Raw genomic sequence first — 144179 nt, 5'->3', positions numbered from 1 at the left:
AAACTTCATCAGGGAAAAATCAGGGAATTTCAGGGTTTTCTTGAAAAGCTGGGAACCCTGAGTGGATCCTGGAGCATTTCACAAAGCAAATAGTCAGTGATTTCCATTGACAGCTTTGCTCAGAGCCAATCAGATGCAAGGATTTCAGTAGCTTATAACAAATAGTTGATAAATATCACTATTTGTTTTTAATGAAATACCCCCTTGCTACCCCTTTCATACTTTCAGAATGTCACCTGGGTGCGCCTAGGATATCATGTAGCATGAAAGGTCTTGAAAGTGAAATTTTGTGTGAAGTTCACTTTCCCGACATGTTACTTCTAAAGGTACCCTAAAATCTCATCTACTGGCCGTAACTTTTAATATTTCTAGGGTAAACCACTTTTCTGTAAAACACTTTTCTTCATTACGGAACAAATGAAAAAAAGAGAAAAAAGGCATCACAGTACCAAAGCCCAACGAAAGGGTCAGAGCATGTGATGTTAATTGAGGGCTCATTAAAGTAAAGATTATAAGTATTATTCACAGGAGGTTTGGAGGGATGTGATTTATTGAAGCTGGGAACACTGTTCATCACACTGCACATCAGGGTCTTGTTTCATAAAGACTTTTTATTGTAACAAATTTATACAAAATACCTTTAACCAGTTTACTATCAACTAATCACATTTAATGATTTCAGTAGCTTTAAATCATTATTGCATATTTGTTATTTTAACAAGTTTGATTAAGCTTGCCCATGGACACATTTTATAAAGATACAAAAAATGTATAAAATATTGTATGTATATAATGGTTACTACCATGAGAAACTTGACTGATTCAATGTTGAGCCTTGTTACCAATACCATGGTACATTTATGTCAAAGGTTCCATCGTTGTAACTCTGTATGAAACAGGCCCAAGATGACTTTGATATGATTGCATTTGGTGTATTTGTTTTCTTTGTTTTCAAAGATTACATGTTACATTCATGTAATCCAACCTTTTGGCTATAAATTGGATTTAATTATAATTAATACCATTTATTTTTATTTCATTCATATCCGCTGCAAAAATCACAACGTTTTCAAAAGCTCTCTAGATATCTAGGAGGTTTGTATGTACATGTAGTGTGACTATAGGAAGGTATAGCTTGTAACCTTCAAGAAAATTGTATCCCCCTCCCCAGGGGATATTGAGTTTAGATTTGGGGACTCAATCTCTTTATGCATATTCTGCAAGATACACTGACAGTGTTATATAGTACATATTTTGTAGCCATCACATTATTTTATGTTTATTCATTCATATTCTCTCTCTCTCATATACAGAGAGGTGGACCTGACTGAAAAGAAAATGCCACCATATGCCAGTCAAACCGCCCCTCCCCGGATTTATCATCTTCATGTGTAATATCAGAGTTATATCTTCTATTTTAATGAAATTAATTGTTACATCCATAGGCATATTTTTATCTGCATTATGCAACAGTGAATAAGGTCACATGATGTATTTTACTTTTGATACATGTACCTCTGCAACGTGATGGTAATCCATTTATATTCTGTGTGATGGTACTAGAAGAAATATTATTTTTTTCAAGAGTATGGAATGCTGATCGAGGGCTCAATAAATGAAGATTATAAGTATTATTTGTAGGAGGATATATGTGTTTGGCAGGGGGGGGAGGTCGTCATAATGCACCTGTTGGTTAGTGAATTTTCTATTTCCTACAGGCTTTGTATAGGGATCACTTGGTTCCGGTAGACAATGGGTTAACTTGTTGATTACTGAATTTTCTAATTCCTACAGGCTTTGTACAGGGATCACTTGGTTCCGGTAGGCAATGAGTTAACCTGTTGATTACTGACTTGTCTAATTGCTACAGGCTTTGTACAGGGATCACCTGGTTCTGGTAGGCAATGGGTTAACTTGTTGATTACTGACTTGTCTAATTGCTATAGGCTTTGTAAAGGGATCACCTGGTTCCGGTAGGCAATGGGTTAACCTGTTGATTACTGACTTGTCTAATTGCTATAGGCTTTGTACAGGGATCATCTGGTTCTGGTAGGCAATGAGTTAACATTTTGACTACTGAATTCTGTTAGACTTTAAACGACGTGTTAACCAACTTTGTTGTACTAATTGATTTCAAAAGATATCAAAGAATATCGGATGTTTTCTTATAACTGATGACACTAAGATTTTTATGATAAGGATCTTATGTGATGTATCTACCAAATGTTGTGTATTTCAGGATTGCGTGATACATGTGTTTGTGTTAATTTCTTCATCTTTCGTCTTCAAAGAATTCATCATTATCTCTTTGTAAACGTTCATATTTCAATGAAAGTTGCCATTTTCGAAGCACTGTAATAATGGCTAATCGTGAAACAAGATATATCTATCATTTGCTATTTATTTGTACTTAAGGACTAGGAAGTGCACAACCATGCTATTGGACATTCGAGGCGAGTAGAATTGTTTGCTACGGTTAGCAACTCCAAGCCGACCGACTGTTAGCCATTGGGTATAATGTAACAGATTTGGTCGGTCTGGAGTCCATTTGGCCAATGTGACTGTGGCATAAATGTTATGTAAGCAGTGTAGTATATCATCTTTCAACTTGTATTTTTTTTCTTTGATACACAAATATCTTAGGCTTTAGCAGTTGAAAAAACTGAGGATGGAATATTCAAAATGATTTAATGATGGCAAATATTATTTTACCATAGCTATGTCTTATGTCCGATTTCGACCCAAAGGGTGTACTGGTGGTATGTTTTCATCACTATTATGCATGTATATAGCATTTGATATATTAAGTTGTATCTTTGGACAATAGACTTATTAGAGTAACGCCACCAAATGAAGCATGTAAAACACCGAGTGTGATACATGTTTTCTATGTATGCTCTGTTGTACATAATCTTTCCTAGCTAGGTCCCAACCTAAAGAAGCTGATAAATGAATGGTAGAAGATATTAATAAGATTTTCATTGTTTGCAATCAAATAAACAGTTCTAGATTGCGTATTTTATGTTTTTTATACATTGCAAATGGTTTGATGTGGTCATGATATATGACTTGTTTTTCGTTTACCCATAGTTATGGGATGAACGCTCCTCCAAACGAGTTTTATACAGTGTTCTATATGATTATATGATTGTATGTGAATTTGAGCAAGTTAGTTTCAAACATTACTCTGTGTACAGTTTTCCTGCTTAGTATTAAAGCTTAAATTGTATGCTGAGCCTGAACTTAAATTAAATGTTCCATGAAAACCTTAAAAGACTGTGTTCTGTAGATATGTCGTGTGATGCCTTAGAAAAAAATTGAATGCGAATGTGAGATTAGATACCCTGGTCTGTGATAATGTATGATGCCAATATGATGAGAGCTTTTTGAGTTGATCGAGTTTCTCTTGAATCAAGTCAGGACTAAAATCTGGTGGTTTGTCTATTGTTTATAGTGGGTTTTGTGTTGTGGTTGTTCACCATAACATATGGTAGTTGTCTTTATTGTGGTGGTGGTGGTGGGGGTCATTGTTGAGGCCTCAGTAGTAATAATGGTTGTCGAGATGGTGGTGATAGAGGTGTTAGTGGTTAAGTGAAACTCTATTTGGAGGGAGAGAGATAATATTATGTTGGAGTGGTAGAGGTGGTAGAGATAATGTTGGCAGTAGTAGCTATGATTGCGGTAGTATGGTGTCAGGGGTGATGTTTTTAATGACAATGGTGGTGGTAATATCCAAATTTTACTGTTTGTTTTACCAAGGCCTTCTGTTATATAATGATTTGTCTTGCTTTTATTTTCTTCCATGTCTCATAACTCGATATTGATATACATCTATTCACTTTATTATTGTAATTGTTCCTTTTTTACATTTTTTTTTAAATACCACCAGGGCCCCGTTGCATAAAAGTTTTTTATAAAAGTTACCATGGAATGGCAATTTACCATAATGGTAACTTTTGTGCGACGGGACCCAGGAAAAAACTTCAAGATGCGAAACAGCACATGTAATTTTGATGTTGTAAACCTGTTCAGATATGTATGAACGAATAAATAAATAAATAGAAAATGAATAAATATTCAGAGAGGAGTAGCTGGTAGGGACTGAAAGACGAGTGATGGCACTTATAAAAGTGAACTTCAATAGCTCCCTCTCTTGACCCAATCACTGAAAACAAGCTGTCAACTATACTTGAAAAAGAAAGCATTTGCTCAGAAGGTGCAACGGCGAGCACGATATGACTATTGGTCTAAATACTGTGGTAAAATGAATAGATTTACAGATATCGGAAAAGAATGGAAACAAGTAAAAGGAATGAGAGATAGCGCAATGAGCACTCACATTTTTCACAATTTAATCGTTGACGGCAATATCATTAGTGAATCTATAGATAAGGCTAATGCGGTCGCCCGTTTTTTCAGTCTATTGACAGATCTTTTTATAATAATGATGGTGAAAATGAAGATAATTCATGTAAAGAAATATCGAATGATGACTGCATTAATGACGATTTTAACATGAATGAAATGAAGAACGTTTTACAAGATTTGAAAAACTCATGCGATTAAGTTAAAAAACTTTACCCAAATAGCGCATTAGATCTGTACAACGACATATGGAAAACTTCACATTTCCCTTGTCAGTGGTATGAAGTTTATGTTCAAATACCTTTTTTGAAACCTGGAAAGGATCCTGGTTTAGTGTCGTCCTATATAGACATATTTCTTTATTATAAACCCTGTTTAAAGATATGGAGAAAATGATTAAAAACCGTCTGAATTGGTTTTTAGATAATAAGAAAACGTTAAACCCACTTCAATCAGGATTCCGCAAATATCGTAGCGTCAAAGATCATTTAGTCAGACTTGAAACAGAAAAGGCGTATGATTCGTTATGGAAAGGAGGTCTCTTGAAAAAATTGTCAAGGTTAGATATTAGTGGAAAATTATTTTTCTTTATTAGAGCTTTCTTAAGAAATTGATATTGTAAAGTGAAAGTTAACAATAGTATGTCACAAAAGTATGTATTAGAGGACGGAATCCCGCAAGGGAGCTCATTAAGTCCTGTCATTTTTACATTGATGTTAAATGACTTAAAGATTAAAGAAAGTGGAGTAAAACTATCATGATATGCAGATGATATCGCGATTTGGTTTACTAGCTCAAACTTAGATCTGGTTCGCCAAAAGCTGCAAGAAGCACTCTATGAAATCGAAGTCTGGTGCTGGAGATGGAAATTAAATATTTCTCACACCAAGTCAGTAGTTTTAGTTTTTACCAATAAACAACAAAAAAAGATATTACTTTGAAAATAAATGGGCATGTTTTGCCTCATTGTGAGCATTTCAAATTTCTTGGTATGTGGTTAGACTCGTAACTAACTTGGTATAGCCACATTAATGCGATTATTGATAAAATGTAAGAAAATATTAAATTTATTACGTTGCGTTTCGGGTACGTCCTGGGGGAATAGGTATTAAAATTTGATGATGATATACAAAGGTCTTATTTTATCCGTTTTAGACTATGGAAGTGAAATGTATGATTCTGCCTGTACATCTCTTAAGAAAAAGCTTGACTCTATACAGTATAGAGCTTTGAAAATCATCACAGGAACGATATACAATGTATCATTAGAGTCTCTACAAGTTTTGACTGGTGAATTACCGTTGTATCTTCTGAGAAAACTGTTTAATGATAAATTTAAATATTATTTGTTGTTTAGCACTTCATGCCATCCAAGTAGAGAAGTTTTCATTGATTATACGAACAGACACGAATGGAAAGAAGGGGAAAGACCTTTCAAACTTCGAGCCTGTAGAGATGAGGTATTTGAAGAGAAGCAAGACAACTTATTAACAAAAATCCCGGAATGGCGTTTGTCCCGCCCTCCTGTGTCGTTTTATGCTCATCGTATAATTAAAAAAAGGATATGCTAACGGCCGAGATGAAATCTATCGTTCTAGAAAGAATTGGAATTGTGTGGAATGGTTATTTACATATATATACTGATGGATCCAAACTGGAAAATTTTAGAACGGGGGCAGCATTTTATGTTCCTCAATATAAAATAAATAAGTATTTCAGGTTATCCAATGAAAGTATCATCATGATCATGAGAGCGGAACTCATGGCCATTTTAATGGCACTTGAGTGGTTAGACTTCTTTGATAAATCATGTTCAGTTGTATTTTTTTGCGACTCTTTGTCAGCACTGAATATGATTGATTCATATTTCATAAAATGCACCATTGTTAATGAAATTTTATTTAGAATTCATAAACTCAGTTTGAAAGATATCTGTATTAATTTTGAACGGATTCCCTCACATTGTGATGTTAACGGCAATGAGACCGTCGATAAAGCTGCCAAGAAAGGAGCGACGAAAAACTTTGTAGACCTCGTTTTACCAAACACTATAAATGAACTTACATGCTCACGCATGACATTTTATAAAGGTATCTGGCAAACAGATTGGAATGCGTCTAGAAATGGTAAATTTTTATATGCTATTCATGATAATGTTTTTAAGCAGGCATATAGAAAAGGTTTTTCTCGGAAAGAGGAATGCCTCATTCATCAAATTACAGCAGGAAAGTGCAAATTAAACTATTATATGTTTCAAATTAAACAGCACTCTTCAGGCCTCTGTGAGGTGTGCAAAGTATTTGAGACTATTGAACATTATGTTTTATTTTGTTCAAGATATATAAAGGAGAGACGCATTATGTTTAATAAACTTAAGATGAATGACCAGAATCTTAAATAATTGTTAAGTAATCCCGATTATACACGGGAACTATTATGTTTTATATATGCCACTAACTGTTTTGACAGTAAGGGTGTGTTTTTTTTCCAAACACAAGACATGAAAGAAGGAGTTATAATTCTTAATAAGAAACTAAGAAAAGACAAAATAAAAGAATAAGAAGGACGAGTAATATGTATGTGATTTCACATTTGAACTGTTATTTGACAAAGATTTAAGGAAATTCTATATATACACAACAAAAAAAGTAAGTCCCCCCAACAAACATCAATAATTTCCGAACCAATGCGAGTTTTTAATATATTTTTACATAAGCGTGTAGGTAATTTTATAAGCTACCCTCTGAGTAAACGTTATAGACGTATTTCACTTCATGCTTCAGTGAGCACCGTCTGAAGGCAAAAATGTCACTTTTCAAAAGTCACAAGCCAAATATCATGACTTTGATTCCATTTTATTGGAACTAATTCCACATTCTCATCATAAAAAATAGTCAGAAGGCTTGTAAGAGGTACTCTCTAAAAGACGATACAACTTTTTTGGCTAAATTTCACGGTTGAATAAACACAAGTCCAAATTTGCTATAATTGGATTTTTTACACATTTATATCTATACAAATGATAGAATATGATGACAATTATTTTTGGAAGAGTTTCTTCAACAATATTCATCGTTTCACGGTTCAATGAACATTTATTGAAAACCAAAAATACGATTTTCAAATATCACAGGCAAGTATTGGTTCATTTTGGGAACTGAAAATGATATTTTCTCAACTTTTTCGTTATGTTCATGACTAATTAACATGCTTCAATGATTCAAAGGCGTTTAATCAAATATCCACGCTTGAATGAACATGTGGAATGCGATTAGCTCTTTTTTACGTTATTGGAAAAAATGCAATTTGTTACTATGGATATCTGTGACAAACCTCCTTGCATAGTTCATTTGATTTGATTTTTATGAAAATCCCGATGTTTAATGCATCAGTGAGCACACAATATTCGAAAATTATGCAAATGAGAAGAAATTTCAAGGCCTTGGCCCCACTCTGTGTCGTATCGAATGGTTATTTTGGTGTGCGCGCCTTTTGGATAGTGTTACTCTGAAGCCATGTACGAAGTTTCATGAAATAACTATTGGCAGAAGTAACAAAAACCGTCCATGAAACAAACCCTCATTTCATATTTGTTAAAATTTTGACTTCGTCTCTCATAGACTTGTGTACATTATGGGTGCACATGTTTAAGAATAAGTAACCCCTTATTCAATATGGTGGAACTTTTTTTCACGGCTGTCTTTAGCAATGTCATTTGGCAGTAATGTTTATCAACCTATGGGCAGAATTCTGTGCAAAAATGAAATCGATTTGTTTATTCATGGATGAGTGAGCACGCATCAAAGTGGGAAAATTGGTATTGTCAATGTCACAGACTCAGTTTAAAGGGTAATAAAGTGAAAATTGGGGGCAAATTCGGTTTCAAATAAGACTTTCATTGCTATTGTTTTTATCATCCATCATTTCTATCACCACACACTTTCCGAACTTTAAACATTTTCATGGTAGAGCGAGCACATTCCAAAACTTAGGAATGAATACTCTTTATACTGCATAAATGTATTCTTTTCCTAACAATTTCTCATGATCAGTTTAATTTATGGACAAAGCAGTGGTGGGTCCAGACTTTTAAAATGGGGGAGGGGCCTATAATCGGGGGAGCCACCAACATTTTCAAATTTTAACATGATCTAACAAGTTGTAGAGGATACTACCATAAACCCCTATGATGATACGTCACAATACAGGGGCCGGGGAAGGGTTTTCAAAGTGGGGGGGGGGGGGGGCTGACCATGCAAAAAATCACAATCGTATGGTCATTTTTACATTTTGTACATGCTTTTGGAAAAAAGTGGGGGGACTGAAGCTCCCCGCCCAGCCCCCCACCGCTTCCGCGGCCCCTGCAATACATTGTGCTCACTCAACCATGAACATATGATATCAAAATTGTGTGTGGCGTGGCTAAATGATGGATAGTAAAACAGCATAACACCATAAAATTCACCTAAAGACAACATTTGCCCAACTTTGTATTTGCACAATCTGAAAAACGACTCTTGTGACTTTCAAAAATGGTCATTTTTAATTCAATCTTTAATTACTCATGCGTGACTCAACCGATCAATTTTATTTTTCCCCAGGAGTTACTTAATGAGTGTAGAAAACTACCTACGGAATATCATATCTCAAAATAATTCCGTTCAAAAGTTACAGCAATTTGATTTAGGGGGGACTTACTTTTTTTGTTGTGTATATGCAATAACTAGTAGCCGTTAGGTAAGCTGGTGTGCCCTTTTCCACGAACAATCATTTAGCACGCGCGATATTTAATTTCTCTATTTGTAGTGAAGTGTTATTCCACGAAGATGTTTAATTGTGTAGGACCTACTAATATAATAGGTGGATGGGTGAATAATCTATATGTCATAAAATCGTCACCAATGGTTTGACGTCATATGGATCGCTTTCCTTTGCCGATGACGTCCTATACGAAAGGTGCCACGAGCCTAATTACATCAGGAGGGCTAAAGATATTCGTTCGACCCATGGTTCGACCCAACCCATTCAATTTTTTCAATTTGATATTGCTGATTGACAAAAGTGTATGAATATGATTCAAAATCTAACACTGATTCTAGAAATGGTAACTACTGAACTTCCTTTGCCCAAATTGGGAAGATATATCGATGATTTGGAACTATTTTTTGACTGGCGGAAGAATTGGGGCTATTTTACTATTTCAGTTGATGAGTTTGATCCCATCATAGTTATCTTCATAAATGGTGATTTATTTTTAAAATGAGCTGGCTACAATACCCTTCTCTGGTCAGATATGGAATGTCAGATATATATCCTATCCAAAGATAGTAAACATTCGACCCTCTAATTTCACATTTATTTTTTATGAATTTTTCTTAAGTGCCATTTTAACACACAAGTCTATGGGGAATCTGGAGAGATTGAAGAGCGCCATCATATTCAACAACAACAACAGCTGTCAGTGTTGCTGTTGAGTATATACAGTATATAGGTCTATTACACTGAGATAAGTTTCCTTTTATATCCGTGGTCTAGTATAACAAATCGTTGGTTTGGTGTTAAGGGCCCGGTTTAGGGTTTCCCCTATGTCCTCAATCGGGGGCATTGGGACATGCTGTTCCAATTAATGCTTAAGATTTAGCTCTAAGGAAGTGATTAATGAAGTAGTTAGTAATTCTTTTAATGATTATGGTCGAAATATTATATACTTTACAACTTTACATGTTGTTTCTGAAATTCGTTCTTTTTATCATCCGTAAGAAGTTTTGAAGCTCTTATATTTCTGTCATCAGAGACAGTACCGCGGTATTCTGATAAGATGGGGGTGCAATCGAAAGATGACGTCACTTGTTTTCCTCAATTTAAGAAGAGGTTATCACACCCACACAGTTTACACTCTTCGTTCTGCCATTTGCTTCCTCATTTTCATAATAATAATAATTCCCAAGGAGCGCGGGCCGAGGTAAAACTTGCCCCCTCGTAGCTCCGCATCCCTTCCAAGTATGAGCGGCAGAACTGGTATGTGGGGGCACTTTTTTATATTAACATGTAATTAAATGTCTATCAATTCGTAATTTTCGGTTTCTGTTATTGTAACTCCCGTGGGAACTCGACAGGACAGCCTTAGCTGGTGTAATGCCAAGCTGGTAATTAACGAATTACGTACACAGGAAATATTTTACGCTTAAGTTAATCAGGCATATAGTGGCTGGCTTTATTTTTTATTCCTGTTTACCCCCCCCCCCATTTCAAAATTGTATCGCGACCCCTGTGCACCCCTAATATGATATGGTATTGAGAGCTGTCATGACGTCGTGATTCCATACGTGTCGTACGGGACATTTTGTCAACAATTTGTAGTCTCTTAGCTGACTGCTTGAGCAATGAAAAATTATTTTTGGTCAATAATAAATTTATAGTGGATAGTCATGTGAAAAACTGATTACCAACAAAAAATATTTGATTATGGCTTAATTAAGGGCGAAAATGTTGTGTGTCGTACGACACGCAACAATGTCCCGTACGACACGCAACATTTTCACCTAATTCACCCATGGACAGCATATTTTTGTTGGTTGTCATTTTTTCATATGTCTACCCAGTAGTACTCTATTATTACCACAAAACAAATTGAAGTTCTTTGTTTGTTTGGACAATAGGTTGAAAAATGTTGCGAAAATAGCTGATTTTTCTAGCATGGAATCGCCCAACGGTATTCTTAACTGTTTGTCATGTTTGACATACCTCTTTGAGATGAAACACCGCTGTGATTGGAATAAATTGTTATTCTGAAGGACTGTTTCTTCTCTGTCATGATCCGCAATTTGAACCCCTAAAAAGTGGTACTCGGGGCAGGTGACCCCTGCTCTCCCCCTATAACCCCCCCCCCCCCCCCCCCCCCGTCTGCTATGAAACTCCGAAGTGTGATGTTTTAAAGTGTAAGTTATCTGCTTCCTCCAAGGGAACTTATGTTCATTTTAAAATGAGTCAAAGAGCTTTAAACATGTGGAAGATTAAATTTGACAAGCACGGCGACATGATTTTCACAAACTACAAACATTTTATTATTTTAAATAACATCCACTGCCTTCTCCGTGTTCGTGCTTTATTACCCTATAGTCATCATAGTAATCATGGTAATGCTTGGTATGCTTTCGGATATTTAACGTGTATGACGCACTCAATTGGGCTCAGATGTGGCTTAACTATATTCTTATTATCATAATATGATCTCAACATGAATTGGTTTTTTATTGTTTTAAATCGTTGTTAGGCAACCAGTATTATTGCCAATGACGTTGAGCGGTGTAATGAGAAGGAAGTTTGAAAGGATGAGGGTTAGATCCATTGCTTGCATTATTTTGTCAATTTTCAATTACCTACACAAAGTGGCACATGTAAATCTCCTTGATTTTTTTTCTCATAAAATTAGCGCTTCATTCTCAGCTTTCCTAAGGTACTTAGCGAAAGAAATGGTATAACCACGGAAATAATCTTTTCATCCTTTTCTTTTGATTTCGAGGGTATAACACTTAATTCTCAACTTAGATAATAGGTCCAAATCATATTGAGGCTTAATTTTTGCTCTAAATTCATTTTGAGTACGAGTAATAGTATTTATGATACCATTTTTTTAATCGACCTTTTCAAGAGTTAGTTATTTATTTTCTAGTTAGAAGGGTCACGGGCGGCATTACGCAATGAATGTATTATCATATTAATATAGCACAATGATCTGGACACATTGAGACCGATTTAATGGACATACTCTTGAACGAGCCAGAAATGTATCCTCGATGACATACTCAGATACTTACTTTATTTTTTAATGTTCGTTTTTTCTTATTCTCCATGCATCAACCATCTTGAACTTTTTAACGAATTAGCTCTTTGGTTTCTTTATATAAATTGTTTTGTTACCTATCACGTCTACACTCGGGTCGTTTACACAGATACAATCATCTCCTATGATTCAAACATTTGAACCAGAAGGCTTAAAATCATACAGATGTAATGTGTAAGGAAGAAATATGGAATCTTCAGGGAAAACAGAAAAAAAAATCAACGTTGTTAATTCATAAATAATAAGTGAATGGGCATGAATTTGTTCAGATCTAAAATAAACGACGCATAATTACAGAAACACCATAGACCTATCAAAAAAAATTAAAAAAAGTCAGATCGACCTGACAGTGTTTCATCAACATTGATCTTGATTTTGATTGGCTGAAAATAACTGTTACTATGGTAACTGTCAGATAAACAGGATCTTTTAGCCAAGTTGTAGGATAAAACTTCAGACATGCAACTCCTTTCTTTCATGAACATGATGAAACGGTCTCCAAAAATTAGGAATTATATCTGTTTGTAAACCCCCATAGGAACTAGCTGTCACCTGTCGAATTCATAACAAAATTAATTATTGATTTTATATAAAAATATATCGTTTTAGTGGTCGTTCACTTCCTTTTCTCGAAAATTGTTTCGAAAGATGAAGAGATCAATGAGATGGATAACGATTATCTGCTTCCGGTCAAATAAAACAAAATTAATGACGCATGGTTTCATTCATTTTGATGAGTGCTCAAAATGTTATTGAATTTTCCATCGAGCTGGTATAATACCCCCACGCATATTTATTTTTCTGGTTCTCTTTTCTGTGATTTTACTCTGTTTTGCGTTCCATTGAATGATCCAATTACAGGAGGTAATTCCGGTCAGTTTAATGGCTCAGACGTTGAGTATTTGGTGTTATACCGTCATCATGACGTTAGATATTATTATTTTCTTGCCTTAGATATCATTATTTTCTTGCCATCAAACCTAATTGAAAATTTGTTGTTTGCATTCATCCCCTAAAATAATGACAATAATTACAGGGGGGTAAGCGCGGTCAGTTTTATGGCAAATTTGTTTAGTGTTTGATGTGATACCTCTTGTAGCATGTTCATTGTGACGTTTGATACACGATTGTTTTTTCATCAAGACATTTTGAATTTATTGTTTCCCTTCATCATGTTTTTCATGCCCTGAAATAATTTTGTGCCTTTTTCTTCATCTTGTTACAAATTTGGACATCAGTCACGTAGGATTTCGACCCATTTTCCCGTTTATTTCACAACATCTTCATACAATAAGTAGGCCTAATCGTTTTGTACATGTGTCTGATTTTTTTTTCACAGAAATTGGGACAATGACTTCAAATCCATTGCTGAAACCAGTTCACTGGCTTTGTAATCGGATTCGCTTTCACATTAATTTACGACGTTGCACTTTTTCATCCGCCCAATGACCGGGCACGCTGTAGACTTAGCTGATATACATGTATAACGAATTATATCCCCATGAATAATTAATTGGTTCACAAAGTAATGTTTGCGCGCCTGTCAGGGATAGATTTATACGGTTAATTTCACATTCATATACAACATTACAAATGAATTGATATCTGGTTCGAAGTAATATTCATTATCCCTTTGTGAATAAAAGTTGATCATAATTAGTCGAGAGATTGTAGTTGCTTTGGTGTGTTTTAATTCACAGCGTCATTTTGAAAAATGAACAAGCACGCTCATTTCTACAATCATATAAAAATCGGAAGCCAATTAACATGATTGCTTTTCTTTATTTAAATTCAGATAACCATGTTGGGGCCCAAAAATGTCATACAAGTAATTAATAGTTTGAAACTTTATTGGATTCTCCTAAACGAAATAGGCGTTATTTTTCTTTGTTTTACCTCCATTTTTTTCGGGGGGGGGGGTGGGGTGCATGTCATATAAAAAATAGCCATAAGTCATGGGCTTGGCGTATAAGGTATAAATGAAAAAGAAGATTGCTTGTTCGTGTTACTGTGTCCACAGTGATCTCATTGCCCGACCTAGCTCCGACACTCGATAAGTATTTACAAAAATGGTATCGATAAAAATGTTGTTGGCTTAAAACCTGGTGATGTTAATCCTAGCACTAACTTTATTTCAAGTTTAGTGTTTTGGCTGGCGTTATGTTAATAGGGAGTTTGTTTTCGCAACCACTATACGCAGATGCTTTCTATAACACAGAGAATCTATTGTAAAATTCCTTCATGACAAAGCAGTCTTTGTCGAAAATCGGTGAATCAAAACAGCAGTGTCGTCCTGTACTCTGGACAAACGACATATGTGCATTTTTTTCATCAGTTCCGAATCTTAGGACGAACTTCAGTCCTGGTTCACCCAATTTCGACAAAGACCTCGAACCTGTTCATAGTGATTTTATTTATTTATTTAATTCGTTTTGTTTACCCAGGGTAACCCCATCAGTGGACTAAGCACTGTTTTTCTTGGGGACCCTGCATACAAGTAAAAAATACATACATATAATAAATACAAACAAAGAAAAAGTATTAATCAAGGAAGAAAATATGTTCAAAGAGACAAGCAACCTGCAGGACATACACACATGTAGACACACTGAAATACATGTGTGTATGTAGAACAAAAGTCAACATACATATTGTGCATATGCAAATCCATATAAGTATATATTCCCAACGATCATAAGTTTATTGATTAATTTTGTGTTTACTTGATTTGACGGGCATTTTTAATAGATTTATACTACATGTATGTTGGAGAATCTGTCCCCGTTGCAATTGCGAAAACTCGTTAGTGACTTAGCGAAACCTTCGACCAATAACCAACGTCATATGTTAACACCGAATTTGAAGGGACCCATTATTCTTATTGCCGATAAGCTGGAATGTTGTACGGGGCAAAGAACTGATGAACATTTTGGGTCCCGTATCATAAAGACTAAGATATTGATAATTTCTATAACAACATAACTATCGGCCAATCAGATTGAAGGATTTCAGTAGCTGTTAGTTATTAGAACAAGTTTTGTGAAACGGGTCCTGATCTATAGTAGATGTTAACATACCTGAAAATCCGAAATAAATTCGTTTTATCAGCCCCCACCCCCTTCTCATCTCGCGGCCCCTGGATTATGCCAGAGTCACACAAGACAAACTGGCTCGAAACCGATCAAATCTATTGAGTTGTTTCGAACGGGTATCGGTCGGTTTGGAGTCGGATTCATTTTGCGTGACCGAGACAGATTTAATGTTTCTCGCCCGTCGGACGTCCTGTTGATTTTCTGACCCCCCCCCCCTCCCCTCTATCTCTCTCTCTCTCTATGCGCTATCATCATAGCTTGATAAGGACTCTGTAGCCAGCTGAAATGATAACGTTTATCATAATTGGGTCCCTCCTGAAACGTCGTTGCATATTCTCTGCGATTATATCAGCTACTTTTGTTGCGCCTCCCTTATAAAACCAGAGGACGGAGATCTTTGAACATGTTGAAGGACAAGTCCACCCCAACAAAAAGTTGATTTGAATAAAAAGAGAAAAATCCAACAGGCATAACACTGAAAATTTCATCACTGAAAATCGAATGTTAAATAAGAAAGTTTCGCTTAATTTCACAAAATAGTTATGTGCACATCGAGATTGGTATGGAAATGAGGAGACTAATGACATCATCCAATCACTATTTCTTTTGTATTTTATTATATGAAATATTAAGTATTCTAATGTTCTCCTCATTGTCAAGTGAAACAACGATTTATACCTCCCTGAACATGTGGAATTGGCATTGTTTAATTTGATATGGTTCAATCAAGTTTGTCCTTATTGTCAAATCACATTGTGCTGCACTCAACCCAGGTGAGGTGAATGGGTACCCGGGAGGAAGAAATTCCTTGAATGCTTGAGCACCTAGGCAGCTCAGCTAAAGCCGGGGTAATAATAATAGCAGGGCCCGCTGGTAGAACAGTTTTCGAAACTGAAGTGGCTACCCTGGGTAAATATACCTATATTATTATTATTATTATTATAAATCTGTAAAAAAAAGAAATATTGTATAATTCAAACAATAAAAAACAAAAGAAATAGTGAGTAAGGGACATCATCCTCTGTCTCATTTGCATGTTACCGAGTTGTGCATATCACTGTTTTATGAAAAATAAGCGAAACTTTAAAATGTCTAAAACTTTCTTATTTTACATCCGATTTTTATGAAATTTTCAGCATTATGTTAGTTTGATTAGTCTCTATTTATTCAAATCAACATTTTTCTGGGGTGGACTTGACCTTTAAATTGTGTTGATTACATATATAGGGATACAAATAATTTGTTACATGATTTACAAACTCTCATGTCAGATCGCGAAGCCTGTCGATTCATTCTCGGGTGCGTCCTATGTGTAGTGTAGTGTAGTATTATAAGCTCATTAGGGTCAATCTATGAAGTCTAGAAAAGGATTTACTTAGAAATCTCTGAGATTAGGATTTAGTATTTGAATTATTCGGTCTATATATTATAAGAATGTTTTAATAGGAGGCTGCACATAAATCCACGACGCTACAATAAGCTGAGGCTGTATAATTATCATGGAGCCAAGGGCGGAAATCTCTCCCTAAAGGTAGGGGGACCAGGGGCTTGAAAATTTGACAAGCAAAAAAAAGGGTTATCACCCAAAATTTCAGGTCATTTCGACCAAAATAAATTTGACAAGCAAAAAAAAAAAAAAAAAAGTTGTCACCCAAAAAGTAAGGTCATCTCGTCCAACATGGTTTTGAATGATGTACTTCTTTCCATCATAAAATACCAAAGATAGTAGGGGGACATTTGATATTGTGTCCCCACTACTATTTTGGGTAGGGGGACGCGCCCCCCCCCCCCTGGGATTTCCGCCCATGCATGGAGCTAATAAACAATGCACTTCTCCCGCCAACTTCGGACATAATAATTTTCTCGGACGTCTCACAACCATGGCACGCACCAAGCAGACGGTTCGCAAATCTACCGGAGGGAAGGCTCCCCGAAAGCAGTTGCCAACTTCATCAATTAATGGAGAGATCCTCCATTGCAGACATCAAAATAACCAGGGTAAAACTAATAGATGTCACTTTATCAACAGACCAAATGACATTTACGCACGTCCGATATCCTGAGAAGTCTATAAGTAGAATTTCCATTTTTTTTTTTCGTCATCAGTTTAATCTACCCTGTCTGTGATCATGGGGATACTACGTCTAAAAAATGGATGGACAGAATAGATCTCTTATTTTTATGATTTTACTTCTGTGTTCATGATTTGTTTTGTCTCTTTCTTAGAAATTAAAAGTCCGACAAGGTGCTTAAAAAATAAAATACTGTAGACAGTGATATTTTATCGGGTTTTTGTTAATCATATTTTGGTTCAGGCAACACATTATCTATTTTTACTTTTCATCGTTTTTTTTTAAATCATTACAAGGATTTTTTTTGGTTATGACTTTGTACTTTTTTAAATATTTCTCTCCAAAGAAACATGTTTAACAGGCAAATACTGTATTTATGAGACAGAATATAACGATTCTTGATCATTTATACATAATTCTAGTTCTTATTAAATAATTTACTTCGTATCATTTCAAAATTGCATTTCAAAAATAGTGCATCTTTTGTAATTTCCAAGCCAATCTAGGGAACTAAAGTGGTGTATTGAAAAAAAACCTGTCATTTATAACTATTATTTTTACCTCTGCTATTTTTACCGCTCCCATTTTTACCGCTCCCATTTTTATCTCTGCCATTTTACCTCTGCCATGTTTACCTATCCCATTTTTACCTCTGCAATTTTACACCGAATACCCCCCCCCCCCCCCGCGGCCATCCCGCGTCCTATGCTCCTGTCAACCAAAATGAATATCTGAAATATCATTGTTAGGGAGAATGGGAGTCCTGAGAAAGGAGATAATTGCTTTTGGCAAATTTGGCAAGCAACACAACAACAAACGAAAAACGGATAACGTATTCCAAAATGCACCTATAAGTGCCCCTTGTAACCCCCCCCCCTCACCCTCAATTAACCGGCCCCCTCCAACCTTGCCCAGACTCTTTTTTTTTCAGTCGATGTTCATTAGCAAAATGACACTAATGCGAGTTTGATTATTTACCCTGGCTGATATCAAAATGAAACTGGTATGGAATGAAGCATTGGTATGTCAGTCATGTTAAGCTGCTCAGTATAGACATGTTATGTCTATGGGCAGTTAATGGTAGAGCTACCCTTGGTAAAATATGGCGTAATTATTATTATTATTGTTATTGTTATTATTGTTATTATTATTGTTATTATTATCATTATTATTATTATTGTTATTATTATCATTATTACTGTTATTATAATTGTTATTATCATTATTATTATTATTATTATAATTATTGTACTACACGAATCCATCAGGGGCCTTGGAATTGGCGGGGGGTGGTGGCTCTACTCGAAAAAACACAGTGTCACACATTGTGATCACAGTGTGTTCACATAGTGGACTATGTGAAAACATTCACACTGATAAAATGGTCAAATTCAACAGTGTGAAGATATTTTCACACTGTGGACACCTCGACAGTGTGATTGTTCACAGTGTGTCCACATGTTCGACTATGTGAATATGTGATTCGCACTGTTGAAATGCTCAAATTTAACAGTGTGAAGGTTATTTCACATTGTGTTCCACACTGTGAACACGATGTGGCAATTGAACACTGACTTTTCCAGTAAGGGGGGGGGGGCTTCAGCTGCACACACTTTTTCGAGAAAAAAGTGTACATATACGTGAAAATAACCATCTTATTGCGATGGTCACCCCCCCCCCCCCCAACCCAACTTAAAAAAAAAAACGTTCCGCGGCCCCTGCCCACGAAGAGTTTCATGAAGCATTCATGATTTTCACTAAATTTGTTCCAGGATATAAAGAATTCAGTCGTTAGTAATAGTGAGAATCGCTGACTGATTGTTCCATGAAAGCTCCCCATGCATATTTTTTGTGTGTATAAATTAGCAATCATTATACTACAAATATAATTTTAAAGCCTAGCTTTTTTGATAAATCTCCCAAAAGTGCGTATCACTATTTCAATTTTCATTACTAGATTATAACGAATGCTTGTGTCCTAAAACGGTGATGGTGATTTCATATCAAAATTTATTTCGATCGATTGCCCGATCCAGTTATATCGGCGTATCCACGTGTTGATTATATAAAGACATCTACTCAAGCATGCAATGGGCTGGAAATTTAAGGATACAATCTTCGTCGGTAGCCTTCTAAGGGACCAAAGATTATATTACTAAGAGAAAAAAAGATTATTGTATTGTGATGATGATGACGACGACGACGACGATGATGAAGATGATAATGATGATGAAGAAGATGATGATGATGATGATGATGAAGAAGATAATGATGATGATGATGAAGAAGATGATGATGATGATGATGATGAAGAAGATGATGGTGATGATGATGATAATAATAATGATGATGATGATGATGTGTTTTAGAAAAAAAAATGCAGCAGCAAATATTTCATTAAGAATTTGTACATGAATGTCGTTGCAAAAGAAAATGTTGAGGTTGCTTTACATAATAAATAGCACGGGTAGAATAGGTCAGATTAGGCAAATAGCCCAATATAACGCCACTTAATAACCTTTTAAAATAAATGTATACCCTATAGTGGGGGCCTGCTCTAAATTCAACACTCAATCTACGTCCCTCGATTTTCTAAAATGAGTTCACTGATAATACACTAATTAGCAAGCAGGCGTTTTCGAACACTTCTCCGTGTCAACTAATTTATTTCTCCCGCCAATCCAATATAAAGAGAGATATCTTCTCTGATTGCTCCGACGGAATGGTTTTCTTCTAATCATCAGTGGCTCGGCAATTAGTTTCCGGTTATTGTGTAAAACGATACGATGGGGCTGCCTGCACCACGATATGGGGGTATTAGTCATACTCGCTACTAGAAGAAAAAAACGGTGTTCACCTTTTTTTTTTTTTTTTTGGGGGGGGGGGTGTTTGCTTCATGAATACCCTTTCTCTTGATATTAATCGATTTTATATAATTATACAAATAAATATCTGAGGAAGGGGATGATGGAGGTTCGTTAGAAAATGATTGTTAATGGCTTCACTTCGTCCAGGCTTTATCAACTGTTTGTTTTTATAAATTTGGGAAAATCTCCCTTTTAGGTTATACTTGTTACTCGAAAAGAGTAGGAGTATGTTGAGATTGTATGTATAGAGTTTACATTTACTACACATTATTCCTTCAATATTATTTATAAGATAATACCATATAGAGTTTTAATGTAGCACGCTTTATTTGGAGAGCTATGACACTTGGTAATACATACATATTTAAAAATAGATATGTTGCAAGTTTTTTTTTAATGGTATATTATAGTGCTCCCAAAGTGAAAGAACAGTAAATGTATCGTGCTAAGTATATTATGAGTTTTCAATGTATTTAATTATTTGTAAAGATATAATATCAAATTTGTATTGTATTGTATTTTCTTATGTCAAGAAGTGGGCGTTATTAAAAAATAAAAAACCACTAAATATAATAAATATGCAACGCTATTAACACTATATACATTCTGATCTTTGGTAGATGTTAACATACCCTTACCTTAATTCCTCCCTCCCCCCTCTCCCTCTCTCTCTCCCTATGTATGTGTTTCTATTTCTGTCTTGCTCTCTCTCTCTCACACACACACACTTTTTGTTTTTCAACACACACACTTACACCCACACAAACCCACACACGCCGACTTGCCCTTCCCCTTCTCTCTCCATCTCTTACGTCACACCCTAAATCACATCTAAATATATATATCTGTCCATCCATCATTTTATTTCCCCTCCCCTTCCCCCCCACCATTCCCCCACACTCCCTCCCTCCTTCAATTCCCTCAATCCTTCCCAACGATCCCTCCCTATTATAACATTCAATTGCGACTGTAATAGACCCACAGTCAATAATTACAACTTTTCTAATTAAAATATTGATCTTTAAAACGACGCTTGTGTAATAATATAAGGCTACAGTCATACCAACGATACCGATTCCAAAACGACAGATGATATGCCATTCTAAATATAACGCAATAGCTTTGATCGGTCAGGGGTCGTGTGTGCCGGTGTAGCCGTTGTATTAGCTGTGACTTGTGATCTCTGGATGATGATGAAATGAATGTTATTTTTATTCTTGATTATTCACGTGAAGGTGTAAATAGAATGGACTCAGTACAACATTCGATCAATAGATTTCAATATTGTTCATAGATTCTCGTGAGGTACACAATGCCTCAATTGCCATTGGTGTACTAGTATTATATAAGGGCATTAGGGGGCTCTGGACCCCCAAAATGTTGTACGACAAAAGAGAGGGATAAAACGATGAAGAAAAAAAAAGGAAATTGAAAAGCGTAAAATATGATATTATTTTCTGAGTAGCATGTCAAACATGTCAAAAGCTGTACAAAAAAGGTTCAGTTTTAAAAAGTAATTTTTGCTCGCTTGCTTCGCTCTCTCCATGCGCCATGTTAAGCCCCTCTCCCTCAAAAACTTTAGTTCATTACGCCATTGTTAATGACAGACGCAGAATGGTTATTGTTAGCATCGATGTCTGTGGTGTCATCAATTTGGAATGTCAAGCTGATTATTTAATCATGGAAATGATCGAAGTCCTATATATCCCAAAAGGCAATCTCATCGAATTTATGATGAATTTTATAACTTTTCCCAAATCACACGGGTCTTTTTTTATGGGAGACATTAATTAAAGAGATAATGAACCGACAAGTTATGGTTATGGCGCGTCTTTTATGTCGTAAAATCACATTTACTTTATTCTTTAAATCACCTCATTGATCATGTGCAAATATTGAATAGACTCGTTACGTAAGTCGATTACTGACACTAATGTGAGAAATAGAATGTATAGGGTTCTGTCATTAAACTCATACTTCGAAGGTAGTAGCTACCGCTAATAAAATTTTCGATCATTAATAGTGAAATTCGAATTCAGTGATTTTTTTCGCTATCATTTTAAGAAAATACGGTTACATACATATTAGGCATTAGGGAAAACGCAAATTTTATCATATTGACAATTTCATTCCTTTATAGAAATGGTTGCTTACTTTTCGTTTCCTTTTTAAAGTTAAAACCAATTATATCTGTCTGTCTTTATCAATGTACAAATTATGCAGTTCCATATAAACCTATATTTATATAATATATAGTACTCATGAGGCACCAATTATTCAGTTGCCTATCATGTGACGAATCTGACATTCAGTTGATGGTAGAGGTGTCTTTCATACGGAAACTTTGAATTGATTGGCTAAGAGCTAAAATCAATCTTAAGAGAGACAGAGAAAAAAACAATGTGTGAGTTTTGTGTTGGTCTACAGCCTCTCAAAATTGATTCTAGCTGCTATGCCTATGTCACACCGAACGAAAACAAAGCCAAACCGATCGATGGGGTGTCATTGGAAATAACTTAACATCCTTCGGTCTGTCTGCCTGGTCTAGGTGAGATTGTAGCATTGGTGATAATCATGGAAGAACACTTCTGATTGGTCCATGGTCAGTATTTTGAACCAAATTCGCTTGTAACATTGATCTTGATTGGTCAGTCCATCGAACGATTGATCGCTAGAATCTTTGTGTTACGAAGCCCTGATGGGTGTTTCATGAAGTTTTTTCGCGAGTTTGGAACGACTGGTGACCCTTTCTCCGGAACTTAATCAACATATATGAAAATATGGTGTTTATCATTTACCACAAGAAATGATCACCAGTCGTTCGTAAAGTCTTTCGTAACTTACGAACAGCTTTATGAAACACCCACCCGGTACATAAATGTCACAATGTTTATACAAATTCTAAATATTTACATTGACCTTTTTCGTTTCGTCATCCTGAGGTGACGATAAAACCACTGGATCATGATCGTAAGGAGCTAAACCGGATTTTAATGACACAGTGACAATCTGCTGTCGCGTGAATGAGAGATATATTGTAATGCGTCTTGTTTGATATGATCTCGGCATGAACGATTCAGACATGATAAAATCCTACAAAACATTTAGTTTATTTTCTTAAAGCCTGTCTACAGATTTGGTTAAACAAAATGAAAACGAAAATCCATATTTTATTGTTCGAAATAGAAATAGTAATCTTAAGTACTTCGAAAATTAATTTTTACACAATTATTGATCGTGAGCCAGGCAGTCACTGTGCAGCGCCAGATCGACGTTTGCTTTATCCCTTAAATTGTTAAACTCCAGTTTTTAACGTCTTTTGGTCTGACGCGATCGGGGCTTGAATCCCGGTCCCGACCTGCCGATGAGACAGACGCTAAAAAAAAAATGAGCCAACACACCGGACAGTTTGATAGTCATTTATGTAAATTATGCTCTAGTATCATCGAACATTACAATATTACAAAAGCGTAGTAGTCATTGAATGCATTTGATACCCATTAGAATTTAAATATCACATTTTTCCTGTCGTTGGGACTTAGACTTAAATCTAGCACCCTCTTTTGATAATGTTTTATTCAAAATAGCCATTTGAGCAATAGCTTTGTATTATATTAGGATATTAGAAAGCTACTGAAAAAGGTCAGACACTGATATTTTCAGACCACCCCATGCTTGACGCACATATTTTATTTTGATCGGGCGGGCAACCTAACGAATTAAATTTTGATGTAAAATCGGTAAATTTATTCGATAAAACACTATAGTTTATATTCTTCAGACCACAACCGATTTTGAAAACAGATACGGATTAGTTTCATCATAATTATCATGGAGATATATGAATTATTTCTTAAAGGTTCTTTCCCAGTCGATACTAGTATTATCTGCTTTTTAATTTCAATGCGACAAAATGACATGACTCGTGGGTTCTTTTATGTCAGAAAACACACACCATACATTAGCTAATAATGGTGAATTCATTTACATGTACCCTACATTATTTTGGATAATTATGAAAGAATTCTGCCAATTACACGCTAACGCTAATGGATATCTTTCATTAACGTCACAATCTGGACCTGCCTTTGGTATAGCCACATAATTTTGTGCGGCCTACATTATTCTATTAGTATTGACAAGGAAGATAAGGTATCACATTAGATAAGCAATTTTGTTAAACATAAAAGTAATTGTTCCTTTATCGATTTTGACAAGTGGGATGCAGAATTTTATTTAATAATGTGACATAGAATCGAGCCATGTTACATTAATTTCCCTCTCTGGCACTCAAGCCTGTTGGCTCTCTCTCGTGTATTACTCCGGAATTAGCATGTCTGCAGCTGTAAGCCACTTAAGCGTTTCAAATAAAATGCAGTCACCGGTTTACTTCACCAGAGTCGAGGGAGTAAAAAGGAAATAGATATCTTGACAGGATTTGTGTTTAGCTGATATGCCATTCAATCCGTTCGAAAAAGGTAATCGAGTTTGGCCTCAGTCATGTCAGCGTTTATAGTTATACCCCTATACGCGCTCATAATCACCTGTTTGGTCTAAATTCTGAACTCAAGTATAATTAAACCATGAGTGGTGTATCTAGCGGGGGCGAGGGGGGCACGTGCCCCGGGCGCCACTAACAGAGGGGGGAAATGGGAGAGGGGGGTGCAAATGAATTCTTTCTTTCATATGAATTCTTGTTAACAAAAATGAAGAAATTTTGTAAAATGGAGGAAAATAAATGTTTATTTGAAATGAAAATAACGAAAATGAAAACAAAAAAATGAAAGGAAAAGGCAAAGGAATAAAGGGGCAGAAAGGGAATACCATCGAAGGTGATTAACACCCCAGTCCTGTGCTATTACCATGATAATGCATTTGCTAACACATTTAAAAATAGAATATTGCATGTCTTTGCCCAGGTATGAATATTGGCGCCAAATTTTGATAAGTGATATATACTTATTCTTTTTTTTTTTTTTCAAACGCAAATGTCATAACTTTTCATCTCTAGCTGCGTGTTTACATTTTCATACGTTACTCTTCATTAACTCTTACAAGCAGTTCTGAAATGCATAATTTTTTTGTTTAATAAAAAAATTGTTAAAGCCTTCATTTACGCGCTGATTTGATAAGGGAGATACAGATCTCTTTCATTAAAAAAAAAATGCTCGCGCTTCGTGCTAGCATTACGCCGATACGTATCTTTTTCATGAATTCCTGTAAATTGTCCTTAAATCTATTCCTTTTCAGGTAAGTATATTACAATCGTCATTGTCAAAGACTTGTGTCACAGTTGGCTCTCCATAGTTAAACCACAACTTTAGAAAAGAGTTTTAATTAAATCCGAGTTCAGAACACGAGGAACTGATTACACACACACACACACACACACAACCCACACACACATCCACCAAACACTGCCAAAAATGCGTATATCTAATTGCATTAATGACTGGAGAAAAGTAATAAATAGACCTACAAATGAATAAATGACTTTAACGCCTCTCTGATCTATTACTATGGGAATATAATCTAGTTGGATTCGTAGTATTCAATCGTATAAATAGTATGCATGCGTGGGTGTGTGTACGTTTGTACGAGAGTCTATGACTTTATTTCCAAGAGCTGACGGACGCAGCGCCAACCATGACCTTTTTTAATTTTCTTTATCATTCTAAATCCTCCTACTTACATATACGTAAATCAATCATCCATCATTTGGGATAATAATAATTAATAAATTGACTCAAGTCAATAAACAATCTTAATTTGATGCCCCAATTCAGGCGGTTTTCATCAGAACTTTTCAAGTGAGTGTGGAAATTTAATTTCGATAATTGTTTATTCCAGCGTCAATGAATAAGAACCATGGTGCAAAATGCGATTGCATGGTATATTTCCGATATGTAAACTATGGGTGGGTGAGATTGAAATGTAAATTATCATTTCAACGTTTGGTCTTTTTAAATGGCATACAGCATGTTCAATGGGTTTCAATTCATTCGGTTTCAATTCATTCAGTTATTGTGATGGTAATTGGTTTGTTGTGAAATTAATATTAACATTAAAATGTAACATTATACAGTTATATATCATTGTATATTACTATAATACATTGAAACAAAATAAATGCGATTCCTTTTCACATTGACCACTAGAATGCATGTCGGCGGAAATCACTTCTTCCTCTTTCATGTCCATTTTATTAATTCTTTTTTCTGTAACTCAAAATCATATTAAAATAAATAACACATAAGATTCCGATTTGATTCATTACGTAATCGAGTTATTGTAATCCATAATTCTTTAACTTTTCGTTTTGAACAGATTACTAATGCAATATTAAAATGTTGATTAAACATTTGTACTTTTGTTTTCGTAAAGAATCCTGATTTATATAATTCTGTGCAAGCCCACATTCAATCTTAAAAGAGGAGACTGGCCCTTTCACTTTTACGCTGTTGGTCAGTATAAGAAAATAAATAAATAAATAAATAGATAAATCAATCAATCAATCTATATCAATAAATAGATAAATAAATAAATATATATATAAATAAAAAGATAGATAAATAAATTAATTAATTAATAAATAAGTAATTAAATAAATAAACAAATAAGTAAATAAAAATGAATAAATAAATAAATAAAAGTAGATAGAATGACCCAATGAATAAAGATTTTATGAATATGAGAACATAATCGGCGCACGAAATAGGACGGGATTTCCAGTATAAATACATAACAAACTCGAATACTACATAATTTTGTAATGCACCGTAAATAACATCTAGTCATACTGTAGCTATAAATTTTGTCACCTTCTAGCGTACTCAAACTTGCCTTGAAAGCTACACGACCTCTCAAGATTAAGTAGAGTAGGCTGTTACTTAAGGATGTAATATGATATAATAACTAATGGTCTGAAGGCTGACAGACACCATTCAAATGAAAAGATACTGGTAGCTAATCTATGAGACCTTATTTTCGACTACCTGTGCGCTGTGCAATGAGTCTATATAATCAAATATCATTTTATGTACATATTTATGCGTAAATACATTTGTGGTTTGCATGCACGGGGCCCTTTATATATAATGATAGCGAAGATCAAAATGAAAATGAGAGGGGGTCATTGCAAGATTTATACAAGATGTTTCGGATGTCTACTATTCATCAAGATCTCAACTAATAAAAGTTACAAAAGTATGTATTAATAAACTGTGGTATAATGATATCAAAATTAGCTAACCAAATTATATAAGTGATACCAAATATATATAATGTATATAGTTGCAAGATAATAGAGGGGGGGGGGAATACTATCAAAGTCGCTTGGAAACGCATAGAGATGTTAAAGTCATAATGTGACTATGCACTTTACGAAAGAACTGTTAGTTATTATTCTATTATTATATTATTATTATCATTATTTTATCATTATTATCATTATTATCATTATTATTATTATTATTATTATTATTAAATAGTCACTAAATGATAATGATAATCAAGAAGGAAGAGATGTTGTCTCCTTGGCTTACCTTATAGATTACAACATTATCTTTTATGGCCAGCTTTTGGACTAGATGACAGTAATGAAGCCAACAAGTTCGTAAAACTATCTATCTTGGATGGTCGCAATGATTACCATGTGACATTTATGACCTTGTTCATTAAAGAAGGCTGTGATTGAAGACTGCAATATTGGAACCTTGGTAGAGTTTGCCCTGTATCTCATTATTGAAACTCGATACAAACGCAGTGTTTAAGATTTCATTTAGAACAAATTATTATTTGAAACCTTATCTGTTATTTTTCAGCTAGACAACATTCGTAGATTTCCTTCATTGTTACACTTTCCTTAGATATTTGTACAGTAGAACACAGATCAAACAATTAAAAAAATAAACAACTATATATATATATATATATAGGCCCTGTTGACATGAAAAAGGAAATTTCAAGGTTCAAAGTTCAAACTTATCGAAACGCGAGCGTGCATGAACATGATGTACGTTGATTCGAGCACGAAGCGCTGGCGACAATTTTTGAAATACTGACATGAAATAGGGACATTTAAAAGGCCGTTGCAGGAATTCACGAAGAGTATACTATCTAGCTCATCAAAATGCGAGTGCGGTTTTTTTTTCATATTCACACCTGAAAATTTTGATATTCGAACGGGACAGTTTAAGCACGTTTCATGATCATGATCAGGACGTGTATTTTAATAAAAACAATAAATACGAGCGCGAAGCGCGAGCTGAAAATTGTTATTGGCCAATACCACTTCCTCTCATTTCGTAACTTTTCTTCCTTCTTTTATTTTTATCCCCTTCTTTTATTTATCTCTTCTTTTCCTCTTTTTCTTTTCATTCTTTTTTTTCCTATCCCCAATGAAATCATGCCAATAGGGGACCGCTTTTCCTCTTATTTGTTTTCTTCCCATTTTCCCTCCCACTACGTTTCCTTCTCTTTTTCATTTTTAGAGGGAGGGTGTTATGGTTTTCTCACCCTCTGCAAGCTCAGCACTATTGCTCTTTATATGAACCGTCCCATTCCCCCTGTTTCTTTTATTCCCCATTTCCATTTCCCTTTTTATGCTTCTCTTTCTCTCTTTTTCCCCCACTTCCTTTTCTTTTCCAACTCCCTTTTCCTTCTCCTTTGTTGAATAGAGTGGTAGAGGGAAAGGCTCTTTCACCCCCCCCCCCCCCGACTCGCGCTTGCCCCTTGCCATGTTTGCAATGTCAGGTTTTACAGACTTCAACATGTTCAGAGGCTTAACCCACGAAATAGAAGCTAAAAATAAATGAAACTTTCATTCCTTACATTGGCTTAATCAAACTAATTGGTCCGACTTAATAGGATCGCAAAACCCATTAAAAGCAATCTATTAACAAGGATGGACATAGTGGAGCTCATAATAACGATGTACGGTACTCGATCATGTCGATGTTTCGATTTATGTATTAGTCCGTGTAACTGTTTCGCATTCTTTCAGGTATGGTTGGATTCGTACCCCGATTCGTACATTGGTTCCATGTTTTAAAAAGGCCTCTGGTTTCCTACAATACACTGAAGCCCTGTAGATTCCGTTTCAGACTCAATAAAGAAAACTAGAAATCTGTGTTATCTCCATGACCAGAAAAATAATATTCAAACTTGTTATCAATATCATCCTTATGAATTGGCTGATATCTCATGCTGAAGCTGCTCGAGATGTTTTCTTCATTTTTCTTTCATTAATCATTCCCACATAACAACAACAAAAAGACTGCTTCAAGTACTCGTACCCTCCAAGGACTACTATGGCAGAATGGAATCTTCTACCAGTAGACACACGTGAAGCTACATCGGTTGATGGTTTTAAGACAAGGCTAAACAAAGTTCAAATGTCTGCTTTCATCCGGGGAGGCATCATTAATTCAAATTCATCACTAGCCACACACGCCTGCAGCAGTTATTATATATCCAGATTGAGGAGTTTGCCTGCAGTAACAGGAAGAAGGAGAAGATATCAATTCACGATGAATGCTGTCATGTCTTATTTTTCATACGATATTATTTCTTCTGATGTTATATTGTCTTTTTCAATTCGGTTTTATTAAACAATACTCATCAAAGCGTCCGAAAACTTTGTACTATGATGTTCATGATTATGTGAAATATGTCAAATAAAGTCAATATCAATGATAATAGCTTTCCTTTGTCAAACGACAGCGTAGTTATTGAGGCGAACTTCTTCGTCAGTCTCCATTCTGATATTAGGGTGGTATCGCAACACTACGCAGACGCTTTCTGGCACGTTGAGAATCTATTGTAAAAAAAACTTCAAAACAAAGCATTCCTTGTCGAAAATCGGTGAATCAAAACAGCAGTGTCGTTCTGGGCTCTGGGCAAACGACATATTTGCAATTTTTCGTCAGCTCCGAGTCTTAGGAGACGATCTGCATGCTGTCCCGGTTCACCAAATTTCGACAAAGACCTCAAAAGCCGTCCATACTTTATAAACTGTGGACATGCATAAAAAGAAAATGCAGGTCATTAATTTGAAATCAAATACAGAGATACAATATCTGCATTTTTGCATAATACCGGTATGACGTGATACAGAATGTCAGTTTGTGTGCATGTATGCTAACACTGTTGATAGGAACCTGTTATATATATATAAATGCGGTATTGGTGATGTACTGGTGAAAAATTGAGTGGCTACGCAATCGAAATGGATAATATATACTATACAGTGAAAACGCTGTTTAAATCTTTTATACAACGCTTTTTTGTACATGAACCTTACAGTAGTTGTTTAAACATTTTAAACAAATGTTTGAACTTTAAAAAAACAAAGTGTATTTTTTATATTTGACTCTAATAAATTAAGCATGGTTTTTTAAACTGTTAAGCAACCAATGTTTAGGTCCATGTAGTAAACTGCGTTGTATAAAGAATTAAACAACGTTTTAACTTTGTAGAAGATAGTTGAAAAGAAGATACTTCTACCAAAAAAAGTTTTTGAATTGCTTTCTAAGATCCTCATGCACTCGAGCTAAGCTTATAGTGGCAACCCCTGTAAGCTTTATACAATCGAAATGTCGTAGAAAATTCAAATATATAAGTTCATTGTTTTGTTTGTAATCACTCTAAAAAACCGAGTAAAATTGTACCCAATATTGGGTAGAAAGGGAACATGCATGTTTGCTGGGTATTTTTTTTTGTTACCCCATATTGGGCTATTTCAACGCAACATTGCGTAAAATTTACAAAATATCTTTTTGCCCAACCAACATGCATGTTCCCATTTTACCCAATATTGGGTAAACCTTTTTTTAGAGTGATTAAAGGCGCTTTTTTCAAAATACCTCTTTGATACAAACCAAATATTTTGTTATATACTCTGTTTATTGTATTTGCCTGGTTAATATGTTTATGAAAAGGTTGCAAAAATCAATAAATGAAATGAAATTCAAATTACACCAGCCGCAATAATGAGACGGGAATGAGAGAGGGAGTCCGAGGAGCAGATGGGGGGGGGGGCGAAAATGGGAGAGAGAGGGAGAGAGACCTAATGTGAAAAAAAGATATGAAGAGAGAATTTGGATTTGAATTGGTTTGGTTTATTGAAATCAATATCAAAAATGTCATTTTTCAATTATTGCACAAATATGATAACATTACGAATACAGGAATAAAACGATATATGTTAACGCAAAAAATGGAGTGGATGGATTATTTAATTTCATTGTCCAGACACCTAGAGTTTCAAAGGTTTTCGTTCAGTGATCGTCTCGCAGAGGATATTGTTGACGAACGGCATAACGAACGAGAAGACTTCACAGACACAAATGAACGTGATTTCAGAATAACAGAAACGTTCATTGCCATTTCAATTTTGTATGATTTTTTTACTGAGATTATAAAAAAGGAGAATTGATCCCTTGTATTGAATCAAAACGTAAATGGGCTTTCTTTAGATTGGCACGGTATTTTTGTATGAATCTTGTAATGAGTAATGGAAGATATTTTATCATTATGGACATATAATTAGACTTCATGAAAATGTTTTTTCTCTGGATAAGGTATACAAAGGACTATAATGGGACTTGGAATGGTGCTACATGGTCAAAGGGATTTTGGCAAAAAGACACTACCGTTATAGATGATCTATTAAAGTCGTTGGGGTATATAGTAAGAAGTAATGGGTCAAGATAGAACCCTGTGGAACTCCACATTTAATAGTTTTGGGTAGACAATTTGCCATTATGTAAATTGCTTCCTGTCAGTAAGATATTTATCTCCTGAATTCCTCCAATACGGTTCCCTCTTCAAGCGAAATGAGTTGATTTCGAACCCATGTTGATGGACAATGAGGTCATTTGTTTACTAAAGAGAGAACGATCTCGGCCATTTCAAAGTAAAAATATGAGAGAAGGAAAAATGCGGTTTATTATCAGCACGTTTCCAACAGTCCGCCCGGCAGTCCGCGACTGTTCACTACAATCATTCTCGTCATATTAACTGCATGTTGAACAATTTCCCACTATAAATTACTTTCACAGTCTAGACACGTCGAATTACGAACGAACCACGAGGCTCTTTACATTATTAATTTTCTCAGAATGGGAATGAAAATAAATAATGCAAATGCACAATAAGCGTGGCACCTCGACCCTAATCAACGAACCAAACGGAGAAATGAAAACTATGTGGTTTGATGCGGTGGATAGTGCAAGGTAGGTAGAAAATGAGAAGAGGATGCGAATGTGGGATGACGAGGGGTGACGGTGATTGGGATTGAGAGGGAAAAGAATGAACGGGAAACAAAAAAGTAAAAAATTTAGAAAGGTGAAACATCCTCCTTGTGCAATTGTGCATGGCAATGATGGGCACTTCGACCCTAATCAATAAACCAACCAGAGAGATGAAAACAATGTGGTTTGATGTGGCGGATAAAGAAGACATTCCGAATGTTAGGATGAAAAGAATGTTCATAAATCATAATACATTGTAACGTATTTATTGGGCGATTTCCATACGTGTCGTACGGGACATTCTAGTCTCTTAGCTGAATGCTTGAGCAATGAAATTCTCTTTTTTCTTGTCAGTGATAAAGTTATAGGGGGTAGTCATGTGAAAACCGATAACCAACTAAACATGTTTGATTACGGGTGAATTAAAGGTGAAAATGTTGTGCGTCGTACGGGACTCAGATATGTGTCCCGCACGGCGCACGACACGCAACAGTTGCACCTTTAATTCACCCATGGACATTATTATTGTTGGTTGTCATATTTTTACATGACTACCCCATAGTACTTCATTATTACCACAAAACAAACTCCTCATTTGTTTGGACAGCAGGTTGAAAAAGTGTTGTGAAAATGACTGATTTTTCTAGCATCGAATCGCCCCAGCATTGCGTACCACCTTCCCGCCTTTTTTGTTAACCCTTTATCTAAATGCAATAATTTTGATGATATGCTCTTGATTATAACTGATCATCACACACCAATATCAGCGAATCCTGTCGCAAGGTAGTTTTTATTATTCTAATTCCAATAATCATGAATGATATAATTTTCATCACTCTCAGTTATATTCACCACTGGCGGACATTCGAACCGTTATCCTTTTGTTCAGGTCGATGTTCTATTGTGTTATCCCCATCACCCCCGCATTGAATCGCGTGACGTCAAATCTCTACACCCATCCTTTTAATGATCTATAGAAGACTACACTTAACAGAAGTGAGAGGGAAATTGTTAGATCTATCAGCCCCCTCTCATTTTCAGAAAATTAATTCCGACTCCCGTTTTCATCCAGCGCTATACAAACTGATGGCTCGGTGAGTTTGAGTCAAGGAGGTGAACCGGATCGCGTTCCATTGACGGTTTCCATAGCAACGCAAATGAGATGGGCCTGGTCTCCAATGATGATAAAAGCTTTACTTTATTAATGTTCCTCAATCGATATCCCGTTATTTGTTTTCAAAATTAAAATGACCTTTCTTTTCAATACCGCCTCTTCTCATTATTTGGTTCGGTTTGATAGCACACGTGATGTTTTCTTTTTATTATCATTATTTTTCAGTAATGTTTTTTATTTTTTTATTTTTTTTTACAGAACTGTTATGACATCCGAAGAATTGCCGACCCCCTCCCCTTCTCTTTCTCTTTCTCTCTCCCTCTCCTCCCATCCCCCTTCTCTATCTCTCTCTCTCTCTCTTCCTATCTATCTCTATCCCTCTAGACACAATGACACCTTTAAAAATAATGATTGTACATTGCACAATTTTTATATGTATATACTCAACTGCGCATTACAACAATTTTATTATTATTATTACCCCGGCTATAGCCGTGCTGCCTACAGGCGCTCTGGCATTCGAGGAATTTCTTCCAGCCGGGTACCCATTCACATCACCTGGGTTGAGTGCAGCACAATGTGGGTGTGGGTAAAGTTCTTGCTGAAGGAAAACACACCATGGCTGGGAATCGAACTCACGTCCTTCAGATTGAAAGACGAGAGTCATGACCACTAGACCACTACGCCCCCACTTTTACAGTCACTCCATCGAACAGACTGCAAACCGAAAGACCTTTGTCGACCTTGTCTCGTTTCATAAAGACTGGTTATAGTAACAAAATGAACGGTTGCTATGACAATGTTTCTATCAGCCAATCAGATTGAATGATTTGAGTAGCTTTTGACTATTATTGCAATTTTGCTATCATAATATGTTTTAAGAAACAGGGGCCATGTAGTCGATCTCGCTTGTGCAACCATAGTGGCTACACGTATGTCATTAATTTTGAGAGTGGAAACGGGTTCGACACAACATCCCAATCACCCCCCCCCCCCCCACCTCCCATAAAAGCTGTTGTACGCGATCTATCGGAACATGAATCATGTTAGTTACAACATTAGGAGAAGAAAATTGGGGTCAACTCAATTAATATTCCAGTGACCTCTATGTGTTTCACTGGTACTTAATCCCAATCACCCACCCCTCCCCCTCCGTATTTATGTCGACCTTGGAAACAGTGACTTGTTATCAACGGCATTTTACAAACTATAATGTTATCCCTTATTAAGGGATATAATGGTAATGGTAAGGACAAATAAATCCTGCTAAAATATAATCATATTACTCTGCATGTCTAAATAGGGCAAGTGTGGGAAATTGTGCGAATTACTTTTATGAATTTAAAACTCGACTTCTGTTAGTTATACGGGCAAATCAAATTCCTTCTTCATGTTCTTTTACCATGGTTTTACCGCTTCTTGACCTCAAAAGGACGACGCAGTCGCAAAGAGAGATTAAGTTCAGTATAGGATTTTTGTTGTGATTTCTTAAAATCAAAATCGCTCAAATAAACGGTTTATGTATTATTTTTCAAGATCGTAACATGAAATTTCATTCCAGTTGAAAAAGTTGTGAAAAACAAAGTCTCTTTCAGCTTTCTGCGATTTAATTGGCAAATAGGCAAATTTCGTGCTATATTGTTTGAAATTTAAAATACACATTGTTTAAGCCTGTCGCTCTAACAACAAGTTGTCCAAACTTTTTTTAAGCAATTGTTTAGAGTATGTTTATTACATTGTTTAGACTATATTAAACAACTTTTATAAAATATAAAACAATAATTGTTAGAGTGACTGGTTTAAACAATCTGATTAAAATTTCAAACAGCATTTTTACTTTGTACCAGGGGGCCGTTTCATACAGCTGTCGTAAGTTAAGGGTTACTAGAGGAACGACTGGGATCCTTACTTGTGGCAAATGATATTAATGAATAAATGGTGTGTGACTTATCATTAAATTATCATTGAAGATTATTTAGCGCCACTGTCGGATCCAGGTCGGCACAGCCGTCCCGTACCCCCCCCCCCTCCCGCCCCTTCGAGAAAATTTGTAATGTAAAAGTGCAATTAAAACACAAGTGTGCCTCCTCCCCCTAGTAAATTATTTTCGGGGACGCAATATTCCCAATATTTGGTTAATAGCCTTTTTTTTTGCTTGTCGATTTTTTCCTCGGAAAAATGTGCCCCCTTTTTTTGGAAAATCCTGGATCCGCCCCTCTTTAACGCGTAAGAAAGATTCACCAGTCGTTCTTAAAGTCGCTTTTAACTTACGAACAGCTTTATGACACTTTTAAACAATTACTGTTTGGAGTCTATTTATTTGATTGTTTAGACTTTATTAAACAACTTGTATAAAATTCAAAACAATCATTGTTAGAGTGACTGGTTTAAACAATCTGATGAAAATTGGAAGCAGCATTTTTATTGTGTACCAGGGGCCGTTTCATACAGCTGTCGTATGTTAAGAGTTACTTAAGTTTAGGAACGACTGGGATCCTTACTTGTGGACTTGTGGTAAATGATATTCACCATTAAATTATCATTGGTGATTGTTTAGCGCGTAAGAAAGGATCACCAGTCGTTCTTAAAGTCGCTCTTAACTTACGAACAGCTTTATGAAACGCCCAACCGTTATTATTGATCATTACTGACATGGTCGTACGCATAAATTTTTTGCTGGGGGCAGCACTTGTAAAATTTTCCGCCCCCAAAAACACGAAAGCGAAGCTACCGACCTTGTCATTGGGACACTTTTGCCCTTTATAAAGTGGATTTGAAGGATTTTTTTTGCATACTTGTGGTGAATTTTGTGAAAATTTTCAACAAAAACATGTAAGTTTTCAAAATTGCTGGGGGCAACTTCCCCTGCCCCCCCCCCCCCCCCCGCTGCGTACGGCCATGATTACTGAGCATGATTATAATCAATATTTAATGAAAAATGACCCTTTAATAATCACTCCTTGTCCGTCTTATTCATTATCTCTTTTGTCCATCTTTTTTTACCCTCCTCCTCCTCCTCCTCCTTCGCCATCTGTTTTATTTCCATCCACGAACATGACGCCAATAATAGTGATAAATCACCCATTATTTTATTATCACTTATTACACGTTGCCTGTCTTGAATAACAAAGTCAGCTAATAATGTCAGCGAGTCCGGCTCATTAATGTCACCATACAGACAACTTCGAAACAATGAAAATTAAATTGAGGCCAGTCTCTGTATATTAATAATGCACTCAAACAATGACAACATAACCTCAATTGAGTCAACGTCACTATATAAATTGCACCTCATTGTTTCCAGTTTCACTTTCAGTTAATTAGCAAGCTATTCAGCTCATGATCCGAGGCAGGGGTCCATATGAATGATAGCCCGATGTTCAACAAAATCATATTACATTTTGTAGTATTGATCGTTCTGCCATTAAATACCTAGTATCGTACAAAACATATTCAGATGGAATAAGCACTGACGGATCCAGGGGGGGGGGGGGCACAGCCGGCCAGTCCCCCCCCCCCTTGAGAGGCAAAATCAAAATCTGTATGTAACGTAAAAATGCAGTTAAAACAGAAGTGTGCCCCCCCCCCTTGAAAGTGAAGACCTTTTTTTTTTGCTTGTTATTTTTTTCGGGGACACAATATCTTAATTTTAGGTTAACCCCCTTTTTTTTGCTTGTCAAATTTTTCCTCAGAAAAATATGCAACCCCCCCCCTTTGGAAAATCTTGGATCCGCCCTAGGAATAATGTGAATAATATTATAACAATAATTAATTTTAATGAATATGAAATAAAGATTTATATAGAATGGTGCAGGGGTAAAAAAAGGGGGAGGGTGGTAAATGTAGGCGATAGAATGCAAGAAGTAAGATGGAACTATTATCTGAAATGACATGACTGAAATAAGAGTTATAACTTTGAAAAGTGGTTCAAACTCGTCCCACCCCATCCCCCGCCCGCCCCCCCCCTCTCTCTCTCTATCTTTCTGCATTAAATCTCTCTACAAACCGACACTGTACTGGTAGAAACTTTTTACTGTCTGCTACCCAAAATAAATGATTCTAGAGAATTTATTTGCTTACAAATTGATTGTATTGTTAATGCTCATCAAGAAATGAACTTGTTTGCTCACATGCAGCTGCAACATCCATGCTGACACGCGGCACAGGTATACCACATAAAAGAACACAATATGGTTTATCATCATTGTGCAAAACTAGTTCACATATGCATTTTTAAATTTGGAGGCTGCCATAATAATTTTATACAACCTGCATTGATTTGTACACTACCTGGTTAACTTCATTGAACTTGTCGTTGTTCTTCAAGAGTTAAGAGAAAGGTTAAAAAATGTTTTGAGAAAAGAAAGCTTTTAAAAAGCAATGTTCATCTTTTAAGCAGTTAGTAGTATGAAGTTAACATTGTTTTTCAAGTTTCAAAACGTCTTTTTAAATAAAAGCCGATCGATCAGTTCTTACCGTTGTGTCAGTGGTTGTACAAAGCGTATATCGCCCCCAATTATGTACACAGTAAAAAAATTGCTATTTAAAAGCTTATACAACGCCGTTTACTGTATGAACCTTATAGTGGTTGTTTATGTTTAAACAACCATGCTTAATTCATTGAAGATTAAATATAAAAAATGAACTCTGTTGTTTTATATTTTAAATGGTTAAACAACTACTAGACAATGTTATATAAAAATATACAACGTTTTTACTCTGTAAACATTTCATGTGTCATCATAGCTTCATGACAGTCAAATTGCTGATAAACCTACAGAACATGATCAAGCTATTATAATAATCATGATTATCATAATTGTAAAGGAGTATAATTTTGAAAGGCAAAAAAAAATAATGATAATGGAAAAAAAACCTCTGTGTTTTTTATATTATGCGTCTGTAAATATATATTTTCTGTTTTCTGTTTCAGCTTCAAATCATAATTACAATATTTGATTAAATTATCACAGATGATAAGGGACCTCTGTCAATCAACCATTATGTATGCCCTTTTTTCATAGTGCAAAAGCAGGTGACGTAGTTAAATCTTATACCCGTGATAAAAACGAATTAGCACATTGATCAATATACTAAATGTTTAATATTAAGACATGTTTCGTTTTTATTTTGTTTGCCCCCCCCCCCCTTTGCCCTAGCTCAATTATCATTCTCACATATAATACTGTGGTGCGGTGGTAGCTTTTACTCTCTCCGCGTCAGCCCTCTGGTTAAGATTTCATGCTTTCTCAAAGCAGTTAGGTAAAATAGCGACCACCAACACCAAAAGTATAGGCCTACATGAATTATTCATTGGGAGTAAAAAAAATCTAAGGTAGAAAAGCAAGGTGAAGTGTCAATGCTAAATTGCTAATATCAAATTGAATATAAAAACATTTATTTTTGATGTGATGATTCAACGAACGTGAATAGAGTGAACTTTGAACAGCGAAATTTCTAATAATGACGGGCTAAGTTCCTCATTGGCCATAGTATAATGGTTTAGCATATAGAGTGGGGAAATTTTCACATGGTACCTGGGAGAGATGAACGAATAATGATATTAAAAATATGTGAATTGGTGGAAATGCGGAAGTTTGTCATTGGGCAACGAACGGTGACAATGTCATTTTATTACAATACATTATACAGATCTTACAATACATGTACCTTGAAAATTAATAAAAACAGATTAGTATTTATATTAACGATGGCATAATATTGTCATGTTATAGAGTGCATCGGCCTCGATCCACACATCTTACAACTAGTTCACGAGCCGATGGACCAAATAGCATTTTTAATTGTTTTACTTATTTTCTTAAAATTTAAATGATAAGTGTTCTTTATTTGAGGTGCAAATTAAGTATGACAATACTAATATAACAATTTCTGATAATTGCAAGACTTAACCTTGACGTAAAGGCCAAATTACGACTAGATATTCGAGTCGTTTTTATTCTAATAATGATGGTAGCATAGTCACAGGTCTGAACATAAGAAATCGTACGATGATTTAGAACTTTATAATCCATGACTCAATATTCGCATTAAATTTTATTTCATTTTTTCCCCCAAATCGGGTCGCAGACCAATCGTAACAATTCGAATTTGTAAGGCGTGCGATGGCCTCCAGTAAAAAAATCCTAATTCAATATCCATTACTAATGCATATTTAAAAGAATTTCAGTGTCCGTTCGCAATTTTATAGTGGGTCATATATATATATATTTTTTTTCAATCGGACCAAACTCCTCCGAAGAAAGTATTTACAATTCATTTGCAAGGCATAGATTTTCATTTGCCACTTTCGACCCAGGTGAAATAAATGCTTATCATAATATCGGGAAAGCTTTCTTGCCACAGCTATTCATGAGAAAGAATCGTTACGGATAAACATTGTAAAGCCTGTGTAGCCTGATAGGGCAAATTTAAATTATTTCACAAAAGGTTGTTGCTCCTCCATTTTTTTATACAAAAGTGATACTTTTTACAATACTACTTTAATTCAATTTTAAGCAAAACAAAAATCTTCGAATTTTCGTAGATACCTGCCTGGTTGCACTTTTAAAATTCCAAAACTAATTTAATTACTAAAGAACAAAATGTTGATTTAGGGGCATTCGCTCGCTTCGTTCCCTCCCTCGCAAACTTTCCATAGTAGAATACACCGTATTTGAATCCCAGCTATATTACAATCCTCGCCTCATCATTTTGACTTTTGATTCGATTACTATCATTTAGACCCAGATAGTGTATAGGTCAGTAAGATAAGTTTTTCCTGGTCAATATTATTTCTAATTCTGTTGTCAACCTCTAAAAAACTACCAAAATGTCAAGTCACCGTTTTAAAGTGCCGAGGAGGAACAACATTATCGAAACGTTAGATTAACACTTTTGATGTGGTAGAAATGCGTAGAGTCACGCATAAAATCACGCCACATCCAACCATCATCAATGGTCATCGTAAGGAATCTATAGCAAGTTATGGCATTTAAAATACTTTGATAAACGCTATCACTCCTTTAAACTGTGATTTTCATATGTATATGCCATTCAATCATTATTAAGCCAAAAATTATATTTACTGTACTTGTTATTTTTTTGTACTATGTATTGATATTGTAAATTGACCCATTCAGCCCTGCTGCCGGTCAATAATATGCATATACCAATTAATAAAATAATAAAATAAAATATAAATATACATTTTAAGAAATCATTGTATTTTAGCCAAGGAGGAATCTCCCGTATATGACCCTTTTCTATAATTTTACGGAATTCAGCAGAATGAAATCTGGTTCATAAATCATTTTTCATTGCAACTCAGTTTTCCAAAATGTAAGTTATTTCTATTTGAGTGTTGAAAAAACAGATCTATAGTAATATTGTTGCATCAAGACAAGGAAATTGATCAAATCCAAAACCCCGAGGGCTTTTTTATTGCATTTTGACATTAATCATTGGTTTATAATGCAAACTCCAACAACTCCCAGATACACATCCGTAACACTTGAAATCAACCATAGAAACCATACTTAGAGAAAGAAAACGCTCCATTCCAAATGTTAATACATATTCAATACCTTCTGTATTCGATTGTGTACATTAATCATGCACACGAAAAAAAAAGGCAAAACTCTAGTTTCGGTGCAGTACAAAGTCCAAGTTCATAAGCCTCAAATATACCGAATCATTCCACATTTTTACCCCCACACCCCACCCCCCCCAAAAAAAAAGGACTGAAAGGGTTGGCAAATGAGGAATTTCTGAAACGGAGCCAGGAAATAAGCTTGGGTAGGGGAAATATAATGTTGAGATGATTCCATAAATTTGTCTTGTTACCATGGGAACGCATGACTGGCAATGCAACCAGATCTAGTAGATCAAGGTAATGTTCTTTTTACCTGGTAATCGTGTTTGTCATATGTTTCCGGGTTTCCTCGAAATTTGGACTAGCCGTGAGAGCGACACAGTTATAAAACTCGACAAGATTTATATATTAAAAAAAAAGAGAAGGGAGAACATGCCAAAAATGACTGTAATTTCTCTGAATTGGAGATATTAGTACTTCATTTGATAATCCCCCTCTCCCCCTCTCTCTCTCTCACTCTCTCTTTCCCTCTCGCATTTTACTTTGTTAGTAGGTGGTGTATGTCCAGAAAACAGTCGTGATATAGACATCTTTTTTTGTAGGATGAATCTATCATTTACCATGTAAAAAATGCTGTTTAAAATTTTAAGCACGTTGTTTCAAACCGTCAATCTAACTTTTTAAACTTTTGTAAACTTCTCCTGAAGACGACAAGAACACACCGTGTACCGTGAAACCTACTATTGTGTAAAATTTGTCATCGAGAGCGTTATATTATTTAGTTGTACTGTCTGGTACAGGGGTTGTCGAAAGAAGGATCCAAGGAAAATCTGAGAGAATCCCCAAACAAGAAGGAAAGATCACCGGCCAAACCCAAAATTTAGACGATGCCTGCAAAACAAAAATTGTTCTAGAAATACAACAAATACTGAAAAACGAAAATAACCCACTGTTCTCCAATTATGTTTTTATGTGTACAGGTAAACCACTTCGGTCACTGAACTGCCGCACTCAACGTTTCCTACTACCTTCGTTCCCCTGTCCGCCATCCGCACATACAATAATCTCACCACCTGATATTTCCTGCCGGACGAGCTCCTTTACTTATCGTCTTTACTTTTACACCTTTATTGAAAACACATTTACATTATCCTGAAGAATTCCCCTTGTATTTGTCGCTTTCTGATGCAATTTGGTAGAATTGTATCTATGCATGTGATATATGCAATATGTAATGTTTTATTACAAATTGTTATAATGTGAGCAAAACGAATTTCCATGTGGACAATAAAACGAAATTGAATTGAATAAAGCATTATATTAAATCATTTATTACCATTCATGGCAAAATACGATATGGTTGTGAATGTAAGAGAGAAAAATTCTCAGCGGAAAAACTCCATGCTTCACACTTCGGATTGAGCATGTATTCGTATGAGCATATTATCAGATATAAAATGACAAAGATTTTTGATATTGTCAACATAAGCTTATCCATGAAATAAACAAATGGGGAAATGAACTCACAGTCTGTCATCAATGACTGAGCGCCTGTCTAATATAGATCGTAGCATTTGGGACATACAGACTGTCTGTCATGTCATAACTTAGAAGTTTTGTTATCAATATAACTGTCTACCATTGACTCAGCATAATTATATAAAGTACTGTGACATATACTTAAAGCGGTATATCTGGGCCCCGTCTTACAAAGAGTTACGATTGATCCGATCAATCTCAAGTATATGGAAATCCAACAATGTCATATATGTTTCTTTAGGAAATTTGCCAATGTCCTTTGAAAACAGAGAGAAGCAAACTGAATGGTCAAGAAAACAGTGAATGTATGACTATACATCATTTCTAGAAAATATTTTGGACAAACATGTAGTTTAGATGTTGACGTTGCTGGCTTTCCATAGTTGCGATTGATCGGATCAATCGTAACTCTTTTTAAGACGGGCCCCAAATCCCAACAAACAATCAAACGAGAGCAAAAATAATTTGCATGGTTTTGAAATAATATAGAAAAAGCCAAATACTGTCGAAACTGTTTTGGGGAAAAATAGGCAAACTCATGAGGGTCATAAATGTCTTATTTAACATCCGATTTCGATGAACATGATGAATTTTCTGTTATCCTTGTTATTCAAATTAATATTTTGGTGGAATTTACTTCCCATTTCAAACATGATTTTTCCCAACACTGCATTGGTCAATTTCCATTTAAAAGCACGGGTCAGTTGGTTCCTCGTTCCATCGTCCGAGTAATAACAACTCATCATTAGAATCTCACTGGTCAAGGGATATGTATAATTAACAATATATCTAATCATACCGTTATGTAACCACAATGAGCAGGGGGCCTCCAATCAACCGCTGTGTTTGGATAAGATTTGAAACCTTTGCTAATCGACTCTGAATCATTTGCAGTATCTATGCAACAGACATGACAGATGAGGGTTGTATACCGTCTGCCGGATGGCATTGCTTTATATCTATTTATTAACATTTACATTACAGGGGATTATCTCTCTGTGGGTCGTTATATGAACATTTCAATTAACTCACATCACACGCAACAAACTTTCCGTTGTATATATTATTCGATGCTGTATATAAGCCTACCGGGCATTGTGGCTCAGTGATAAAGCGTCCGCCTCATGAACAGGAGGTCGCGGGTTCGATCCTCGACCGAGTCATACCAAAGACTTATAAAAATGGGAACTTCTGGCTTCTTGCTAGGCGCTCAGCATTAAGATTGGAGAAGGCTTATAATAACATATTATGTTATGCAGTTAGTTAGGAAACTGATGTCTATACCAGCAAGCCCTGCATATTATAATATGTTATTATTACCAATCTAATTGCTGAGCGCCTAGCAAGAAGGCAGAAGGTCCCATTTTTAAAATCTTTGGTATGACTCGGCCAGGGATCGAACCCACGACCTCCCGTTCAGGAGGCGGGCGATCTACCGCTGAGCCACCATGCCCAGTTATTATGAAGACAAGTTAGTGGGTTACAAGAGTGATGGGAGAAAGTCCCTGACCAAAATCTCCGTGGAACCATAATATACAGCGTGATACATTTATATTTTTGACAAGATGCGCAAATTTACCTCAAATTTATTTACGTCGATTACGTTCACAAAGCATGAATTTATTAGTCGTACGTCCAATATCAACAAAATCATATGGCGAACGTTCATTTGCTCATGCAGCCCCTGTTTCATGGAACAAACTCCGACAAATTCCCGGAAAACAGTCGATTCAGTTAACAAATTCAAAACAGCTCTTAGAACATATTAGGTACAAATTGTACCTAGCTTCAACAAAATGAACTCACCAACACTTCTCTTCCTCTCCTTTGTTTTCTCAAGCGCATAGAGACTATTTGTTATGTGTTATGCGCTATACAAAAACTGACCATTACTATTATTAGTATTATTATTCTTATTATTCTTATTCTTATTATTATTATTATTATTATTATTGTTGTTGTTTTTATTATCATTATTATTATTATCATTATTATTATCATTTTCGGTTATCTCATCTAGCATTTCGCTATTATGTAAGCTTCAATTGCCAAATGTTATTCTGTTTCAATGATAAACAATATTGCGTGTAAGCGAGATTTGAGATTTGGTAATAAGTTTAATTAAATTCAGATTAATTAACAGTGTAATCTTCAGTTTTATATGATTATCAATCATTAATTAAATAATTTCTTTCCATCTCCGAGTATTAAGGCTTAATAAGCTCGGACCTACAGCAAATACGGTAGACCAGATGCTGTTTGTACTCTATCAGATCAATACGTATTAGCAAGCGATGTTGACACCCCCTACGATCTGTCAATGTTTGAGAAAAGGCTCTTGGTCAAAATTCCATGAATGAAATGCAATTCTACATTGTGATCCTGTATAAAGCTGGTGCACTTTTAGGTTGTATAGTTTCATAGGCTTTTTTTGCAATCGCACCGTCCATTACGCAACTACCTGTTCCAGTTCATGGGAGCTATACTCCCAAACCCACCAAACCACGGAGGGTTGGTATCAATTAGGTTTTTTTCTAATCGAACACAACTTCAACCGAAGTGGGATGATGTATGTTATATTTAGAGATCTATTTAATGGCGGAGATGTTCACTGAAGCACGTTTTATTACATCCCGTTTTTTGGTGGTAGTTTATGTAGTACTGGTAGCTGCTCTTTATAAACAGGCCATCTAAGACAGTTTATTAGGTGGTCTGTCATGAATATGACAGATCACCTATTATATTCGTCAGATTTTACTTTATTTATTTTTATTGCCAAATTTTGTTCCCACTTTATCTCCAAATCGGGCTTGTCAAATTTCTTGATTTTCATGTCATGTATGGAAATTATTATGGAATCGCGAAACGAAACTTTTCAAGGTTATCAAATCATGATGACGTCATCTAGGCGCCATTTTGTAAAAATAAATTATTGATCATATCATCGCAACTAATCATAAAAAATCATCCATATTTGCATCATATCAAGTTCAGGTGACAGGTCATCAGGACATGTCATCAGAGGTCATGCAAAGGTCACGACGCGCACGTACGCGCGCGTCAAAATTTAAAAATTCCCCAAATCAACCGTGGTCAAGTTTGGGTACGTTTCAGGTCATTTTGAGCATGTCAAGAATTTGCACGCGCACAGGTATGCGTGCGCGTTCTTGCACCTACCATCGGTATGCATCTTCGAGTCGTCATTTATTTTATGTCTGTCCATTGTCCATTATCTTCTGATTAATTTGATACCTCATTCAGCCTCTTACGACCAATAATACGGGAATGCGCGTCCATTCAAATTTGCATTACACGCGCGTGCAAACTCGCAAAATAAGTCATAAGTGGGCAAAAATATGCCTATATAAAATTCACTGTAGCTCTTCAGGGAGTCCGTTGACCCCCAACTTTTCCTCACTCTTGGATATAGTCAAAATATTGTGTAATAACGTTAAAATTACGTTAGAAGTGAAAATAACACATTTTCGCAATTACGTCAACGTATTTATGCATATTTGACCGTATCTTCGTTATTACTAGTCAATTTTCTTTCAAATTTTGATATGATGTAGTGAAAAGAATTTTCTACAAATAATGTGTGATTGATTTTCACTTTCAACCACAGCATCAGAGTGTTATCACCTGTTTAAGTTTTTGCAAATTTTTTCTGGACCTAATTTTTGAGAATTCTTTTAAGAAAATGCTTTATTAATCAATTGTACGGTCTTGCTGAAAATATCAAGCCCACTTGCCTTGCGATTTTTTATGTAGGACATTTTTTAAATATTGCCGGAACATTTTAAGGGGTAGTTTTTACATTATAAAACATCATTTATGCATTTTTGGGGAAACGCTACAATATTGAAACGCTATTTGGTGGATAAATTTCATTCTAGACATTTTGCGGAAACTCCTGGATTTTTTTATATTTGGTTATTTTCTCTAAATATAACATATAACAAATTTTCAGATACCTTCTGTGAAATTAAAAATAGTGCAATTTAGTAAAATACTCATTTTCCCGAAATTTTGCGGAAAAATTGCCAGTATTTGAATCTTTTACCTGACTTTTTTCAGTAAAATCATCAAGAAAGAATTTTCAAGTAAATGTTTAAGTCATACACAATTAATAAATGGACATTGAAAATTCTTGACGGAAAATATTATGTGAAATGTTTAGGAATTTGCAGAAATTTTGCAAACATTTCCCCTAAAAAAAATCTACTTAATTCTTTTATCAAATACATCACTGATGAGTTTTGAAGTGAATGCTGTGAAATTGTATCATTGCGAAACTTCTCATTAAAAATAATTGAAAATTTGCAGAAATTTTGAATAAAAATATTTAAGATATTTTAGTTTTTAAAAAGTATCACCTATGAATTTTCAAGCTTTCTGTGAAATTGATACCCACTGACATTGTGAAAATTCTTGCTTGAAATCTTAAAAGAAAAATTGCTGACAGTAGAAAGAAATTTTAAAAAGATTATGCATAAAAAACATGAAACTGTCCATTTAAAATTAGCTACTCTGAAAATGAAGGCGCTTTTTATTGCGCAATTTTGGAAAGCCAATTTCGGTAAATCGTCTAAAATTTTTGAGGACTTATTAAGGCATTTTACGTGCTCCAAACTTAATTTCGTATTTACCGTATTGCATTATCACCACCATCATTATAATCATCACGGTTGTCATCACCACATTAATAATCACATTTAGCAATGGTCAAAATGTATTCCTATGATGTCTATGATCAAGATTATCAATCATATCTAAATGATTCATTTCATACAAATTAGCCGACACTGAATGAAAAATCATGACAGACCACCTAATTCGTCCTCATGACGAATTAAAATCTAGTTATTTTTATTTCATAAAGAGCGAATGCTGGTAGAATATTTTCAAACCGATAATAATCACGTGATAATGATGACTTTCTAAATATAATATTCATACATAACAATGGGCATGTTGAAGCTGTTGTCGACCTTGCAAAGTGCATGGACGGAATTGCTGATACTGACGCGTATACTAATCTTTATCAGTATGAACACTTCTCATAAACTGATCTATAATTTGTCCCATTCCTCATACTTCTCATTGAAGTCGTGTTCAAATACGAAGAATCTTATTTGAAGTATTCACTCATGTTGCATGTCACTTTCAACCTAGATAATAATAACACAGTTCTTGTATAGTGCATATATTACATAATAACGTCCCTATATATGCGCTTCCAAGCCCGCAGCCTTTTACAGCGCGGAAGCGGAATAAATTCCTGCCAGGAACCCATTTACCTCACCTGGGTTGAGTGCAGCACAATGTGGATAAATTTCTTGCAGAAAGGAATTACGCCATGGCTGGGATTCGAACCCACGACCCTCTGTTTCAAAGCCAGAAGACTTATCCACTCGGCCACCAATTTTTAACTTTTTTCTTTTTTTCTTTTCAAAATAATTTTATTGGTAAAATAATCACATGTAATAGTTACATAAAATGTAAACAATGTCATGCAAAGCATGAACTATTTTCTTCAACAATACTGTTTTCAAAAATACACAAATTTTTCCTTTTACAACGCTTCTCTATTTCTAAACGATTACAAATCAACCTTTTGAATAAACAAAGTATACAAACTCATGAAATCTACAACTATGATTTTCTTTTCGAATAAAAATTGAATAAATAGCATACCTTGCATACATAATAAGAAGATTCAAAATTCTATACTCTTTATTTTTTAACTCATATCCTTTTATCAAAGTAGCAACATTAAAATAAAAATTAATGCCTACATGTCCAGAATAATTTTGTTTTCTTACACGTTACAAATAAATGTACGCTGTCTTGTATTTCATTGTCATGCATGTGAACATAAAGGATTATCCCTTAACTTCCATTTATACAGATTATATCTATGAGGTAAAAGATTATGTAATAACTTATAATTAAACTCTGCTATTCTTTTTTCTTTGACAGCTTGTAAATTAAATAACCATACAGATTTCCAATCAATTTCTTCTTGTAAAATATTTTCCCATTTTTCGTCAGCTTTAGGCTTAATACTTATGTTATTTGAAATAATGGTGTAAAATAACTTTGAACCTCTTTTCCTATTTACATTCATCAAAACATTTTGTAAAATGTCTTCATTTTTAGGTTGAAGAATCTCAAAAAATAACTCAAACCTGTTCATTTTCCAAACATTCGGTATGGCATTCATTACAATGTTATACTCCTGAAAAAGACTTGCATACTTTTTTTCAAATAAAACTTCTATTTCCTTTAATGATTTAAGTTTGGAATCTGAAATAATGTCCTTTACCTTTCGAATTCCAATATCGAACCATCTTTAAAAAAACAATACATTTCCATTGCGATCTTTTATATTCGAATTAAACCACAAACTTTCCTTCTCGATTTGGATATTTTGAAAACCTGATTTATTTTGAACGGTTTGCTTAAAATTCAACCAGGCGTAAATGATCGCCTTATAATAATATGGCATTTTTATTTTATCTACATATACTTTAATTTCTTTTTCTGTACAGTTACTATGTAATACAAAATCAAATCCTCCAAATTGAGAAAGATAACTATCAATGATTGTACTAAATTTCGATTCTTTGTTATTATAATAATACAAAATCCATTTCAATAAAAAGCTTTGGAGTAACAAATTCAAATCAACCATTTTGAGTCCACCTAGATCATATTGCATACAAACAACCTTTCTCTTTACTTTATCTATCTTTCCATTCCAAAGAAAAGAAAACAATAGGGAGGTTAAAAGCTTTACAACTTTCTCTGGCATTATAATCATTTGAGCGTTATACAAAATTTGAGAGATGAGAAATGTTTTAATTACAAGTATTTTTCCTGATAAAGTTAGATGACGTGCATTCCATGATTTAATCAAACGTTCTACTTTAAATATTTTCGAGCTCCAGTTCAGATCAGAGAGATTCTGTTCATCCCCTCCAAAATAAATGCCTAAAATGTTGACATTTGTATTAGTCCAAGGAATGTTTTTAACGTTCTCATGAACTGAACCATCTTTAAGATTTATTAAGGAACATTTTGTTTCATTCAAATACAATCCTGAAAAAGAACTATACTTTTCTACTTCATTAATAGCTTTGTGCAAAGCAGGAGTATCGTTAACGAATATTGATGCATCGTCTGCAAACTGCAAAATTTTGATTTCGACTTATTTAAAAAGTTTAATACCTGTAATTTCAGGATAATTTCTTATCTTGACAGCTAATACTTCTGCAGCCAGGATAAAAAGTAATGCCGAAAGGGGGCATCCTTGGCGCACACCTCTCGATATACTAATGTTTTCAATTAGCCATCCGTTTATGTTAACTGAACTTTTTACATTATTATAAAAAGTTCTAACCCATCTACAAAAATTATCTTTGAATCCATATCTTTGCAAACATTCAAATAAAAAATCTCGACTAAGACAATCAAAGGCTTTTCTAAAATCTGTCAGTAATGCAATTCCTTCTTTGGCATGATTTTTAACATAATAAAATATATCTTCCATCAATCTAACGTTTTCAGCTATACTTCTTCCTTTTATGTAACCTACTTGGTTATCTGAAATTAATGTAAATATTACCTTCTGTAATCTTTGAGCTATAACTGAAGCTGCAATTTTATAATCATAGTTTAGGAGGGAAATAGGTCTCCAGTTTTCCAATTTAGATTTGTCACCTTTTTTGTACAATAGTTTTATTATGGCTTGTCTTTGAGAATTTGATAATTCATTACACTCAAAACTTTAATTTCTGTCCAAAACGTTTGGTAAAATTCTATATTAAAACCATCACTCCCTGGTGACTTATTTTTTTCAAAATCAAATACAACTTTTTTGCATTCTGATTCAGATAAAATTCCTTCACACATGTCAGCTAAATCGCTAGATAACTTTGGAAGTTGTAAATCAAAACAATATTCTGTCAAGTCTTGACATTCTTTTGACTTATAACGATCTGGATAATATTTATATACATGCTTTTTAATGTGTTGCTGGTTTGTTATGTTTTCACCTTTATGGTTACGTAATAACAAAATAGAATTATTATCAATCTTTCTTTTTTCTAATGACATAAAATACCTTGAGCACCTTTCACCTTCCTCAAACCAATTTACTCTTGACCTAATAATTGAACCCATACATTTGTGTTTATATATTTTTTCTAATTGCTCAGTAGTTTTTTCATAATCTTTCATAATTTCTTCATTTTTCTCATTTTTTGAGTTCCAAATTTTTTCGTTCAGCTTTCAGAGTTTTTCCTTTAAGATGCCTTCGTCCTTTTCATCTTTTTTCTTATGTTTTGCATATCTAATGGAGAATTCTCGTATTCTTATTTTGCACAATTCCCAGGTTTGACGCCAGGACATTAATAGTTCTGTCTTTTCACGGACTAGATCGCCTATGATTTGCCTTACCCCTTTACAATAATCATTGTTTGTTAATAAATTTGTATTTAATTTCCAAACACCTGGGCCTTTATTCGTTCCATTAATTTTGATTGTAATGGTGACAGCGTTATGGTCGCCATTGACTACTGGTCTTATATCAGTTTTAAGTATTTTACTTTTTTAAATCTTTACTAATTAATATCATGTCAATTCTTGATGATATTTGTAAGTATTTATTACGCCACGTAAATTGTCTTTTATCGACATGAACCTTTCTCCAAACATCGACAAGATACAGTTTTTTCATAAGCTGTTTTAGGGAACAAGAAGTTTTGTATTTGCTTCTTACATTAAATGTGTCAATACTTGGATTTAACACGCAGTTGAAGTCTCCGCTTAAAATTACATGTGATTTTTCTTCATCTGGACAAAACCTTTGTTTCAGTGTATTGTAAACATCCCTGAAAAATATATCTCTTTTTAAGTTGATGTTTGGTGCGTAAATATTAACAACTACGTATTTAATCGACTGTATTTCACATTCTACAATAAGGAACCTTCCAGCACAATCTTTATGTTCTGATCTATATTTATCTCAGTCTGTCTTTTAAGCAATATTGCTACCCCACGTGCATTAGTATTGCCGTGGCTGAAAAACACCGGACCATTCCGCTCATTTCGTATAATATTTTCAATATCTTAAGTCCAATGGGTTTCCTAAATGAAAACGATATCAGCAATTTGTTTTTTAAACCATTTAAAACACATTTGTCGTTTCAATTTATTTCGTAGTCCGTAGACGTAGTCATGTTTTAGATGTTCTTCGTTAGCGTTCCATCATTCATCATCCTTTGATCACAACTTTTTTCCATTTTTACGTTTTCGCTTTCTACATTTTCGAGCACGATGTGGATTAGCAATCGCTTGATTTGCTGCATCTCCTGTAGCTTCAGTAAACTCATCCTCGGTGTTTACTTCTGATTCATCTGATTCAGAGGAGGAAGATCGCTCGATGTATTGTGTGATCTTACTTTGGCCACCAATGGTTGGCGCACTGTTGCTACGCGATCTGAACTCGGCTAAAACTCTTACGACTTGATGAGACTCATGACTGTCCACAGTCGGCTGTCGAGAATCGCGACTCTTGCCTTTATTCGCCGTTTTCGATCGTGTTAGAGGTGCTGATGACGAAACACCATGGGGTGTGGCCGATTCAAGCGTTGCTACCAGATCGCGGGTGGTATGAGATGTTCCTGTTTGCGTGGTTACCATCATAACTTCAGCTGAACCGTCTGCTCGGAATGCGTCTATCTGGAGGTTTGTCTTCGGAGTGGGTTGTTCTGCTTCAGGGCACCTACTTTGCATGTGACCTGGTTTTTTGCAAGACCTGCATACCACTTCATGGCTACATTTGGAGTGATGGTGGACCTCATTCAGACAATGGGAACATATGACCTCTCTCTGTGCATCAGGTTGCCCGACATGGAATGCGCGGGCTTTGAAGCTCTGGAAGCGCATGAATCTCGGGAGGGGCTGGGGAGGGGGGTCGATGTAAACGACTCTGTCTCCTGTAAAACATTGGGTAAATTTTCCATCAACTCGGAGTTTGGGATACACTATGGGACCGTTGATTTTCAGATTCATCCTTTCAAACTCATCTGAAATGACATTCTCGTGAACTGATAAAGGAATATCTTTTATCATGACGCGGAGAGTGTTGTCTGTTTGATGTTGTAGAAAGGGATTCTTGTCGTACACTCTAACAGAAGTGTTTCTAATTTGCATACCTTCTGTGATCAGCCTAATTCTATTTTAGCGTTCGTTTATGTACAGGCGCCAGAGTCCCCCTACTTTCTGGATCCCATGAATATCTTTGGATTCAACTGACTTACAGATAGCCTTATACATTTCTTCTAGTTCTACTCTCCTTTCACCAGGAATGTTATTATGGATCACGAAAACTGGCTTACCTTGCCCCTCATTCGGGACTTGTGGTGGCGCCGCCGCAGATGCGTAGTTTGTAGCATGCATGATGTTTTACAACGTAGCAGACCAACTCTCCGATATAGGCCAGTTGAGGTGAAATTTTGTATCTCGAAATAAGTCGATATACTGTTATCAATAATTATTTACATCAACGTAGATGATACCTTCATATATGAAAAACTTACGGATGAGTTTCACAATAGAATATGTTCGGTCCTTCAGGTTGAAAATACAAAATTAGATAAATTTCGGGAGCAAGAAATCAGTCGCGTGCAACTGTTTGCTGAGCGCCCTCAATCTCCAATGTTTAACTATTAGTCCTGATGTATAGGCCCTGGTTATATAGGTTAACAGAAGGCAATTGGGGTGGCAACTTCTAATCATGATTATGAATTGAATAATTTTTTTCTATCTCGATTGCGGTCGATATGCAACTATATATTCGAGATAGAATGGTACAATTAATAAATTCAATGATTGAACATAATTCCTATTGCAATGCATCACATCCTATTTAGTAAATTCAAGATACTATTTGTAAACGTAGGTTGATTGGGGGTGACACGCCATAATGTGCTCCTGCGACATTTGCTCCTCTCTTAATATCTCAGAGGACATAGAATTACAGTTAGGATTGTTATATAGTTTTAGGTTCAGAATCATGTAAAGATTATGATTAGGGTTAATTTATTATTTTATGTTGGGTATTATGTTTGACTTACGTGCAGATTTTTTATTGCAGCAATTGTCGCCGGAGCAATGTCAGTCTGCGCCGACTATTTTCGAATGATACTAAACATTAAATAATGAATATCGAAGAAGATTAAGTTTTGAGATTTATACAAATCAATTGGATGACAATTATCTTCGGTGTTAATAATGGTGTTGATGTTGGAAGCACGTCCTTCCCTTATTCATGTTATTAGCCTACAACACTCAATGTGATATTCAAAGAATTATCCAAATCACAATGTGATATAACTCAGCTTTGAGTGAGATTTGCACCAGGATCAGTATTGTTATAGTTACAGTCACACCAACGAAATCGATTGCACATCGATAAAAAATGTTACCTTATTTCCAATGACATACAATTCCATTGGTGTTACTTGACATTATGTTGATGCTCTACTGATAGTTTTTCCTAGACAGGACCTGGGAAGGTTTCATCAACATTTTTGTCTGACAGGTTGTCTGATCTGACAACCTTTTTTCTGGAGTTTTTATTGGCTGGGGCGCACTGTTACTATGGTAACTGTCGAATAAAACAGGACTTGCCAGATAGAACGTCCGATAAACGCTCTCCGGATGATGTTCTTCTAGACAGAGCCTAGGGCTTGTTTAATGAAGACCTACTACTAAAATGCATATAACATGCCATTATGGCAATTGCCATGGTAACATAGCTCAGCAGCCGATTACAATCAAGGTTCTCACGATGGTGATACAAAAAATGGCAAATTTACAGTAGTTGTATGAAAATCTTTATGAAACGGGCCCTTTTGAATGTAATGAGAGTTACAAACGAACTTTAATTTCAAGAAGTTTAAAGTTACCGGCTTTGTCACCACTTTTATGCACTGTCACACCAACAGAACCGACTCCTAACCGACCGAGGATGTGTCATTCGATATAACGTAGTGGCTATGGTCGGTCCCGAGTCGGATTCATTGATGTGTCTGAGGCATTATCCGGTGACCTTCCGCTAGTCCCAGAATTGTTTCCGACTTCACATCCGGGAACTTTTCAGATTCAAACGCTTCCTGCTGAGAAAGTGATGGTATATTACTACAGATCAATGGTATATTAATTACTGTGCTTTGCTTGTCCAAGCAATTATGCAATGATCCCGGATTTCCTATATTTCCTATATATGATTATGGGGCTCGATTTGTGAAGTCTTGTACTTGTATATTAATGTCGCAATTTCATATTTAAAAGAACAAATTAACTTCTTTAATTTGTGTAGGGACTGGTAGTAGGCCTATGTCTCTGACTGAAGAACGTCATTTACAAACATATCATTGGGTATGCTTCTTTGATCATGATTATAGGCCTACGTAGCTACGTTGTTTTTTTTGTGTGTTTTTTTCTTTTTTTTTTGAGGGGGGGGGGTACTGCATGTGAGGTTTGTGAAGTAGCGAACAACAAATAGGGGGTGTGACGATTAATTCGAAGCAGTCTGGCAATAACTCCATGATATAGTTTTCTAACCTTGATTTTAGTGTTAAGATCAACATAGCGACCGTTTACTCCACAAATTCACAGTGGGATTTATATAGGCCTATAGAACGCGTGTGATTTGGTAGAACAAGAGATACCTCAAAACGATTTGATCGTTTCTCTGTTCTGTGCTTTTCATTTGCTTAAGACCAGTATATATACTCACTTTAACGTGTTTAAACAGTTTCTCCTCGATCCAAAATAGAAGTTACACAGATTACATTGTCGGTGTATTAAATATACATATTCATATTTTTCCCCATTTTACAAGTACTGAACTGAAACCAGACACAAGTTGCTGTCCCTATATTGATTTTCTCGCGCTAAGGTCTTAATCCCTTTCGGTTGAACGTAACATCAAATAGTATTGAAGTATAACAAAATTAATGTTCAATGGGTGTTAATTTCGCACCGTAAATTTTCAACACTGATTTGAAATGAAAGGTGTGGTACGTGCTTTATGTACACTAGTTAACGTTACAGATTTTGCTGTGGATATGGAATAGAACCTTTGTCGAGTTTTTTCGTAATTGAATAACTTGTAAAAAAGAGGTGCTATTATTATTCGTTTTTGCTGGTAAACGCATGAACGAATAAGGTGCTTACTTTCAATGATGATGGATCGGTTGGCTAGTTTCTTTGTCATTGAACATGGCTAGTTGGCTACTTTGAAAAAAATCTTTTTCAGAAACAGACTTAAGACGATATTATTTTATCGGTTTATTGCCAATTCGTCTAATTACCAACTCGTCTCCTATCATTTGGCCTACCATCAGTTCGTCCACTATCCACATGGTCTCAGTTGCCATTTCGTCTAGTAACCAGTTGGTCCAATAGCCATTTAGTCCATAAACCATTTGGTATTATTGGATAAGTGTTAATTGGACGAAATGAATGATAAGAAAATGGGAATCAAACCAACTTATAAATAGACGAAATGGTCATAGACGAATTGGTGATTAGACGAAGTGATGATTGAACAAAATGGTTATTGGACAAAATGGTTAGTAGACGAAATGTTGATGGACGGAATGGCATTAGACTAAATGAAGGTAGACCATGTGATGAGTGGACGAGTTAGCAAAAGACGAATCGGCAATTTACTTGGATATCCACCTCTCTGCTTCATACCGACAACCCTATTCGTTATCTGACTGCAGAATTGAATGCGTGATATGACGTTGATTTCCCTGGACGACTGACTGATTCCATCTGCACGAAGTTGTTTGTATAAGCATAATAACGTTTCAATGAAAACATATATTATTCTTCCTTTTTCGGGCCTTTTTTTATATGCTAATCAAGGTATGCATTGTGCACAGGTCGATAACCTAAATGTCATACATTTTTCTTTAAAAAAGTTTTAGTTCAAATTACATTTTTCTTTTAATAGGATAAAAAAGGCAAATTGTTATAAGGTTTATATTTTTATTACTGCCTCAAGGTATATGAGAAAACCATAAATCAATGATAATACACGGCCACAGTTGTTCCTTCCACTTGTCATACATGCCATAATTAAGTTACCGAATTGCAGATTTTTAATTTGCAGAGTGTATAAGTCATCTCATTAATATTACCCAAAAAACAGCCATTTCTTTCTTACACTGCAAAAATACCGGTGTTGATTTAACACCAGACTGGTATCTATATCGGTCCACACCAGAGAGGCGTTGAAACAACACCAGTTATAAGAATCAAACTGATGTAGGTTTGACACGTATTGGTGTTACTTAAATGCCTAATTGGTGTTAGCCTAACGCCAAACCGGTGCTGTTTCAACGCCTCTCTGGTGTGGACCGATATAGATACCAGGCTGGTGTTGAATTAACACCGGCGTATTTACAGTGCACTTATTGCCTGTCCGATTCCTCTTAAACTGTCTGTTTGTCTTATTGATCTTCCCCTTTCACAATCATACAACATAAAATTTTCATAACCAAGAATACAATGGATTCTCCTTTTATTGATCCATTCCCCATCCTATAATGCACCATTATCACTTCGAATGCATATCACTTTTCCTATATTCTCTCTTCTTTCTCTCTCCTCTTATTTCCCCCTCTCTCTCTCTGTCTTTCTGTCTGTCTCTCTCTCTCTGTCTATCTCTTTCTCTCCCCGTCTCTCTCTGCAGCATATTTGGTGAAATATAGCAACAGACGCATACTTAATTACCATGTATAGCCCAGTCTGACAGAGGTTACACTGCTTTGTTCGTTTCATTTTTTTCGTTTCGTTTCTTTTATCATATTTCCATTCTCATTCATCTACTGTACACACTTAAAATGTTGGGCAACATACTGTCCACTGTAATGGAGCAATGCATGTTGGTAATATATATATATATATATTCTGGGCAATTATTATTCAATTGAGCAAATTTATTACCCAATTATTAGTTTTTATCACCCAACTTGGGCAGATTTTAACCAATAGTTGTGTGTTGGTTTCTACCTCCGTCACATTTGCTCTACGGCGAATCGAAAACAGCCGTTTATTCATTTTTCATTTAAACCACCTTTATAGCTATTACAAAAACGACTGTTTTCGACTGGTCGTACGGCCGCCGTAGAGCAAATGTGACTGAGGTATAAAAGTTGGGCATTATATTATTTCAAGAGTGTATTCTAATCGAAGAGCGGTAGTCTGCTTTGAAACCAGTTGAAATAGAAATTAAAATATATATAAGATGCCTGAATCTAAGAATTTCGAACGAAATTTTTACAATTTTACTGTTCAAGTTCTTTGAATTAAGTGTGATGACAAATGTACTTTGTTATCATAAAATATTAACCAAGAAATCATGACATATATTGTCTTTATGAGTACTATTTTGAGAGATTGACAAACAAAATCATAATTGACTTCTTCCCTTGGGAGAAAACTGACCTTCTAAAAAAGCTCTTCTAATGACGATTGACTTTGCCATTAGGTATCTCTATTGAGAGTGTCAATATCCGACTGACAGGCAATCACTCAACCTAACTAATTCATCGAAATCATAAATATAAAATTTTAGAAACAAATGACTGTATCATACGATAGGGATTCTGTTTTGTCTTTTTTTTTATTTATTCCATTAGAAATTCCATACCGCAGCATAGAATGTATAATACACTGCGCTGTATACACATATACTTTTTATGGGGAAAAAACACACAAATGGTAAATGTGAGCGAGAGAACACTTTTCCATTTATACATTTTTTTACATTTTCCCCTGAATTTCTTTCATATCTGGTAGCCTTTTTGCGTTCATTAAACATAACAGATGTACATTTTATTCATTGATAATTTCAATAATTTTGAGTTGAAAGACGAGGACAAATAAGACAATTTGTATCAACAATAATTATATATTAAACTGAAAAACTTGACAGTAGATAAACCTTTTTACTATATAAATAAGATATGATAACAAAGATAATCCCCTGGTATTAGGTACCAAATGATATCATATCAATGATATAAAACTGATTAATGATCACTCGGTCCATATGTACACTCTAAAATGAAGTGCTAATTTAGAACTTAATGTCCTTATAATAGTAGCTGCACTTTGAGTGCTGATATAGTCATTCAAATTTGAACTAGAAAATCAGCACTCAAAGTGCAGTCACTATAAAAGGACATTAAGTGCTAAATTAGCACTTCGTTTTTTTAGAGTGTTGTTGGTCTAATTCTCAGATGGTCCAAAACCACACGAGATAAACCCATTTGGTCTACTATCAATTTGGCCTAAATGCCGTTTGGTCGACACCACACTTGGTCTAATATCCACCGAGTCTATTTCACATTTAGTCTTATCCCCAGTTGGTCTAACTTCCACTTTATCCGTTTATTAAAATCCACTTTGTCAAATGAAAATTTGGTTCCCAAACAGTTCATCTAATAATATAGACTAAGTTATATTAGACTAATTTGATATTAGACGAAATGATTGAGCATAGCCCAACTGGATATTAGACCAAATGGTAGATGGGCTAAATTTTGATTAGACCAAATGGTTAATAGAGCTGCTGGTTGTAGACGAACTAGACTATGCTGGATGAAACGAAATGGAAGTTCGACGAAGTGGGTGTAGCCTATAAGTGGTAATTTAAATGCTCGTGATTTGGTAGTGATTTTATTTTGGACCCGATTGATAAGAACATGAAGAAAGCATCAATGCTTGTAAACAAGCAATCAGAGGAAAACGGCTTAAGGTCCTCTCCGTGGGACCTGGTAATGAAGATTGGTGCCTCACCAAAGGGCACTAGCGCACCAAATGGGAATCGAACCGAACAAGGTGCACAGTAAAAACGCTGTTTAAAATTTCATACAACGTTGCCTACTATATATATAAACCTTACCGTAGTTAACGGTTTAAACAAACATTCTTGATTTTTTTATTATAATTTAGTAATAAAATTTAAACTTTGTTGTTAAAGACTTTATTGTTTAAACTACTTATATTTCTAGACAACTCATGTAAAGTTTATATACACCATGTAGTAAATAACGCTGTATGACTGAAAAATAAAAAATAAACAGCGTTTTACTGAGTACAACTCGGATAGAGATGGGCTTCGATCGTGGACATGGCGGGAAACACAGAAAAAACTTAATCTCTTTAAATCAAATTGTATAATGGGATGGAGTTTAATGTTCTTTTTTTGCTTTGTTTCCTGTTAACATGGTTAAGTTCAACCTAACCAAGGGGTAGCGAACTCTGCATAATCATTCTCGATCGAACAAAACCGATTAATTGTACATAAGCGGATAAATGAAATGATTTCAAAGTATTTACTGCTATACAAAACATGTTTCTTGTTTTCTCGACACAATACATTTCAAACTGTCAAAACTTGGGTGTTAAAACTAGCACCAGTTAGTGTCCAGCGAGGACCACACTCTGAGGTGTTAAATTTACACCCGTGTGATTGAACATGACACCAAAGAGTGCTAAAGTTACAACCAAAGGGGTTTCCATAGCACAGGTGTTGAGCGAACACTGTTTATTTAACACCGGAATATCAAAAAATTGGCGTGGTTCTCTATGTACACCGCTTAACACCCAAGTGTTTGATGTGTAACGATTTAACGCTCAGAACGAAAAGAGCGAAAGTCATTACGACAAGTTGATATTTAGAAAATATGCACAAAAAATGTGTTGGGTTTTACAAACGGTGAGGTACATGTATTTACATGTAGGATGATACGTTAGATATTCATACATAACAAAAATGGAATAACGACCCTCCGCTTATATAGTAATACGACTATCCTCGATTGATAAAATAAAGCAATATGATTAATATAGGGATTATTCCGAGAGGGAAACTTAAAATACACCTGTTTTACATGACCGATAAGTTGGAAGGAATTTAATAGAATCATAGACTTCTTATATTTACTGCAGTTCGTCCTCAATAGGTGATACTTTTCACGTGATGGTAATTTCTATTATCCTGTGAATCCCAATAAAAATTCGCTTTATATTAAGTGAATAAAAGCTGACCCCTAAATTATTCGAAGTCATTCAGGCTTAAAAATTTTCGTTCAAAATTAAACGGGCGAAAATAAATAACAAAAGGGTGATTATTACAAATATATATATTTTTAAGTTGATGGCTATACAAGGAGGCATTAAGAATGATATATTAATAATTTAGACATTCAAAGTTTTGGAATAGCGAACCCCCCACTAACAGTATTAAAAACGAGTGTCCTCGATAAAAAATAAAATCATATTGTTTCCATTTCGATTCATCAATTGATTAAGGAGATTTTTTGAGTAGGAAAGAGAGTAAAAAGGCGTTTTACATGAAGAAGAAATTAGATAAAATCAATTATCCATTGTGTTAATTGCACTTCGTCCTCATATACGGTGGTGCTCAAAAGTAAGTGAACTTCGCCAGAAAATGAACGTATCTAAAGTGTTCAAGTTCTGCCATGTTTTAGATAACTAATTCTGAAGTCAGGTGATAAAATATTACATTCAATAGAGTTCGTTTCTCTGCATGGGCTTGCCGGACATTGTACACTGCAAAAACTCCGGTGTTGATTTAACACCAGCCCGGAAGCTATATATGTCCACACCAGAGAAGTATTGAAACAACATCAGTTTGGAATCAAACCGATGCTGTTGTAATACTGATTGGTGTTGTATGAACAACTATCTGGTGTTAGACCAAAACGAAACTGGTGTTGTTTAACACTTCTCTGGTGTGGACATATTATATAGATTCCGAGCTGGTTTTAAATCAACATCAGAGTTTTTGCAGTGTACTATTATACTATATCTGAATCTTTGCATTCAACACTCGGCATGAAGGAGGGCAATTTGTGGTGGGGTTCACTAACTTTTGAGGTCAACTGTAGGTAATGGAAAAATTTGATGAATTCCAATATTTAGTCCCGATTTTGGTTTGCTCTTTTCGAATAACAGCTGACCTCAAGAATTCAAAGTCATTCAGGCTTTACAATATTTCTTTCAAGATTTACTTTTCATCCTGATTTAGTATTCGATAAGGTTCTCGGTTTTGGGTTCCGTTTAAAGCTGCGCATTTCGAATACCCTATTGTACGTAGGAGCACATAGGCTTTGTTTTTACCTTTTTTGTAATGTTAAATAAAATATTAAAAAGAAGACTTTGATGCACACTAAACGTACATTCTTGTAAAAAAATGTAATAAAAATGTGAGTTTTTAGAATATCGCATGACTGCCCATACGGCCATGATAGTGTCGGAGTTGATACCTTCATGACGCATACATAATTTACATGTACATACTGTGGTGCTCGCCGATTTATACCCCACCCCGAGCTCCCCCCATCCCCATCCCAAATAAAAAAAAGACGATGAAGATGATGATAATCAGAATCATGATTATTGTTATGCCTCTGACAATATTTTCTACCATTTGAAAGCTCTTATAACGAAAGACATGGCATAAATCATTAATCACTCAATATTTAGCAAATCATTTACATTCGAAAGCTTTAAGAATAATTCTGTTGTTTTTAAATGTTCTGTCAAAGAAGAATTCGAAAGAAGTCAAAATTACAAGTAAAACACTAAAAACGTTGAGTTCTGTAACAAGGTTGGAAATTAATAAGTTTCGTTTCTTATTGCGTTACATATCTAGTCATATATCATATTCGAATTTCAAATAATTTCTACCGTGGTTAAAAATACTGTCATTATCATTTGCACTGTTCCATAAATCCTAGTATCAAGCCGACTTTGTTTTTATCCAATAATCGCTTTCTTTTTATTTTATTTTATGTGCTGTAGTATGCCTTTCATACATATATCGATAAATATAATAAAATAATCACTGATATCATGGAAATTTTATATCATTGACAATGATTATTATTACAACAGGATCCATTTCACTAAACTTCTTTTTACCGAGACACATCAATTGGTAAAATGCGTTCGAAAACGCTCAAGAACGATAAGGAAATTGTTCTTCTTCAGGCCCATCTCACAAAGAGTTGTGATTGATCTGGTACCCGTATAACACAAAGCATAGCAATGATCGTAAAACAATTTCTGCGATTGACTGCATTGACTACAATATACAATCAATAGTAATATCAAGCATACGATCAATCGCTAACTTTTGTGTAACGGACCCTGATCAATTCCAACTATGGAAATCCGCCAATGACATATAATTTATTCCCATAGAAAATGCACGCAACATCCCTATGGAAACAAATAGGAATACAATTCAGCATTGTCAAGATAGTGATGCATGTATATTCAATACTTTATATCTTAATTTTTGTTTAAATGGGAATTTAAACACACATTCTAGATTTGGGTATCCCTGGCTTTTCCATACTTGTGATAGATATCGGGGATAGATAGCACGAATATACATTCCATGTCATTAGTAATGGGTCATACCATATCACGATCGCTGAGTACAACATTGATTTCTCCTTCTTTGAGTCCAGTAGTACCATTCGTTGTCAAATCGACATTACTATTACATGTAGATTTCATGTCGACATCGCCATTAGATTTTAAGTCGACGTCGCCATTAGATTTTATGTCGAAATCGCCATGAGATTTCATGTCGATGACGTCATTAGATTTCTTGTCGACATCTCCATTGGAATTCAAGTCGACATCAGCATTAGACTTGAAGTCGACATTAGCATTAGACTTCAAGCCAACAGCACGTTTACGTTTTAAGTCTGCAATGGTTGGCGGCCCTTCGAATACACTAGGCCTTTGCGATGAGGACATGGTAGACGCTGTCCGCTGCATTTCGGGCTTACCTCCCGTAATGCATCTGGCAACATCCCTTATGATCCTTTTGAATGCATTGCGGAAGTCCTTGCTCCTGTGGGCATATATCAAGGGATTCATAATAGAGTTGGCATAGTAGGCCATCGTTGGTCCTATGGAAAGGTCTGGGTTGTAGCCAGTACCGCTAGAGTCGACAAATAATATAATACAGATGGGTAACCAACATATGGCAAAGGCAATGACGACGAAGGCAAGGGTCTTAGTGGCTCTGATCTGTTTAGCTCGAGAGCTTTGAGCTGTTGGTGTTCTATGGCTGTTCCGCATCATCGATGTCATCCTGGTTCGGAGTTTATGAGCCTGGTAGAAAACGTAGCTATAGATGATCGACGTCACCACCATTGCCACCAAGATCATCGACGACGGTATGTAGTTCCAGAATATTTCGAATACCTTCTCGTTGACATCGATTCGACCGATCTCAACCAGATGGAACAGAATGACGACGGTGAACATGTACGGAATGATCACCAACATGGTTATCAACGAACCCTTTCTCGTTCTCCTTCTGGTTATCAGCGATTGGTATTTTAAAGGTTTCGCCACCGAGACGTACCGGTCGATGGATATCAAAACAAGATGAACAACCGAGCAGGCACAGCATGTTCTTGCGATAAAACGAAAGTAAAGGACGACGAGGTCGTCGCAGTAGCTTACGAACCAAAAATAGGCGGCTGGTATGGAGAGGGTTCCGTTGGTCAGGTCCGAGACGGATAGACCGACGACGAGGACGTTGGTCGGAGTCTTGAGTCTTCTCTCGCGGTAAACGGCGGCCATGACGAGCAGGTTCCCTGGAACGGCTAAAATAGTGATCAATACGAAAGGTATTAAGTATAACAATCTCAACGGTTGAAACTCACATTCCAATCGAGTCATGTTACTAGAGTCTACCATGGGTATCGAACCCATTGCGTGTACAGTCGTGAGCATTTCCATGATTGGTGACAAAGTCTGCATCCAATCGACTCCTGGGACAGACGATCACACTCAAGACATCGGGGAGATCACCATTTTTTTCTGGTCGATAACCATTTCCATTTCTGGATATATCATATCGATTTGTTAGTACCCCACGATCCAGATAGATTCAATACTGCGGCGAGGCAGCTACGTAATAAACATGACGTGTAAAACGGGTGCATGAATACAAATCGAAACTTTAGAATCGATCGAAACCCCTCACAAACGTCTGGAACTTATAAAGAATCCCTCGCTAGCGTCTGCTCATGCAGCTTCAGAAACAAGAGCGTTCCAAAATATATTCCAAGTGTCTTTATCGAGAACAATTTAGGACATGTTGTTTGATTTATCGTTTGTAAACAGTCAGTTGAATCGGATATTCCAGTTTGAAAGTAGTAGACTGATGTGTCGGTTATTTTTCTTCCGGTTTTTGTAAGTCGCAGTTGGGTGAGAAAAGTTTTCTAATGACAAGCGAACGATGCTGCTCCACGCTCTGCGATAAAAGTAGTGTGTGGTTGTATGGTTTGTGTATTACATACTAGCTTCTGTTCGCGGCTCCTGCTGTGCGTACGAATAGCGTACCCGCATGTTATAATACGTACTATACCACCCTTTCTCAGCATCGTGACGTCGTACTTACTTTTGTCAGCTAATTCTCCTAGGCATAATACAACCAGTCACCCGTTTGAGTTTTCTCAAAAGGTTCACATTCATTTGTGTTTGTGTTTAGTTTAAACAAAAATATGACTTGTTTCTGGAACACGACATTGCCATCAAATTATTCGTGCATAGAAGGATACATTCGCACAATCACTCGTACTTTGCTTAAAATTCGGATGTGTTTGTATACTGTTTCATGGCCAGTGGCTATCTATAGAATTGATAAACTTCTTAATCTGCTTAGCAATGCAAGCAGCTCTCGGTCAATCGGAACACCGGTAATTTAGTGAAGTCCTTAACAAATAACAACTTAAGTCGCGCTATGTAGTGCAAAGGCAACGGTCAACAGAATCATCGAATATAGAATTGCCCAGATTTTCAATTTATGAAAGAGATATAGACAAGAATTGAGGAAGAGAGAGAGATTGAAAGTCAACTTAATAAGTCAATCTATAAGACTGTGGTCTTATTCAATTGAATAAGATTGAATTATAAATATATTAGATTGAAAACTTCAATCCAACTTTGGACTGGTCCCTGATCGCAATCTATTCCAATGTAAGGAAATTAGAGAGTAATTTTTCAATTTATGTTAATCATTTACATATCGCTATAATCGGGGATTCTCCCTGCGTCATTGTAATACTTTTCGATGAAAGCAATATTTCCGTTAATGCCCCCGGTTGATAGGTATGAGGGTGTTTTTTTTTCTTTTTGATGTTGTTGTTTGTTTTTTTACATCGGAAGACGATAGCTTTATTGGTAACAGTGAACTGTCAACGCAGTAAAATAGAAGGAAAGGTACAAAATAAGCGGGTAGCCAACTTTATGTATTGTATAAAATAACGTATATGTAGGAGTCCTAACCTTGTAGAAGCTTACTTTCAGTATTGAGTGAAAAGGTTAAGAGTGACTTATGTATCTGACAAATTTTCTAAATCGTGAGGAATTAAGAACCGAAATGTGGTTCCCTTATGCTTCATGTATGTATACAATTAAATATATAAAATCAAATATGTATATGTATAATTGAATAAATAAATTATATATATATATATATATATTTATAACGATATTATATTCCATGTGTTGGACACGGATGAGATAAAAGAGACAAAGAGGTAATGCATTGCAGTTTCCAACAAAGTTTATTTCTTGAAAATAATCCTTGTTGTGGTTAAAAATTGGGCCTTTTGCCCAACCTTTTTAAGAGTATGCAAATAGGGTCTGTAATAAGACGAGGACGGTATATACATATAGTAAAGTAAATAATTATTTCATTCTTAACCATTGGCGGATCCAGGGGGGCAAAGCCGGCCCGTGCCCCCTTAAGAGGCACAATCACAATAAGCCTGTTCACGGTTGTAAACTGCGCACGAGCAGAAAAAGGTCATTGGAGACAACCATGAAGGTGGCTTTCAAATTTACTGACATAGGCATTTGTGATTTGATGATTATTCATGTATTCCTTTCAAAATATTTATCACATCCAAGCTGAAGAGTAATAAATAGAGCCTTCATAATCACTGGTATTTGACAGTAGCCTAAACAATAGTCAAATGTGCCAAAGGCAGACAATAAAACAGATTTCCAAACTTTATCCCTGATGTACTATTCTAGTCACCTGGTCTATACAATGCCTTTTGTTCATAGAATTTGAATACTCTACCGGTAAAGCTTACGCAACATCTACATTTGAAAATGATAGTGCTTATCCTAATGAAAAATCACAAAGGTCATTGGAGAAAAGTTGATCATGAGCTAACCGTGAACTGGCTTATTTGTATTGTTAAAACGCCGTTAGAACAGAAGTGTGCCCTCTCCCCTTTTGAAAGGGAAGACCTTTTTCCTTCTTTTTTGCTTGTCAACTTTTTCCTCGGAAAAATGTGCCCCCTTTGGAAAATCCTGGATCCGCCCCTGTTCTCAACTATCTTAGAATGATAAGATGATTAAAGACGAGACTCTTCCTCCTTTGAGCTTTTCGACATTTGTTACTTGTATACAATTTAGAGGTTGTGATTATTTATGGTTTATTGCTTATTCTTATGTATTGTTGAAAAATTAATATACTTGTATATACTTTTGTCATTGGGATGTGGAAATCAAATCAAATGCTAGCAGTAAATATCATGAGCATAATCTTGATAATGGCCATGTCAGATAATGATAACAATAGGCCTAATACTACTACTACTAATAATAATAATAATGATAATAATAATAATACTACATTTATAATGCGTCATGACTGTCAAAGATTGTTTGCATTTTCATACTCGCAAGGAGTGGTTACACTTATTTAGACCATTCTGGCTTTATTATCTCCAAATGCGAGCAAATATCAAAACATTTCTTTTAAAACGACTGATCAAGACCCTCTCTTTAGAATATGTACTGAGACGATGTAAGTGATAGCCGGTTGTTCATTTTAAGATGATGATAATATGCTGGTATCATGAACCGTAGACTAAAGTAATGGCAGGTGATGATTTTAAGGAGAATGAAACCCCTGAAAACAGGTTAGCTTGTATGAAAAAACAAATAAAAGCGTTAAATCAGCAAAAGTTGGAGTAAAAGTTGACAAAAACAATAAGAAAGTTATGAGCATTATTTTGAATTTCTAATGCTATGGATATCCTCCCATCGGATGTCATTTGTTCCTTTTCCTTGACCGTCAAAAAGTTCAACAATATGGAAAAGGTTTCTTTGCACCGCCCCCACCCCCTCCCCCCCCCCCCCCCCACGCACTCACACGGAAAAATGGATCCATGCACCCCTGCTAACGATCAAGTTATCAAGATATACTCTATACTGCAGCGCTTCTCAAATGGTGGGCCGCGAAGCTCTCTCAGGTGGGCCGCGAGAAGCTCCAGAGGGAGAAAAAAATAGGAGAAAATTAAACTATAGACTTTTCTCAGACCTGTTCGAACATGGTATGTCCGATCAGTCTACATGGGTCAAACTAAACAAAAGCACGCTTATGTATCATGCACACTATATGGTTTCGATCTAATTTTAATGTGAACATGATGTGCATGAATATTGTGAATGTAGTTAATTTATTGTCGCCCATTTACCGGACATTTGCAAAATCAGATTAGTTCTCAAACTGTTTGTTTCTAATGTGCTTCAGAGCTTTGTGTTTAAATTTCATGAAACATTTTTGCCTCAAAATTGACATTTTCTTGACAGTCAAAGTGGTCCTCGAGTAAAAAAAAAAGGTTGAGAATCGCTGCACTATAGTGAACATGGTGAATAGACGAAAGGAACCACCACTGCCCTGGATCGGCTGCCATCAATGATAGGGATTAAAATCTATAAAAAAACCTTCTAACATAGTAAAGAATCCAGGATGCAGGGATCTAGCCGAAGAAAGGAGGGGCGATTATCTAGGGGAGTGCATTGCGCCTACTTTTGTTACTTAACAAAGTCATTGGAACGGTGGGGTCGGGTTATCCTTAGCTGAATAATTCTGGGGACGTTTCTTATACAACAAATAAGACCTGCATGAACTATCAACTGATAGTGAATCAAAATAAAAGAGCAATAAGAATTCATAAGTCTCAATATTCAAGAATGAGTCGCTCCTTTCCAAGTGGAAAAGAACATGCATCATGACAATCGTATAATAATTCCAATAAAAATAAATTCTAGGCAAAATTGAAAAAAATATATAATTACCACCCAAAAAGTTTTAAAGGTATGGAATTTGTGAGAAAGAGGTGGTCTGTAAACATGACAAGGGCACTTTTTTCTACACAAATCGCCTTTTTAATCGGGGATGGTAATAAGTGGGCCTAATTGTACAAGATATACGAGGGCAAAATTAAGTTACATCAGATTTATAACTTGTATAAAATGGCACTTATGGTGAGTAGTTTTAGTGGACTTTTTTTTTCTTATATGCGAATTATTATTCTTATTTTCTTTCTGTGTAAATCTACTCTTTATTTGGGTTGTAAAAGGCAAAGTGGATTGACCAAAATACTGCTTACCGATTCAGTCGTGTAGACCTTATTAGTTGACTGTGAGCTCTAATGAGTAGAGCAATCCACTCCATTATCTCTTTAATTATACCTCCGTTTGGACTAAGAGGCCCCAATTTGCCTTAAAAGGGGTGTTAAATATTTGTGTAGCTCGAATTTACACAGTGGTGTACAGAGTTTATAGGGGGTGGAAATGGTCTTACAGAGGATGTTGAAGGAAGAATGGAAGAAAAAATAAAAAAATGGAAAGAAAAATCATTGGCAATTAAATTCGAGAACAACCAAAACGTCAAAATTTGTAAGAGTGTGAGGAAGTTAAACTAAGTTTTAATTGGTGTGTGGGGGGTGTGACCGTGGATTGATTCGTGTGTAATTAAGTTTTATAGACGTGTATCAATCAGATATGATTATTTACGTCTGGGACCGACCTTTTACGTCACCATACGGGAGACGTGACCGGGAATCGAACCTCGAACGTCTGCATCAAATCGTAACTTCCCCGTGAAGCTTGGATTGCAGGTGCAGGCCACAACACCCGGTTTCAGACCCTTTGTACTAAATTGATGGACTTGTCCCTGCTGGCGCGTAATTTATTTGACACATCGCAGGTTTTGATATTCATGGATACACCCCTGAGTTTACGAAAGAAATGAATGGCTGGACGGCTAATTACTCCTTCACTTAATCACCATCTGCATATTGTAACGCGGTGTTAATGGTATGGGCACTTAGTAATTGAAAAGGAAATGGTACAAAAACAATGAACTGTGTACATTTCAATCAGGATTGTATATTACAAGTGTTTTTTTTTCTGGCATTAAAGGGATGGTCCGGGGCTGAAAATATTTATATCTTAAAACATAGAGTAGAATTCATTAAGCAAAATGCCGAAAATTTCATCAAAATCGGATAACAAATAATAATGTTATTGAAGTTTAAAGTGTAGCAATATTTGTGAAAACAGTCGTCATGAATATTCATTAGGTGGGCTGATGATGTCACATCCCTACTTTCCGTTTTCTTATGTTATTACATAAAATCATATTTTTTTCATTATTTCATACTTGTGTGAATAATATGTCTCCCTTATGATGAAATAAGTTGCAGCAATAGATATATAATGCACTAAATCAGTTGTCAATCCAATTTTTCTAGTTCTTGGAGGAAAACAATTGAATAAACCTAATTTCATATAGTAAAATACAAAAGAACAAGTGGGGATGTGACATCATCAGCCCACCTAATGAATATTCATAACGACTGTTTTCACAAAATATTGCTAAACTTTAAATTTGCTCAGTGAATTCTACTCTATTTATTAAGCTATAAATACTTTCAGCCCGGACCATCCCTTTAATAATTATTGTGCTTGATGACCTTTCTCCCTCTCGCTTAAACTTGTCATTAACATCTCTAAGTACTGGATTCGTTGATTTTAATTGTTCACCTTTTGAGATTATAGGTTAATAGCTACCCGATTTAGAAAAATAATGGATCTATCATTTCGAATGAGCTTTATTTTATTTTCTCTTGTATTTTTATTTTTCAATTAAGGGTAATGTGAGGATCCCAAAGGCGACCCTTCAGAACTGCTGGGTATTGTTTATTCTTCATTGGCTGACCTTTTCATTTCTTTATTTGCTCATGTTCCAATAATGGTAAAAATGAAATACAAGATAATTGGTCATGGGGAGCACGAATGTTCATTAAAATGTAAAGACACATGGGCAAAGACAGACTATCGTTCATTACAAATTCTAGTGAAACTCCATAGGATATTACTAATATCATGGACCATGTTACTAATATCAAATCAATCCATTTTCAGTTTATATTTGTTTTCATTACCTTAATGAAAACATAAAATACAAACAGAATTTGCAAAATAGGAGCAGAGGTAATCGATATTTACACGAGAGATCAGTGACGTACAAATGGGGGGGGGGCTTTGTGTGCTTGACCCCCCCCCCCAAAAAAAAAAGAGAGAGAAAAGGAAAGGGAGAAGGGTAAAATATTTATATTATTTTCTTAATAAAAATCTTTAGGATCTTTGTAAAAAAGTCTATTTTTTGCTCGTTCGCTTCTCTCCGCTTGCAGCTTTTCATAAATTTTGCCCGATAGATATCTGAACCCCTAAAATTTTTTTGGCTCACTACAACACTGCTGTTGTTCGAAAAGTCAAATGCGTTTTTAGGGGTATTATGGCTACTGCGTTACTGCACATTCGAGAGGGAGAGGGCGGGTGACGGATCAGCCACCCAGACCCCCCCCCCCAAAAAAAAAGCACCAGATACACAACCACTATTACCACCTTAACCCCAACGCTGTCTTGCTCCCACTTTTCCTCACCCCCCCCCCTTTCTATTTTTTGGCATGCCACTCTAAACAAGTTCAGTTATGAAAGGGGGGTGTTAGGGTTAGATGGAGCTATTATAGCTCCATGGTACCACTACAAGACTTCTACCACCGCGTTTGCGTGCACCATGGAGCTCTTAATAGCTCCATGTTTGCACCTACATCATGTATATTGTTTACCACTCACGAGACTTTACCCCATCCCCTTTCTACCAAATCCCGCTCCTGCCACAAATGCACATTTCCTAAATTACAATACGTGATACTTCAGACTTTAAGAAGAAAATGAAAATAAGTCAAAGTGAAAACGCGTGAAATAAAGGATTTATTGCACCTACCTTGACATTCGATGCATTGATTTTTTTCTATTTTTAATATTGATATGTGTGGCGTACCAGGACAAGTATATTAATACCATATGGTTTTTTCCTAGATATTTAAGTCATAAATCAGCAACCCGGATGTTAACATAATAATTGTCTAATATTTCATCATGTTGAAGGTTTTAGCAAGTACGTTCCTACAGGGGTTATTTTCTCAGTTTTACCATGCTTACAGATATGGTTGATTCCATGAAACGAGCATTGCGGGAAAAACCAATTGTCAGCAGAGATTATTAGTCCATCAGGTCCATCAGGTTATCTTATTTATTCATTCGAATTCGAAAAGATCAGGAATGTTTCATGCAGTTTGTAATTTTATATTTCGATTTCTGATGAGAATCCTTATAACAAGGAGGTGGAACATAGTTTCTAGAAAGTAAGGCCATTGTTCATCTTGTGGTGCTTAACATGACAGGACTTTCCAGATGTGTCTTATCCGACAAACTCTGGTTTATGCTTTGACGGTTACCATAGTAACTGTAAGACACCTAGGCTTCTCAGCCAATTGAAAACTTTCCTAGTTTTCAGACGACATTTTGTCAAATGTTTCCATGTTGACGTTTCCTCATCATTTGTCATCCAACAAATCAAATCTGGTAACCTTTTTTTCCTTGTTATGATTGGCTGACAGGCACACGTGTCTGATTTAGTAACTGTATATGATATAACAGAGTTTGTCTGATAAAAACATCAGACAAGTCATTTTATCAAACACTCGATTGGACTGATTTTCGTCATTAATACTGGGCTTACCCAGAATGCTCGGTAGAGGGCGACCTCTCTCTGTCTTATATTAATTGTCACATGTATACCTGCGTTTTATTTTGTATGTTTTATATCAGAAATTGATTGGAAACTACAACTGTTTCATTTTTTCAATTCAATTCAAATAAACATTTATGTTCTTCCATTTCAGAACATTTTTCATAAACATATAAGAGTATGTTTAGACATAGATTGAGGCGCAGAGGTTCTGACTCTCTCCGTATAATCAGAAGGGTGTGCGCGTGTTCGAATCCCACAGCTGCAATCAAACCACCTTTTATGGTCCCGGGGTGCATAAGTATCGTGTTACGCCATACACACCATCCAGTGGAAATTGGGTTTGACACAGTGCTACATCATTTTTTTTGCTTGTCAATTTTTTTTCGTACCAAAATCACTTTATTTTTTAATGATAACTCGTTTTTTCTTTTGGTTTGTCTTTTTTTCTGAACAAAAGAACCTTCACTTTCAATTGGATTAAACAATTTTCGCTCGTAATTTTTTCTGAACAGAAAAATGTTTTTTTTTTTTTTTGGGGGGGGGGTAAAGACCTTCAATAAAATGCAGGTAAGACAGAATCCGTTGATTTGGTAAATCATAAATCGCTCGGAACGAGGCAAAATTTTGATAGGTTTAAAAATGTATTTCCTAAAGACTGACAAAAATTTGGAGCGCTTTTGACAAAACGCGGATATGTTTAGAGTTAAAACTTCAATTTTATAGCATCAGTATTGTTATATTCGTGGTGGATAGAGTATATAGGGAGGTTTATCTGGAAAAAAATGCAAGGCAGTCTTCTATATTGCAGGAGATCACAGACTTCTTTTACTCGCATTTTTGTATTTTGCATTTAGATGCTATTTTGCTAGGGAGCGAGAAAATTTTCGAATTTGAGTAGTAAAAACATTTATTTTAGAGCACTTGACAACATGAATGGAATACTGCATTAATAAATACATATATACGCAAATAGGACCTACATATATATCTATTTGGGGGGGGTTGAGCGATTTTTTTTTTTGGGGGGGCTTCAGTCCCCAAAGACCCCCCCCCCTCCTAAAACCGCGCCTGAAAATGTCCCTTTTTCAGAATGGGATATCGACAAGTTTCATCTCGCACTTAGGAAGAGGTAAAGGAAGATCCTCATTATTTTCATATGATGACAAAATGTGTTTAAAATGTCTCGATCCTATGTCAATATAATATTTTTTAAATATCATCTTCTCGCTTTGCACTCGCATCATTTATCAAGTGCAATCCATATCCACTTCACAATATTCCTACAGAGTGAGTGAAATAGTACTTAAATGGACCCTTTTCAGATCGGAATATCAAATATTTTCAGCTGGCGCTTCGCGCTTTCATTATTGATTTTCATGAAAAAAAATGTATTTAGCATGCCCAGATTCTAGATCTAAATCTTAAACACGCGTTGATTATTGAAATACGCAGATTGTTCTTTGTTTAAAACGTGCTCTAATTACCAGTTTCAAATCAGAATATCAAAGATTTTCTGCTCGGCGCTTCGCACCCGCATTATTAATGTAGAAAGATATCTAATTATATTTTTTAATGAGAATAAAGCTAAGAAGTGACTGTTAGGACTACCCCTTCATAAAAAATATCAACTTTTACCGGCCGATCGGGGGAAATACGGGTAATTTATTTTCGCCCCCCCCCCCCCATTGGCGAAGCTGGATCCGCCCTTTGATAATGGTTTGTCTTACAAATCGTTTTTGTTATTCAGAACAAATTTTATTGAAAAGGATACTCCAGCACTTTGTTTTCAGTTTATTTGTGAGAGCAACCCTTCACTAATGACATATCAACGCAAACTCGTCAAAGAACGCAGTATTGATCTATTCCACCAAACCCATTCTCCGTAGTGGTTTACACTTGAAAACCATTGAGGGATGTATTATCTCAAAGTGTTTGACATTCGCCTTCAAAACCATGGCAGCAAAACATTCCTAAGAAAAAGAGATCAAGGGTTAGTTTCACATCGAGTAAACAAATCAGTAACTACTCTGGAAATGTTCAGGGATTCAAAGATAATAAAATTCACAATCATCGAAAAAAAAAATCCTTAATATTATGAAACCAATTATTCTTACAAAATAAAATAAAGAAAAAAATGTTATAATTTAGGTAAAATTTTGAGAAGATGCCAAAAACATTTTAATTGATGCGAAATAAGGGGAGGGGGCAACTCTATTCTGTTAATACTAATATGACATCGCTCCCACAAACATCTTTACAAATGGCCAAAAAATACAACGAAACCCATATTTTCATGAGTTTTTTACTGACAGCGCCTCACACAAGAAAGTTTTACCGATCTTTCAACAAGAAAGGCTGCCGGTATTATTGCCTCCTAAACATCACTCGAAACTCTTCCTCAGTAATCCACTTCAATTTTGCATTTTCTATCTTTTTATTTCATTCATGCTCTTTTGTACTTGATAATTGTAATATTTAGTTTTTAGTACTTCTAAATGTCCATTTGTATGATAGTATGACAATGATTATCAATCATTATTAAGCGCTCGACTGGAAGTAGGAAATATTTATGTTATATCAATACCCCCTTAATCCGGTTCAGGTATACGATAAGAGCTATGATTTTCCTTATTCCTTTCTCTATCATTTTCCTCCTACGGTTTCCAAGTACAATTTCAATGTAAGCCTTGAATTATCGAGATTATCGTGGTTGGATAACGGGGAAAAGCGAAAATAGTTATTATGACTGGTTGCCAAATAAAAAGAAGAAACCCCCCTTCCCTAAATTTCCCAAGCCCACAAGTGTAAACAAAAGGGGAGTTAAAGAGAGGAAATATGGAAAGCAGCCCCTTCCTCTAGGCAGTTATAAAGGTAAATTGCTGTAACAGATAGAAAAAAGTGCAGAATTATTAAATTCGTTTTTTTTTCCAAACGTTTTCATTTTGAAGTATCTGCACAAAGACATCGCAAGGTGACCCAAACATGCCAACAAGGCATTGTTTGATTTTGGTTGAAAAAAACCGAGAAAAACGGAATTAAATAGATGACAAACAAACTCGATAGATTATTCGATACAGAATGTAAGATTTAAGACCACAGTCATGACAGTAATCAGATAAGAGCTCAATAAAATTCAATCTAGACACTCCCATCGTTTTATTGTATTTGCGATGTTGCAAGTCGTATCCATAACAAATGGGGTGCTTGTGCATGTATAAGGAAAAAAAACATAAATTTTGATTTATGAGGAAGGAAGTATATCATTTACATGAAACATGGAATATATATTTGAATTGGCAATGTTAACGTGAAAGTTGAATCTATTTCAGAGAAGCGTTTCTGCAGGGTGACCCAAGCGAGTTCTTAGAAAAATGAAGACATACTGGTACTAAGGTTTGAGGAAAATTTATCCAAGAATAACAAAGTTATTAGAATTCTAATTTCTTATTTATGACGTCATATGAGAGCAACTATCCCACATCGTTTGGTAAAAAAATCAAGGAAATATCAGTTTTCTCAGAAAATTGAAAGTAGCTTTTATAGTACCTTCAGTTTATCAATAGACAAATCATTTCATACCTGCTCCTGAAAGAAATGATAAAAAAATGAGTCATCACGAACCAATTAAATTTTGAAATTTATGTTTTTTTTTAATTCCATAACATTATGGGGACAACTGCTCGTGTATATGACGTCACAATAAAGCAAATGTAAATTCTAATAACTTTATCAAATAAATATGTGATGGATTTTCCTCAAAATTTCACCAATATTTTATATTAATCTTTTTCTACTATTTTGATAACAAACTTTTCGTCAGGGTGAACATTCCCTTTTAATTAGATTCCAAAGAGAATCCATATTCAGCTGTAAGTGTTCATTCTTGGGGAAAAATCCCATCTTATTATGATATTTGTTGTTGTTAATACATGGACAGACAGACAGACATACAGAGGCAGAAAGAGAGAGGTGAGAGAGAGGGAGAGAGAGAGAGAATGAGAGGGGGGAAGAGAGAAGGAGAGGGGGGGAGGAGAGGAGAGAAATATAAACCGACAGGCGGTTTATATTTCTCTCCTCCCCCCTTATTATATCTGGGCCCCGTCTTAGAGTTACAAATGATCCAATCAACCACAACTATGGAAAGCCAGCAACGTCAACATCTAAAATATATGTTTGTTCAAAATATTTTCTAGATTATGATACACATTTTATACTTACATAGTTTTCTTTAAAATTCAGTGTGCTTCTTTTATGCTAAGAAAGGACATTGTACAAATTTCCTGAAGAAAAAATTATGATGTTGATGGATTTCCATATACTTGAGGTTGATCGGATCAATCGTAACTCTTTTGTAAGACGGGGCCCTGATAGATTTTCCAAGTGAATGCAAAGTAAATAGAGGGAGAGGGAGAGAGGTGGGGGGAGAGAGAGGGAGAGAGGTGGGGGAGAGAACTATGGGGATATATTCCACCAGCCCCACTCCCTCCCATGCCCCCATCGTGAAGGCATTTCGGGTCACTCTGTCACGTTGAAATTTCAAGTTCATGGTACGTGAGCAGTAGGGGGTGACCATGGCTGCATAGGAACTCATGTTGTTGACAAAATGTTTCAAGGAATCTCCCCCGCACTGCATGTTTGTCACACGCAGAGGCGTCGATCCTGGGGGGGGGGGGGGGGGGACAGGGGGGCGATCGCCCCACCAATGAAAATATTGGGGGGGGGCACACATATCGTTTTGCCCCCCCCCCCCCAATAATTCCGCATGTGTAAAAAATAAAATAAGATTGTAATGTTACACAGAAATCAGCAAGCGAGATCGAAATACAAAACTCGTTCTTTATTTAAAATCATGCTCAAAATGTCCGCTTTTCAGATTGGAATATAAAAATTTTCAGCTCGCGCTTTGCGCTCGCATCATTTCTGTAGCAAAAACCCAGTTCTAAGCCTCAAAGTAACTCGCGGTTCGATTTGCAATAATCTTTTGTTGGATATATATCTTGTTCTTAATTAAAAACGTCCATTAAACTCAATTTTTTTCTGATCGAAATATCAAAATTTTCAGCTCGCGCTTCGCGCTCGCATCTATTGTTTTTTAGATACCCATCTTAATCATTGGTACCAAAAATGCATAGAATATCAAGCTTACATGTCAGAATATAAAGAAATTTCACCTCCGGCTCTCGGCACTCGCATTAACTGTGTAGTGAGATATGTATCCTCATGACAAACAGTCCTAAACAGGCACCTTTTTCCTGTTATCAGATCAGTATACAAAAAAAATTTCAGCTCGCGCTCGCATTAATTTGTTGGTGAGATATGTGTCTCTATCTCATGAGTCATATACATATTTATATATATATATATATATATATATAGTGTGAAAGAAATGGATGAAGAGAACAATGGTAGGCGTAGCTTAAATCAAGGTTCCCCAGAGCTATCTACCCTTTTGGAAAAATTGGTGATGCCGAAAAAATGTCTCTGCCGGGAATCGAACCCGGGCCCCCAGCTTTGAACGCCGGTGCCTTAACCACTAGACCACAGAGACGGGTTAGTGGCTGGGGCGACCCCGATCCGATTGACCGTCAGATAGACAGATTTTCGACACACAGTTGGGGGTGTGATCGCGTATTAGAACAGCCACTACGTACATTCATTGACCTGCTGTGTGTTCTGCGGAGCGAGAGCTGATTTTGTGAAATAGTGTAGTCTTATTCCAGGAACGAATAAATAACTAAAAAAACAAGAGTAAAATTTTGATTTTTTTTTTTGTAGTTGAATAATATGGTTCCAAGATTAATCACCAAAATATTTGTTCATTCAATTCAATTTGGATTACATCCAATTAAGTGTACTGAGGCCTAGATTAGTAGGGTTTCCAGGGCTGCAGTTGGGGGGGGGGGGGCAGTTGATATTTGAATTAACAATAAAAATGAAAACAAAGGTAGATCGACTTGATTTCGATGTATACATAACATATCATAGATCCTGTCCATGTCTCTTTTTTTTTTTGGGGGGGGGGTGCAGTTGATATATTAATATAGCATAATACTCAGTATTATGATTATATTTCTTGATATAATGGACTAAAAGTGATGGAATGTTTTTGTACGGTGACTGGAGGTCACTGTCTGTAGTATTCACTTAACTTGATGTTGTTATGCCTCGCTTCATGGATTTTCATGTTGAGATAACATTACCTCATCCCATACCCTGTCTATGACCTTTTTTTTCCTGCGGGGGGGGGGGGGGAATTGATATCATGATTTTGCATAAAACTGTTAATAAAACAACATCAGTCGTGTGATTATATTCCTTCATGTAACTGACTAAAAGTGATGACATGTTTTTTTATTAGATGACTTGAGGGTTTTGTGGGTAGTATTAACTTTACTTGAAGTTTTGGGTCACTTTATGGTTTTCATGTGTGTACATTGTCTAGAGACATTTAATTTATCCCGGCATGTCCGACATCCACGTATCATACCTACTCATACTATTTTTTCACATTTATTCATTTATTCATTCATTTATTTTTTATTTTTTTTGGGGGGGTTGATATTTAAAGACGCACATTCCTCGCCAATAGTTCTGCAGCATGGAGACTTAACGCAACAATGCTCACGCGATTTCGTGCGAATGGGACTGTGTGTTGTTATGACTCTCTTTGTGGATTTTCAGGACTAGATAACAATACCTTATATCCCTTAATATAATCAACTCAAAGAGAATATATGTTTTAGTTTGCTGACTTGAGGTCAATAATGGTGGTATTCATCTTACCTGAAGTTGTTATGACTCTATTTGTGGATTTTCAGGAATAGATAACATTACCTTATATCCCTTAATATAATCGACTCAAAGTGATGATATATTTTACTTAGCTGACTTGAGGTCAATAATGGTGGTATTCATCTTACCTGAAGTTGTTATGACTCTCTTTGTGGATTTTCAGGAATAGATAACATTACGTTCTTCCCATATCCTGTCCATATCTTAATATAATAGTTTTTTTTGGGGGGGGGGTGGAGCAGTTGGTATCTTACTTTAGCGTGAAACTTACCTAAAATATATAAAGTATCTAAAGTAAGATATCCCTCATTAAAATCGACTCAAAGTGATGATATGTTTTAGTTTACTGACTTGAGGGCAATAATGGTGGTATTCATCTTACCTGAAGTTGTTATGACTCTATTTGTGGATTTTCAGGAATAGATAACATTACCTTATATCCCTTAATATAATCGACTCAAAGTGATGATATATTTTACTTAGCTGACTTGAGGTCAATAATGGTGGTATTCATCTTACCTGAAGTTGTTATTACTCTCTTTGTGGATTTTCAGAAATAGATGACATTACGTTATTCCCATATCCTGTCCATATCTTAATATAATAGTTTTTCTCTTGTTTTTTTTTTTTGGGGGGGGGTGGAGCAGTTGGTATCTTACTTTAGGGTGAAACTGACCTAAAATGTATGAAGTATATAAAGTAATTAATCCCTCATTAAAATCGACTCAAAGTGGTGGTATTTATCTTACCTCAAGTTGTTATGACTCTCTTTGTGGATTTTTTTAGCGTTGCGGGGTGATATGTATCGAAATCTGACATAGTTACCCTATAGATCTAGATCTAGCATTTTAATTATGTTGAAAAAAGTACAATTCAATGTCAATAGATCTACCAAGAATTGCCTCATCCGGCCTAGATCTACATTTTCAACTTGACAAATCAAATTAATCGACATTTTCATTCATGCGCGCGCACACACACACACACACATACACACACAAACCTTTTGAAGAAAATATGGGGGATGGGCGGGGGGGGATGGGGGAACAGCAGCGCGCCCCACAAAGACACAAACCCTACCAGAAGTAGGCCTACGCCACTGTCAGTACACTTTATTGGATGTCAAAATTGACGAATCTTGGAAAATAAGCGTCGAACCATAATATCACACCACAGTTTGAACAACAAAAACAAAACCAAACAACCAAAAGAGCATTGTTATAATTATTATTTTACTTATTTATTTATTCCTGGAATAAGACTACACAATTACTCAGAATCGGCTCTCGCTCCGCAGAGTACGCAGTAGGTCTATGCACGTACGTATAGTGGCTGTTCTAATAAGCGACCACAACCCCACATTAATCACTCTGCGTGGAACATTACAATGACAAATCTAGACTCATTATTTTGTTATTAAGGCATTATAATTATAAATACAGGAAACGCAAATAGAGATGAATAACCAAGCAATAACTCAAACCAGTTGAACAGTTATCAAGAAAACAGACAACATGTTAGAAAAATCAACTGAAAGAAACTGCAATCGTGATATAGCACTCCGTTGCCGCCCGCAGTACACTCTCTGAGCTCGAAAAAATTTTAAGTCCTGAACATGACTCTAAGTAAATTGACTTCAAGTCGGTTGACTCAGGGTCAACTTTCAGGTGTGTATCTCCATTGCTGCATATAGCTATATATATATATATATGTGTGTGTGTGTGTGTGTGTGTATATATATATATATAGGCATATAAGGGTGTGTGTGTGTGTGGGTGAGTTTGTTTGTTTTGTGTGATCGAGCTCCTTTGGAAAGTTGATTCATGATTTTGCCCCCCCCCCCCAATCTGAAAAATGGATCGACGCCCCTGGTCACACGTATGGTCTTAAATGAGTGCTGTTTCATTTATTTGAAATGCCACATTATTTGAGGCAGGAAATGTTTATAGAAAGAAAGAAAGAAAGAAGGAGAATCTGAGAGAGAGATACATAGAATGGGGATATAAGAGTTTTACAGTTTAACGATTTATCTCGTTAATTTGGTGGTCAAGACTTGTTTAACGTAGTGTGAAGATGTTCATTTCCTCGGGCCTACCTCAGCCAAGACTGTTCTTCCACAGGGCTGTGTTATGCTTATTGTCTTGAGGAAGGGGGGGGGGGGGCTCTAAGTGAACTTTGCCATCAGTAACTTAGGTAAGGATCCCATTGAAAATAAACCATTTAGTCTTCCATGGGCTATATCTTGTCACAGGCTGTCAACGCATTTTGATACTTTTATGTTTCAATACTTGTTGAATATTCCTGTTAAATTATCCTTGAAAAAAATCAGAATAAATCAAGATCGAGTGAGCAAGGTATGGGAAGAGGAGAATACAGTTGTTGAAGGGACGAACATAATTATGACAAGAAAGATGGAAGTAGCAGTGGAAAGAAATGATCTAGAACATTATTGAGGCAATTTTTTTTGGACAACATTGGCGGATAACGTAGCTGGCGCTATTCTATTTCTTATCGCCAACCAAAGAATCTCCGTTTGTATATTTTTATTTCATTCCCATCTTCTCCCCTCTCTCTCTCTCTCTCTCAATCTCTCACTCTCCCCCTCCCAGCTTTCCCTTCTCTTTCTCTTCATTCTTCCCATTTCTCTCCTCTTTTTTTTTATTCATGCTTTTAATTGCTCTTACTTTTCTTTCGCCAATAATTATTTTCCATGCCCCTCTCTCCATTTTATTTCTATTTTCTCTTTCTTACTCTCCCACTTTACTCCTCTTTATCTTTGTTTCTCTTTTCGCTCGTTTTTTATCTGAATGGGTGTATAAGCTTTCCCCTCTCTATTCTCCCTATTCTGATTACTTGGCATGGCTTAATGATAAATGAAACACTTGTACGATATTATGTATTATAAATAATATTTAATTCATCTATTATACTGTAGAAACCAGCCGTACCTGACGGAAAACCACACGATAATATACACGTACATCTATAAATTCAGATGTGATATAAATCGTAACCATTCAAATTTCAAATGCAGTATTTCAAAATCGAATTTCATAATGTTTGTTTTAAACCAGCCGTCCCAGACGGAATATTTATGCATATCAAAATATAATATAAAACATTTACGAAAAACAAAGGACGAACTCTTTTCTAAATTACAGTTAAAACCTAATCATAAAACATATTTTGAAAAAAAAATGACACAAACAATTAGCAAACTTTTATGAATTGGCATTGAGAGCAAGATAATGGTTGAAAAACGTGAGTTAATAATGAGTTTCAACAAAATAAAAAAGAGGTTTTACATCTTCTAATATCAAAGTGTCTTGCATTATTTTACAGGCATTTGCTTCAAAGTATAACGCTAACGATTGTCATGAACTCAGATTCTCATGATCTATATATATTTAGCAAAAAAAAAAATATATCATGTCACATTATCATCTTACTGAACTAACAGGATGACTCATTCAATATCTTGGCACTGTTATTATTGAAAAACTTAAAAAAAATGTTTCTCACCTTCTTGATTATGTAAAACTCTTCAGCTCAGAGGAGAATTAAGAGTACAACAAATTTAAAATAAGAATTACACTCTGTCTTCAAGAAATTGATAGTATATGCAATAGATACAAGCAAACAAGTGCTGTATTTTCATTATGAGTGAATGGTCAAAATAATTATGTCGAAGGAACATTTCCAGCATTTTACTTTTTATCTCGTTTTTTCTACTATCTTTGTGGGTAAATTAGGGATCGTTTTACTGATCGATTGCACGATAGTCTGCTCTGAAGCCGCTACTAGTAACAGACCCATCTGTCTTCAGTGTGAGTTCCATCCTGTTACCGATTGACACCAAAGAAGCGGCTGGATACTCAGAACCACACATCCTGGAGAGGAAGAATAAAGAAAGGGAAAGGGAAAAAGGAATGTCATAAGTATTTTTGTTTAATTGATGTACATATATCCCTAAAATCATTATCAACCATCATTACTATATAATCTATTATTTATTAACTTTAAACCGCAGTTCATCTAAACAGTCAAGTGTTTTCCTAGTATAGAAAATGATTATAAAATTCAAGCCAAATATTGAAAAAAGACATGATTTCAAATGTAGTCCTTCCTAGAACAAGGTTTACAAGTGAAATGAAGATCATCTACATCTCAACTATTTGTACACCGAGCCCACATATAGCAAATCGTGTTATCAAGGACCTGACTACTAATTACACGCTCGATGTATCTTTTGTGTATTTTTAATATCATCGAGGTTACCTAAACAAAATTACATGTTTCATATGATAGTGATGTGAGTCCTTGTTTTTTTATAAACCATCCTCGCTATAAAGCCATCAACGGTCAATATAACTAGGCATTAGTACCAGTCATTAGCAAGATCACGTGATAGATTTCAGCCAATCATCTTATTAGGTTCCATGTCACCGTTTTATAACCGCCATTATCCACAGGGTTAAGTAACAGTCCAAGATTTTTCAATCTCATGCCTTATTACTTTTTTCAGAAGGGTATTTCAAAATTTTTGGCAAAGCTTCCTTTTGGTGGATAATGCAATAATGTGATACTAATGCAGTGGGCAAACTTACTTCATAGGAACTTTGACACCGTCTCCGAGATCGATCTCCAGTTCGTCCCATCGGCAGGTACTCTGATCCTCCAGCGAGAAATCTGCGAATGTCAGCTCAACCCGACGATCAGCCTCCACTTCGATCACGTAGACACACCGTAGGTTATTATCGTAATCACCGGGATAGTTTGGTGATGCTAATGAACCTTGGTTGTCATCAAAGCTTCCTCCACATGTTCCGACTACAGGAGGATTGGTAGTTGTTTCAGTGGTGGTAGTTGGTGCCTCAGTCGTAGAGACACCCTGGATGACGTAAGTAGCTCTGAAACCACGCCCAGTGATGCTGTAATCAGATGTGAAAGAAACCAACATCTGGTTGCTACTAGAGATCTGGACAGGGGGTAAGGTGCTACCACAGAACTTCTCTCCGATGGCGTTGATATCGTCTTTGCGGACCTCGACGGAGTCGTAGCGACAGAGGTTCTCGTTTTCGATGTCCATGTCAACAAATGCCAGTTCAATTGTACTTCCTGCAGCTCCCTGTTCAAATGATAAGTAAAGAGAAAAATATTAAGATTTTATTCTTTTATTTCTGTAGAACATATTTTATTCAGATATGCGAAGCCATCTTTTGAACGATGGATCAAACATTTGGAGTTAATAGTAAAGATTCCTCAATATGTTGTAAATGCTAAATGTTTCATAGCATATACAGTACATTGTAAAATTGGAATAGATAAATTATTTGTAAAATAATCATTAAATTCGAATAGGACCGATTAAGGAGATAGATATAAAGTCTCACCTCAATAAGGTACATGCATTCCTGGTCGTTGTCATAGTTACTGGGGTAGTTTGGTGACGTAATCTCTCCCTGTGTATCCGTCAATCTTTGGTAACATGGTGGTGTAGTGGTAGGTCCACTTCCATCCTGACACAAGTCACCGCTGTAACCTGGAGGACATACACAGATACAGTAAGTATCATGGTATCCTCCGTTCTGACATTGCTCAGAGCCCGAACATTGATTGTCGCACTCGTAGATGAGGTTGGCTAGAGTGATGTCGGCGTTACTAAGACCAGCTCGGTTACCAAGTAGATGCATCTGAAGAGGATCGATGGTGGTGATGGTTGGTTGACCATTCCTTGAGAACCCCTGCAGCAAAAAGAATATGAAGTCACACAATTAATAATGTGATAAGGTTATCAAAATACCACCTCGGTCCATGGATAAACAACAGTAATATCTATAATCGAACAACGACCAAATAGTTTATTCATAATTCTACGACTTTCATATCATAGATCTCGTTTCATAATTCATGCTTCACAATGTTTCTGATTTCTTGTATTCGCATCATTACATCAATATATGCGAACCACGGTAGGTCCTGCGTTATCAAAATGATCAATCATAATAACAAGAAGAATGATTTCTTACATGTGATCCGTAGTGCATGACGGAGCCGATGTCGTACTCGACGTTGCGTGTCGTCACAGAATTCCAGTCATACTTTTGGAAGTTGCCTTCCAAGCCAGATTGGATGTTTTCAAAGTGGACATTGATGTAGTCGTCTCTGTCTGGTCGAGATTGTTCGTGATGGAACCCGATGGCGTGTCCGATCTCGTGAGCGACTATACCGAGCTGTTATTAGAAAGAACAAGTGAAGTTTTCAATTAGAGACGTTGCAACAACTTACACTGATTAACTGACTTTAAACCATAGTAAACAACATACTTTTCAATTTCAAACGTGTCGATAGTGATCCAAATATCTAATCTTGATTGAAATCAATCAAACAACTTTTGCTTTTCGGTCCAGGGCTCCGTTGCTGTAAGAGTTGACCTGAACAAAATTGAATGACCTATCTCCACTCGTTACTGATCTATTCTTCCTTTTGATTACGCCATATTGGCCGTTAACATTATCATTATAAAATAGCTACGATATGTTAGAAAATTATCTAAAATGTACAGGAAAATATACATAAATAAAAGGAAAACTTACGTAGGCACATCCTGATCCTATGGATATCTGTTGTTCGCCATTAAAGACCCTTCCTACAAAGGACCAGCAACCACCACCCTTGATGAATGACAGATACGTGTTATGGTCTAGGTCACTGGCATGCGAGGAAGTTCGTGGTTCGAATCTCAAACATGTATGCTGTTCCCAGTGGTCCATGGCTGCACGAATCACATGGCTATCACCACCTAGTGAATCAAGGGAAAATATTGAAAAACTTTATAGGCAACTTGATATAATATACCATAATAATTTCAAGAGGAAATTTGAAGAGTGATTTCAAGTTAATTAAACAGTAATCACAATCTCTTTATCAATCTGATCTAAAAGGACTTCATATTCTACTTTATTCAAGATCTGTGTTTGATTTTTGATCAGTATCAATCTATTTCAAGCTGGCTGAACTTTGATAAAAACATAAGATTGACAATTCTTACTTGAAGATGGTGAGATTTCATAAGGAACGATGTTGGAGGGCCAACGAGCATTCTCATTGATGACAGCTTTTCTCTTCTTACGACCAGCCTTCTGATCATCGATGGCCTCTTCGATTTGTCTCAGTTGATCTACTGTTAACATCATGTCTCCTTGAAAGGCTCCAGGAGTCGGATCTTCATCCTTGGGTTCATCGTAAAGGTGTTGTGCGACACCGTCTAGTGGTTTCTTGGGTGGAGGTGCCTCCTGGTGTGAAAAAAATAAGAAAAAGTTACAACATTGCCTTTGTTCCTAAACAATCAAAACAATCAAGCAAAACATAGCGGTACAAAAATAAGGAAAGCAAAAATATCGACGTAAGATTGATTTTTGAAATGACTTTGGAGGGCTTATGTCCGAATATTAAATTTATTTTCAAATTATACATTTAAAATAAGTATATAGAAATATTTCTTACCGTTGGTATCTCTTTGTCTTCCTTGGCATCCCTAGTCATTCTGTTCAGCAGGTTATCAGTGAGTGGCAACCCGAGAAGTCCTGGGATTAGTAGGGCTATGAACGATAGTACGAGTGCAGTTTTCATGATGGCTGGTTGTTCTCTATCAGGTGTTCTTCAGATTTCTTTCTTTGTGATGATTGGTTGTGGTCTTCTTGTGAGTTGATTGAAACTTTCTTCTGCTTCTTCTAGTTCTTCTTCTCGATCTTCTTTTTGAAGTTGTCTTGACGTTGTCTTCTAGCGCTCTAGGAGCAATCTGAAGAAGTCGTTCCAGAGCTGCCATATTTATACTTTCTTCAAGACACACTTCTCCGCGATCTGCAATGGAGTGACGTATTTCTAGACAAAGTAAGATATACGTAGGTCCATTCAAGCTATTGTATTCTTTTCAAAGTTGATCTACGTAAAGATGTGCGGGCGTCTTGTGATGTGCTTCAACGGTTTTGGGGTATCCTTCTGACCCCTTGGCATCACGCACAACAAAAGGATTTACATCTCGGACGATCAATACTTCTTCTACATTTGTAATTGTATGCTTTTCACACTTCATTTTCTTATTCCCATACTATACGCTTAACCCTGGACTATCATTTACCCCATACTATTATTTTTGGTTTCAGACTGTCTTTCTTAACCCCATACTATTTGATTTTTATCGTGTTTCATACTGTTCATGCCTTAACCCCGCACTATCGAAAAGCTCATCAAAATTATGATTTTTTTTAAACCATTTTTTTTCCCTGATACAATTGATAACCACTGTTTTCATGGTTTTACTGCATTAATTTCGTAGCTTGATCGACTAAAAATATGGCTGATGATAGCTAATATACATTGGTGAATTGCAGTTTTCATGTGTTTCTAATATTTACTCAATTTTTATTTTGTTGATTTTTAATAATAACCTTTGCCTCTTAAAATGGTCGCCGTTAAACACGAGAAGCTTAACATGGCAGAACGAGAAGAAGCAGAGTCAAAGCACACTTTGCTTTCCGCCACGTTATCTGTGATTGGTTCATGCTTTGTCCACTTTTCCTGTATCAGACTGCAGCTCTTAGCACCGCAACGAGCCGGCGAACCCTTCTCTTCGGCAGGGCCAGATCGCACCGTACTATTTTCCGTGCTAGCCCACTTTGATAAACCAGAAGTGAGGTAAGCTTACACCCGGGAAATTTGTACAGTGTGAAAAGCATATTGGTTTATTTTATTGGTGACGTTTCACCATTATAGATCATGTTGACGTATATGACTTTCTTTATCCAAACGTCATATAGCGTCGACTTCTCGGAATACTAAAATAATTTAACTCCTTGATTTGTTTATCCCTATAGGGATAAGCAAATATATATGTTAAAATATATATGTTGTTGGTGCTCAAACGTAATAAGACGTCCAGATATTGTTTACAAAATTTAATTTAATAATTTACGCAAATAAACATGATAAAGGAAGGATAAACACCATCGCCCTTCTACGTCATCTATTTTGGTTTTACACAACGTACGGGGTAGTATCATGATATTATTATTATAGCATTATTCCATTAACAGATGGCAGACATTTTTGGAACATATTTTCAAACTTCATTTTGTATAGGCCGAGTGTGGCCTACATAACATGTATACCACGTATAGGTGACTAAGATAGGCATGTATATAATTTTTGTTCACTGTCTTACACTCTTAAAATGTTGGGCAACATACTGTCCACACAACAATTGGTTAAACTTTATCCAATTCTGGTAGTTCATGTGTGCTTTGGGTGAAAAGTAAACAGTATTGGTTAAAAACTACCCAGAGTTGGATAATTTTTTAAACAATTATTGTTGTGTGGACACTATGTTGCCCAACATTTAATAGTGTATAATGTCTAATGAAATTTTTTTTTTCTTGTTGCATTGTCATAATAGGTCTTTGACATGCTTATATTCTTAAAGACACAAGTCTGTACCCTGAACTTGGCTTATGGTCTAAAGTACAAGTTATTGACACCAAATTTTCTCATAACTGACAATGATTACTGAAATAGGTCTCTGACTCTCTTCGTCATTAAAACATGACGAAATACCAACGGTCAAGATAAGAGACATTGTAGATTTTCCAGCATTGTGTGCGCCCCAATGGCGACTGGCTGGAATACTCCCCCAGGGAGTGGAGGATGTGCAAACATTGTGTGTGGAAAAGGCTATTTGAATCAGATAACCATGGTTTGTTTTCAGTATATATTTTCCAAATTATGATTATATCATGATTTTACTGAGCTCTATCATCTATGTACTATTTTTCATTGAGTAAAATTAATTGAATCTAATTCTTTTCACCGGATTTTATAACAAGTTTGTGTATTCAGCTACTCTTTGCTTTTCTTATTTTTTCCCCCATGTCCCCTACTTTCCTTTTGTTAATACTTTCTCAAAGGGGAGCATACTCTGACAAAAGGTTTAGTGTAAATATTGCAAAAAAATAAAATATAAAAATATTGAGGAAGGTTTCAGGAAAATGTATTAAAAATGACAAAGTTAAAATTTTATTTTCTATTTGTTACGCCATATGGGTTCTCTTTGCTTCTCTTATTTGTTTTTCTCCTTTTGCTAATACTTTCTCAAAGGGGAGTTCACCATGATAAAAGTTTGATTGTATAAAAAAATGGAAAAACAAAATAAAAATATATTGATGACGGTTTCAGGAAAATGCATTAAAGAATGAAAAAGGTATTGGATTTTCTTTTTTTATTTGTTGCGTCATATGCGAGAAGCTTTTCCACATATTGTTTGATAAAAAAATAATTGAAATGCCTTTTTCAGAAAATTGAACATGTTTTGTATTGTACCTCCAGAATATCAATACATGAACTCTTTCACACCCGCTCCTAACAGCAAAAACGAGTCATCCCCCAACCATGAGCAAATCTAAAACACACAGGATGGTTGCTCGTATACAACATCACAAAATTTTGCTATCATTAATTCTGTCTTCCTTTTCTCTTTCTTTCTATGTTCCCTTTTTTCACTGTACATCTTTCTATCCTTTATTCTCTTTTTTCTTTTCTTTTTACCACTCAGTCTTTCTGTCGTTCCTTCTTGCATTCCTTTTTCTTTATCATTTTTGTCAAGTTATATTATCTTAATTTCTTACCTACCTACGTTATCTCTTTCTTAAAATGGTGTAAGTTTTAAGAAGAGAGGATTCCCTGCATGCGTTACGTAATGGGGTGCATTTTTATTCCTTTCATCAGCATGATCATTGTTGGGGACCCTGACATGTGGTCAGTGGGTTGACGCAAGACTATGATGTCATTCTCTGAAGAAGGGTTGATTGTTTGGAATTAATAGTGGTAATTTTCTTTCCATACTTACAAATGCTTTGTTATAAGAATGTTGCAGAATAAAAGAAGACAATGATCTTATCACTAACTTGTTCTTCAAAATAATTGGGTTCAACTTCCAAGAAGACAAATTGAAAATATCACAAAGGTGTGTTCATCAAAGAGAATCATAATTCAAATGACGTCGTGTTGGAGATTTCTACGCATCTGTTTTTGTTACCCCCCCCCTAGTCAGGCAGTATATGTCATGATTTACCGGCTACTTCGACAAATTGGCTAAGTCTGATTTTTCACTTTTATGTCATTGGTGACATCACAAGAAACAACTTTCAACTTGGTGACGAATTACTAATTGTCATCTTGACCAGGTTAGTGGTCAAAATGGGGACAATACGGATCAATTTTTTTAATTGCCCCAATTCTATCGAAAGACACATCAAATTGTTTGTCTTGCTATACTGAAAAAAAGTGTACACAACCATATACTCTTGTCCCCCCCCCCCCCCCCGTTAATAAGTTATGACCGGAAATGTCAAAGGTCGACGAACTTTTGTTAAATGGCAAATTACACTGTTCAAAGGTGTTAAGAAAGCGAATTTTTCGTGTTTTATGCATGTGTGTACTTTTTTATTTTCGATTTTGATAATTCCACCGTCAGAAGTCCTTATCCAGAAGATATAAAGGGTCAAGACAAGGTCAGGGAAAGGTCAAAGGGTCAACAAACATTTCATTGGAAGCCAAAGTACACGTCTAAAAGCGGTTAGAAGTTTAGAAGTCTTATTTTTCGTGGGTTCTTTATTTTGACAAGTCAATATCTAAGAATAATATATAAACTCCTCAAAAAAAGTTTGGAAATCTGACTTTGATCGATAATCCCTCCTCGGAATAGAAATAGATTCCACCATTAGTCCATATTACATATCCAATGTTTTTTCCCCATTTTGCCATTTCCCGTTAAAACTGTTTAATGTCTTCTATGAATCGGAGGTGTTCGGGTAATTCATTCCAATGCAATGGGCCTGTGACCAAAAATGATTTCTGGTAAAAGGTTGTACGAGCATATGGCACGCTGATTATCATCCTATTTGTGCTCCTAGTTGTTCGAGAGGATACTTCTTCTATATAAATAAACTTATAACAAAGCACCTGAGAAGCAGCTTCGTGTAAACATTTATGAACCATTAGGCAAGATGCTCTAAACAAGGCAAAAGCGATTTTGTCTCGCCCACTTATGAAAATAACTAGAAATATCGTGACTTGCGAGGGCACGCAACAGAATTGTATCAAAACTGAATTGTGAAATGACTGGGATGAAATAACACTTGTCATAAGAGCCTTGCACATAAACTTTAATGTTGACCTGAAAATGACCTTTGACGTTACCATGTGACCTCTGACTGCAGCATAACATGCAGGTCGCCTAAGTACATCTACCATCCAAGTTTTGTTGAAAAGTGACTTACGGTTGCGGAGTTAGGTGTGATAAGAGAGTCTTGCATGTAAACTTTAACTTTGACTTGAAAAGGACCTTTGACCTTTGACGGACGGACGACATTTGGATCCTAAGTCTCGCCTTCACCTCTGGTGGGCGAGACAAAAAGACATTGCGTATTTTTGGCCAAGATAATATTTTAAAAAATTGTTCAAATGGAGTTTCCCCAAGAGAAATTAGACACCATGTATGCTGCCCTCTTATCTAATCTCTGTAACTTACTGTGATTGATTTCAGATCTTCCCGACCAGACGGTACAGCAATACATTATATGAGGCATTACAAAAGCCCAATACAGTTTATTCAATTGTGATTTATCAAAATACTGTTTACAGCGACGAATAATTCCTAGTTTTTGTTTCACAATTAAAACTATACTCTCGACATGTTTTTTAAAGACGAGATTGGTATCTATAACAACTTCTGAACATTTATATTTACTTACACATTCCTGTTGACATCCATTTAACACTATCGATAGCATATTGCTGTTTAGTGATCTTAATTTTTGTTTTGATCCTAGTAGCATAGTTATGGTCTTGTCACTATTCAAAATCAACTTGCTTTTGTTGAGCCAAGAGTCCAATTCCTTAAGAGCTTTCGACAGTTTGAGCTCAACCTCTTGCTTCGATCCCCCCAAACAGAAATAGTAGTATCGTCAGCATACGTATAAACGGTGCCATTTGGTATAGCGTTAGGGAGAACATTAATGAATAAAGTGAAAAGTATCGGGGCTAAGATCAAACCCTGTGGCACACCCATTGTAACGTTTATTAGAGTAGATTTTTCTTTTCCTAATGATAAAAATTGTTGGCGGTTTTTCAAGTATGAATCAAACCATTTGATGACATTTGGTGAGAATTCATATTGATGTAATTTATCTAATAGTAGGGAGTGGTTAACCGTATCAAATGCACGTCGAAGGTCTATACCATTCAGGTATCCCTTATCTACATTATCTGACCATTGATTCACCACGCATAATAAAGCTGTTTCCCATGAGTGCTTAGGGCGAAACCCAAACTGATTCTTATATAAGTAGTCTTTCTGAGATATATAATCAAATACGTTTAAGTACACTGCACTCTCGATTATTTTATATAAAATCGGCAGTATAGATACAGGCCTGTAGTTTTTCAGTGTGGCTGAGTCCTCTCCTTTTGGAATCGGTTGGACATTACCATGATGCAGTATATTAAAAAAGGTCATGGACCCTTGACCTTGAAAAAAGCACTATCCCCAACCCGTATTCCTCCTAACTTTTTTTGGTAAATGTTGACACCAATACCTACTCAAATCAGTCAAAAAACCATTTCCAATAATTTCATTCCAGATGGTTACTAATTACGGGATACTAATAGGGCCCCCGGCCTTTGAGCTCTGTTCAGATTTTTATTCCGGTTTATGACCACACGAATGCATCTTATCCACTGCCATCCTCATGACAAATGCAGTCCAAATTGTAGTGCATGTTGAAAAATAAAATACGCAATCAAAGAAACTCTTCGTAAACATGGTAAAAGAGATTGAAATGTCTAATTCAATTGTTTTTTATGATGCCTGACATGGCGTTTGTTCAGAAAGTGTAATTATAATGCAAAAAAATATTTCTATCTTTTACCAATCATAACACTTCATCCAAATTTTAATCCCAATCAAAATACATCATTGTTAAATTTCATGTAAGTCACATTTCTTTACAGCTATTAAACTTGAAACATATGGTTATAGGGCAGTGGCGTGCAGTGGGTCACGGCATTGGGGGGGGGGGGTCGCCAGCAAAATTTTCGAGTCACTTAGGGAGCGCGCAAAGCGTGCTCAGTTGCCAGATATACTGACCTAATATAGACATTTTAAGGACATGCATTGCCATTAAACGGATATGTATCTCACTGATTAAATAATGCGAGCGCGAAGCGCCAGCTGAAAATTTTTGATATTCAGACCTAAAAAGGGACATTATAAGCATTTTTGTAATGAGGATACGTACCTGTCTCGCTGAGCAATCCATGCGAGCGCGAAGCGCGAGCAGAAATTTTTCTATATATTGACCCCAAACAGAGACATTTTAAGGACTATATTTTAGGAATCCATTAAATACACATCTCAGCATAGTCATCTAATGCTAGTGCCATCCTTTGCTAATTTTGTTAGAATTACATCTAAACACATTAAGCACTCTTTGTAGTAATTGTAATCATGATTATCGTACGCATCTCACTAATCAAATACTGCGAAGCGCAAGCGGAAAATTTAGGAAATTCAGACATGAAGAGGGGCATTCTAAGGCTTTTTTGCAGGAATTCACTAAGACCGTACGTATTTCACTAACCCAATGCTGCGAGCGCGAAGCGCGAGCTGAAAATTTTTGATATTGAGATCAGAAAAATTGACATTTTAGGGACCGATTTTAGGAATTCATGAAGGGCAGACATCTCACCAATCAACTAATGCAAACGTTAGCAGGGACATGAAATGTTTTATATTAAGACCTTAAAATAGGACAATCACTTTAAGTAGTCATTAAGAAGAAGCAAATATCACTACATAGCAATAATAACTCCAATTGCGAGGAAATATATTTGGTGTACAGTATATTGATTTGAAAGCGGGAGGTTTTAGTACAACAGGATTATATATCTAGTTAAACAGTATATGCGAGCACCAGGAACAATGAAGACATAGGCCCTGAGCAAATAATGTTTCACAAAATTATGAAAAAAATATTTTTATGTAATATAACATAATATACTATAACATTATAATGAACAATAATTTCTTCTTTCCCCACTACTTTTCTCTTCCTTTCTCCCTCTTTTTATCCTTTTCCCCGTTTTTTGGCCTTCCGATTGGGGGGGGGGGCACGTGCCCCCCATGCCCCCCCCCCCTGTAATTACGCCACTGTTATAGGGGAACAAAGTTTTTCTTATTAATGTATGTTGTCTAGAAATGAAAGCCGGAAAATTAGATGTAAATATGTAAATGAGGCCGACAGGCCTACTTACAAAAATCTAGGCTGGTCAGGTATTCTTGAGTACAAGAGAATTGGAAATCCTCAAACGCGCTGTGTCAAGTTGGTCAAAATGAAAAAAAAGTGAAATGCCTGAAACAAGCATGGCTAGACATCAAATTCCTCTCACCAATCCGCAAAAAAAAATGAAAAATAAAATTTGATGAAATGTCACGCGATTCATAATGGCATGGATGTTTTGCATGTTTCAAGTAAAAGTGAGCAATCAATCTGCATTGGTGTATACTAAAAAATAATAGTCATGTGAATCTTCAGCTCAATTTCTGGACGGCTGACGTAGGCTATGTAAGTTTAAATCAAAGGTTGATAAAGACGTCATTTATTCTGAGATTAAGATCAGTAAATCTTTCAAAAAGGAATATGTTTACCAACTATATTAATTCATTTATTCATTTTTGTTCAATGTAGGAGTTAACTAACCATGTTCTCATTTATGTCGCTTTTTAAGACAGAAAGTGACAGTTCTTAAACTCGCCCTTCCTTTGCAACAAGGTAAAATATTAAATGATTTAAACGTCCATAGGCCAAGATGGTGATCTTGATGATATTCATAACCTATGAATTTATCTTGATAAAAATAAACTTTATAGCACAGAGAAAAAAGAGAGAACAGTGCCACTGAGTCTTATAATGTTCAAGATATCGTTGTACTTTTAAGGTGTTCAGTGTCAAGGGCATGCTTCTACCAGGACTAGTGTTTTTTTTTATATTTGATTTATTTCATTTCTCTATAGACCTTCATTTCTTCCAACATAAAAATCATAAAAAATATTTATACAAAATCAATCATAAAAAGCGCTTACATTTGAAAATTGGTAATGACAAGCAATATACAATTAAAAAAACACAATAAATGAACCAAACCTTAAAAAACATGAATAGTTGCACATGTACGTATGCTTGAAAAAAAAAAAAAACTAAAAAGAGACCAGCTAAGAAGCGAGACTTTTATGACGTTGATATAACGAACTGTACATAAACATCAAAGGAACGTAAATAGGAGATTATGGAGTATAAGCAGTATTTGATTTCACGGATGATAAATGCATGGCCATGTATGATAACATAACTGAACAAAGCTGTAAGTGAGTGCAATGCAAGTACATGTATGACGGGGGTGCAAAGAATTATGACACTACATGCTCTCAAAGTAGTTCTAAAACTTCGTTCTCTAATGATAGCACAAAGTTAATTATTTCTTACCACCAGAGGCAAAGATCGGGACATAGGTTTTAGACTGGAGTTACGGAGAAATGTCCATATTTAGGCTTCCATCCGTCGCGACTATTGTCCATTCAAAGCTGACATCAGACGTGGTACGGCTAAATACCCGGATAAGTGTTTTGCAAAGGGCGCGTCGAAAGGTTGTGTTCAAAAGAAAGTAAATCACGGTGTTCCACCAAGAATTGTTTATTAGGAGATAGGCAGCTGCGATTCTTAGAGAATGGGGGATCTGGACGTGGTGGGCGAAGTGAAGTGATGCCATGATGTTCCAAGGCATCACCAAGAGGTAGAACGATATCGTAGCCATGACAACGGTCCAAAGACTCCTCATCTTGATGCGATTAGCACGAACAGGTTGTGGTAAATACTGTCTCATGTTGGACGGACCATCAGTGGAACTCGAGGTGCCATCCTGCATGTTCCCATTTTGTCGTAGTGAAGTCTCGTCCCTAAGTCTCCTTGAATGACGAATAGCTATACGCACGACATTATAGTTGGCGAATGTCGAGATCAAAAGGCTACCGTAGAATAAAAGGAGGATGACGACGAGCGATGGCCGAAAAGATATGCCGATTCCAACTGCTGAAAAGTCTGAAACGCACGTCCTTTTGGTGGACGTAAAGTCGGCTCCAACATTGGTGAAAATGGCGTTGCCAATGGAAATAAAGGCAAGGACGGAGAGAACGTATCGTGCGCGCACTGCGGTCATGATTGAAGTATACCGCAGCGGTTTAGTGATGGCGATGTAACGGTCAACGGTTGCAAATGCCATTGTTAGAGCTGACTGGTTTAGACATCCCGTACAGGCCATCGTTCGTATTATACAGGTCACTGTGTTCTGTAGTTGCGGAGCGCAGGAAAACAGAAAGCTGAAGAAACTACAGAACAAACCCGTGAGAAGATCGGTAACAGCTAGTGCCTGGAATATAAGGCGAGGGATCTCTTCAAAACAGGATGGCTTCAGATGAAGAACAATTAGTGTTACAGTGTTCGATGTAATAATGAGAAAAGTAGAACACGCAAAAGCGACCGCCTGTGGAATATTAGGCCCAAGGATAATTTCAGGAGATGGCGTTGATGCTGACGAATTCAAGCTAGCGTCCCCATAATCAAAGTACATGTACTCGGAGTCATTCAGCGTCGAAGAGTCCATCGCACTGATTATGTTGGCATGTTCACCGGAAAATCACGCAAAACATAGAAAGTACGAATAAAACTGAATTCATTCTATAACTTTATTTTTCTCCACGGACGTAGACTGATCTTGATTGTCAAGCAATTTGGTTGTGAGAAAAGAAACAACGGGTTTTCCCCCTAGTCGTATATCAATGAAGATTTTTGCCTTTATCCGAAAGTAATCTCACCTTCATTGAAATAAAAGCGCATATCTTGGATCATGCTCATACAGGTGTTTATCCAACCAGACAATTTTTCTTTAAACCATTTGATCATTACCATCAGCTGAATCCAGAAGAGAATGAATACCTGTGTGTCTTCCTGTCACTTCTTCTTTGAAAATTACAGACGATACAACTATAAGGGCACGCTAGAGAGTTGCTCATGTCAAGATTAAGATGATACCAGACTGGTTATCATTTTATCAACCATGTCTGTCTGCAAAGGCTGTGAAGCAAACTGATGAGATCGTATAGCTATAAATAGTCGAAAAGGCCTTCGAAATTGATATTTTCCGAATGATTGGTATCCGAATACAAGTGTTCATTTATTTGATGCAATCGACTCTGGGTTGGGTTACTTTAAGGCTGCAATATAAACAGAAAGAAAAGAGTTCATGTTTTTTTGAAATAAATTGAAGGTTGTATAACAGTAAAATATTGATTGATAAGGGGAACACACGAAGACATTTATTTTTTTTTTATTATAACAAATTGAAATAAATCACAAAATTTACAAATGATTATTAGGTGATTGCAAATCACATAAACACAAGTTAGTTACACAAAAAAGACAAAATAACAACCTTTTTTTTTTACTGGTGTAGTCACATGAATGTTTACTGAGTGACGAATCTTGGATTCTGATATAAAGATCGGTAAGATTTTCACATGGTTATAGTATATAATAAGTGTTTAGCCTCTGTTTAAAAGTCGTTTAATACGTCTCATATTTGAAAATAACAAGGACTGCTTTTACTTCTCCAAAACAAACACTCCGATGTAAACCAATCGAACCTCCATACTCGGTAATCTTTATTTCATTTTCATTTCAAACTTAGGTCGTATAAAAATGTGCAATATATGTAAAATAAATGACAATTATATAACAGTTACATCACATAATAATAAAAAATTATGATAACAGAAATGATAATAGAAGTAGTAATGATGATGTAGTTTTAAAAGTATATATCATTAATGATAGTACAATGATTATTTCAATATTTATATACGTTTATATAAACAAAAACTATTAATTTACGTTATGCATGTAAATAACTGTTAGGCTATCATATTTTACTTGTGTATTGTATATTGGAGTCCCGATGAAGATCTGCATGGATGGAAAGCTTGACCATTATATGAGTACTTATGAAGTTACGACCGTCTCATAGCACATTTTGCACCTATGACACACACTCTCTCTCTCTCTCTCTCTATCTATATATATATATATATATATATATATATATACAGTGAGTTCCAGAAAAAAACGAAACCGAGATTAAGCGACGATTTTTCATACCTTATTCACAAATACAATAGACAAATGACCTACCAATTTAAAGCTTAGAATCTCCTCTTTCATCTGATATTACATCAATTATTCCTCATTCACGCATGAGTGAGCAAAAACAATTTGAAGAAAGGATGCCAAAATCTCATTTGGCGGGGGGTATCTGAATTTCAAAAAGAAAATCACATGCCTAAAAGTTCAATATCTGCTCTTGTATTTGATACCTTAATCACAAAAAATGGTCAAGAAGTAAAAAAGTTATGTTCCCTCGAAACAATGCTTGTATTTCCATAATTTCATTAAATAAACGTGTTTTTACCGGTTTCCCACAGAAGCTATCGCATGGTCAACAAAAGATCGTCAACAAAACGGAGTGTCGAGTGAGTTCGAACGCTAACCTGTAAAACCTCTTAATTTTATGAAATTATTGAAATTCAAGCCTTATTTCAAATAACCAGAACTTTGTTATTTCTTGACCATTTTCTGTAATTGAATGGAATTGAATCAAATTAAAGAGCAGATATTGAACTTTTTACAAATGCGGTTTTCTTTTTGACACCTAGATACAGCCCGCCAAATGACTTTTTGGTACCCCCTCTTCAAATTGTTTTTGCTCACTCATGCATGAATGAGAAATAATCTAAGTAATTTCAGATGAAAAAGGAGATTCTAAGCTTTAAAATGGTAGGTAATTTGTGAATTGCATTTGTGATTAAGTTATGATAAATCATCGATAAATCTCGGTTTCGTTTTTTCTGGGACGCACTGTATATATATATATGTATTTTATTCATTTAAAAAATTTACACAGGATAAGCATGTTCAGATAATATATACACTGTTTTCAACATGGTCCTGTTGACATAGTAAATATCTAACAATGTACAGAAAAAACACATTAAACAATTTAAATTCTATGATAGTAAATAGTAAAAAAAAAAATGAGTGACATAGGTATTAACAAACATAGAGTGTGCTCGGGGATGAATACTAAATTGAAAGTTCGAAACATAAACCGGCATAGAGATGAATAGAATGGAGAGCGGAGAGAGTGTTACTCGAAGTGTGTTTCCATATATTTCCTTTTAAAAGTATCAATTGAAGTTGCATTCTAAAGTTCTGATTCTACAACGTTGAGCGAATTGGCATATCCTGTATTCATTGGATGTCTATCAAAAACCATATCAATAGAATTACATAAACGTACCGGAGCATATCCATAGACACATGCAGATAGATATAATACATGCAAGGAAATAATTTCGTCTTTTTTTCTAAAACCTGCCACTTCAATCTCTTAATAATGTCAATACCATCATGAGTATAATCAAAATTCTTTTCTACTCTTCTTGCTGCTCTTTTTGTAATCTAAACAAACTTTTCCTATTAATGACAGAAAAGTTCCCCCATACCGAACAAAAGTAATCCAATATGGGTTGAATTGTACAATTATAAATTTCATTGAGAACACTCGTATCAGTTAAATTACTGACCTTTTTCAAAGAACATAACTTAAAAGCTAAAGATCTACTTAGGTTCTTTACATGCAAATTCCACGTAAGATTCTCATCAATTTCGATTCCTAGATACCGAATATGTTTTACTTGTTTTATAATGTTATTATCCATATGTATGTTTAATTCTTGAGAAGCATGTGATCTTCGTTTTATAGTATACGTTTTGTCAACATTAACTTTTAATTCATTTCTCTTATACCACCTACTTATGTTTTCAAGATCAGCGTGTAATTTAGACTAATGACTTCGGTACTTTTATCAGAAATATAAATAACAACATCATCTGCATATATATTGCAAGAACATGATAATAAACATTCACTTAAGTCATTAATAAAAACAAGAAAACGTAGGGGTCCAAGGGCACTACCCAGGGGAATTCATACAGAAAGGTTATTAAATTTAGACAGTTTTCCATGACAATAAACAGTTTGTTTTCTACCTGATAAGTAATTAGAAAACCATATCAACTCATTATTTTTAACACCATATCTTTCCATTTTCCATAGGATATTATTATTAATACAGTCTAAACATTTAGATATGTCCAAAAAAACAAGCACTGACCATCTCACGTTCGTTGAAAGAATCATACCAATCATCTAATATTTTATGTAAACATGTAGGTGTCGAATGATTAGGTAAAAATGCATGTTGGTCAATGTTTATGAAATTGTGTTTTTTAAGATAAAAAAGAAACTGACTTTGTACCTCTTTGCCAAATGGCATACAGCAGATAAATTAGAGTGGTTCGAGCGATATTCCAGTCATCTGGTATAGATCCGCTAGACAGGCTTTCATTAAAGATTACACTCAATGATGCATTTACAAAAGGAGCCGCTATACTTAATAGTTTGGTATCTAAATTTAAAATGTCAAGATTAGAGTCACTCGGCAACTGTGAAAGGATCTTTGTTACCTTTTCACTAGTGATACACTGGAATGTAAAAGTATAAATGCTGTCAGGATGATTCCAAACGAAAGCATCGTTTTTAATTTTTCTGAAATTGTCTTGCCAACATTCATAAAAAAAATCGTTAAAATAATCCCCATTGGATATATCATTATTTTTTTGTTTCTGTCCTGTAAATTTATTAATTTCTTTCCATAATTTCTTACTATTACCTATACATTTAAGTTAGCTATTAAAGTACTCTCGTTTGTTTAAATCAATTTTGTGACATTATTCCGTGTTTGACGATATTCATGCAAAAGATCAGGAATATATATATATATATATATATATATATACACACACTCACACATCTTTAGTAGTGCTAAAGAGTTAATGAAACCTAACATAATGTGCACTCCTTCGCGATGAGTGTTGGATGGAGACAAACTATAATTATGTTGAATTGAATTGAATTCACATATTTTTCATTAAAAACATGCAAAATCAAGAATATACAAACATTACAAAGTATAGAAATGAGACATTATACAAAAGACGTAACATACTTTAAAATAAATGCAAAATACTTCGTTTTATACATGTTATAAGAATTGGATGCCCATGGAAGCAGTATGTTTGTAGGGTTGGGTCACCCAACCCTATAAGACTACAGGCCCATAAAAATAAACTTTATTGAATGTAATATTTTATCACCTGATTTCACGATTAAATATCTATAACATGGCAGAACTTGAACACTTAAAATATGTTTATTTTCTGGTGGGGTTCACTAACTTTTAGCACTAATGTGTATACAAATAAAGTCATGTTCTATATATAGGCGTAAAATAATCCAGGCATTGACGCTAGACGTAGCTTTCAAGGTATCTCATTAAATGCTAGCTTTCGGCCAGTAGGGCCTTCATCAGGCCTATATGTATTGAAACAAACAAAATAGAACAAAACCATACAAATAAAATCGTAATAACAACAAAGTAAATAAAGGGTAACAAAATGTACAGAACAGAAGGATTACAGAAAGATAACCAAAAATAACAACAAAGGGGGTATTAACTTAAAACGTGATGGTTGAGTACAGAACAGATGGATTACAGTTATATAACCAAAAAATAACAAAAAGTAACTACAGAGGGGGTAATGACACTTAAACGAGATGGTTGAGTGCAGAACAGAAGGATTCCAGTAAGATAACAAAAATAATAACAGAGGGGTGACTTGAGATGATTGGGTACAATAGAAACGATTTCGTAACTTAAGCTGTGTAGCTTAGGTTATATATATATAAGGTATTTACCGGCAAATGAGATTAACTTGGGTTTCTGTGCATCTGGAGGGGAAGTTAGTCTTGCGTAATAAGTGCTGTGAATAAAAATAGGGGATAATGTTACAAGTTAAATGACAACTCGTTTCAGTATCATTCTATATTTCATATTTGAGTACATAACTATATAGAAATATTCATATACGTTTACATAGTATTCAAGTAAGTGGTGGTACGAGTTATAATTTGAGAGCTTGACATTAAAAAAAGGTACATTGTCATACGCAGGGAAATATATACGTATAATTAATATTGATGTTTGAGCGGTAAGCAACATAATAAACACAATGAACAAAGTAAACATACAGCGATAAAGAGCAAAGAAATCTTAACAATCAATCAAATAATCAGACAATTAATTAATCAAGATAATAAAGCATACTAAACTGTATAGGGGTAAAGACACGTAGCTATAAAACTACCTGAATGTTGTGGCCTGTTGGGACGAGTGAGACTGTAAAATAAACAAACGACGAAATGGGTCGAAAAGATGTGTAAAGGGTTCAATAATTACCAAACATATTATGCATGTATATATATGTATATATTGCACAAGATCAGATATATTAAATACAGAAGTAGTTACCTAATATTCCAGTGCCGGAGAGAGTGTGTCCAAGGTGTGAATGTGTGAGATCAAGTGAAGTGAATGGGGCCGGTGTGTGTGTGCGTGTGTGGGGGCGTGCGATGGGTCATTGATTCCATTGGGGGCGAGGGTGAGTAGAGTGGTGATCCAGTATGATTCTCGGTGTAAGATGATTGAGCGGTATTTGTTGTCTATCTGTTCTATTGTCATGATCGAAACATCGTTATAGAATGGTCAGGGAGGTTTAACTGGGCGTTGTGGCGTGCGCCTGTAATCCAAGCTATGCGGGGAAGTTACAAATTGATGTAGAGGTTCGAGGTTCGAGCCCTGGTCACGTCTTTCGGATGGTGACGTTAAAGGTCGGTCCCAGACGTAAATAATCATATCTGATTGGTACACGTCTGATAAAACTCAAATACACACATTAAGTGGGGGTGCGTAGGGGATGATCTTAGTGTTGTGATTGGTGGTGGGGTTGTAATTGCGGATTTCTGATCTGGTGTAGAGTGTGTTTTCTGTTTTGCCAACGTATTGTTTATGACATTTCTTGCATGTGATAAGGTATAATCCATTCAGATTTGCAATTTAGTTGTGAGTTGATAGGGTATGTTTGGCCATAGAGCTATTATGGTTTGGCCGGTGATCGTGCTGGTGTATGTTTGATCATGGAGCTATTACTGTAATAGCTCTATGGTTTGATTTTCGGTTGTGTAATTGTGTAACATGCATCTTTTTGATTGGCAGTTGCGGAAGCCTTTGATGCTGTTATTGTTGTCGTTGTTTCTGTGTCTGTTGTGTTTTGGTTCGGGCTCTCCTGAAGGCCACCATGGGGGGTCCTGGAAGGTGGCGTGAAGAAGCTGGTTTTCTGATAATGTTGGGTTGTGTTTGTGGATGATTCGAGGGATTTTAGCTGTGATGGGGTCATAGGTAACTACTAGGGGGTTCGGGAGGAAGGGGTGTTTTTAAGTAATTGGTCACGTGGAATTTGGCGTGCGCGGTCGATTTGTTTAGGAGTGTGTTTGGGGTCGTAATAACGTTGTGCGAAGTGCGGGGCGGAGTGTATTGAGGTGGAAATCGTGGCGGATGGGTTGGAAGCAGTTACGTGTGATGCGGGTGCTTGATTAATTGTAAGGGATGCTGTTGAAGATGTGAGGGGGATGACAGGAAGATGGGAGGAGATAAGCCTGGGAGTCCGTGTGTTTGATGTGTAGGTCGGTTTCTATTAAGTTATTGTCAATTCTTACAGTTGTGTCAAGGAAAGGGACTTCAGAGCGGGATGCTTCAAACGTAAATTCAATTGTGGGTGGAGGGAGTTGGTATCATTTTGGAATTTAGTGAGAAGTCGAGGGATGCAGTCCAAATAAAAAAAATATATCGTCGATATTTCTCTTCCAAGAGCCGTTCAGGATGGATTTTTGTCCATGGAGTAGTTTTTCTTCAAGTGTACCCATGAATATGTTAGCATATGGATGGGCCACGGGCGTACCCATGGCGGTGCCTTGGGTTTACCTATGGTTTTGTTCTATTTTGTTTTTTTCAATACATATAGGCCTGATGAAGGCCCTACAGGCCGACAGCTAGCATTAGATGAGATACCTTGAAAGCTACGTCTAGCGTCAATGCCTGGATTATTTCACGCCTATACATAGAACATGACGCGCTGCAACACACGTTGTGCAAATGGCCCTTTGCCTTTATGTATATATATATATATATATAGATATATATATATATATATATATATATATAGATATATATATATATATATATATATATATATATATATATAATGATAATAATAATAATCAAAGATTTGTATAGCGCACATATCTGTCGATGGCACTCAAGGCGCACAATTAACTACTTATATAAAACAGAAATAAAATTAATAAATACACAAAAATCGAACAAATTGACAAGAAAAAATACGCAATCAGTTGGTAGTCAAAATAACAAGTAGGCCTTATCATACAAATGCTTCCCTCATGAGGTAAGTCTTCAATTTGTTGTGGAATAGTCCTCTCGACTGGCATGACTTAATGTCCGATGGGAATGAATTCCACAAACGGGGACCAGCAACGGAAAAAGATCTGTCACCCCAGGACCTCTTCACTCTAACTTGTTGGAACTGGTGAACATTCCCTGAACGAAGACCGGGTCTACATGATCTCTTCACCTCCAGAAGATTTGATAGGTACACTGGTGTCTGGTTGGTTTTAAGTTTAAAGACAAAGGAAAGAACTTTGTATGTAAGTCTTTGCCTAACAGGCAGCCAGTGTAATTCCTTGAGAACTGGAGTGATATATATATACATATATATATATAAAGACAAGAATAAAAATGAAGGTCCTGGGTCGGTTGTGGTAGTATAAAGAAATACAAGGTGAATAAAACAACTGTAGAAATTTTCGCCTACAGGGCAGGATGATTAAAAAAAAACGTGTTTTAAAACACCTCATAGACTTATGTGTTATAAATATGCATGGATGTGATTTTACATGAATACATTTTTTATACTTTTATTTCTTAAGGGGAATATTACTTTCTTCTAACTAAATCTCTTTCGCTTATTTTTCACAAAATAGTTCAATGCGCAACTCAGCGATATGCAAATGAGAGAGTCGATAATGTCCATCACTCACTATTTCTTTTGTTTTTTATTGTTTGAATAATACAATATTTCAATTTTTACAGATTTGACAATATGGACCAACTTAACTTAACCATAAACTGTTAAAATAATGGTAATTGCACATGTTGAGGGAAAAATAAAACTTTGTTTCACTTGACAAGGAGGAGAAAATTTGAATATTTCCTATTTCATATAATAAAATACAAAAAAAAATAGTGAGTGGGTGACGTCATCAGTCTGCCGATTTGCATACCGACCAGGATGTGCATATAACTGTTTGTGAAATTAAGCGAAAGTTTAAAATGTCATAACTTTCTTATTTTACATCCGATTTTGATGAAATTTTCAGTTTTTTGCTTGTTGGGTTTTTCTCCTTTTTTTTCAAATCATTTTTTTGTTGGGGTAGACTTGTCCTTTAAGAGCAACTAACTTCTTTCTTACGCTCTAAATAATTACCAATTAACATTTAATGGCGAATATCATTTCCCACAAGAAAGGGGGTCATGCGTTCTTTAAGTCACTCTTAACTTATGAAGAGCTTTATGAAACGCCCTGGACGCTATATTCCAGATAGTATTCAACTTCTGCAAAGGCTGCTGGCCTACCGATCCACAGATCTCGTTTTGTGGGTCGCAGTTAGCAAGAAAGGACCAAAACTTGCGATAGCGAGCAAAATTTAAACAATTGTACTATTACCTTTCAAATGTTCAATCCCTTTAGAAAAGCCTACTTAAAAGAAAGCCAAGATCATAAAACGAGATATTCATCTACGGGAGCAAAGTAACAAAACTAGAGAAAATTCTAAAATTGTAGAGACAAATGGGTACACCCAAAGCGGCGCTAAAAAGCGTGGACGACCAACCCGTCTAAAAGCAAATGATCCGCCCACATAGCCATAATTTTCTATATATTTTATTTTCTTATATTTTGGGGAGGTAAATGCTGACCCATTCTTCATGGTCGACCATTATTTTTTTTTCTTAGAACGAATTCATGAAATCCTGAAATCATGATAGAAACGCATTTATGGACACATCCATACTACAGACGGTTTGTGGTCAGCCCTTCCCCGTTCTGACTTTTCCTCCTTTTAATTTTTTGTTACTTATTATGTTATCATGTCTTGTACTGTCCTGTCTCTTCTTTTGTCTTGTCTTCTATGTCTTGTCATTTCCTATCTCTCTCTCTCTGCTTTTTCTTCTGTCTATTGCGCAACATATCCTTAACAGCGAAGGCCTCTTTGTGTGAATAACTTTGCACTTGTTCTGTAATTACGCTTACATCAATATGATTTCGACCTTTTTGTTCCTTCTCTTTTTTCTTTCCTGTATATGAACGCATATATGAATAAGTCGATTATATTTTCTTTATTTCCAATGGGTATCCACACTTAAAAAGCTTTGCTTTTTAGTGAACCCCCCTCATTTCCATTTATGCTCAATATTATAATGTTTTTTGTTTTGTTTTATTAAGTAAGAATGCTCGTCTGTAAAATTGTATTTGATTTGTATTACTTTATATTACTTTGTATTATGTTTTGAATGGAAATGGAATGAAAGAATTGAATTGGATTGAAATATGTACCCAAAATATGACAATTTTCTCTTTCTCTTTTGCGCTTTCAAATCTGAAATCCTTACATGCACAGGATCTCGAAAGGTAAATTATATTTGTAATCACTGGCGTATCGTGGGTCACATCATTGGGGAGCAAAAGCAAAATTTGAATCATTTATTGAGCGCGCGAGGTAAGTGACCTGAAAAGAAGGGCTGTTGGTAGAAATTCATGGAAAGAACACTATCTCACTAATCAAATAACGTGGTCGCGAAGCGCGAACTGATTTTTTTAGGTTCAGACCTGATAACGGGACCTCATAATTATGCAAATCTTTGAACACCCGCTACGTTTCTTATTAAGCAAACAATGCCAGCGCCAGCTAGAATTTTCATTTATATTGATCCGAAAAATTAACATTTTGAGGACATGTTTTTAGGAATTCACGAAAAACATTAATGTCTCTCAATCAAACCATGTGAGCGCGAAGCATGAGCTGAAATTATTGACATGAAAAGGGGATTCTTTTTAGGAATTCATGCAGAGCATATATATCTTAGCATAAGAATCTCATGCGAGCGCCAAAGCGCGAGCTCGTTTTTTTTTTTTTTTTTTTTTTTACATTTAGACCTAAAACAGGAAATTTTTTTACACTTTTTTTTAATCATGAACATGATTCCTATCTCACGAATCAAGTATTGCAAACAGGAAGCGCGAGCTGGAAAATGTTGGATATTGAGACCTGAAAAGGTAACATTCTAAGGACCCTCTGTAGGAATTCATAAAGAAAATACGTATTTCACTAATCCAAAAATATGATGCGAAGTGCGAGCTTAATCTTTTTTGTATTAAGACCGAAAGCGGCGAAGAATAACCACTTGTTTCCAACAAAAGTACAAAACTCATACAGATAGCATGAAATTTAGCCTTAAAAAATTAGTACAAATCGTAAAATGTAGCGTTTCTATTACATATTTGAAACCAACATGAATAAATACTTATTGCAATTAAAAAATATATATTCTTTCTAATATATCCTTTTTTGCTTTTTCATCTATGTCTCTCGTTCCGTTTCTCTCTTTTCCCCTTTTTCCTCGGATTTTTTTGCCAGCAGATTGGGGGCACGTGCCTCCGTGCTCCCCCGTAGTTTTGCAACAGATCTTCCTTTTTTCAATTTTAAACCTAATTTCATGAGATAACATATTTACAATTATTGATAAAAGTGCGAAATCATTATATTCTGACGGAAATAAGAATTTGAGAGAGAAAAGCAATCGAGCAGTAAAAAATTATAGTTTGATTAATTTACCTTTAGTTTAAGTAGTGCAAATGGCAATAATCATCATCATAAATATGATAATTTCACTATTGTTTCGACTTTTCGTAATAATGATCATTATTATGATCATTATCATTAATGGTAAAAAAATCTCCCCCTTTACTTGTTTATTTTGGTCAATTATCATTTCATTATTTTGTAAAATATAAAACAGTTGGAAGCTTTGGTGGATTTAGGTGGAATAAATCATATTTTAATATTTGTGTTAAACTTGTCAATTTTCTTTTGTTTCTATTTATCTCACATTTTCTCTTTCTTTCTCTTACTTTTTTCACTCTCTCCACTTTTCTCTATCATTTCAACTCTCCTCACACCCTTCTCTCTCTCCTCCTTTATCTCTTCTATCTTTCTCTCTCTCTCTCTCTTTCTATCCCCCTCTACTTTTAAATTATCCATCATTTCAACTCTCCTCACACCCTTCTCTCCCTCTCCCCCTCTTTATCTCTTCTCTCTTTCTATCTATCCCCCTACTTTTAAATTGTCTATCATTTCAACTCTCTTCCCACCCTTCTCTCTCTTCCCCTCTCCTTTTCATCTATTTTTTTTATTTATCTTATACCCCCCGCATATTTCTTTTTATCACACAATTCAAAATGGGAACAAACGCATGATTTTGATAATATAAGTATTTTATTTTATGCGTGTCTTATCCAGCCGTACCAGACGGAAAACACATCATCATTTACAACAACAAAGATCATCTTACTTTATCATAAATAAATAATATCCTAAACGTTATCAATGTAGTGGTGAATATGACTGTGTCCGACAAAAATTAGAAAACATTCCAGATGTGTGGTCAATTTTGAGCACTTTTCGGAGATGCGTCAAACACAAAATGACCTAATTATGATTAAAATTAGGTCATTTTAGTCAATCCTCCTTTGATTGGCAAATTACAGCGCATTAAAATTTTATTTTTAGACGTTCGAATTATATAAATACTTTTGTTCCTGTTTAATGGTCGCATGTCGAAATGACAGAAGTGCTTAGCTAGCCGTCGTATTATTCACATTAACCTTTATGTTTATCAAAACATTGTGGAAGTGAATTCATACAATTAAAATAATTCTAAAATAAAAAAAACGAAAAATATCCGATATGTTGTATATGTAATAAGTATAATAACTTTCTAATAATCATAGCAGTGGTATGACTATACTTATGAGTTACAAGTATATTGCAAATATATAACATATAAGTTAATATGCGCATGATAAAAATATAAATAGATAAAAGGTATCAATATTTCATCTGTATCTTTTCCCGCCGTACCAGCCGGTTTATGTTTCTTATTAATAATACAGTATATCATTTTTGGCATTTTATTGCAACATATCATTGGCTTTGCTATTATTATAAAAAATATGAAGGAGAATTTAAATACAACAATAGAGGGAAATATCAAGCACCAAATTCCTTTGTATTGAACAAAACAAAGAGTAAAAAATGTTGAATATTTATCGCGTATTTAAAAGTTAAACTTGTCACGCTTGTAGACATAATGCAAAGTTGTTTGGCTATGATTTTAGCATTCATCATTTTTTTCTTTACTGCGTAATTTTCTTGATTCGTGATGATACACAGGAAAGACTTATAACTCTGTTAAGGCCACCGCACACCTTACGACTGCTCGCGATCCGATTTTGGAACAAATCGCATTTTGCTAATTTTCTGAGAATATGAATGGAACATATCATTTCATTACAATTGAAATTAATTGAAAGAATACTATTATAATCATTTTGAAAGATTGCAAGCCTTTATTTTGGAGTAAAGGCCAATTTAGTTTCAAATCGTAGCCAATCGTACGACTGCTATGACGTCATTGCGACTAGATATTAAATTTGTTTTTATTCTAAGAAGGATGATAGCATATTCACAGATTTGAACATATGTAATCGTACAACGATTTCGAACATTACACAGTAAGATATTCCATGTCTCAATATTAGCATCAAATTATACTACGTGTTATTCCAAAATCGGGTCGCAGACCGATCGCAAGGTGTGCGGTCACCTTTAGATGTATACCTCACTCGGTGTCACACCGTTGACACGACATTTGTTCCTGTGACAATTGCTCCGGTATGAATATCTCAGAGGGTATAGGGTTAGAGCTAGGATTGTGATAGTCTTTTTTGGTTCAGAATAATGTAAAGATAATGATTAGGGTTTATTTACATGTAGTTTTAAAAGTAAGGTTTTATGTTTGACTTAATGTGCAGATTTTCCTTCGGAGCAATTGTCGTCGGAGCAAATGTCATGCAACCGTCACACCAACTTTAACATCTTCAAAATCAAGGGAAAATCTTAACGTTCATGTCGCCTTTAGGAGATGTCTAGTCTTGGATGGCCAACATTATTAATGTCAATGCAGTACAACTTTCTTGTTTCTTGTTTACAGGCAAGGTATAGTCTTACAGTTCAATTGCGCGATATCTCGCCAAAAAGCCCCGATCGGTGACAGATCCATCTGTATTCAGTGTCAGTTCCATCCTGTTACCGATTGACACCAGAGAAGCGGCTGGATACTCACTTCCACACATCCTGGAGAGAAAAGGTAAAGAGAAAAGAGGAGAAGAAGAAACATTATTTATTCGTTCGTGGTGAAAAGTTAAGACTGGTCAAACAACAAACACATTAGGTGATTTATGTCCGGTGTTGGTGTTGGAAACTCAATTTGAATTGCTTCCTCCAGCTCCAAAACCTATTCTGAGTTTGTAAAACTGGTCCAGATCACATTATTGACACCTCAACGACTAGTGAATGACTTTTCAGGACCGTCTTCGTGTTACGTTTGGTGTTATGCTCGCTGTGTAAAATAATGATCATTATTTTACACAGCGAGCATAACACCAACACCAAAAGGTCAACGCTGAACTTGAAATCATCCATTAACACTTTCTTTTATCTCATCGGATCTTTAAAACGAAACATTCTTTGTGTCATGAGATATTTTTTATTCTTTTAAATACATGGCATGCTGTTTTAGAGGGTTTAAATAAAATACTGCTGTTAGACTTACTTCATAGGAACTTTGACACCATCTCCGAGATCGATCTCCAGTGCGTCCCATCGGCAGGTACTCTGATTCTCCAGCGAGAAATCTGCGAATGTCAGCTCAACCCGACGATCAGCCTCCACTTCGATCACGTAGACACACCGAAGATTACAACTGTAATTTTCGGGATAGTTTGGTGATGCTAATGAACCTTGGTTGTCATCAAAGCTTCCTCCACATGTTCCGACTACAGGAGGATTAGTAGTTGTTTCAGGGGTGGTAGTTGGTGCCTCAGTCGTAGGAACACCCTGGATGACGTAAGTAGCTTTGAAACCACGCCCAGTGATGCTGTAATCAGATGTGAAAGAAACCAACATCTGGTTGCTACTAGAGATCTGGACAGGAGGTAAGGTGCTTCCACAGAACTTCTCTCCGATGGCGTTGATATCGTCTTTGCGAACCTCGACGGAGTCGTAGCGACAGAGGTTCTCGTTTTCGATGTCCATGTCGACGAATGTCAGTTCAATCGTACTTCCTGCAACTCCCTGTTTAAATGATAAGTAAAGAAGAAAAAATAATAATATTATAATATTCTTATAATTCTGTAGAACATACTTTATTCATAAATGCTAAGTCATATTTTGAACGATGAACAAATCATTTGGAGTTGATAGTAAGATTTCTCAATAAGCTGTAAAACGCTAAATGTTTTATAAAATATACAGTATATTGTAAAATTGGAATAGATAAACTATTTGTTGAATAATGATTCAATTCGTATTGAACTGATTAAGAAGATGGAAATGATTTGTAAAATATATATAGATGGATTTAAAATCTCACCTCAATAAGGTACATGCATTCCTGGTCGTTGTCATAGTTACTGGGGTAGTTTGGTGACGTAATCTCTCCCTGTGTATCCGTCAATCTTTGGTAACATGGTGGTGTAGTGGTAGGTCCACTTCCATCCTGACACAAGTCACCGCTGTAACCTGGAGGACATACACAGATACAGTTAGTATCATGGTATCCTCCGTTCTGACATTGCTCAGAGTCCGAACATTCATTGTCGCACTCGTAGATGAGGTTTGCTAGGGTGATGTCGGCGTTACTAAGACCAGCTCGGTTACCAAGGAGATGCATCTGAAGAGGATCGATGGTGGTGATGGTTGGAAGACCATTTCTTGAGAATCCCTGGAACAGAAAGAGAATGAAATCAAATCGTTATCAATGTAATGAAGTAATTAAGGTAAGATTAATTTTAAAAATGACATGTTAATAATTCTGATCCAGTCCACGATCTTATAATCGCCAATATTTTCAACACTTTGTCAAAGGAGCAGATCAGAATGGGATTGTTTGTTCCTGATTTTAATATTCATTGGTTCATAATCCATACTAATTCTTTTGTATTTGTATCAAACTTCTTATATTTTATTGAGTTGATCTGGTTTCTAGTACACAAAATATCCTCAAGAAATATTAATATGTTCCACGTAAAATGTTGACATTATGTAGTAGAAGAATCCAGACCGAGCTAATGCTAATAATAATGACATAACTTTTCTTACATGTGAGCCATAGTGCATGACGGAGCCGATGTCGTACTCGACGTTGCGTGTCGTCACAGAATTCCAGTCATACTTTTGGAAGTTGCCTTCCAAGCCAGATTGGATGTTTTCAAAGTGGACATTGATGTAGTCGTCTCTGTCTGGTCGAGATTGTTCGTGATGGAACCCGATGGCGTGTCCGATCTCGTGAGCGACTATACCAAGCTGTTATTAGAAAGAACACAAAGTCATTTTTATTTATTTTGTCAAATATTACGAAATTATTTTTCTATCACATCTTTTGTTTTGCATTTCAAAGTAAAACATATATTAGAAAAAGTAATTTGGAAAATCTGTTATCTATATACTGTCTCACTTTTTTACACAATTGCCTTTATTGTGAGTTCTTCTTTTTCGAGAATATCTTGTGAAAAATGTATAGAGGACTTACGTATTCACATCCTGATCCGATGGATATCTGTTGTTCGCCATTAAAGACCCTTCCTACAAAGGACCAGCAACCACCACCCTTGATGAATGAAAGATATGTGTTATGGTCTAGGTCACTGGCATGTGAGGAAGTTCGTGGTTCGAATCTCAAACATGTATGTTGTTCCCAGTGGTCCATGGCTGCACGAATCACCTGGCTATCACCACCTAATGAAATTGGAAAGAAAATTGAAACTTATTATCAGCAACTACATTCGATATTCCATACTATATAGTTTGAAGAAGTAATTTGAAGAGTGATTTCAAAGAAATTGCACTTCCTTCATCAATATGATTATTTGATGATGTTTTTCTTTTAGTATCTGAAAGTACTTCTTAGTTTACTTCATTCAATGCTACGTTTGATGTTTTGCTCAGTAGCATTTATTCTATAAACATAAATATTTAAAGATGCTTGACGTTTGATAAAAACACAAGATTGTCAAGACTTACTTGAAGATGGCGAGATTTCATAAGGAACGATGTTGGAGGGCCAACGAGCATTCTCATTGATGACAGCTTTTCTCTTCTTACGACCAGCCTTCTGATCATCGATAGCCTCTTCGATTTGTCTCAGTTGATCTACTGTTAACATCATGTCTCCTTGAAAGGCCCCAGGAGTCGGATCCTCATCGATGGGTTCGTGATGTTGTGGGACGCTGTCCTGCGGTTTCTTAGGAGGAGGCATCTCCTACAACGCAATTGACAAATCATTTGTTATCAATCAGTTATGTTATTTTGTAATCGAACATTTTCATATACTATGTTTATAAATACTGTCGATGGATAATGTCTTATTATATTGATTTATATACTTCATGTATTCAAAATTATGAACTCACGTTGTCAGTCTTCGCACCATTTGTCCAACATCTTTGATAAAACCGAATTGACATTTTAAACTTAGTAAATATGCTAGTAATATAAATTTGTAAATGTTTAAATTTATTTTGAATTCCAGTGCCTTAGGTGATATTTGTAGGAGTTAACGAACTACCCAAAAAACATAATCCACTCTGCAGTGTGACAACTGGTCGAGCAGCAGAACTGCTGACTCTTGACAACTGGAACCAGGGGCCCATCTTACAAAGAGTTGCAATTGATCCGATCAATTGCAACTATGGAAAGCCAGCAAAGTCAACATATACAATGCATGTTTGTTCAAAAAATTTCTAAATATGAATGTAAATCGATAAATTCATTGATTTCTTGACAATTTTGTGTGTTCTCCTTTGTTTACAAAGGACGTTTTGCAAATTTCCTGTAGAAAAAAATTATGACTTTGATGGATTTATATAGAGTTACGATTGATTGGATCAATCGTAACTCTTTGTAAGACGGGGCCCTGGTGTTCTTTGCGCAAGACTAATACGAAAATCACATAATTCACTTGTCTAGGGAATAAACATAATTTGGCAACCTTTGGTATCCTTCAAGTCAACCCCAACTGGGTAGACTAGAGTTTTAAAAATTAGCATCAATAAAAATAAAGTCAGTAAAGAGAATTTTTTTTAAGTTGAAAATTGACACCGATTTTAACCGATAAAGTATCACTTACCTCAGGAACTTCTTTCTGAGTGGTTGGGGCTGCGAATATACTCTGAGCTATGACAGCCAGGACTGTCAGTAAAAGTACAAGTTTCATCTCGGTGAGTTCTTAGGGAGTGTCTTGATAGAAAAGTGCTAAAGTTGCAGTTGTGTCAGCGATTAACTGATTTCTTGAGGTATGATAGCGATCTTAATGTCTCTGTTCCTTCTTGGTTCGTTTCTGATGTCTTGTTCGTCAACCTCGAGTTCTTCTAAGATGTCTTCTCTTTATTTCTGGATTTCTTCTCTTGTTAGACTCTTGGTCCATATCTGATGAGTCTGGTCATCTCCGCTCCTATTTATACCCTTCCAGACCCATCTGGTCACCAGCCTTGGACCACTCTTGCGCATCACGAACAATGGCCATCGGACCTTCGTCACCAGACCCTATTGTCTGCGAGGGGTGACGACAGTCTGTGGTACCGATGTCTTCCAAACATGGGCAAAGGCACAGAACATCAATAGATCTTATAAAAAAATCGAACATCTCGCGAGGATGATTCATATGTTTATACAAGATACTACTGCTTCAGTGCCCAGATAAAAATAAACTTAAAAAGAAAGTTGCGTACTAATTAGTCTACCTATAAAGTCGCTCTCTGAAAGTCATACTTTTTTTTTGTTCGTAATGTCAAATTAAATCAGAAAAGCAAGACATAATTTTCCGATAATTGTACCCATGTTTAACTTTAGAAGGAATATTAATTTTAGTCCACACTATTTTGTGAAATCCTACGTGACAAATTCATTGTATATATGCATATGATTACAATTCTCATTTCAAAATATAATAATTTTTATCGAGAAAAATGTTTTATTGTAGGGTTGAATATGTACTGGGTGAATGAGATGGCAGCTAGCCCTCCATAAAAGTATGGTCTCAGATGACCGAGGGTTAACCACACGATTGCCATAAAAAAAATATCCCGATCATTATCAATAAAATAACAGATTAACAGGATGTGTAATCAGAGGCCGATCCAGGATTTTCCTAAACGGGCGGGGGGGCAAATTTTCCCGAGGAAAATTTGACGAGAAAAAACCCAAAGTTTTTACCCAAAAATGAAAGTAATTTCGTCCACGTAAAATTTGACAAGCAAAAAAAAGTCATCCCTTGTGTATGTATAATGTGTTCGCATTAATTTTTTTTATTATGGCTCTCAAAGGGGGGGGGAGCATGGACAGGATGTGCCCCCCCCCCAAAAAAAAAAAATATCAAACAAGCATAATGCTGAAAATTTCATCAAAATCGGATGTAAGATAAGAAAGCTATGACATTTTCAATTTTTTCTTATTTTTCTCATAACAGTCATATACACATCTCAGCACATGCAAATGAGAGAGTCGATGATGTCACTCACTCACTATATTTCTTGTTTTTGATTGTTTAAATTATAGTATATTTCCGTTTTTATAACTTTGACAATAAGGACCAACTTGCCTGAACCATAAAATGTTAACACAATTGTAATATCACATGTTCAGTGAGGAATAAAACTTTTTTACATGACAACTATGAGAAAATTAAAATATTTCATATTTCACATCATAAAATGCAAAATAAATAGTGAGTAGGTAATGTTATCTGTACCCTCACCGATCAGGATGTGCATATAATTTTTTTGCGAAATTAGGCGAACCCTTAAAATGTCATGACTTTCTTATTTTACTCCCGATGTTGATGAAATTTTCATTGTTATGCTTGTTGAATTTCAAATCAATATTTTGTTGGGGTGGACTTGCCTTTGAATTTTAATTACACAATTCTTTTATGGCTCCATTTTGTTCAATAAAACAAATGTAAATATTCAAGCATGACATCATTCTTGGGTCTCTTTCCCCAAGAATACAAGCTTGACAAGGGGGTACAAACATTACGTAATGCAGTGTATTCATACCCTTCGATTGATTCGGTTTACCTACTGAATATCTAATACCTGATGAGCATGTGAGACTGTGACGTATACGATTTTATGACGTCACGATTTTAGTCACCTTGTCGCTTATAGTCTTGAATGATACTCGTATTTTGTTTCCATTAAAAATGAATGGATTGCTTATATTACAATATAATATAGATAGTGTCTTGTTATCGAAGCTACAAATGTATGATTAAGTCAAGATGTTGCATGTTTGTATTTCGACATAACCATGGAGCCTACCCTGAAAAGTAGCTAGAATTAAGGAACTCTGGTGGTACGCTGTGTTTGCAACGTATGATTTCAAATTTCTTGTTTTGATATGCAAAACTTACTAAAAACAATTTTTGCGCAAATTTAGCACTGGTCTCTGTTTCCTTTCGCCATACCACACGTATCACTAACAAAAGGGAAGTGGCCAGATTCCGAAAATTCATGACATTGTCCCGACATTATCACCTAATGAATTAAAATTTACATTTATATGTCCAACACCTTTTTTTCTTTTTCTTTTGCTTGCAACACGAATAACTTTTATATGAAATATTATTTCTTTATAACCCCGACTTTTCTGAAAAATAATGGGGGCACCAATAATAAACAAGTGAAGTCTATGGATTTAACGCACAAAAAAAAAAGATCTTGAGAATTTTTTTTACGATTTTCGTCTATTAATGTTTAAAAAACACGATTTCCCCCACCCCCAACAAAAAAAAAGTGTGACAGATAATTATTTTAAATTAACATTAATAAGTTAATATTTGTTGTTTTGTCTTTTTTGTTGATTACTTCCTGAATTACTTGATTTAGATACATGCAGATTTATGTCAAATTATTATAAGCCTCGATTTATTTTTATATTTGTTATCTCGTCAGTTGTGACAAACCCTTTACGAAAACGGAATGTTGATGCCGGATCTTTAGATGCATTGAAGGGTGAAAACGTCTTGAGTGAATTTATTTACCACTCCTTATAAGGATTCGTATTGCTTCGTCTCACATCATTTGATAAGCCTCCCATAAACCTCTGTGATTCATTCACATTACACTTGTTTACTTAATCAAAAAGTGAGTTTAGATCAGCTGGACACCTAAGTGAATTTCTTATTTCTTAAGTTTATCTTTTCTTATCTTTTTAATTGAACCAGTGTTCTTTCTTCTTATTTTTTTAATAATATAACAGACATTTACTTTTACCATGTCTTATTCTTTACGGCACCCTTTTATGCTCACATTTTCTACATGTATTTTCAGTTTGTATTTTACCTACTCTCTTTATTGATTTTTTTTCACCCCCCCAAAAAAAATCTGGAATGGTGCACAAAGTCCTTCTGAAATGAACAAAAAATACTTTCTCATGATTAAGTCCGTTTCACTTTCCGTTTTCAAAGGTTTCGACTATTTTATAGAATTCTTGTTTATTCTCACACCATCACTTTCTCTCCATCCCCCTCCCCCTCCCCCTCTCTCTCTCTCTTCTTCTCTCCCTCTTATGCACACTCTCTCTCCCTCCCTCTTCATCTCCGTCGCTCTCTCCCTCATTCCCAAACCCCTCCATCATTACAAACAATTCAATGATTATAAAGGATCACCGTAATATTTAGTTGTATTCATTTTTATTCCAAAATGTCACAATTTTTTGTTAATAAATAGCGCATTTACATAATATATACAATACAATAAGCATTAAAATATGTCTCTGGGGGCCCCGTTTCATAAAGATGTACGGCTATTGTCATTTTGTAATTATGGTAACTATTAAAAACTTTTATTTTCGTTGACTGTAGGGTCATGTTACCATGTTAGTTGCCATAGTGACAAAGCTACCATTGTTCTACGTCTTCATTAAACGGGTCCCATGTCCATGTTAGAGATGAATAAGAAACATATAGACATTAAAATACCAGACAAATTCTTGATTGGCAAAGAAATAGCTTATGGGCAATTCCATAAAATATGTACGTCCAATCCCCTATATGTGGGGCCTTCCTGAAATTTTCTGTCTCTGATTTCTTGTTCTTTTGACAGTCAGTAATGTTCTCAAGGGACCATGACTTGGTCAGTTTATAAAGTGAAGTAAGACTTGAGAAAAATGGGGGTCGGACGACGTACAAAAAGGTTGATTATTTAATGGAATTGCCCTTATATAAGCCTTATGGTTGTACAGAAAGTATATTTAATTCCCACCTTGCCCACAGTCGCCTACCAGCACATTGAAAAAAGGTCCCACGTTTCGAAAAAAAAACAATCATGCACAATTTTATGGACAGGTTCCGAATCGTAAAAATTCATTATAATCATGAAGAATTTCATTGAATTTCAGACAAAAAATGACAAATGGCCTGAGTTACCAATAAGTATTTAAACTAGACGCCGGTAAAAATGATTTTGGTATCATAAAGTGATAGTCAATTCAACTTTTTGTTTGAGAAAATGAACCTATAACAAGGGCGACTTTGATCGCATCGTGTAGACTACAGTGGTCATGGTGGTATTAAAATCCAATCTTGAACTTGATTTTTAATTGAAGGAGTTCTTTAGTTATTCGATCGTCGAATCAGAGATCGATTGCACGGTATCTCGCCAAAAAGCCTCTATCCCTAACAGACCCATCTGTCTTCAGGGTAAGTTCCATCCTGCTACCGATTGACACCAAAGAAGCGGCTGGATACTCAGAACCACACATTCTGGAGAAGAATAAATAAACAAAGAAAAAAATTAATAAATATATTAATTTTTGACATTTGGGATTAGACCTTCATGAATTGTTTGGAGAGAGTATATTGACGCAAAACACCTTTTGCTGATAAAAACATCTATTTTGTACAAAATTTGATTTAAAAAACATGGATAATATCGTAAATTGACCGGATTGTAAAAAGAGCATTCCATTTCCAATAATCTTTTTTAGTATAACGTATTTTGACTAATGATATGAATCAATTTTTGCAGACAAAGAGCATGGAATTGATTCCACCTTCTCTTTGACACCCGGGACCCGTAACACAAATGTTATCGATTAATCGTACGCTTTATCTTCACGATTGATTGTACATGTTAGTCAATGGAATCAATCGTAGAAAAATGTTCTACGATTATTGCTAAGCTTTGTTTTACGGGCCCCTGATGTACCCTCTCATTTGCTTAAACCAAGATAGATGAACAATGAACGCAGTTTTATAATACACACAATCCGTAAAATACCATTATAATTTTCACTGTACAAAAGTGGATGAAAAAAAAAATGAATCATTCATTTTACTTATTCGGCAGAGAGAGATTATTCTACTCTTGTCAATCACTTGTTTAATCGCAGAAGACATCGCGATACATATTGACATCACTATAATAAAGTCATGTACCAATTAACGTAGATGGTAGCAACACATACAAGGTGTTGACGAACTCTGTCTACGTTCGTTGTGATGAACTTTTAATCGCAGAATGTAAGTTCACAGTCAAGACCAAGAATAAGTAAAATAATTGAGGAAGGTGAATTTAGAAAGCAACTAATATGATAAACCAGTTGACTAATGGATTTTGTAATTCCTATTGGTTTCTAAACAGGACTTCCCGTTTCTGGTAGACAGTAGCGTATTTTCGAAACCACTTCACACACGCTTTCTGGAACGTTGAGAATCTATTGAAAATGCCCGTCAACTGACAATGGAGAGATTAGAGGTCATGTTTGATCGTTGGTGGACCAAGAGAGCAGATCATCTTAAAATAAAAAATGCAAATGTCGTTTGTCCAGAGCTACGACTCAGCTGCTTTGATTCAACGATTTTCGACAAAGGCTGTTTTGTCATTTAGGGCTTTTGATTTTCTGCGTTATAGAAAGCGACTGCGAAGGGATTGCTAAAATTCCCTAACGTATTGAAAATGCCTGTCAAACAAATGACAGAGAACAGCAGGCTAGGTCTTTGACGAAAATTGGTGAATAACAGTTTCATCCTAAGTTTTTTTATTTTTTTATTTTGTCCAGAGTCCAGGACGAAACTGCTGATTTTATTCACCAATTTTCGACAAAGACTGCTTTGTCATGAAGGGCTTTAGACAATAGATTCTCTGCGTTCCAAAAAGCGTCTGCGTATTTATTGCAAAAATGCCGTAATGTGTTCACTTACTTCATGTCGACTTTGATACCATCTCCCAGGTTAATCAGGAGTCCATCCCACTGGCAGGAGGCTTGGTCCTCAAGAGCAAAGTCCTCGAACATGAGTTCAACTCGACGATCATCAACCACTTCGATCACGTACGCACATTCAAGATTGTTATCGTAGTCACTAGGAAAGTTCGGTGATGCAAAACGTCCTTCCTCATCAACAAATTCCCCGCCACAAGTACCGACCACTGGGTCATCAGTCATTGCCTGCAGTGTGGTTGTTTCCGTCGTCGTCTGTACGGTGGTCGTTGCCGCCGTCGTCGTCGTCGGCGGCCTCGTTGTTGAATCAATCACGATTTCGTAGGTAGCTTTGAAACCGCGCCAGGTGATGCTGAAATCAGATGTGAAGATAACCAGCATCTGGTTGCTACTAGAGATCTGGTTGGGGGGTAAGGTGTTTCCACAGAACTTCTCTCCGACACCGTTGATGTCGTCTTTGCGAACCTCGACGGCGTCGTAGCGACACAGAGCCTCCGTTTCGATGTTCATGTCGATGAATGTCAGTTCGATAGTGCTCCCTACCGGTCCCTGAAAGCGAAACCATCAGAATAAAAGAAAAAATAAAGGCTAGATTTTATTACAAACTCTACTTGAGCAACTTCAAGATTGCTTACATTAATTTTTTTTTTTTACATTATGTTGGAATCATATTATTCAGGGGAGCATTTCATGAAAGGACTTGTCGGACGTTTTATCCGACAATTACCATAGTAACAATGCCTCTTAACCAATAAGAATAAAGGAAAGTTGTCAGGTGAGCGTTTCATCAACATTTTTGTCCGACAAGTTGCCAGGTCTGACAACTTTCCTTGATTATGATTCGCTGAATGGCACTGTTACCATAGTAACTGTCAGATGAAATAGTACTTGTCAGATAAAAATGTTAATTAAACGCTCCCTTGGATAGACATGGAAAACTACTAATCTCTGTTACATCGGTCATGTTTCTTTTTTTTTCAAATCAATATTCTTAAAAGGAATAATCGAAATAAACAGTTATTCATCTGATTTGTAGACTTACATCGATCTGGTACAAGCAAGTCGCGCCATCGTCATAGTCCCCGGGGTAGTTAGGAGACGTCAGCACCCCGATGGTCTCGGTGAACACGTTGGAGCAACTAATTGGTGGAAGGGTTGGTCCGCCATCTTGGCACACGTCGCCGCTATAGCCAGCAGGACACACGCAAACGCAGTCATCGTCGTGATAACCCTCATTCAGGCATTCGTCGGCGTCGGAGCAATCTTCGACGTTGTCGCACTCGTAGATGAGGTTTGCCAGTGCAATGTCGGCCGCGCTAAGAGCGGTCCGTTGACCGAGGCGACTGTTGAGTCGGGGATCACGGGCTGTGATAGTCGGTTGACCATTGGAAGAAAAGGCCTAAAAGGGGGATGCAAATGCATAAAGAAGGAATATTATTGAGAATGATTTAGAATAATGATTAACATATATATATTAATTGATGTAAATTAGAGATGCATTTTTATTCAAATATCCCTTTGATAAAAATATTCTGTTTACCGTTTATTGTATTTTCTTTGTTAATTTGCCTTTACGAAAAAGTTGCAGAAGGTCAATAAATCAAAAAAGATTTTTAAACAATTAATAAACCAAACTAAATGAGAAATTTAAACAATTAATGACACTGATATACTTACATAGCCTCCATAATGCATGATTGAGCCAACATCGTAGTTAACATTCTGTGTCGTCACAGTTCCCCAGGAGTATTTAGCAAAGTTATGTTGCCGACCGGACTGGATGTTCTGATAGAAGACGTTGATGTGGTTGTCTCTGTCGGGTCGAGATTGTTCGTGATGGAACCCGATGGCGTGTCCGATTTCGTGAACGATGGTTCCAAACTGTAAACAGAAAATGTAATCACGATCACGACTATGACTACATATAATCCAAACACTAACATATTCTTGGCGTGCAAATATATTCATTTTTCACGAATAAATTTTTCTTATTGAAACTCATGAAAAGAAAAATAAGAAGTGAAATATATCTTCGACATACTTGCCCAAGTTATTTACTTAAACTTATCTCATATATCTGATTGTAATGTTTACTTCTTTTGCTGAATAGAAAAACAACAATAATAATGATGACAATAACAATGATGGCAATATTGATGATAATAATGACAATAATCATGATAATAATACTAATTATTACAATCATGATAGTAATAACAATAGTAATATTAACAATAATATTAATATCTATTCGCGCCATGTATTTTAATGCTTAAGGTTGTTTGAGTGACTAATCTTGCTTCGCCTTTAGGTGGAAACACTAAAAGTCGTTTTTTTTTTCTTACCTGAGGTATACCTACTTTCAATTCACCCTTAAGCATTTCGTATAACAATAAACGATTGTACACTTGTTATATTTCATTTCTTTTTTCGCAACAGATTGCGAAAAACTATTTTGATTGAACAGAACCATATCTCGTTCCAACGCTTATCGATATCCCAAGATGCGATTAAGGTGGAGCCAATGGGTGATTTCAAGTTCAGTGTTGATCTTTTAATGCTGTTCGATCATTTTTTTACATGAACATAACTTACATAACACCAAACATAAAATGACGTTGGTCCTGAAACCTCACTGAGTGTCGAGCTGTCAATGTTGTGACCTGGATGTTTATGTAGACTCAGAATAGGTTTTATGGCTAGAGAAACGCAATCAAAATTGTGCTTTCAACAAATTTAAGCATCAACACCAGACTTAAAATCACCCAATGTTAATTTCAGATGACGTCAATTATTGTGAACTTACGTAGCCACATCCGGGTCCTATAGATATCTGTTGCTGATTTGGGTAGGCTCGTCCAACATGCGACCAACATCCAGACCCTCGGAAGAATGAGATATACGAGCCGTGCCTCAGCGTCCTGGAGTGTGACGAGGTCCGGGGTTCGAACCTCAGACAGGTGTTCTGTTCCCAGTGGTCCATGGCAGAGCGAATCAAGCTAGATATTCCACCTAAAGAATTAATCATTCGTCGATAGAGATGAAAGGGAAAGTGTAAACAAAATCTACCAAATCTTAAAGGACAGGATGAGAAAATCTAAGTTCCTTCCATTTTGATTAAAATTTACATCCATTCTCCAAATAATCACAGACTTGCATTCTGTCTAGAATTACAATTAAAAGTCTAAAACCAAGTAGACGATGATCATTTAAGTCGAATTTTGTAGATTTGAAATAGTTTGACGTTGCTGTGTAATCGATGAATAAAGTTATGAATATTCCTAACAAAGTAAAATAATGACAATGATAAATGGTCATAGATACGATGTGTTCAAATTAAAATATATCCCATTCGAAACAAATATCATGCGAAGAGAGCAAACGAATAATGGACACTTATGGGTAAACCAATAAAGCCCCAAATCAACACTTTGATACTTCCGAAACAAATTAAAAAAAAACGGACAAGGAGGAAACGGTGAATGTAAAACAAGACTTTCGCCAAACACAGGTCGAAACATGAGCTTACTTAAAGACGAATCAATGACGTAAGGGACGATTTTGTATGGCCAGCGTTGGCTTTCGTTATTTGTAGCCTTTCTCTTCTTACGACCAGCTTTCTCATCATCGATGGCCTCCTCAACTTTCATCAGCTGTTCTTCTGTTAGCATCATGTCTCCCTGGAATGCCCCGGAAACTGGCTCCTCATCCTTGGGTTCCGGTTTTGGTGTTTTCTGGAGTCCTGGTGCCGAGGTTTCTGAAGGCTTTTCAGGAGGAGGCGTCTCCTAAAATGGGAAATGTATGAGAGAAAACGCTATCTATATGAATGATTGTAAATTGATATACCAACAAAAACGAGGTCCCGGTATCGAGGTTTCTGAAGGCTACCTTGGAGGAGGTGTCTCCTTACAGGGGAAATATGCGAGAAACCGCTGGAATGTATGGTTGTAAATTTATTGGTCAACAATAACGAATGTATATTGAGTTAATGAAATGACTGGCTGGGATGAAAATTGGTACAATTCCAGAAAGGTAATAGGAAAATTATATTCATTGGAAAGCAGAGTCCAGACATTTAATCAAATTGTGTCTTTGGGGGATCTGAAATGTTGCAGATGTATGCAATTCAATAACGAATTGACAGAACATCCGTTCCAAATGTTGTGGAATATTAAGAATGAACAAGCGGTCTGACAATTAACTTCAAGAATCAAATTAATGTTTATATTGTTGATTTATTTTTTTTGTACGACGTTTCGATTTCTGATGATAAACTCGAGACATGATGTCCATAACACACTCAGAAAATATGGTATCAATCCGTTACGTTAGTTAAAAACCAATACCACGTCACATATTTCGTCACCCTACTCGTCAACCAAATTCGGCATTCATTTTGATGCCATACCCGGCAAAATAACTTGTCAAACTTTCATTATCAAAACTTTGCAAGACGGAAATGTACTTTCGCGATTACGGCATATCAAACAAGAACCCTAAATGCAAATGTAAACATAAATATATATATATATACATTCATAACTTGAGTTTAATTCAAACTCTGATCTAAATATGGGGTTTAACTATGAGTAGCCAACGGTGACATGTATCTCCAACCAATAGTACAATTTCAATTTGTTAGCTCATTTTAAACTTTGTTGAAAATGAAATAAAATTAAAATGAAACTCGAATCTCTGATAACTGACTGAGAATTATTATTAACATTGTTTTCTCCATCATTAAAACATGAAGAAAGAGCCAAGTCAAGATAGGAGATATATCATGTAAATGCAACTTTGACAATTTTGGCTTCCCACAATTTTAAGACGCATCTATTCATTATTTATTTATTCATGTTTTCTTTTTAAAAAGCAGGGTAGTCCCATTCACGAAAGAGGCCCGCTTTACAAAGGAGCCCTCCTATCATTCACAATTGGAACATTATACAATCACAGTTATACAATTAGACCATATAAAAAGTAAAACCGGACCTCAAAATGGGCCTCTAAATAGACACCACCGATAAATGTTGAAACATGAATTACAAATCTTACCATGGGTGCTTCTTTCTGCTCTCCCGCTGGAGCCGCGATGCTGCAGTTTGCCAAAACGGCAACTCCTACCAGAATGAGAATTAATTTCATCTCGATGAATATCTGATAACCACACGGTTATTTAAAAACACATGTGAATTATAATAGGATGGCAAATCACGTTAATAAAAGTGATAAAGAAATGAAGCTCCTTAATTATGGATGGAAACTAGTGGATTAAAAATGATCTCAGCACGCTCAGAAAGTCAGACTTCAGCTCTAAGTTTTCCGATGTTTTGGCGATGTAGAATAAATCTTGAAATATAGTTTACAAGACGAAATACATGTCTATATATAACCCCTCTCGCCGTTACACAAGTTCAGTATCACACCCCGCCCCCTATTCATTAATGCAATTACCACAAAGGTGATCTTTTCTTTCAAATTTCATTAACAATTGGAAGCCCTTCTGGTATTAGGCTCAGTATAGAATAAAAAATCCTAAAGTCAGAAGCAATACCGACCAGGATATGAAATACATAATAGATTAATTGATAGGAGAATAGATAATAGGCCCTAGGATTAGCTTGGGATTAAATCAGTAGCAATTAGATAAGATTGGAAGCAATTAATAATAGGATGTAAAATCGGCTTCCATCGAGAAAGTTACATAATTTTGGATTTTGATTTTTTTTAAGATTACCTAAAAAAATAAAAATTTATGCCTTTGAGATTTGAGTAAGCGAATGGATAATCAGGGTTGATTTTCTTGTTCTCCCCCAAACATTTGTGGTATAGTCTAGTTATCATTTTTTTTATATTGTAGTGCTGCTGTAATTTCAAACCTTAGAGAAAAAAACTAAGATGTTGAAGTATTTAAAGTACAAGTATAATAACCATCTTGTTATCATGATGTTCTTGATATTTGTGGAGGGGTTTTTATTATTATTTTAGCGCATCAAGTTTGGACAAGAGAATGCCGGGGCTGCAAAAAACATTAATCGGTAACTATCAGATTTCAACCTGCACACTGAAATGGGTTAAATAAAAAATTGTCGAATAATACACACGTTTGTTTGTTGGATAACAAAAACAAAAAGCAAGTTTCATGGATTATTTAACGCTGCAGCAATGCGTACATCCGATAGTTAGACCTTGTTTTGCTCAACACACATAATTATGTTCCATTTTTACTCAATATTGTGTAAACTTTTTTTTTCAAAGAATGTTTCCCAAATAGAGTTGTGAATAACTTTACAAAGTACTCACGAGAATTCTCACTATTCCTTAAATCTGATAAACCCAATCAAATTAAAGTTTACGAACATTTTCAACTAAAACTGAAACGAATTCTCCCACAACTAAAGGAAATCATTGCTTCCCCCCCCCCCTTTTTGTTTATAAAAGAAATGCTGGTTATTTTTAGCCTCTCGTGTATATGTATATCATTATATTAATGTCAACTGTTTTTATTTAATTTCTAATAATTTGTTTTCATCTAATTCCATAACTCACGTTAATTTGATATAACACATATTTTACATGTGGAATTTATATTAGAACATGCGTCAAAAGTTTGATTCTGAGTATCTTCTTGGGTAGACAAAATTGAATTTCAATTCAATATATCTACATTCTCGTTGAAAAAAGGCAAAGTTAACAGAATATACCTTGAAGGGCCACACTTCCATCTTTAAGTAGATAGATATTCGTGTGGCAGGGTTTGTGGGGCTTTGTAGTTTGTAGCCCATTAGTATAAAATATAGAAACAGAGCCAATGCGTATGACAATGAGAGATATTTTTTAAAGTTTGAATTGAATTAAAATAATGACTCATTTTTATTCCAACCCTCTGCTCTTACAAGATCCATTGATTAATATCAATTTCTGTCATGAATCGTTTTGTAAAGCGCTTAGAAACACCATGTATTAAGCGCTATATTGTTTTTCTCTGACAATTTGTTTTAATCAAAAGTTCATCGTAAAATAGGGGCCTGCTATCAATACGCACAAAATAAAGATTATAATTACTTTGAGAAAAGGAAACTGGTATCATTTACTTTTTGAAGATATGTATTATTGATATTCAATAGCACAGCGGACTTTATACCATTTGCAGAGATGCCAACTGCCCCCCCCCCAATATTTTTATACCTTTTCATACAGCAGGTTTTCATGAAAAATCGTATTATACACACACATGTCTGTTGAAGAATTTTTTTTTTTCATCTCTCAAAATATTGCAATTCTTTATATACATGTAGGTTTGGCATCCTTGCATTTGCCTTTTGTGATGAAAATTACGTACATGTATAATATATTATCTTCACTTGCGCTTGCATATAGGCGAATCCAGGAGCCCGAAGCAGCCGTCCCCCCTATTGGCGGTTTAAAAAAAAGATCAAGAAGACAACAAGGAGAAGAAGAATGAAATGAAGAAGAGAAGAAAGTAAAGAATGATAAGAAGAGAAAATGAGAAATAATAAAAAGAGGAAAAATTGACAAATAGCGTTCGAATTGCCTGTTTATTGGTATACTTAACATGTTCAAAAGGACCATGTAAAATATTCGGTTTTTATGACAAATGTGAGCTTCGAGTTTTCACTACATGTATTTTTTTTAATGCTTGAATGTCACGTACTGAAGTCTGAACATCTTAATGTTCCCCTCGGGCTTCGCGCTTGCAATAATCTTACTTTGATGTAAAATGAATTAAGCAGGGACCGCCGAACGGTTTTGAAAGTGGGGGGGGGGGTGGGCTGACCGTTAAAAAAAAATACAATCAGATGGTCATAGTTACGTGTTTGTACACGGTTTTGATAAAAAAGGAGAGAAAGAGAAAGAGAAATTGAAACCTGAAATTCGAACATTCCTGGATTTTTCACAAAATAAATTGAGCTGAACGAAATAACTTTTGTAAAATGGCAAGAGGAATTCTGAAGAATTCATACAGGTACTGTATTCGTCATTATTTGCAAATTACCTCACTTGGTCGTTCCGCCGTAATAACAGACTTTTTCACCACCCCCTCTCACGTTTATACCATATTATATTCTGTACTATAGACTTCAAATGCCAAGTCTCACAGTTGAAAGTGGCATGAATATTTGATTTGATTTGATTTTATTTGATTGGTTTCTTCTGCATTCATATCATTTGTATAATACATTCTTCCATAACCTAACAGCATATAATTTTATACAAATATGATTTACTACCAAATTATAACAAACACAATTTGCAGGAGAAGGATTGTCTTCATAAGCAAATTTGCTTGAAAGAAAAATGACAACCCCAGATTAAAAACTCATTAAAATCAATAATACCGTTACAGCAGAATGTTAATATTAATTCGTAATTAGAATAATGAAGATGATAAGGATGATGATGATGACGATGATGATGATGATGATGACGATGATGGTGACAATGGTGAAGATGATGATGATGATGATGATGATGATGATGATGATGAGGATGATGATGGTAATGATGATGATGATGATGGTGATTATGATGATGATGATGAAGATCATTGAGATGATGATGGTGATGATGTGAGCTAATGGTGATGACTATGTTGATACAGAAAATTTATTTTAAATATTCTGATAATAACATGATAATAACTATCATGTGTATCTCGTACATCATTGCTTCCAATACAATTTATGTCTGGTTTTCTTCCCCCTTTCCTTTCGAAGCCTCCATCATTTTCATGTTCCATATTTCAAATGTATTATTTTGGTATATACATAAACTCCTCAAAAAAAGTTTAGAAATTTGACTTTGATCGATAATCCCTTCTGGGCTTTAGTAAATATCAATGTGTAATTAATATCAATTAGTACATCATTTAATTCTCTTTAAAAGGATACCCTACATGATATGATTATGGTTCACATGGAGGTGCAGTGCCTTGAAATGTGGGGCAAGATCAAAATTCAAAAGTTGCAAAATGACACAATATTGAAAGTCACTGTTCTTTTTTCCGTGGTGATGAGTGAGTTTCTCAGCGGTTTCTTTTATTTTCATGCACCTTAACATCAACATTAACATGGAATCAAACACACCTCTGCACAAGCAAACACATAACAAACAAACGTGCATGGGTATTTCAAACCACGACTCAAATCATGTTATCTCACAGAATCATCACTACATAAACCACAACAAAACATAAAAAATGAAGAAGCAGGGGCTTGATTTGAATGGATTTTCATCTCTATTGACACAGGCAAAAGAATATTGTTCTGTATTGAATCTTCATGACTATTTCTGCTCGTTTTGCAGCTTTTCAATTTAGACCTCATCCAACACTTCTGAATCCTGCTCTTTTCGTGGTGGCATGATCATAACAAGCATGGTATCATTTTAAAGAGAATTAAATGATCTTTTGAATGATGTCATACATGCATTGTCATGATTGTGTAAAATTGGGAGTTGGGAGAAATTAATGGCCAAACTCAGATTTCCAAACTTTTTTTAGGAGTTTATATATATTTGTTCTGCTCATATACATGTTTCAATGATTTAAAAGAGAGAAAATTTTCAATTATGATTATATTTTGATCAGAATAACGTTATGTATGCATGTATATGTTTATTTATGTAGTTTGCTTATTGTTATGCTATGCTGAAAAAAATATTTTACTTGTATATACTTTTGTTATTGGAATGTGGAAATCAAATCATATCAAAGTGATTAATTGCTTTCAAGTTAGTAAACTTAACTAATCAACCAAATTGATGTTACAATGACCATTTTTAGGTCAGTATATTAAAAAAATGCTCGCGATCTGCGCTCGCACAATTTGTTAATGGGATCCATGTCATGATCATAAATTATTGTAATATTTCCATTTTTCAGGTCAGTATTTCAGCTCGCTTTGTGTATTTTGTGAGTTCCGTTTCATGTTCCTGAATGTCTACAAATAATCCTTGAAAATGACTTCTGGTCAATATATCCCATAATTGTAGCTCGCGCTTCATGCTCGATTTATGTCATACCGTAATACTCTCGAATTCCTTCCGGCGGGCCTGACTATGTTTTTTCAACAGGACACTTTGATATCATTCTCATCTTTTATACCTTGGTCACATTTGCTCTACGGCGGCCGTACGGCGAGTCAAAAACAGCCGTCTTATTAATTTTAATTCAAACCACCTATGTGTAGTTGGTGCAAAAAATGTTAAAACGGCTGTTTTCAACTCGCCGTACGGCCGCCGTAGAGCAAATGTGACCAAGGTATTACCAACCCATTGCAGAACTATTTTATTGTCTACATGGTAAAAACGATGTTTAAAATTTTATATACAACACTGTTTCCTATATACGGACCGTACAGGAGTTGTTTCCAGTTTAAACAAGAATGCTTAAATTATTGAAAATTAAATATTGAAAATCAAACGTTGTTGGTTAAGATTTAAACACTCATTTAAACTGTTTAAATAACTGCTGTAATGTTCATTATAGTAAACAAAGTTGTATAAAACAAAATAAACAGCATTTTCACTGTGTATGTTCATTTTCAAATATATGTTTATCGTAACTTGTATGCCAAGTTGTACTGCAGAAAATGATTAAAATTGTTGTAATTGCTGAAAATTAACGAAATTAAATGGAATGCTAATACCTGAGAGAAATCTAAACGTATATATATGGGATTGATTATGGAATTATGACTGTGAATTATTAAGTTATCTAACAGATCATGAGTCCGTTGACTTCTGACTCGCGTGAATGGGTTATGCTCTGGGTACAAAAACCCTTTATCTTCCCACTGACGTATGAATGTGTATTGACCTACATGATCAGTCCGAACGGAACCAATTCTTGGGTGGATTAGGATTAGGACTATGAATGGGATTAAAATTAGTTACTCTGTCAAAACTGACGTCTTTGTAAACCGCGCGTTTTCTCTAAAGACATTCGGTTCAGATCCTAATTGGTCAACATGAACTGTGACTCAGAGCAAACATAGTAACAAAAACAACAACAACAAACATATACTTGAAAGGACCGTGTTGTGACGTAGACAAACTATTGTCCAGTCATGATAACCGTTGATCAGACTGTGCGTCTGAAGAAGATAAATGCTTTGTTTTTTTTAAACTTCAAACTGTTATGGACATGATCAGTATTAAGTAGACACATCAGTAAAAAGAAAAATGTTTATAAAATACCGATCTTATATAACTTCGAATGTTTGTTTGTTGCCTGGGTGCCGTAGATTTTTTCGTAGAATACATTTTTTGTCTTCTTTTAATGGCGGGAAGTCATAAAAGATAATAGTTTAAATCGTCTCATGAGAAAATGATCTCAATTATATATCCCAATTGTGAAGGTTTAATTTCACTCTGTAACATTAACAGCTTTTTTTTGTAAACGCCGTAACTCTGTTCATGTGTATAGTTATTGGGAACCTTAGTATTTTGAGGTCAGTGTCTGTGATGTTGTAGGGCATAACGACAACAGCCCCCCCCCCCCCCCCCCCCCCGATGAGCATGGTCTAAGGTAAATCAAGCGAAAATGTTCAAGGAACTATAAATGTCACAATGATAATGAAAAACAGTTATACAAAATTGATATAATTTACTTTGTTTACAAACGTTATTATCTCTCTTACATGTAATTTTTAAATGCACGATATGCTACCAGGCAAAAATTATGTAGGCCTACGAGTGAATCAAAAAGTTTGAATCAATATTTCTTTGACAAAGGGGGTGGGGCAGGGATGTCAATTTTCATCTTTTATATATTTTTTTAAATTTAGTTTTTAGTAGAGCAAGGGCCGGCTCCCCCTGGATCCACCAATGCATGTAAACAAGGTTAAAAAACAGATGAAAGAGTAATATCTCGATGGCTTATGTTCCTTACATCACTGTCAAGTACGCCACTGTGTCCTCTTTGAAAGGGGTGGATATTTTTTTAAGAAAGAAAATTGTTGGCAAACACATTCAAAAAATGTTTTCAATGAGTATGTTTAAGGTGGATTCAAAATATAGGGTAGAATAATTCTTTAAATAAACTATGGGGTTGTTACAACCGATAATGTCGCAGCAACCCATAATGTCACACCAACGCATAATGTCACAGATTGCGACATTATGCCAAGAGCTTCCAACGCATAATACTAATGTCGCAGTCAACGCATAATGTCGTAAGTTTTCTAACGCATAACGTCACACGTCGCAACGCATAATTTCACAGCGTTTTTGCATCAGGACTCTAGTTACAGATAATATATAAATAAGTGGCGGATCCAAGGGGGCACTGCCGGCCCGTGCCCCCTTTCGAGAGCCACATCAAAATTTGTAATGTACCGTTTTTACCCAAGTTTGCCCGCCCCCCCCCCTGTGAAAGTATGAGTCTTCCCCCTCACCTTATTTAATCATTCACTCGTCTTCTTCCTCTTATTTTCCTCTTCTTTTTTCCTCCTCTCTTTCCCCTTCTTTTTCTTTTTTCTTTCTTCCCCCTTTTTTTTCTCCGCCAATAGAGGGGACCGGGCCCCTCGGACCCCCCTGGATCCACCTGTGTGTGAAAAACATATAGGCATAGTGATTTTTATGATTTCCCCCGTTTTAAATCTGTGCTCTCATTGTCAGAAAAATATGTATAACACTTAAGAATGAAATGTAAATGATGCTGTAACTTAGGCCCTACCAATTTTCTTTGTCCGGCAGAATATTTTTTTCTGGGGGGCACGTGCCCCCGCCCCTCCCCCGTAGCTACGCCCCTGATGATAACGGACATAGAACGTTTGTTGCTCGTAATTCTCGTATTATGTTGATGATTTTTACCGGCTGAAAGTTCATCCGGACGGAGGCTCGATGGATATAGAGCGTATGTAACACGTATGCAATGATTACACAACGGATGCATAGCGTTTTCCAACGGATGGCAAGATTTTATAACGTTTTACATCCGCTATGTATTCGTAAGTGCAGTGAGACCGGGCCTTTCGACTTATGAGATTAGTATTTTTTTATAAGACTGTTAGGACCACCCATTCAAGGAAACAAAAACCACGGCCGATCGGGAAAAATATGGGTGAACTTTTTTCGTCAACACCTATCATAAATTGGATTTTCATTTTAAACTAAGATCAAAGCTTTTGTTGGCTCGCTTTTGCTTTATCGGAACTTTTGAGAAATGTTTTCGTGCACGCCATGTGGTGCCCCTCATTTTTGTCTAAGCGTTTGATTGAAAGCACTCTAAATCCTCAACCCCCCCCCCCGGCCCCGCGCGCACCCGGCCCCTGATCGTGGACACCACACCGAAAGTTGTAAAAGGTCAAGTCCACCCGAAAAATGTTGATTTGAATAAATAAAAAAAGATAAACAAGCATAACACTAAAAATTTCGTAAAAATCGGATGAAAAAAAAGGTATTACATTTTTATTTTACAGAATAGTTATATTCACATGCTGGTCGGTATGCAAATCAGGAGAATGATGATGAAAATTACTATTTTTTTGTATTTCATTACATGGAATATGAAATATTCTAAGTTTCTCCTCATTGTCATATGAAACGAAGTTTTATTCCGCCATGAACATGTGTAATTATCATTGTTTTAACATTTTTAGATTAAACAAGAGAGTCCTTATTCTCAAATCTGTAAAAATTGAAATATTGTATTATGGAAACAATAAAAAAAAGGAAATACTCCTTTGCATATCACTGAGTTGTGAAAAATAAGCGAAATTTAAAAATGCCATAACTTTCTTGTTTTACACCCGATTCCGATGAAATTTTCATGCTTGCTTGATTTTTCTCTTTTTTTTTTTTTGTTCAAATGATTTTTCGTTGGGGTGGACTTGACCTTTAAGAGTGCAACGTTGTGTTACTCAACTCACCCTTTTTCCAGAGCTCCCTCTCACACCTTTAACTCTCCCTTCCGACTACAGGCTAGCTCCCAATATTATCCATCCACCCCTCCCCCCTCTTTCTCCCCCTCTCTCTTTTCCCTCCCCACCTTTCATTCTTCACTATTTCCCTTTCGTCCATCTCTCTATAACTCTTTCCATCTTTCTATTCCTTTTATCTTTCTCAATGTATCACAATTTTCGCTCACCTCTTTCGTTTACTCTCTCCCTCAACTCTCATTTCTATCTCTTCCCCTTCCTTTAAAATCTCTCTCTCTCCTTCTATCCTCCCCTTCCCTTTTTTTTTCTTTTTATGTTTCTCAATGTATCACAATTTTCGTTCACCTCTTTCGTTTACTATCTCCCTTAAAAAGTATCTGCATCAATAAGCATTATCTTATACGCGGAATTATATTTGGATTTGGATATCACACCTAAGTTTGTGTGATAAATTAATCAATTTGATTTCATGGATCCATTAAAGGACAAGTCCATCCTATCAAAAAGTTGATTTTAACAAAAAAGATTGAAATCCAACAAGCATAACAACAAAAACATCATCAAAATCGGCCCAATAAGAAAGTTGTGATATTTCAAATTTTCGCTTAATATCACAATATATTTATATGCACATCCCGGTCGGTATGCAAATGAGAGAACTGATGACATCACTCACTTACTATTTCGTTTGTATTTTATTGCATGAAATATGAATTATTCTAATTTTTTCCTCATTATCCTGTGAAACAAAGTTTTATTTCGCCATGAACATATAGAATTACTATTGTTTAACCATTTTATGACTCAGTCAAGTTGGTCCTTACTGTCAAATCAGTGAAAATAAAATATTGTATTATTCAAACAATAAAAGAAATAGTGAGTAAGGGACATCTTTGACTCTCATTTGCATATCACTGAGTTGTGCACATGACTGTTTTGTGAAATATATGTGAAACTTTAAAATGTCATAACTTTCTTATTTTACATCCGATTTTTAAGAAACTTTCAACATTATTCTTGTTTGATTTTCGCTATTGATTCAAATCAACATTTTTCTTCAGTGGACTTGACCTTTAAAAGGAAGACACGTGTTACAACTTCCGGTGTAGTGTCCACGATCAGGGACCTGATGCGGGGGGGGGGTAGGGCGTTAAGTGTTTTCAATCAAACGCTTAAACAAAAAGTAAGGGGCCATCACATGGCGTGCACGGAAACATTTATCAAAAGTTCAGAGCAAAAGCGAGCAAACAAAAGCTCTGATCTTATTTACTTTAAAATGAAAATCCAATTTGTGATAGGTGTTGACATGATATTGAGAAAATGACATCATAGCTTACCTGATTTTCTTTCATTTTCTTTCTTTTTTATACTTTTTTTTGTCTTGGCCGTAGTAGTATGAACCATATTCATCAAATCCCATTCATCATTCTGTACGCCAGTGAAGAAGAGGATAAATTTCTTCCTAAATTAATAGGGAATATGGAATATTTTAAGTTTTATCACGTCTACGACATAGTGGATAAATTTTAATATCATTGAGGACAAGTACGCCCCAACAAAAAGTTGATTTGAATAAAAAGAAAAAAATATCCAACAAGCATAATGCTGAAAATTTCATCAAATTCGGATGTAAAATAAGAAGCTAATAAACTGGAATTATAATATGGACCATATTCTTTTATTCCACTACAATTTCAAAATACTTTTCTCTGTTGTGCTGCAAAGTATGATGAATATGACCCCGAGTTTGAATAAATGGTAGAGTGGTTTGGAATTTTTCCTCACATAGATACCAAAGCTTTTGGCGCGTGTTTTAAGAAGCACATTTGCACTAAGAACATGAATAAGAGAGCTGATCGATCGATAGTTTGAAAACAAGCACATGTTTGCACCTCTTAGGTATACCTTCTTTTACAACTTTGCAAAGTTTGGTGAAAATTGCATGGATTTTAAATAAAGTGCAGCATTTTTTTTTTTGCACCAAACTATAAAAATCAAGACATGAAAGAGGAAGATAATTCCATAAAATGCGTCGAGCGACGATGTTGTTTATCCTTTCTTTTTCAATTTATCAATTACGTATATTGCCAACTTTAACTTGTTATAGAAATCTGGAACCCAACAACATATTAATAACAAATCAAGAAGTGAAAATATTTTTGACATTCTGTCAGGACAACATGGTATGATGTTGGCCTATAGATAAGGAATGCCCCATACGTCAAACTAATCAATAACATTAAGACGTCACCAATGAAATACACCAAAAGTAGAAGTATTGATCATCCGAGATGTAAATCCTTTTGTTGTGCGTGGTACCTGGGTGAAGGGGTCAGAGGGACATCACAAAACCGTTGAAGCACATCACAAGACGCCCGCACATCTTTACGTAAATCAACTTTGAAAAGAATACAATAGCCTGAATGGGCATACGTATATCTTACTTTGTCCAGAAATACGTCACTCCATTGCAGATAGCAGAGAAGTGTGTCTTGACGAAAGTATAAATATGGCAGCTCAGAGGCGACTTCTTCAGATTGCTCCTAGAGCGCTAGAAGACGACATCAAGACAACATCAAAAAGAAGATCGAGAAAGAGAACTGCAAGAAGCGGAAGAAACTTTCATTTTACCAACTCACAAGAAGAAGAAGAAGAAGACAATAACGAAGAAAGAAGTCTGAAGAACACCTGATAGAGAACAACCAGCCATCATGAAAACTGCACTCGTACTATCGTTCATAGCCCTACTAATCCCAGGACTTCTTGGGTTGCCACTCACTGATAACCTTCTGAACAGAATGACTAGGAATGCCAAGGAAGAGAAAGAGATACCAACGGTAAGAAATATTTCTAAATAATTATTCTAAATATATATAATTTTAAGTTTAATAAGCCTGCAAAGCCTGTAAAGACATGCAGTCAATATTTTTCCTTATTTTTTGTTTGTACCGCTATGTTTTGCTTTAGGAAACAAAGGCAATGATTTTCTGATTTTCTCCACGTTCTTCCCAATATTGCTCAAGACACTTTGTCTCTTTTCACGACACATAAGTATTTACATTTTCAAATATTTAGAGACATGTTAATAAACACTGCAGCATTTATTGGTTAGAATTACCAGGATTCTAACTCTTCGTTACTTTTTTAAACAACAGGAGGCACCTCCACTCAAGAAACCACTAGACGGTGTCGCACAACACCTTTTTGATGAACCCATCGATGAGGATCCGACTCCTGGAGCCTTTCAAGGAGATATGATGTTAACAGTAGATCAACTGAGACAAATCGAAGAGGCCATCGATGATCAGAAGGCTGGTCGTAAGAAGAGAAAAGCTGTCATCAATGAGAATGCTCGTTGGACCTTAAACATCGTTCCTTATGAAATCTCGCCATCTTCAAGTAAGAATTGTCAATCTTATGTTTCTATCATACCTCAACCAGCTTCAAATAGATTAATTGATAGGTCTACTGAGCAAAAATCATGCATAGAACTTGAATAGAATGAAGTACTTTCAGATTACAAAAGAAATATACCATCAAATAATCAGTTTGATGAAGGAATTTTGATTACTGTTCAAAAGGGCAAGAAGGGTGTTCAATTAACTTCAAATCACTCTTCAAATTACTTTGATGGTATATCATTATGAAATTGCCATATATATATATATTTTTTTTTCCCCTTGATTCACTAGGTGGTGATAGCCAGGTGATTCGTGCAGCCATGGACCACTGGGAACAGCATACATGTTTGAGATTCGAACCACGAACTTCCTCACATGCCAGTGACCTAGGCCATAACACTTATCTTTCATTCATCAAGGGTGGTGGTTGCTGGTCCTTTGTCGGAAGGGTCTTTAATGGCGAACAACAGATATCCATCGGATCAGGATGTGAATACGTAAGTTTACCTTTTATTCCTACATCTTTTCCTTCTCATTTTAGATGATTTTCTAACATATCAATCATTTGATGATAATGGTCGATATGGCACACTCGCGATCTTTCGCGACTACTACGCAGACACTTTCTGGAACGTTGAGAATCTATTGAAAATGCCCGTCAAAATTACAGCGAACAGATTAGAGGTCATTGTCGAAAACTGTCGATTCGGGGCAGTCGATTGTCTTAAGATTTAGAGGTGACGAATAAGGGCAAAATTTGTTGTTGGTCCACAGTCCAAGACGACACTGCTGATTTTATTCACCGATTTTCGACAAAGGCTAGCTGCTTTGTCATGAAGGGCTGTTGACAATAGATTCTAAAGTTCCACAAATCGTCTACGTAGTGTTGCGAAAACTCAAACGGGAAAACCGATTGCGAATGGAGATATAAAGAAACAGATTAGTATTGGGTGGAGAGAAGTCAATTTTGTTCAGGTAAAATCTTTCAAACACGGGACCCTCGAGTCAAACAAAAGGCAAGTTTTCATTGTTTAAAGTCTGTTAATCAATGTTTTTGTCGCAACGTCTCTAAGTGAAAGCTTCACTTGTTCTTTCTATTAACAGCTTGGTATTGTCGCTCACGAGATCGGACACGCCATCGGGTTCCATCACGAACAATCTCGACCAGACAGAGACGATTACATCAATGTCCACTTTGAAAACATCCAATCTGGCTTGGAAGACAACTTCGAAAAGTATGACTGGAATTATGTGACGACACGCAACGTCGAGTACGACGTCGGCTCCGTCATGCACTACGGATCACATGTAAGAAAACATTATATCATTATTAAGCATTATATCACTTTTGGCCCTTCCGCTAAACAAATGTGAACGTTTTAAGTGAAATATGTACAATTTCATTTAAGAAAATACAGATAAACTTAGCTAAAATCAATTTGTTAAAAAATTCAAAACGATTATCGTTGGCGTTGTACCATTTTTTTTTCAACCATGAGGAGACATTCTCACCGGCCCTTATTGGAATATTAGCGCTTATATTACATGTATAAATCCTTGATTATATCAGAGGTTTTTAAATTTTGTGATTAATCTTGATCACATTGATAACATTTTGATTTCATTTTCTTTCTCCTGAAGGGATTCTCAAGCAATGGTCAACCAACCATCACAACCATCGATCCTCTTCAGATGCATCTCCTTGGTAACCGAGCTGGTCTTAGTAACGCCGACATCACCCTAGCCAACCTCATCTACGAGTGCGACAATGAATGTTCGGGCTCTGAGCAATGTCAGAACGGAGGATACCATGATACTAACTGTATCTGTGTATGTCCTCCAGGTTACAGCGGTGACTTGTGTCAGGACGGAAGTGGACCTACCACTACACCACCATGTTACCAAAGATTGACGGACACACAGGGAGAGATTACGTCACCAAACTACCCCAGTAACTATGACAACGACCAGGAATGCATGTACCTTATTGAGGTGAGACTTTATATCCTCATAATGATTTAATTTAGATTGAAATCAATAAAGACAATGTGGCATTATACTCATTGGCGGCGGAAGCCAAAAGTTTTAGGGGGGACCACCACACAATTTTTTGACAAGCAAAAAAAAAAGGTTATCAACCACAAATTATAAGGGGACGCAGGAAAAAAAATTACAAGCAAAAAAAAAAAAAAGTTACCAACAAAAAATTTAGGGGGGATCGCCCCCCCCCTACCTAAAATTTAGGGGGGACACGTCGCCCCCCCCCCCCGGCTTCCGTCGCCTATGATTCTACTTCTATAATGATTCATACTGTAAAAGATGTTTTCCAAATAATGACAAACCTTACGAATCACCATAAAGGAAATTATTGATCATTCTAAAGAAGAAATATATATTATGGTAGAAAAAAATATTATTAAAAAATGCTAACGATGCAATTTTATTACCATTTTCTTTCTTTTAACTTATAATTTAAACAGGGAGTTGCAGGAAGTACGATTGAACTGACATTCGTCGACATGGACATCGAAAACGAGAACCTCTGTCGCTACGACTCCGTCGAGGTCCGCAAAGACGATATCAACGCCATCGGAGAGAAGTTCTGTGGTAGCACCTTACCCCCTGTCCAGATCTCTAGTAGCAACCAGATGTTGGTTTCTTTCACATCTGATTACAGCATCACTGGGCGTGGTTTCAAAGCTACTTACGTCATCCAGGGTGTCTCTACGACTGAGGCACCAACTACCACCACTGAAACAACTACTAATCCTCCTGTAGTCGGAACATGTGGAGGAAGCTTTGATGACAACCAAGGTTCATTAGCATCACCAAACTATCCTAATGATTACGATAATAACCTACGATGTGTCTACGTGATCGAAGTGGAGGCTGATCGTCGGGTTGAGCTGACATTCGCAGACTTCTCGCTGGAGGATCAGAGTACCTGCCGATGGGACGCACTGGAGATCGATCTCGGAGATGGTGTCAAAGTTCCAATGAAGTAAGTTTGCCCACTACTTTATCATCGAGCAATCCACAAATATGAAACTTGCATAACATTTAGAACGTAGTTTCAAAGCTAAAATGAATTTGATAATCCCGCCAAACTGCTAAACCACGAGGGTGCCCAAGACGAATGGAGAGTTAAAAAGCAAATAAGAAGATTTCTGAAGATCGACATAAATGTGTTGAAGCAGGTTTTTCCAAAAAGTGGGATAGTGATAAAAGTTGTGACTTCACTCGCAAACGTTTTTCGAAGAGTGAATGTCTTTTGAGTAATTGGTCACACATAATGAAATTCATTTAACTTAAAGATAAAAAGAAATCAAATCAAAATCAAAATTGAGAGAAAAATCTGACTTTATTACATTAAGGGCTTAACAGGACATATCATGTGCTGCTTACTATTCTTCATTATTAAACTTAAGTGATATAATAATCAAATCTCGTGATAGTGATCAAAAGGGAGACGATAGATAACTTTTGTGATTAATCTCTTTTAATTGTTGGTGTACAACACATTTAATATAATGTTTCGTCTTAATATATTACTGCGATTGAACTTTATCGTATTCGAAAATAGTAGTCATATTTGATAATATTCATATACCTTCAATCCATAAATGCTAATGTGTTTGCTTTTTCTTATTTTCTTCTCCTCCAGGATGTGTGGTTCTGAGTATCCAGCCGCTTCTTTGGTGTCAATCGGTAACAGGATGGAACTAACCCTGAAGACGGATGGGTCTGTTACTAGTAGCGGCTTCAGAGCAGACTATCGTGTAATAGATTTGTAAAATCTCGTCTCAATTGCTTGAATATATGGTAATATATTCAATGAAAAGTATTTATGTCCATGCTACATAACCATCTCGACAGTTCAGTTTCTATTTTTATTTTGCCAATGAAACGAAAATGTGTCCTGATATCGCTTTTTTTCTTTGTTTTTTGATAACTTGAAGAGGCAGCTGAGTCTTCGTTTATGCTGATAATTTATTTGTTGCATTTTTTCTCTTGTATCTGTGTATTGACAAGCTTTATAAGATATCGAGAAACTTGAATTTTGCCATACTCATCAACAATGCCATAATATTATTGTGGAATAGAATATATTTTGGTTATCATGTGATTATCTACATGACAATGAATGGTATGCTTGTAAAACATAGTAGGGAATAAAATCAATGCTTGTAGTTGTAATACATTTGTTTGAATTTTTAAAACTCGTGTTTTTATTCAGAATCTTGCTCTTAACATAATGCCAAATAACGACAATTATTTTGTTTCGATATTTTACATGTTTAATACGAGTAGCTTTTTAACTGTTATTATATTTTAAAAATCCGTTCTGTGAATAATTGCGATTGTTTTGTATGTGATATTAATGTAAAAATTCCGTCTGGAACGGCTGGTTGAAAATAATCACCTTGAAAAAAGTTTTGGAATGATTTTAGTGAAAATGTACGAAATGTAAGTAGAAAATGTTACATGTTATTTAATATTTTAACTCAAAGTTAGAAGAATGTTCTGCCATTTTATTAATTTTGAATGTTTTGCATGTTTCAATGTTCTAGGAAAAAAATCCGTCTGAGACGGCTGGCCGAAAACAATCACTAATTTTGAAATTAATGATTTTAGTGAAAACGTATAAAATTCAGTTTGATCGATTCAATTTGATTTTGAATTAAAAAGGTTTATATTGTATCTGAATGACTGAATCTATGATAATTATGATGTAACTATTATGATAATGTGATTTTCCGTCAGGTACGGCTGGTTTCTAGAAGAGATGAATTAAACTTTATAAAAACATAATATATTTCGAATACATGTTTTTATTCATTGCCCTATATTAGTGATTGGATGGATAATGGAAATAACGATTGTACTATATTAGCAATATGATAAACAAGGGGAAGATGAAAGAAAGAAAGAAAGAAAGACAGACAGAAAAGGAAAGAAAGAAAGCAGAAATATATGTATTAAGATATGAGAGAAGGGGTAGAAAGGAGAGAAAGAGGGGGAGGAAAGACAACGATGAGAGAAAAAGTGGAGGAGGGGAGATGAAGAAAGAGAAATCTGAAAGGAAGCCGGGAAGACGAGAGGAGGAGAGAATGAAAGATAAAGATGTGAGAAAATGGAGAAGAGTGGAGACAAAGAAAGCGAAGAAGAGGGAGAAAAAAGGGACAAACAAAGGGAGAGAGAGGGGAGGGAAGTATGTGAACAAAAAAAAAACAGAAATAGGGAGGAAATGGGAGCAGGCTCATTATCAGGGGGTTCCGCATTATTTGACTAGCATGATATGTATCCCAGTCCTGAATTCAAACGAATAATGTTTGAAATGTGACCTTTTCATGTCAGGAGGTCTTTATCAGTCATTTTCAGCACTTTGTATTCGCATTAAAGGAATATTTCA

The 144179-nt window shown here is 35.6% G+C and overlaps 7 protein-coding genes across 8 annotated transcripts in view; 2 read left to right on the top strand and 5 right to left on the bottom strand.

Annotated features, from left to right (window-relative positions):
* LOC129260499 (alpha-ketoglutarate dehydrogenase component 4-like) overlaps positions 1 to 3274 on the top strand; it is a 10904-nt gene extending 7630 nt beyond the window's left edge. The window contains exon 4 of the mRNA XM_054898466.2: positions 1314 to 3274. Within this exon, the coding sequence (XP_054754441.1) occupies positions 1314 to 1331 (18 nt within the window). The 3' untranslated portion in view covers positions 1332 to 3274. The remainder of the gene's footprint in view (positions 1 to 1313) is intronic.
* A 55257-nt stretch (positions 3275 to 58531) lies between these two features.
* LOC129262409 (adenosine receptor A2b-like) lies at positions 58532 to 65491 on the bottom strand. The gene has a single exon (XM_054900524.2). The coding sequence runs from the start codon at positions 64647 to 64649 to the stop codon at positions 63282 to 63284; it is 1368 nt and encodes a 455-aa protein (XP_054756499.2). The 5' UTR covers positions 64650 to 65491; the 3' UTR covers positions 58532 to 63281.
* Positions 65492 to 82485: 16994 nt separating this feature from the next.
* LOC129262410 (blastula protease 10-like) lies at positions 82486 to 87477 on the bottom strand. The gene is made up of 7 exons (XM_064099842.1): positions 87100 to 87477; positions 86645 to 86888; positions 86190 to 86395; positions 85623 to 85826; positions 84987 to 85337; positions 84201 to 84721; positions 82486 to 83483 (listed from the first exon to the last, which is right to left on the bottom strand). The coding sequence occupies exons 1-7, from the start codon at positions 87223 to 87225 to the stop codon at positions 83354 to 83356; spliced, it is 1782 nt and encodes a 593-aa protein (XP_063955912.1). The 5' UTR covers positions 87226 to 87477; the 3' UTR covers positions 82486 to 83353.
* A 7038-nt stretch (positions 87478 to 94515) lies between these two features.
* On the bottom strand, positions 94516 to 103349 carry LOC129262411 (probable G-protein coupled receptor 21). Of its 2 annotated transcripts, XM_064099841.1 has the most exons (4): positions 103244 to 103349; positions 102631 to 102695; positions 101132 to 101281; positions 94516 to 97972 (listed from the first exon to the last, which is right to left on the bottom strand). In XM_064099841.1, the coding sequence occupies exon 4, from the start codon at positions 97360 to 97362 to the stop codon at positions 96229 to 96231; it is 1134 nt and encodes a 377-aa protein (XP_063955911.1). In that variant the 5' UTR covers positions 97363 to 97972; positions 101132 to 101281; positions 102631 to 102695; positions 103244 to 103349; the 3' UTR covers positions 94516 to 96228. The 2 variants fall into 2 exon arrangements, with proteins under 2 accessions (XP_063955911.1, XP_054756501.2); XM_054900526.2 differs by lacking the exon at positions 101132 to 101281.
* A 6030-nt stretch (positions 103350 to 109379) lies between these two features.
* LOC129262412 (blastula protease 10-like) lies at positions 109380 to 115708 on the bottom strand. Its single transcript, XM_054900527.2, has 7 exons — positions 115370 to 115708; positions 114265 to 114502; positions 113774 to 113979; positions 113344 to 113547; positions 112616 to 112966; positions 111797 to 112317; positions 109380 to 111318 (listed from the first exon to the last, which is right to left on the bottom strand). Exons 1-7 carry the CDS (start codon positions 115454 to 115456, stop codon positions 111189 to 111191), a joined length of 1737 nt encoding a protein of 578 aa, XP_054756502.1. The 5' UTR covers positions 115457 to 115708; the 3' UTR covers positions 109380 to 111188.
* A 3208-nt stretch (positions 115709 to 118916) lies between these two features.
* LOC129262413 (protein SpAN-like) lies at positions 118917 to 126820 on the bottom strand. The gene is made up of 7 exons (XM_054900528.2): positions 126517 to 126820; positions 124991 to 125246; positions 124268 to 124473; positions 123139 to 123342; positions 122504 to 122860; positions 121445 to 122010; positions 118917 to 120004 (listed from the first exon to the last, which is right to left on the bottom strand). Exons 1-7 carry the CDS (start codon positions 126604 to 126606, stop codon positions 119875 to 119877), a joined length of 1809 nt encoding a protein of 602 aa, XP_054756503.2. The 5' UTR covers positions 126607 to 126820; the 3' UTR covers positions 118917 to 119874.
* An 11007-nt stretch (positions 126821 to 137827) lies between these two features.
* LOC129262415 (blastula protease 10-like) lies at positions 137828 to 143578 on the top strand. Its single transcript, XM_054900530.2, has 7 exons — positions 137828 to 138202; positions 138521 to 138764; positions 139058 to 139263; positions 139871 to 140074; positions 140408 to 140758; positions 141247 to 141767; positions 142431 to 143578. The coding sequence occupies exons 1-7, from the start codon at positions 138077 to 138079 to the stop codon at positions 142558 to 142560; spliced, it is 1782 nt and encodes a 593-aa protein (XP_054756505.2). The 5' UTR covers positions 137828 to 138076; the 3' UTR covers positions 142561 to 143578.
* The last annotated feature ends 601 nt before the right edge of the window (positions 143579 to 144179 follow it).

Source organism: Lytechinus pictus, chromosome 5, assembly GCF_037042905.1.
Source record: "Lytechinus pictus isolate F3 Inbred chromosome 5, Lp3.0, whole genome shotgun sequence".
NCBI classification, from domain to species: Eukaryota; Metazoa; Echinodermata; class Echinoidea; order Temnopleuroida; family Toxopneustidae; genus Lytechinus; species Lytechinus pictus.
Note: the sequence above shows the minus strand (reverse complement) of the source record. Positions and strands in the feature narration are given on the sequence as shown.

Bases quoted from the DNA above. Each gene is read 5' to 3' on its own strand.
- LOC129262409 (XM_054900524.2), bottom strand. From the start codon at position 64,649: ATGCAGACTTTGTCACCAATCATGGAAATGCTCACGACTGTACACGCA.
- LOC129262410 (XM_064099842.1), bottom strand. From the start codon at position 87,225: ATGAAAACTGCACTCGTACTATCGTTCATAGCCCTACTAATCCCAGGA. The intron at 85,827-86,189 runs GTAAGTTTTCCT...TTCTAATAACAG, and splicing joins TAGGATCAGGATGTGCCTAC to CTCGGTATAGTCGCTCACGA. The intron at 84,722-84,986 runs GTGAGACTTTAT...TCATTTGAACAG, and splicing joins AATGCATGTACCTTATTGAG to GGAGCTGCAGGAAGTACAAT.
- LOC129262411 (XM_064099841.1), bottom strand. From the start codon at position 97,362: ATGGACTCTTCGACGCTGAATGACTCCGAGTACATGTACTTTGATTAT.
- LOC129262412 (XM_054900527.2), bottom strand. From the start codon at position 115,456: ATGAAACTTGTACTTTTACTGACAGTCCTGGCTGTCATAGCTCAGAGT. The intron at 113,548-113,773 runs GTAAGTCCTCTA...TTCTAATAACAG, and splicing joins TCGGATCAGGATGTGAATAC to CTTGGTATAGTCGCTCACGA. The intron at 112,318-112,615 runs GTGAGATTTTAA...TCATTTAAACAG, and splicing joins AATGCATGTACCTTATTGAG to GGAGTTGCAGGAAGTACGAT.
- LOC129262413 (XM_054900528.2), bottom strand. From the start codon at position 126,606: ATGAAATTAATTCTCATTCTGGTAGGAGTTGCCGTTTTGGCAAACTGC. The intron at 122,861-123,138 runs GTAAGTATATCA...TCCCCCTTTTAG, and splicing joins TCATGCATTATGGAGGCTAT to GCCTTTTCTTCCAATGGTCA. The intron at 122,011-122,503 runs GTAAGTCTACAA...TTTCGCTTTCAG, and splicing joins CTTGCTTGTACCAGATCGAT to GGACCGGTAGGGAGCACTAT.
- LOC129262415 (XM_054900530.2), top strand. From the start codon at position 138,077: ATGAAAACTGCACTCGTACTATCGTTCATAGCCCTACTAATCCCAGGA. The intron at 138,203-138,520 runs GTAAGAAATATT...TTTAAACAACAG, and splicing joins AAGAGAAAGAGATACCAACG to GAGGCACCTCCACTCAAGAA. The intron at 139,264-139,870 runs GTAAGTTTACCT...TTCTATTAACAG, and splicing joins TCGGATCAGGATGTGAATAC to CTTGGTATTGTCGCTCACGA.